Source organism: Dermacentor silvarum, chromosome 1 (genome assembly GCF_013339745.2).
Source record: "Dermacentor silvarum isolate Dsil-2018 chromosome 1, BIME_Dsil_1.4, whole genome shotgun sequence".
In the NCBI taxonomy this organism is placed as follows: domain Eukaryota; kingdom Metazoa; phylum Arthropoda; class Arachnida; order Ixodida; family Ixodidae; genus Dermacentor; species Dermacentor silvarum.
The window spans coordinates 5,235,841-5,369,807 of NC_051154.1; the positions used below are offsets into that span (position 1 = coordinate 5,235,841).

The following is a 133,967-nucleotide window of genomic DNA, read 5'->3' on the forward strand; positions in this document are numbered from 1 at the left end:
GGAGAGACGCGAAAGCAAGCTGCGGCCACACGAATTGACAGGTGAGGGAGGGGGCTGTGTATGTCTGGCACCCTTTATTGCCCATGCGAGGCCAGTGACTTTCAGATTACGACCTAGTCGAGTGCGCATTAGGATGTAGTAATTGTGGAATTGGGCGCCTCCATAAGGTTCCCGTTTGTAAATTTGTAAATAGAGCACGTTGCATTTTCTTTCATTTGTTAGTTTATTAAGACCTATTTCTTTAATTTCAAAGGTTCCGCGTTAATCTCGGTGATTCGTTGTGATGATTGTTATGCGCGCCAATTACGCGAATAAAACTGCGAAGCAGGTTTTGCGACGGTGGTGGCTCGTGAACGCACTGTTTTTGTAGATAGGCATTGACATTGGAGGTTTGTAGAAACAAACATTTGGGTAATTCAATGCTTACAGGGCAGGTGCGTTTATCGGCTACCATTGCAGATAAAGTATGGCTTTTGGTTTTCTGGCTTTAAATGCCACTTATGAATCAGCTTAGTTAGGAGTTCAAGTGGTCATTAGAGCGCAGTACATTTTGCCTTAGAAGCGCTGGTACTGGCAGATACTATTGACCCAACGAGTAACTAACTCACTGCGCAGCATTTATCCGTCTGATCATTTCAATGCACTCTCAGTCTCTCAATAAATGTGGCTTTCCTGGGCAGGAGAAACAAAACGTTAGGTATTAGGTAATTGAAATATGCACTTAAGTCTAGCTTTTTCCTTTTGTTAATTTTCGGGAAGCTCGAACGAGGGCTGCAGGTTTAATTCTGATAAGGTTTTGTGTGAAGAATGTGTGAACCTGGCAGTTCTCATGGTTAGTTGGGTGCTCTCTGTTTGTTGTGCCTGGGCTTGGCGTGGTCTATTTCCAGAGGGTGTCACCTGCCTGCCTTGGAACGAACGGCGAAACAAGCAGAGGCACGGGGTCTATGGTCTCTTCGAGGTGCTTGGATGCTGCAACCCCTTCGAGACCTCCTGTGGCGGTGGACGGGCTGTTATGATCGGCTTGGAACTGCACCTGTCAAATGTGGGAATCAAGCTCGAGCGCCTTTCCCGTGACGAGATAATCCTCTTTCATCCCCGAGAGAGCGTCTGACCTCTACGGAGCAGACGAAAACGGCGAGCTACCAAGAAGAGGACCCGAGGGCGAGGAGGTCGTCAACTTGACCACCGAGAGAGGACGTCCCCGAAGGAAATGCCGGCCACCACGAGGGGATTTAAGGCCGTCCTGGCCCCCGGTTTAATCAGAACCGCTCGATACTCGGAGTAGAGTCAAACCATGTACCAATGAAGTGAATACAATCTTTTCTATTTTATTGCGATAGCAATTATATGGACACTTGAACCGGATTCTGCCGTCGGCGTCGCCGTCGTCGTCGCCGTCGCCGTCGCCGTGAGGTTCCCTATAGACGGTTTTCAGCAGCGGCGCACGGGCGCGGCCATGTTTGATCACGTGATTGCGCCGGCATGACTGGCCTTGGGTTGAAGGCCAGCGAAGGAGCCGTACTGCTGTAGTCGTGGGCGACGGTGCGGCAAGCGGCGTTGTTTCGGGTCCACCGATGGACAGCGGCTGGATCGACGACACAAAGCTTTGTCCCATGGTTCAACGATCATGTAAGTGAACCATTGTTTGCAATTTTAACGTTGTATGTGCTCGCGCCGGAGCGCTCTGGCGCTCGATCATCGTGCATGCGCGTCGCTCGTTCGCGCCGAGCGATTCGAGCTCATGGAGGCTTCTTGTGCGGCGTTCACGTCAGTTCGCTAGTTCTTTTTCTTTTTGTGGTTAGTGTGGTGTACTTGAGCTACGATCTGAGCTGTTTGAAGTGGTTGCCCAGCCTCTCGCGCTTTGCTTGACGGCCTCGAATGTGTATGCTTGAGCGCCGAGTGAGAAATCCGTGTCCGCTTGTGTGTTGACATCTCGCTCGCTGGTATTTTAGCTTCCCACATACGTTGAGGCAAGCGTTTGCCTCGATACTGGTGCACTGATCTCTGCAGAATTCACCTGTGCGGCGGGCACGCAATAGTTTCGCGTAGTTGACTTCAGAGCGGCAGATTGTGATTGTTGGATCCACTAACTGAATGCCCCCGAACGGGTGTTGTTTCATAGTAAAACCCGTGTCACACGGGCACGTTCGATCGCAATTGAGCCTCGATCCGAATCCAGTCGGTCGTGATCCGCAAATCGTAATCGAAGTGTCCGATTTCGATCGGAGACCGACGTAAGCAGCTTCTAGCTCAGTGTGACAGAAAACGAGGTACAACGAGAAAGAAAGAGATCCGAAGAAATAACCCTCTAAAAAGGCCGTTTTATTTTTTATGCACGTATAATTTTGAAAATCTGTGTGCTGCGTCGACGCCATGCACGTAGTTCTGAGAGTTTGAACTTTCCAAACTCTTCATAGGAGAGCAACACCAGCTTAGTAATCAAATATGTATGAATTATTGAAACTCCAGAACTATAATTTATAAATCCAAACGATCAGTTTAATATCAGACTGTATCTATCGTGTTATTTTAGTTATTTCAAACATCTGCGGATGTCTTGAGGAGTAAATAAAAAATCAGCTTTCTTTCATTGCCATTTTTTTTTTTCATTCCCGCAGTACATACAAATGTTTCTCCCCTATTTCAGTTGTCTACGACTACATGGTCAAGGCAATCGACCAAGATGGGAAGCCTGCACTGGACTACAGGGGGTTTGCAGAGGGCATCAACCTTTTTGACAGTGGCAATGTTGGGAAAGCTTTGTGTCAATCCAAGGATGGCATCTGCAGCATAAAGCTGTGTTCCAAGCTGCAGTGTTGGGTAGGGATAGTCCTTGGTTGGACGCCCATCAACAAAGTGAATAGAACATGCCTGAAAGAAAAGGGTGATTCATGTAATATTTACAATGGTTTGCTTTTATTTGAACGTAAGAATAAAGGAGTCCACATAAATAAAAAGCACGCACATGGGTAACGCATGCGGTTCTTATTGCAAACTGCCACAAATGTGACAAAAAAGGCAATAGCAATGTGCTGCCAATGTCTTTTCTATAATCACAAATAATGTAATAATTTCATAGTGTCAAATAATGCCACAATTTCGCGATGTCAAAAGAGGCTATGAAAATTAAAGTAAATAATATATATATTCAGCATGCGCTTTGGGGGAAACCTGAAAGACACAAGGCAGAAGGAAACAGCTGATTTGTAGTTACCACTACTTTAATACGCAGCTAATCAAATAATGTCAAACTGGTAAGTTTGAAATTATTTACTTTTATTTTCATGGTTTCTCTTGACATTTACGATAAACGATACGATAAACACGCAACCAACGCTTCTAGCGTTGTTTAAAACAATAATTTTGTGCTACAGCGTCAACACAGCTAGCTTTCGCGCACCTGTGGCCACAAACAACGCCAGGTCTACGTTCTGATTACACCGTGCATCCGAAACAGCAGCGAAACCAACATATGTAATATCAGACGCGCAGGCAGGAATTCGTCAAGCTTAACGATTTAAAAATGCGATTCAGATAGCACTTTTTTAATCTTTTTTGCAGAGTTCTCACCGCGACATCTAGTACGCCTTAATTGGCACCGATCCCGGCGCATATACGCACGTGGCGTGTAATTTCGCTTAAGGATAAACATTACTGATAGCAGGTGACTGTTCCAATACGATATCGCTAATGCTTGTGTTCTGCCACGGAAACACCGCACGGTGACCTTAATGTACAGCAAGCGCAAGATGGGAAGTTGATACACTATTCCGCACGCCGAGCGCGTTCGCTTATTCGGTACTATGATCTGCCACTTACTCCTTGCCGATGTGCCTTAATTGAAGTTCTTTCTCTGTAGGTTCGCTATCCAGCATTGTCGGGCGAGCTAGTTTTTCTTTCCTTGAGGAAATCGGCGCATGGAAAACGGCCTGGGGCACGAGCAGTCTTGATGCAGCTGTGGCGCGTGTATTTCACACACCGACGTGTTCCACAGCTTAATGTCGCCATCACAGTTTTTGCATCCGACCACAGCACACGTTTTCCCTCTTAATCTCCACATGGAGCAGAATATTGTTCGACTTTTGACAAACTGCGCTTGTTAAACGCCGCTGGCTACGCTTTCGCGACTGAGCAATGGTAGTTTCGTTTGCGCGCCCAAGGCCAGAGATGTCCAACACGCGCGGCGCTCCGGTGGCGCCATCTGATTTCAGTTGCACAAACCGGCTGCTGCAAATCGTCTATAGATAAAATCTTCGCCGCGCGCCGTATGCCCGAGAGGAAGCGTGCGGGGACGGCGCCTATCACGGAGGAGCGAACGCAACTCAATCTCCCACGCGCAGCAAGGAAGCAGGAAGCCAGCGCCGGAGGGAGCATAGGGGGGGGGTGGGGGGGTGGGGGGGGGGGGGGGGGGGGGGGGGGGTTGTGGGCGCACTTCTCTGCCAACAACCGCGCTCGTCGCTCGCATCGCACCGTCTCTTATCTCCACACGGCATTAGCCGCTCAGTTTCCGTTGAGCGATAGACCGCACGTACATTCGCCCGCTGCGGCGTATGCTTGCTGCCAGCGTTTTGACAGTCGTTGTCTGCTGTCATTCAGTGTGATCTCTTCGTGTTTGTGCGCGCATCACACCACGCTTGTTCATTGAGTTCGTAATAGTCGGGCCACATTTTCCAACGCACGCTACACACGCAATGCTGCCCGGATCGGCAGTGCAGCGCTACAGGTGTGTCCCTTCGCACGCGCTGCCCACGGGAAGCGCTTCTCATCAACACCACCGTTTCACACGCGCCTTCTCGTGGTTGTCGAGTCTCTCTTCATGTCGGTCTACTTACGCCGCAGCACACCTGCTTACTTAATCAGCTCATGTTTACTACAATTCATATTGCTACCAAAGCCGCTCACCTTACTTCGTATGACATTGCTGTGTTGCTATCGCATTCATTGCTTCGCCCTTAGGGCGAAACTGTGACATTTTTTTCATCCTCACGATGCCCGCCTTCATCGCCGTCTCCTGATTCCTGCGGTGATGACCCACCTCAACCGGTCGATATTATATCACCGTTAAAAGTAAAATGCGTCAGAAAGTTTGTGAAGTACGACTTACGCGCAACCTGCAGACATGATAACATCGAATTGTAATTCGAATATATGAGAAAGCATAATTCTGTCAGACGGAAACTCAAACACAAATCTTTTTCCAGCTGCCGTTTTTTGGGTGAGCACGCCATGAAAGATCAACTAGAGGCTAACAGCTTCGCTGTAAAACTTCATTGTATGAAATGGTTGGTTTGCAGGGGCATTTTGTGCAGAAGTTTTCATCTGACACATTTTAACAGCGTAGATGTTTAAACTCGAGGTGCGGCTACAAATTGTTCGCCGAAACTCCGCCGAGCTATGACGTCACTGTGCTGCCTAGCAACCACTTGGCACAGCTCCGCCTAGCTCAAGCTGCGCATAGCTCTGACGTCACTATGCGTCGCCTAGCAACCACCTGGTATGTCTGCGTCCGGCCGCACCACGCTGCACCGCCGCTTCTCGTACATCGCCAAGCTTCCACAGCCGTGTCGGCGGAGAAAAAAAAAGCCATGACGTCACTGCGCGCCGCTTCTTTCGTGGCCTTCGTATGAAGCTCCGTCACGCCGCGACGGCGGCACATTGCCTAGTGTCTATGCGCCAAGCACGTCGTTCGCGCCGCCTAAAAACATGGGTCAGCCGAAGAAGTACGTAACCCCCGAGAAAGAAGATGCTCGACGGGAAGCCCGTCGCACCGCTGCTCGTGAACGAATGCAACGGCTGCGATCAATACCGTGCTGGTGAATCTTCGTCAAAGCGAAGAGCGGAAGATCCCGAGTACCTCGCCCTTTGCAGGGAACGCTCTTGTCTTAGTGATCGCAAGCGCCGAGCAAGTGATCCCCTACCGTATCATGTGTAACATCCAGCGTCAAACCTACAAGTCCATGGGTGGCGCGAACGGCCGATTTCAGCGAGAGTTCTTGAATGTCGACTTTGGTCACGGCTGCCGCGTCTGCGATCGGCTGTGGTTTGACGTCAACTTGTTTACTCTGAACTCGGTTCGAGACTTAGAGAAGCGCAATGTAGCCGTGCAAGTGTTGCGCGAAGCATTTCCCGCCGAAGACGACCCCGGAGAGATGGTTTGCAAAAATACTGGCATAACATAGGAATAAATAGCAAAACTCGGTAAATCTTGGCTTACGATAGTAATACATAGGAAAAACTTAGAAAACTTGGTAAACCCGGGTCGACCCCCACCTACGCTGTTTCTTCAGCCTTGCACCACTAGTGCAAGCTGCCCTCATTTTTTTTTTTTTTTTTTTTTGAAGAGTAAAACCACAAACATAATTTCTGCTCTAGGTACGATATACGTCGAACACAATCTGCGTGCGGATGATGCTGTGCGGACCCCATGATTCGGAAATTCCCAGGGGGGGGGTGTTGCTCCTCCCTTGCGGACGCCCATGGCTATGCGATGCGACCTGCTCCTCCGAAGCTTTCTATTGTATACGGGGTGTCCCAACTATCATGCACCAAGACTTAAAGATGTGCAAATGCCACGTATCGGGACAGAACCATGTTTGCCGTCGCTTGGAGATGCAAAGATTATTTTTTTTTTGCATTCCGCCTAATTGCATAATTAGTCTTAATAAATTAACCAACTTCTCAAATATTATAGTTAGGTGAAAAGTGTCAATCAGAAAATTGTAGAGCAACAAGAGACACTCCCGATACAGCTTTCTGTTGCTCAATACGTGCTACGTAAGAATGCTTCTCCGAGCGTGAAAGAAGCCCGCGAATGCACGCCGCGCGACTCTTTTTCTGCTGGTCGGGCCCACCAGCTTTCCCAACCCCGTCCATGTGTAATTGTGAGGGAAATTGAACTGTCTCCTACCATGAGGTTTTGTAATTACTCATACAGATCCGTCACTTCAGTGAATAATTTTTCGAGTTCACACGAAGTTTCTTTAAGTGCTACTGTTATTAAAGGTTATAAAACCTTTAAAGAAACTTCGTGTGACCTCGAAGAATTGCTCACTTAAGTGACGGATCTGTATGAGTATTTACAAAACCTCATGGTAGGAGACAGTTCAGTTTCACAGCCTGAGTCCCTCGCAATTATATCGACATTCCAGGCAAATTTTCGCTGTCGTCATCGCTGTGATGTTCCGTATAAAGTTGAAAAGCCGTATAAAGTTGAAAAGCCATATGAGTGAGTGACCACCAATGTGGGTGCGAGAAAAAAAGCACGTAACAGCGAGCCGAGAAGGATGGCGGCTTGATGGGCATTATCCAAGGTAAATATACCTGGTAGCGAAGCTTCCATAGAAGCCCATGCGTTCAAAACATGGCGGTTCATCTGCGATGATGATGATGATTTATTGGCATCCCCTTTGAAACGGGGCGGCGACAATAGTCACCTAGCCTGCTTGATTTTGAAGCTGAAGTTGAATTTATTTTCATCAGTAGTACAAAAAATAACAGGTGATCAGGTATAATCAGGTAACCAGGTATACTATACATGTTCTTTATCTGGCATTTTTGTATGCCTCTCCTTTATCTTTTTTCTTTTTAAAAAAGTTACCTTGTACCGCTACCTATGATTTTAAGAGATCATGTCGTATCAATCTTTTCCCTGCTTTTTTTTCACCATTACTCTAATCGTATCTTGCTTATCTCTACGGCTGATCTGTTGTTTCCTTCCACTTTAAACCCAAGCGCTTCTGGGAGTTGCACGTTACCTACGGTTCTCGCTGGGTGGATCCCGTCGCATTCCATTAGGATGTTCTATAGCAGGTACTGCCCCTTGTGTTATCGCCATTTCTCTAATTTCTTTCTACTCATTATTGTAAATCTCCATGGTCCTTTTTGTTTCCGTTCTTTGCATCCAATTCACGGTCTCTATTTTTCTCACTTTCTTTCTGATTACTCCTGGTTGTCTATTTACAGTATCGATTATCCTGTACTTGGTTGCCAACATCCTTGACCTCTTCCTCCATTCTGTGTCCACGCTTTTCATGTACAGATACTTGTGCACTTTAGCCGCCCATTATTTTCATCCAAGTTCCTGAGCCTTCCTTCTAAACTGATTTTGTTCAGAATATTTGCTCCGGTATGTTTGGCCCCTAGGCAACCGGCTCGAGCCTAAAATAGCAAGGTACTGCCCCTTGTGTTATCGCGCAGATTTTCCCTTCTAATTTCTTTCTACTCATTATTGTAAATCTCCATGGTCCTTTTTGTTTCCGTTCTTTGCATCCAATTCACGGTCTCTATTTTTCTCACTTTCTTTCTGATTACTCCTGGTTGTCTATTTACAGTATCGATTATCCGTACTTGGTTGCCAACATCCTTGACCTCTTCCTCCATTCTGTGTCCACGCTTTTCATGTACAGATACTTGTGCACTTTAGCCGCCCATTTATTTTCATCCAAGTTCCTGAGCCTTCCTTCTAAACTGATTTTACTCTGTGCTTCTCTGACTTCAAAAGAGCCCAACCCATGTCACCCTGCACAGCCTCATTTGTGGTTTTACCGTGGGCTCCGAAAGCCAACCGGCCTACTGATATTAAACTTCCAACCCCGACAAGATACCGATTTTAAGCATACAATGGCATTTGCGAACGTTAGCGCTGGCATCATTACTCCTTTCCAGATTCTCCTATCCGACCATCACCCTCCTATCCGACCATCACATAACTGAAATTAAACTGACCTGGGTGATTTAGTGTGGAGGGAAGAGTTGATAGAATCGCATATGCGATTCTATCAACTCTTCCCTCCACACTAAATCAGCCTGGTTGATCCTCCGGTCCCTCCTTAGCCCTCAACCTGCTCCTCTTCCCACAATACAAAAGCATCTCTCCGAGCATGGTGCTACTTCCCTCCTCCAACAGGTCACGGATATGTACCACCCTCCCCCACTTCCTTCCCTGTACCCTGAGTACACAGGGCCTCCCAATAGCGATTTGGACAGCCCCTTCACTCTGCCGGACCTGGAACGAGCCTTGGCTCAAAACAAGGCTGGTGCCACTCCGGGTTGCGGACCACATCACTTACTCTCTGTTCAAGAACATGCCTGATTAGGATAAATAATTTCTTTTACGCAAAATAAATGAACACTCGACCAGCGGCATTCTTCCCGATGAATGGACCTCTTCCATCATTACTCTCATACCAAAGCCCGGCAAGCTGCGACCCATTTCACTTACTTGATGTGTCGGGAAAACCATGGAACGCATGGTACTCGCACGTCTTACGGAACTTCCCGACGATACTCACTCCTTCCACGCAATCAGATTGGTTTCCGCCCCCACATGTCTACTCAAGACCTCTTTCTCCTTCTCCAGGAAACTTTCAACCTTCGAGGTTCACTCACTTGTCACTGTGGACGTGCGCAAGGCCTTCGATACGCTACTTCATGACGCAATCCTGACTCTACGTTTGCGTTTCTTTTCTCCGCTCTCGACAAGCCCAGTTCCGACTCGGGACCACGTTAACCCTGCCCATCTGACTCACCCGCGGAGCACCTCAAGGGGCCGTGCTCTCTCCAACCCTCTTTAATCTCGCTAGAGGGTACTAGATTGGGGGAGTGGGTCGAACGCAGGCTCCCCGCTGAGGCTTTTTTTATTGAAAAGTTGGTGGCGCCACCATCGCTTTCTCCCGAATGAGCGGCCCCACTCGCCGGCCGGACGCTTGTCGCGTCGGAGACCCTACCGCAGCTGCATGGAGCTTTGACCGGCGGATACTCGGTGGCGATAACACTGAGATTATTCCCCACCGATCTATTGTAAATAAAACGAAAAAAGAGCGGCGGAAAGAACGAAAACGACGCAACAACGACGGTGCGTCGAGCAGACGACAGCTCAGCCCGCGAGCTCGCCTCAACCAATGAGCTCTGCCGAAATAACCGGAGCCAACGTTTATTGGCCGGAGATTCAGAATAAGGCGACGGTAGCACCGCCACAATTTCAGCGTTTTTTGCTTCACCCTCGGCGCTTGCCAAGGCGTCCGCTGGACCCACTCCCCCATTTAATACACTCTAATCTCGGGCTAGCCCCTCTCGCTAAGGCCTTGTCTGAGATTCCGCACCTACAGTCCATTCCCTATGGTGACGATGACGACGGTGTGGCTTTCTGGTGTGCACGCGCTCGCCTGAACCATGCGTTGTGCGCCTTGGCTTGTAAATATATCCATTGTATATAGAATCTCCCCCTAACATCTATTGTGGGCGTGCGCGGTAAGCTCGCTACAACACCGGGTACTGGATCTTCGCAGCGGACGGCGCGTTGCTGCCACCACAATGACCGACCAAGCGACCCAGTATCACGTCACCAGTCATTCTCTTGCACCCTCGTGATCCCGGGACATTCAACGGCACAAGTGGCGTGGACGTCGATTAATGGCTGGCAATGTATGAGCGCGTCAGCCACACTAACAAGTGGTACCCGAAGATAATGCTTGCGAATCTCATCTTTTATTTGCGGGACACTGCGCGACTCTGGTTCGAGACGCATAAGGCAAATCTGACAAGTTGGGACGTCTGTAAGCAGAAATTACGCGATCTATTTGGTAGACCTATCGGACGACAACTTGCGGCAAAGCAGGAGCTCGCAATTCGTGCTCAGACGTCCACAGAGCCGTACATCTCGTATATTCAGGACGTGCTGTCTCTGTGCCACAAGGTCGACAAGGACATGCCTGAAGCGGACAAAGTGGGCCACGTACTGAAAGGCATAGCCGATGACGCATTCAATCTGCTACTGTGTAAGAACTGCTCTACAGTGGAGTCGGTCATCGCTTAATGTCATCGTTTTGAGCTGGCCAAAAGTCAACGTATCACTCACCGCGTCGACCGACTTCCCAATACGGCTGCCACGTCCTCATGCGAAGGTTTAGCCACGCTTCGGCAAGCGCAAGCTCCAGAAAACGTCACCAGGATCGTCCGTCGAGAACTCGAGGCCATGGCACCCGTTACCCCTCATGACGGTATGCAAAGCAACAACCTGGCTCCAATTTCGCTAATTCAGGCCATGGTTCGCCAAGAGGTCGCGAATATGGGCATTTTACCCACCTATAACGGTCATGCTGCTACCAACACGGTCGCCCCTGTCGTCGCTGCTGCAAGACCGAACACGACCTTCAGGCCACGTTATCGAAATCCAGCCGATTGGCGCACACCTGATGACCGGCCCATCTGCTTCACGTGCTCTAGGATTGGGCACATCGCCCGCCATTGCCGCAGCCGCTGGCCCACGTCCTATCGACCAAACACTTACAATCGCCTGGCCCGTGCACCATATGCCCCGTCGTTCCGTCCTGAGGCCTCAAGTGCTGAACGTCCTCCTAAGAAAAACCGGATCAGCCGCTCACCATCGCCCCAGCGCCGTCAGTCCCGCTCGCCCCAACCTCGCCGCTCTCGGTCTCCCTTTGACCACCTCTCCGAAAACTAGCCAGTGCAGCCGCCGGAGGTGACGCTGCATTTATGACCCGGCCTAAAAATTTTCTGATTGTCCCTCATACCCGATGCAACCTTCTTGAAGTTCTGGTTGATGGTGTGGCAGTTACAGCTCTTGTTGATACCGGTGCACAAATTTCTGTAATAAGGTCGAGCCTCCGGCGCCGCCTTCAGAAAGTCCTGACGCCCGCGACTTCACCTACCGTCCGAGTAGGCGACGGGAGTACACCTGCCGTGCTTGGAATGTGCACGGCACGCATCACCAATTCTGGTCGCCACACACTGTTCTTTTTGCTGTTCAAGAGCGGTGCCCCCATGACCTCATCCTTGGAATCGACTTTCTGCCCTCCCACGCTGCCCTTATCAACTGCTCCGCGGGAATTCTCCGGCTAGAACTTCCTTCGTGCTCCGACAACGTCGATGCCGGCCCACCCGGCCTACGCTCCATCGAGTTTCTTCAACTGCCTCCGCAAGCCGCAATATACGTCCATGTCACAAAAGAGCGCGTAATGCAACCCGCGCCGAGTGTCACGCAAGCCAGCGAAAGAACACGCCGGCCCCACGGCAACTTCAACAGAGGGGGAGAGCGCATACGCCTCAAGCAACAACGCTAACAACGGCGCCGAAACGTCTGGAAGAGACCCGACGAAGCGACGTTAACCGGAGAGAGAGAGAGCACGCGCGCGCGCCGAGACACCTTCTCACCCGGCGAGTCGACAAACATTACCGCGTGAGCGTACACCAACAGGATGAGTCATTACCCCTCCTCGAGAATGCCCCGACGGCGGCGGCCGAAGGAACGAGAAAAGCCTCGAAGGTTCCCAAGCTTTGGCCATGCTACGAGATCACGACACCGATAAGAATGTTCGAGAACGCCCGAGGAAGCTATATAACCGTGTGGGAATCCTCGGATCCCATAACCTCCGCACGGGCAGCGAACGTCGCGTCAAGCGCATGCGTGCCAGGGAAAGTTGGGAGAGGGGAAACTTTCCTTCCGCGGGCGGCGCGCGGGAATGATGATGATGATGATGATGATGATTTATTGGCATCCCCTTTGAAACGGGGTGGCGACGAATAGTCACCTAGCCTGCTTGATTTAATCAGGTATACTACACATGTTCTTTATCTCGCATTTTTGTATACCTTTTTCAAAAATTTAGCTTGTACCGCTGCCTATGATTTTAAGAGATCAGGTCGTATCCATCTTTTCCCTGCTTTTTTTCCACCAGTACTCTAATCGTCTCTTGCTGATCTCTACGGCTGATCTGTTTATGTTTCCTTCCACTTTAAACCCAAGCGCTTCTGGGAGTTGCACGTTACCTACGGTTCTCGCTGGGTGGATCCCGTCGCATTCCATTAGGATGTGCTGAGTGGTCTCTGGATCTTTACTGCAGCATACACATGTCTCATCTAGTTCCGAATATTTGTTCCGATATGTTTTCGTCCTTAGGCAACCGGCTCGAGCCTCAAATAGCAAGGCACTGCCCTTTGTGTTATCGTACAGATTTTCCCTTCTAATTTCTTTCTTCTCATTCTTGTAAATCTCCATTGTCCTTTTCGTTTCCATTCTTTGCATCCAATTCACGGTCTCTATTTCTCTCACTTTCTTTCTGATGACCCCTGGTTGTCTATTTACAGTTTCGATTATCCTGTACTTGGTTGCCAACTTCCTTGACCTCTTCCTCCATTCTGTGTCCACGCTTTTCATGTAGAGATACTTGTGCACTTTAGCCGCCCATTTATTTTCATCCATGTTCCTGAGCCTTTCTTCAAAACTAATTTTGCTTTGTGCTTCTCTGACTTCAAAAGAGGCCCAACCCATGTCTCCATGCACTGCCTCATTTGTCGTATTACCGTGTGCTCCAGATGTATTACCGTGGAATCGCAAGCGCTATCAGCGCCACCGGGTGGGTCACGTGAGATACCGCTGCTATCGCCCGGTTCTCTTTGGTCTCCAGCAAGCGGCGGCGGCGGAAGTCTCCGCCGCTGCTCCCGTATTCCCGCACGTGGTTAGTCAACCGCGTTCTTGCCGCGGCAATCGCCGCGGACGCCCGTATTTCCCCAGTTGGTAAGTCGGAAGCCCTTCTTTACCTAGTGTATTAATCTCTTCGAGGGAACCCTCAGCGACGTCAACTATAGCTAGCTGGCCTGCTCGAAGTGTTAGTTGCAGTCGTAATAAATGAGTGTACACGTGGTTGTCGTCTTTTGTTTCCTCGAGCTTCTACCGGACCGCGGTTGATGCGCAGGCATGCGCCAACCGCGGGGCTCGGTGTGCCGAGGCAGAAGGCAGTGGGCATCCCCCCATATCCCGACAACCGCCGTGCGAGAATCAGAGGGTGGAATTCAGGGAGTTCAGTCCGCAACGGTGAAGTGATGTAACGTGAAGACCGAGCGTCTGCGGAAAAAGGAGATTCCCCGGCAAGCTAGTCGACGAGTTCATCGAGCGTCTGCATTTCCGGAAGAAGTTCTTTCTTCGAGATTTGCTCGAGCTGCGCCGAGATCGTCTGACTCCAAGAACAACCAGCACGGTGAATACGATTGGACACTTAGTGTTCCTTTTCATTTTGTACTTTACGTATTGGACTCTGAGTGCTTGTCGTGAATTATTTTCTTCTGTTTGTTAATACCCATCTGATTTGTATTGTGTTGTGTCTAGCCTAAGTGTGCAAGTGTGTGTGTAACTGCCTTGTGTGAAGAATATGTTTTGTTGTGTTTTTGACAATTCTGGGCTCTGACTCGGTCTTTGGACAGCAAACGGCGTTCGCTGGCGCACCAGAGGGCTCACTCCTAATATTGTCCTTGCTTTCGTGGGATTATTTTCGGAAGCTGATAAGTCGGCTTTGGAATTTGGTCCGGCGTCTGCACCTCGTTCACCGGGGTCTGTGACAGTCCAGCTTTCAGCCTTTCCGCCCCTACCCGACGGCGACTACGTTGCCTGCCCAATTCCTGAGGTCGCAATGACACGCAACGTCGCGCTCCCCTGTACGGTGGTGACAGTTACAAACAACGGCACCTCCTTTCTCATCCTAAATTTTGGCTTCTCGACGCAAGTTCTTCCTCGCGGCATATCACTCGCTCATCTGACCCCATTGGCCGGCCACACGGTTTCTGCCCTGACCACAGAACCTCCACCGGATTTTTCACTGCCGTCATCGCAGTCAGGTTCGTCCTGCGACCACTTCGCCCGCATGATATCAGGAGACCTCGCTCCGGCACAGTCCGCTGCCCTTCGCCGCGTGCTGGTTTCCTACCAGGATATCTTTGACTTTGGCGACCGTCCTCTGGGCCAGACTTCCGTCGTCACCCATCGCATTCATACCTGCGATGCGAGTCCTATTCACCGACGGCCTTACCGTGTGTCAGCTCCGGAGCGTGCTGTCATTCAACAGGAAGTGGATAAAATGCTGGGTAAAGGAATTATCGAGCCCTCATGCAGTCCTTGGGCCTCGCTCGTCGTACTTGTGAAAAAAAGGACAATAGCTAGAGATTCTCTGCAGACTACCGCCACCTCAACCAGATTACCAAGAAGGATGTGTATCTTCTCCCGTGTATTGATGACGCGCTGGACTGCTTGCACCGTTGCCAGATATTTCTCTTCCATCGACCTGCGCTCAGGATACTGGCAAATCGCTGTGGACGACCAAGACCGCGAGAAGACCGCCTTCATGACTCCTGATGGCCTCTGTCAAGTTAAAGTGATGCCTTTTGGCCTATGTAACGCTCCTGCTACTTTCGAGCGCATGATGGACTATCTTCTTCGAGGCATCAAGTGGTCCATATGCCTTTGCTACCTGGACGATGTATGATGTAATAGTTCAGCGGAAATCCGCTAGGTGGAGATAAGTAATTAAAGGGAAACAGACATCCACCCAAATGTAGCAATTTGCTACAATGGAAACCCAACCGGGTTCCTCGAAAGAAAGCCTCGCAGTTGAAGAAAAATTCGTCCTGGTCCGGGACTCGAACCCGGGACCACCGCCTTTCCGGGGCAGCCGCTCTACCATCTGAGCTAACCAGGCGGCTAGCAGATGGCAGGGCGAAGTCGAATTTGTCGAAAACTCGAAGCAAAGGCAAGTGTATGATGTAATAGTTCAGCGGAAATCCGCTGAACTATTTGGGTGGATGTCTCAGTTTCCCTTTAATTACTTATCTCCACCTAGCGGATTTCCGCTGAACTATTACATCATACACTTGTCTTTGCTTCGAGTTGTCGACAAATTCGACTTCGTCCTGCCATCTGCTAGCCGCCTGGTTAGCTCAGATGGTAGAGCGGCTGCCCCGGAAAGGCGGTGGTCCCGGGTTCGAGCCCCGGACCAGGACGAATTTTTCTTCAACTGCGAGGCTTTCTTTCGAGGAACCCGGTTGGGTTTCCATTGTAGCAAATTGCTACATTTGGGTGGATGTCTCAGTTTCCCTTTAATTACCTGGACGATGTTATCGTTTTTTCGACTGCCTGTGCACCATGCTTGATGTCTTTCGCCGTGCTCGTCTTCAGCTTAACTCGCCGAAATGTCGCTTTGGGCACCGTCAAATTTGCGTCCACGGCCACCTTGTTGACGCTGCAGGCGTGCAGCCAGACCCTGACAAAGTCCGCGCAGTTAGTCAGTTCCTTACTCCACGGTCCGCCAAGGACGTCCGCAGTTTCCTTGGCCTGTGCTCGTACTTCCGTCGTTTTGTCCAGAACTTCGCGGAAGTAGCCCGCCCTCTCACTGGCCTACTCAAGAAGGACGCCATGTTCACTTGGGGTCGTGAACAAGCGGACGCCTTTTCATCGCTCGTTGCCATCATAACGAACCCACCTGTTCTAGCACATTTCGACCCGTCAGCCAGCACGGACGTTGGCACTGACCCCAGTGGCCACGCTATAGGCGCAGTCCTTGCACAACAGCAGCACGGCCTACACCGCGTGGTCGCCTACGCAAGCCGCCTTCTGTCGCCGTCGGAGCAAAATTACTCCATCACAGAACGCGAGTGCTTAGCTCTCGTCTGGGCTATCGCAAAATTCCGACCGTACCTGTATGGCAGGCACTTCTCAGTCATTACAGGCCACCAGGCTCTTTGCTGGATTTCCTCGCTCAAGGACCCCACTGGTCGCCTTGGCCGTTGGGCACTTCGCTTGCAAGAATACTCATTTTCTGTGTTCTACCAATCTGGACGGCTTCACCAAGACGCCGACTGCTTGTCGCGATACCCGGTCGATCTACCTGATACAGGGGAAGATGAGCCTGACAACTTCGTACTGGCCATTACAGACTTCGTCCACATAGCTGACGAACAGCGCCGCGACTCATCTTTGCGGCCTATTATAGACGGTCTCAACTCACCACACCCTGACCCTTCCCTACTGATGTTTGTGCTGCACAACGACACCTTACACCACTACAACGCCCAGCCTGACGGTGCTGAGCTTATGCCTGTTGTTCCGCACATCTTCGCTCTGCTGTTTTGCGCCAGCTTCATGATGCGCCGACCGCCGGACACCTAGGCGTGTCACGCACGTATGATCGCATCCGTAGGCGCTTCTTTTGGCCTGGTCTCTACCGTTCTGTGCGACAGTACGTTGCGGCTTGTGACCTCTGCCAGAGACGCAAGACTCCTGCCCTACTGCCTGCTGGCAGCCTTCAGGCCCTTGATATCCCTGATGAACCATTTTTTCCGGGTGGTTCTCGAAGTTCTAGGGCCTTTCCCCATTGACCACTGGCAATAGATCGGTTGCAGTCGCCACTGACTACGTAACGTGGTACGCTGTTACACGAGCAATTCCCACCAGCAGTGCTACTGATGTAGCCGATTTCATTCTTCACGATGTCATCCTGCGCCACGGTGCTCCTCGTCAGTTAATCACGGACAGCGGCCGCTGCTTTCTCTCTAAAGTAGTCAACGACATTCTTCGTTCCTGCTCAGCCAATCACAAGTTCACCAATGCGTATCATCCACAGACAAACGGCCTTACCGAACTCCTCAACCATACTCTCACAGATATGCTTGCTATGTACGTGTCAGAGGACCACCGAGACTGGGACATCAACTTGCCTTTTGTGACCTTCGCCTACAACTCTTCCCGTCACGACACAACTGGCTACTCACCTTTTTATCTACTGTTTGACTACGACCCACCATTGTCCATGGACACCATACTCCATCCTCACGCAGAGACATCCTCTGCCTATGCTCGTGATGCTCTTGCCCATGCTGACATCGCCCGCCAGGTTGCCCGCGATCGCAGTCCAATCAAAAATGTCTGTATGATCGCCAACACCGGGAGGTGAACTTCCCTCCAGGATCGCTCGTCTTGCTGTGGTTCCCGTCACGTCGCGTTAGACTATGCGAAAAACTCCTCTCACGTTATGCTGGCCCTTACCGCGTCATACCCAGAGTCACTAGTGTGACCTATGAGAACGCCCCGCTAAATCCTAAGTCAGCCTCTGCAACAATCGCGAGTGACATAGTCCATGTCTCGCGCCTTAAACTGTACCACTCTCGGCCCGAGCCCTAATTGCACCGGGACGGTGCTTCTGCCGCCGGCGGGTAATGTAGGATGGATGGATGGATGGATGGATGGATGAGGCTGAACCCTTTAAATCGGGCGGTGGCATACGCCACCTAGCCATGACCATTAACATAATTTGTACTGTGGTGGGTGAAATTTCACCCCTGCCTTAATTTTATCCACCAATCAGATAACCTCTGCTTGGTCATTTCTACCCGCTTAAAGTCTATTTTGCCTTCACTGTCCCTAAACCCCAATGCTTTGAAAAAATCAGCCCCGTTGCCTTGCACTGTAGGGTTAAGCCCCTTACAGAAAAGTATGAGGTGTTCAGCCGTTTCCTCTTCTTCTCCACACGCACAGCACAACGTGTCTATACCTTGGTACTTGACTCGGTACATCTTAGTCCGCAATACTCCCGTCCTGACTTCAAACAACAAAGAGCTTCCCCTAGAATTATCGTAGATATTTTCTTTGGCAATTTCTTGCTTGAAAGTTCGGTATGTGCCCAGTGCTGATTTCGTCTGCATCCCTGTTTTCCACAGACCCCTCTCTGTTTCCTTAACCTTTTTCTTAACCGCTGTTTCCTGGTCTGCACCCCTCCTGCAGTCCAAATATTTGATTGACAGTTTTCTGGTCAGCTTCCTCCATTTTGTATCAACATTCCTCATGTACAAATAACTGAAAACTCTCCTTGCCCACCGCTTTTCTGCCATCTCTCTCAATCGCTCCTCAAATTCTATCTTGCTGCTGGCTTCCCTGCCCTCGAATGACGTCCATCCCATGTCACCCTGTACCCCCTGATTTGGTGTATTTCCGTGTGCTCCCAGAGCCAGTCTACCTACCCCTCGCTGCTTAACTTCCAACCTTGCTCGAACCTCTGATCTCATGCACAGGACCGCATTGCCGAAAGTCAAACTAGGGACCATCACCCCTTTCCAAATCCCTCTCACCACTTCGTACCTATTGTAATTCCACAGTGCCCTATTTTTCATCACAGCTGCATTTCTGCTACATTTAGCCGTCACATATTTTTCATGTTCCGTTAGGTACTCAGCCCCATTGTTTATCCACACTCCAACATATTTGTACTTATCCACCACCTCCAGCGTAACCTCCTGTATTCTATGCTCGCTGCCCTGATTATCATTAAAAGTCATGACTGCCGATTTTTCTTTACTAAACTTCAAACCTAAGCTATCTCCCTCTTTACCACAGATGTCCATTAATCTCTGCAAGTCTTCCTTGCTGTCAGCCATAAGTACAATGTCATCTGCATACATCAGTCTTGGTAATGACTGTTTAATCCATTCTCCCTGCTTGAAATAGGAAAGGTTGAAGCCAAGTCCGCTCCTCTCTAATTTTTTCTCTAATCCTTTTAAATACAGCATGAACAACAGAGGTGACAGAGGGCACCCCTGCCTAAGCCCCTGCTGTATCTCTATAGGCCCAGATACCTTGTTTTCCCATTTTATAAGCACCCTGTTACTTTTATAGATATCTTTTAAAAGATTTCTTACTCCATCTTCCACCTCTAGAGTGCCCAGTATGTCCCACAAATCCTTTTGGATTACACTGTCATAGGCTCCCTTGATATCCAGAAAGGCAATTGGCCATAGGGGCCTGTGTTCCTTTTCTGCTATTTCAATACACTGTGTCAATGAGAACAGATTATCTTTTAACCTTCTTTGTTTTCGGAACCCATTTTGTAGTTCCCCCAGCACCTCCTCGCTCTCCACCCATGCCTGCAGTCTGTCCTTTATAATCTGCATCACCACCCTGTAAACCACTGACGTCACTGTTATGGGACGGTAGTTGTTTATGTCGGCTTTGTCCCCCTTTCCCTTATATATCATGCTCATCCTGCTCAGTCCCCACCCGTCAGGGGCTTTACCGTCCATTATCATTTTGCTCACTGCCTCTCTTAATGCTTTCTTCGATTTTGGGCCCAATGTCTTTATCAACATAATTGGGATGCCATCAGGACCTGTTGACGTGCTACTAGGAACCCTCTTCTCTGCCCTTTCCCACTCGCTTTGTGCCAGTGGAGCCACTGCACTGACTAGTCCATCCTCACCTGATTGAGCACATGCTATGTTTCGTTCTTTAAATTTTTCTGTCATCATTGTTCTTATATGTTCCATTGCCTCATCTCCCTCTAGTCGAACACCTTGAGCTGTAACTATAAACCTCTGCTCTAGGCTAGACTTATTACTCAAGGAGTTGAGATGTTTCCAAAATTTCTTCGCTGCTTTTCTATCCTTTTTGTGTACTTCTGACAACCATTGGCTCCCCTTTCTTCTGATCTTCTCATTGATCAAATTGGATGCTACCCTTCTACAGTTTAAGAAGTTGTTCCATTTTCTGCCTACATCAGCTTCTGGTTCACCCCTCTGCTTTGAATATCTGTGTTCCCTGGATGCTTCCTGGCGTTTCTCTATGGCCTTCTTAACCTCCTCATCCCACCAGCTCTTGGGTTTACGTCTTCTGTTCCCTTTTGTCCTGACTCGTACCTTAGTAAGCTCTAGCTCAAATAGTCCTGTTAAATTTGCATATGTCCATGCCTCGGTGCCTCGATGCCAGCGCCGCCGTTCAGGGTGGTGCCAACCTTTGACCGCCCCCGCGCCGCCGCTTTCTCGCTGCGACGCCATATTGTGTCACAGCGAGCCGTTGCGATTGCTTGGTGCCGGTGCTGAGTTCGAGGCACAGTGCGCGCGGATGCTTCGCGGACGCTTCTACTTGCTAGACAGTGTTCAGCCGCATGACTGACAAGCTATCATGCAAGTGCATCGTGTCGACATGACGGGCTGTTGTGTTCCCAAGTGCGCCGGATCGACGCGTAAAGGACTGCGTTGTTTTCGCTTCCCCCGGGACCCAGAGCGACGGAAGAGATGGGAAGCCCAAGTAAAGCGCGATCACTGGAAGGCAACGGATAACTCCTCCATTTACGAGGTAAGTGTCAAGAATGCTTAGACTACCGCACCGTGTTTTTCATTTAAATAAGAAAGTATTCTCTGATCCTCGCTCACGTACCTACGTTCGCTCACGAACTAAGTAAGCACTGCACCGATGCTGTCTGAGTAGCATATGGTTTGCGAGCGCGCGTCGCATAGGCTTTTTTCATTTTGATGGGCGCAGTCTGTACCCTTATTTTAAGGACTGACGAAAATGCTTAGCCGCGAAATAGTCTTACATTAGCTACGAATCGTCACGTAAGCCACCTATTTTCCTTTTTCACGGGAAGCACACATCGTGTGTGTCTCTTGTTTCTTTTTTTTTTTTTTGGTACTGGTTATTTGGGACTAAAGAACGCAGTGCTTCGTCTGGGGAGAGCGCCTGTTTTGTACGTGGTAAGCGAAACATTGTGATTTTCGCTGATTTCTCAGGAGATATCTTGCGGACCTCAGGGTGTTACGTTACATAGCTGATTTTTTAGACTTGTACATATTTGTAGCGTGGTGATCGTAAGCCGATGTTCATTCGTGCTCATTCCCGAGCGTAGTAGGTACTGTGACGGTCTTTAAATGCCTGTGCACGGTATGCCCAGGTGTAGTAGAGTTAAGGGGCATCATGGGACCAAAATGTTTAGGGCGCTTTCTGGCATGGTGTCTGTTGTAGCCTGTGCATTTCTTCGAAACGTGTGAAGCGAGGTAATACAGCGTTGCTTCTGCTAACATTTATTTTTAAGCACTGTAATGGGTTCTATGTATTATACAAGGCAACTTTTCATATCAATAATCACTTTTGTTGTTTTAGCTGTACTTAGAAACACTTTGAAGAGGACCAGTACGAGGGAAATAGACAGGATGGGCGCCGTCTGTTAAAGTCAACAGCCCTACATCATCATGGACTATATTTTCGAAGTGAAAAACATTGCTAATCTGTATTTGACTGTCTTAGTTTCATGTACGGTTTTTGTACGTGATATGTATGCAGTGTTGTTTATTTTTTCAATGTAGTTATCAGTGTTCTAATGGTTATTTATGAAATGTTCTGTACTCGCCATCGATGTGTTTGGCTGATGCGACGTATTCGATGGTAGCTGATGTATGTATTCTGGCTGGATATCTTGATTAATATTACCCGCGGTTGCGTTTTCTTGTTTGCATTCTTGTTTTCGATTTATATTGTGTGTAATAAGGTTGATGTACTCACTTGAACCCCCCCCCCCCCCATGTAATGAATAAATAAAAAAAAACTCTCTCTATATCCCGAATTGTGTGTCGAGCCTACCTTGCGAATTAATTTTTTTACCTCGTCTTTCAACATAACCTTCAGGCGCCACACAGTACATATAATTTTTCATGTACATATGTCTTTCATGATTGATTGTACTAGACATTATAAGTAAATGTATTTTGTGCATCGTTTGATTTCTTGTGTGTACTACGCAAGATTGACACAGATAAGTTACGTTACATTTTTCTCTACAGCACTAACTAAACCTTATTTTCACATCGCAGTTATTTTTACACCAGCTTAATCCTGTCAGCGCACAGTTTTGTGGGCAAAAAATGCAAAAATTGCGCGTAGATATCGTCAAATAATTGCAACGAACGCGAAGAGCACGCGCAACGCAAGGGAAACTAACCGCCGTGCGCGAGTGGCTGGCTACGGTAAAGGAGGCGTGACGTGTAAACCAAAATACAACAGCGAAAAAGAAAAACTTCCACACACAGGGGGTCGCAAACCTTATATACCAAGCATCGCAGCGCAAAAAAAAAAAATAGTGCGTATTTTAAACATACACACGGCATATTAAATGTGATTGAATTAGGCAACTTGGGGCATGTTCCCGGCGCCATACATTTACGTCTTCGATCTTCGACGAGTTAACGGCTATTGGTTATAAAGATATGCAGATGGGACACCGATAAAAAATCCTCATCAAGGCAAAGCACTTGGAATCGCGCCGCGAGTAACACTTTATGAACGCAAGCGTAGCTGAGTCTCAGCTCGTGTGACACAATATGGCGGCGCCAGCGGGGTTGTCTCCACCCTGGACGGCGGCGCTGGGCATCGAGGCACCCTAGGGTAATGTCACGAGCAGCGATCCTGTGGTGGGTGCTTGGACGATGACGACGATGACGGTGTGGCTTTCTGGTGTGCACGCGCTCGCCTTAACCATTGCTGTAGCGTTGTGCGCTTTGCCTTGTAAATATATACATTGTATAACCCTTTGGTGTACTCACGGGTCACCGGGGGAGGTGGAATTCACACTACAATTCGGCCTCAATCTCATTTCCGAATTCCTTTCCCGCTCTGGTATGCAAGCGGCTCCAGAGAAATCTGAACTGCTGCTCCTTTCCGCTACTAAGTGCCAGCGGTCTGTGAACCCCTTCCTTAATCTCACTTTCGCCGGCACTCCCATCACTCGCACATCATCCTGCCGGGTTTTAGGCTTTCCCCTCCAAGACCCCTCATTCACCCGCGCAATACAGTCCACGATCCACCAAGTAACTCGCTTAGTCTGACGAGTGGTCAAGCGGCGCGGCGGCCTCGACGAATGCAGAGCCAATCAACTTTTAACAGTCTTTGCCTTGAACAATATCCTTTATTCCCTGCCATACAGCACACTTACGCAGACACAAAGGCATCGCATTCAATCGGCTTTAAACAGTCTCTATAAAGCAGCCCTACATCTTCCGACACACGCATCCACAGCCAAACTAAACGCAACAGGCCTATTTGTTCCCCTTGCAGATCTCTTGCGCCTCCACAGGATTCGACAACTTGGCCGCCTATCCAGCTCTGCGCAGGGCCATTGGCACTGCAGCGGGCTGGCATCCGGCCCATTGACTTTCTTCTGTACCACCCCTGAACAACTCCTTCCCAGCAACCTCCGCTGTGCCCCTATTCTTTCTAATATGACCCCACATCTTCATGAGGGACGACGACAAGCCCGCGCTCACTTCCACGACCCTTTCCCACCGGACACTTTCACATGCTACTGTGACGCAGCGTATTACCAGACTCACGACTCCACTGCTCCTGTCACAATGCCGACCCCCCTTGGCATTCCAATCACTTCCACCGTTGGCCCCTTCTCACTTCCTACTTCTCTATCCGTTGAATTGGCCGCGATCGCTCACGCGACGCACGAACCCTTCTCCCTCCCTCTCCTCGGTATCGCATTTGCTCGGACTCCATGACGGCAATCCGGGCTCTTCGCGATAACAGACTTCCCGATAATCTTCATGACGACCTTTCTGACGCTCTCTCCCTTATCTCCCCTGCTTTGGTCACTGTGGTGTGGGTGCCAGGTCATGCGGGGATTATCGGCAATCAGCTCGCTCATGAGCTTACCCGCAAGATTAATAGCCCGGCGCCGATGATCCCCTGGCCTTGCCCGCCCATAGCGGACGAGGCGCACTTTTATAAAAAAAACTCTAAAGCAGCACTACAAACACCTCCGGCATTCATTGCAGACACTTCCGCCACCACGTCCTTTTCTCGCCGCTGCCCAAGTACGCACCCTCAGGGTTATCCAGCTCAACACTTTGATCACTCCAGCACGCCTATACCTTTATCGTTACCGCTCACACCCCTCATGTCCCCCCTCTACGTACGCCAATGTAGCAGCGTACGTCTAGCATATCTCTTGCCCCGCAGCCCAACAATCCCCTCACCTCCCCACTGGCGGGTGTGGTTAGCGTCGGCGGCCTTCGCCGACCAGCTGGCCATGGGCCTCCTGGCGGAGGAATATCTATAGGTCTTAGTCTGCCCTGGAATAAAGTATTTTCTCTCTCTCTCACTTATAGCCTACGACATACGCCTCCCGGAGCAGCCAAAGCTTCGATCGTCACCTGCAGCCTCATGGGATGGGCGTCACTTTTGTGGCAGAGCGTCCCACCCAAGAGTGGAATGCCTGGCCCAACGCGCTCTTTGCAACAAGTGCCGAAAAAATGGCCACTTCGCGGCAGTGTGCCGTTCTTCAGTGTCGGCTGTAGGGTTGAACGAAGTTGGCTCAGTCAACCTGCCCCGTGCCAAGTACGTTGACGTAGATGTCAATGGGACACTGCTCAAGATCAAGGTCGATAGTGGCGCGGAAGTTTCTGTCGTACCAAGCACGCTCTCTGGAACTCCTGCGCGTCTCAATCCTCAAGAAAGCTGAGCTAACGGGCCCCGGAGGGCAGCCACTGGTGCTTTTGGGTACCTTCTAGGCAACCTTGAGAAGAGGGAGCAAACGGCAGAGCAGAAAATGTACGTCGTGCGCTCGCAAACGGTGCCTCAGCTGAATTTCCCAGCCATTCAAGCACTGCAAGTGATCAAATTTATAGAAGGCATGACTCAGGTCGAGAAGTCCACCACTGAAGGCATTGCCCAAGTGCTGTTTGAAGGTCTCCGTGTGCTGGAGGAACCGTACGAGATCCGCACAGAGCCAGTGGCTAGCCCATTTAACTTACACACCAAGGTTACCCATCCCGTTGTGCCCCGTTGTAAAATCCGAGCTCGACAAGTTGGAAACACAGGGCATAATTAGGCGGATCACCACGCCGATCCGATGGCGTGCTGGCCTGGTGGTGGTGTGGAAAGACTGGTAGCTACAGCATATGCACGGACTTGTACGTCCAAGTACGTCCTCATGGAGCGAACAAGTTCTGCGGCACCTCGGAGCGGTGAAGGTCTTTGCAAAGCTAGATGCGATGTCCAGTTTTCCCCAGGTCAGGCTGGCGGAATGCAGCCAGGAACTTACCATGTTCACAACACCTTTTGTCAGGTACTGCCTTTGCCGCCTACCTTTCGGCATTACGTCTGCGCCAGAGTACTTTCATCGCCGGATGTCCCGCATTTCAGAGGGGCAGCAAGGCGTGGTTAACATGATCGATGATATTCTGGTGTTTGGCCGCAATCGAGAAGAGCACGGAAGAAGACTCGGCGAGGTGTTCGACCGGTTACGCTGGGCAGGGCTTACCCTAAATAAGGAAAAGTGCAAGTTCGGCATGTGTCATGAGCCAATAATGGAAGAGAGAAAGAAGAAGAAAAAGCAGAAGATAAAAACAGAACAAGAAGACACGAGGAGTCAGTGGCAGAAATAAAGAAGAAAGAAGTTATAAAATGAGAGCGTCGGAATAAAAAGAATACATTATATGAAAGCAGAAGCAGCTCAAAAGTGCACGTGCAGCTACGTGGCCAATGGGAGAAGGGACACGTAGCCGAAGAGAGCAGCCCAGCTACGCTCTGGGACGACGAGGGGCAGAAGGAGCTGGAGGCCGAACAGGACGGGTGAATTGCGGAGACGGCGGCAACCCAATGGAAGCTGTGCTTCAGCTGCCGCGGCCACGACCCGCGAGCTGAGCGAACGCCCCATCGGAAGCCGCAGCTACAGGCTGACGGCACCGCTTCCCGGATTCCCTGCGGCTACGATCCGCAGGCTAGCGGAGTTGACCGGGCGATCCAGGCGCCTCGGTCACCCCACCGTCCTGACCCCCGAACCAGGCCAACCGTGGACCGAGCGTCGGACACAGCGACGTCGGGTCTACGACGCATCGGCGGGCCAAACTACGTGTAGTCGGAAGCCGCGACGACGAGGTGACGTGGCCACGTCGAGGGACTTCATGTAAATATTTTGAACTCATCAAATCAAGATAGCTCAGGACTTTGGGGAACTTCTAGACTTAACTCGTGCTGTAAATTGTTTTCTTTGTGCTGTTTTCTTTATCATTTCTTTTTGCAATTATAAATGTATGTTTTAAACGTTCGACTTGTCCCTGTCTGTCTTTAGTCCACCGAAATCCGTGACAGCATGTCAAGCGTCAAATTCCTGGGCGTTGTGTCTCTGTAGATGGCATTTAGCCAGACCCAGCTAAAATTGAAGCTGTTCAACGATTCATGGCAATGGTAAATCATGGCGCAAGATTCTTGCCACATCTGTCGGACACGTTAGCCCCAATTTGATAACTTCTGTGCAAGCGGACAGTTTGGTTGTGGGGGCTATTGCGACTCGGGGTAGCGTTTAAGCCGGGGATCCTCCAGCCACAGAGATGAGTATGTCCGGGAGTAGGAGCGAGAGCATGGCTTCAGAACGGCGCAACAAGGAAGACGAAAAGCCGAAAGAACACACGAGCACAAGCGCCGACTCACAACTAAAGTTTATTCCATATCACAGAGCAGATTTATACACACACGTGGCCACACACAACGCAAAAAGAACAACCAAAAACCAGAACACGTTAACCATTCAGGTACAGGATTTCTTTATCCTGTAGCGCAATAGAGGGACAGCTGATACAAGACTGTTTTTTTTTTTTAAATGTTCCATGCTTCGATTACTTCCTGAGTCGTCTTATCATGATGCCTTGAAATAATGCTTGTGAGGTTAAACTGAGGCGCGCAGCCACACTTCTGACAGTGCTGAGAAATGTGCGAAAAACTATCACAACGTAGGTTGGCCGCATATTCCCTTAATCGCACGTTAACACATCGGCCCGTCTGGCCTATATAAGCAGAGCCGCAAGACAACGGCAGACTGTAAACCACATTCGTGGCACAACTGATTGCCGGATTCTTGTGCTTGACACCACAACCTTCTTTCTTTTCTTTTTTGGCCTCTGCCTGTCTCCCTACACGTTCGCAAATAGCCCCTAATTTGTTTGGTACAGAAAAAAACACTTCTACCACATATCTACCTGCGACGTTTTTCAAGCCATGGGCCAAGGCATGAACATACGGTACAACTGCAACGCGTTTCCTCTTTTTCTTTTCGATTAGTTCTTTTTTGTGTCCCTGCCCTGACCATGTTTTACTGCTTGAATTAACATCTTACTAGTTCGTGTCAAGACGTGATCCGGGAACCCCGCACTTTTTAACCTACCCACCTGTCTTGACATACTCTCCTTTATTCTATGAAGGCACGTCTTATTGATAGCTGACCGAAGAACAGAGCCAGCAATGCCATCTTTTACAATTTTTGAATGGCCAGACGAATAGTTCAAAATCTCTTTTTTTGAACGTGGCCAAAACTCCCAACAAATGTGATCGGGAGAGGCAGACAACATCAAATCAAGAAACCGCAGCTCGTTCTGCTGAGGAACCTCATACGTGAATTTTAGACCCTTGCCTACCCTCCTGAAAACGTCAAGTATATCACCCAAAGTTCCAGAGTTTCTCCTTCCATCTATGATTACAAGATAGTCATCTACATACCTGAAAATTCTTACACTACACACACCAAGTTCCTTTTCGATATCTTCATCAATGTAACCCAAAAATATACCCAAATAGGAGCGAGAGAAATGGGTTTATTTTACAGTATTTACGGTGGCTCCAGATATGGAAGCCCACTCCATGTAGGAGCACTTTGACTGTCTGACCCACTACATGTCTCAGCACACATCAGATCACGTCATGACACACCTCACTGCACCCAAGGTGTCCCTAGTTGTTTTCCCTAGTTCCCTACACAAGGAAATTCAATGACCTTGGTGCGGCCAATCAGAGGGGTCGTACTGTTCACAGAACTTTATGACTCTGATACCAACCTTCAAAGCAAGGATGAGGCACTCTGGAAACCAGGAGTTCACGCTGTTTCCACGAAAGTCGAGCTGGTTTCTTGCCTTCCGTGACGGTCATCTTGTCAGGGTCAGGAGAGTGGGCTTCGCGCTGGTCACCGCTTCCACGGAAGGTGGCAGTCGGGTACTGTCGCCGTCTGGGCGAGACTGATGAAAGGGGCCGCCTCAAGGGAAACAACCAAAGAATGCACTGCCGATTCGGGACGCAGCAGGGCCACCTCAGCAAGCAGCCTTTGAAAAAGTAAAAGGTATGCTTTCTTCGGAAACCTGTACGATATGCTATCACGTGGGCCGTGCATCGCTTTGACGAATTTCTTCGAGGCCTCCAATTTGTTGTTGAAACGCACCATCAGCCGCTAACAACAATTCTGGGAAACATGGAGGTGGATTTGCTACCACCCAGAATACAACGCCTGCGATTCAAGTTGATGCACTATCAGTTACGGTACTGCCCGTTCCGGGCAAGCTGCTAGCTACTGCCGACACATTGTCAAGGGCTCCGCTTCCCTCTTCAGACGCTGCAATTGGCGCAATTGCTTCCCTCGAAAGCTACATGCAAGTGGTCGTGGAAAGTTGAAACCATTGACGAGAGCTCGCCCATTGACTTGGAAGCAGTGAGAAGGCATCAAGCGCCTCATGGCGTCTGCTCTACCTTGGTCAAGTTCTGCAACTATGGTTGGCTGTCTAAAAGAAAACTACCTGTAAGCATGGCAGCGTACTGGAAGCACCGCAGTGAACTTTCGGTTGCCGATTCACTTCTGCCGAAAGGGACTCACTTCGCCGACTCACTTCTGCACTTTTGCCGACTGGTTGTTCCTGCAGCCCTTCAAGCAGAGGTCTTACGAGTGGTTTACGAAGGTTATCTCACAGTGGCTCTAAGGCGAAAGCCCGCAAGTCGTTATGGTGGCCTGGAATAAGCCGCAGAATCAAGGAAGTGGTCGAAAACTGCGAACAATGCGCAACTGTGAGACAGCAGAGGGCAGAACCCATGATACCGACGCTACCTCAGAGCTCCCGTGGCAACAAGTGGGGGCACACATCTGCCGTTTTGAAGATCAAGACTTCCTATTAGTAGTTGACTACTGTTCAAGGATTGCGGAAGTACTGACTCTACACGGAACTTCAAGCAAATCAGTCATTACTGCGTTAAAAATTATTATGGCTCCATTTGACGTGCCCGAAATTCTTCGTATCGACAACAGACCAGTTTTCGTCGAAAGAATTTACGGACTTCACGTTGACGTATGGCTTTACTCATGGCATGAGTAGCCCCGCTTTTGCCCAGACAAATGGGCAAGTGGAATGTGCAGTGCGAATGGTGAAGGAACTGTGTAAGAACAACATTAACCGTCACATGGCTCTGCTGGTGTATAGGGACACGCTCGGCTCAACATGCTTCAGTCCACCTCAGCTTTTGATGGGTCGGCAGCTGCGCACCCGTTTGCCAAAATCCGTGACCACCTAACTCCAAAACTACCTGACCACGGGGCCTTCAAAGAGCGTGACAAGGCTGCTAGGTGCAGGCAAACCACCGACTACGACCGTCACCACGGTTCTAGACCACTACCGGGTCTACAGCCTGGTCAGAACGTCTGGATGACAGATACCTGCCAGGCGTGCTGCTCGAGTGCTTAGTCGTGGCCAGCGTCCGCGATGCTACATGGTGGAAACGCCGAATGGTGCGATTCAGCGGAAACGTCGTCTGCTTGTTCGCTTTGCTGGCCATAGCGGGTCACCTGATTCGAGGGCGCCGTCACCAGTGCCAGATACAGCGGAGACAACTGACAGTGCAGGAGAACTCTCGGGCGCTGAGCCCGGTGGTGTGGTTTCTCTGGAGGCTCCCCGGGAAAGTGTGCCTTCCTTATCAGACGCAGACTGCCCGCGGACAGTGAACAGTGGGACTACAAGTCACTCTTCTCGGTACACTCCATCGGGTTGACACATTTTTATGCCAAGGAGACTGGACCTGTAATTAGTCCACCTTTGTGACAAGGGGGGATGTAGTGTAGAGGGCGCTCCTAACTCTACTAACGCTAAAGCCCCTGAAAAATAAAGTAGCGCCATTCATGTCAATGTGCAGGCACTTCCTCTCACATGCGTTCTGTAGATTGTAAACCAAGATAGTTGACGTGCGAAGCCCGTCGAGAGTGGCGCTTTACCAGAATGATCGGCTCGTGCAATTATCCCGCTAGGGCACAGCAGGGCTATGGTTCGCAGCGGTGTATAGGGAGAGGTTCGAGAGAAAGAAAATGTGAAAAGGTGACATTGCGTACGGCAATGGAATGTATGTAGAAACAAGGGGCGTGATTTTCGTCGTGCCTGAAAGTGTAAAAATATGCGGTATTCGATCAGTCAATAAACAGAAGTGCTCGCAGTGTGTTTAGATGCATGACATAACGCCCATGAAAAAGAAAGATATTTTTAGGCTATTTAAACTTAGAAGTTTCTGCCGATAATGCGGTTACGACTTGTCCACCCACTATTTTAGGGCTACACCGTGTCATGGGAGTTTTTGATAGAAGATTGAAGCCAATTAAACGCTTGTACTGCGAAAAACCACCACCGCAAGCAAGCAGGGCCGGACGCGAGTGCATTTGCATGCAGACACGTTTAGCGTTGGCAGCGTCACTGCACTGGAAATGGATACTGCAATGGAATCGCACGGTTTCAAACGTGACGCACTATGTTTATATTGTCACGAGCAATGGCAAAGACAAAGACATTGTAGTGGGGCTGGGTCAGAGGCTCTCTTGTCGGACTGAAAACCTGCTGGAACCTGTGCGCTCTGTGCAGTCTTGACTAGGCAAGCGCTAGCCGTTCACGGTTAATTAAATACTCCCCGTAACATCTTTTGGTGGAGGTGCTGGGTATATCATTTTGTCCAGAAGTGCCTGGGTTGGCGCCGGTATGGCAGGTTGCGTCGCGGTCTCAGCGTCAGCAGCGAATGCAGAAACAATACATTCTTCCAAAGGTGACAGTTCGGCTAGTGAAATTCCTTGAGGAAGCCGGAGAAGGAGAGCGACGGCGTTGAGGGGAGCGCGACTGGCGACTCTGAGGTGACGGCGATCGGCTGGACCAGTGTCCTTGTGCGGCAATATCGGCGTAGGTCGATTCTGAGCGCGGAGACGGTGAGGATCACGGGCCGGGAGTTGGTCGTCAAGAAAAGAAGTGCTGTAGTACGGGCCACGATCTTGGCGGCGGTCACCGGGGAAACTTGGTCGGTAATTCCGACGATTGCGGCAGTGGCGTGAAATGTGGCCGACGCGAGAGCAAGAAAAACAGATTGGTCGATCGTCAGGCGTCCTCCACTCAGAAGGGTTCCGGTAGCGGGGTGTGAACCGGGGAGTGGAAGTGGCAGCAGCAACAATTGGGGCGGTGTGGTGTTCAGTGGGAGGACCGGAAGCGCACATGGGCGGAGGGGCGTAACTGGGGGCTTGTGGAAATACGACGCCCATATTGGCAACCTCCTGACGTACGACGGCCTGAATGAGAGATATTGTCGCCAAATGGTCGTGAGCAGGTGCCTGATAAGCGGCTGGAGCCATGGCTTCGAGCTCCTGGCGAACAATCCTGGCCAAGTTGTTAGGCGGCGAGAACGGAGAGGGCGTCACGGGATCATCGCACGACGAGGTCGCAGCTGTATTCGGGAGTCTGTTAAAGCGCTGAGTAATCCGCCTGCTTTTTGCTTGTTCAAACCGCCGGCATTCAGTGATAATGGAGTCAACCGTGGTGCAGTTCTTACACATGAGCATGTTGTAGGCATCGTCAGCTGTGCCTTTCAACACGTGGCCAACCTTGTCCGTCTCTGGCATGTCTTTGTCAATGGTACGGCACAAGCCTAGTACGTCTTGAATGTATGCGACGTACGACTCCGTGGACGTCTGAGCTCTGGCCGCCAGCTCGTGCGATAGCGTATGCTAGTCGTCTTCTGTCACAGTCGGAGAAGAATTACACCATTACTGAGCGGGAGTGCTTAGCTCTCGTCTGGGCTGTCGCGAAATTCCGTCCGTACCTATATGGACGGCCGTTCGTGGTCATAACAGATCATCATGCGCTCTGCTGGCTTTCAACACTCAAAGACCCCACAGGGAGGCTCGGCCGTTGGGCATTACGATTACAGGAGTACACGTTCTCGGTAGTGTACAAATCTGGCAAGTTACTCAATGACGCCGATTGCCTCTCCCGCCATCCCGTACGTTGAATCATCCGACTCCACTCAAACGGACCCCGACACCTATGTCTTGGCGATAACAGACCTCACCCATGTGGCCGCCGAACAACGTCGAGATCCATCTTTGCTCTCTCTTATTGACCGTCTGCAATCCGGCACCCTCGACCCTTCCCTCAACATGTTCTTGCTTCAGGATAACGTTCTTTGCCGCCGCAACATGCACCCCGACGGCGCAGAACTCCTGCTCGTTGTCCCGCATCATCTGCGCAGGGATGTCCTCATCCAGTTTCATGACGCCCCCACTTCCGGGCACTTAGGCGTCTCCAGAACTTATGATCGCATACGACGACGCTTTTTCTGGAAGGGCCTTTATCGGTCCGTTCGCCGCTACGTAACATCTTGTGACCTGTGTCAGCGTCGGAAGAAACCTGCGACTCTACCCGCTGGTCTCCTTCAGCCAATTGACGTTCCAGCCGAGCCATTTTATCGAGTGGGCCTGGACTTGCTGGGTCCCTTTCCAATTTGCACGAAAGGCAACAAATGGATTGCAGTCGCTACGGATTATACCACTCGATTTGCAATTACTCGAGCGTTGCCAGCCAGCTGCGCCACAGACATAGCCGACTTCCTACTGTACGACGTCATCCTCCAACATGGTGCTCCACGTCACCTACTCACAGATCGTGGTCGCTGCTTCCTGTCTCGTGTGGTTGACGATCGACTTCGATCATGTGCTACTCATCACAACTTCACGACCTCATATCACCCTCAAACTAATGGACTCACCGAACGCTTAAACCGTACACTGACCGACATGCTTTCCATGTACGTTTCCGATGACCACCATGATTGGGACGTTGCGCTCCCGTTCGTCACATTTGCATACAACTCATCGCGTCATGAAACTGCCGGCTACTCACCCTTTTATCTTCTCTTTGGACGCCATCCCTTACTACCCTTTGACACCTTGCTCCCTTCTGATCCGGCCTCCACGTCCATGACTTCCTATGCGCAAGATGTCATCACGCGTGCGCTCGTCGCGCGCACAGTAGCCCGCGCTCGGCTCACGTCATCGCAGACCGCACAAAAGGCCATCTACGATCGTCGACACCGGGATACTGATTTTCCACCGGGCTCTCTCGTCCTTCTCTGGCTCCCATCTCGTCGTGTCGGCCTGTGTGAAAAGTTAATGTCGCGGTACGTCGGACCCTACCGCGTGCTGCGCCAGGTGACTCCTGTCACCTATGAGATATCTCCCATGGCATCCACCTCATCGACTGCCGCAGCGCGAAGTGACATCGTACATGTTTCCCGCCTCAAACTTTACAACTGTGGTAATCCATTTTGATCACAACAAGCACCGGGACGGTGCTTCATCGGCCGGGGATAATGTCACGAGCAATGGCAAAGACAAAGACATTGTAGTGGGGCTGGGTCAGAGGCTCTCTTGTCGGACTGAAAACCTGCTGGAACCTGTGCGCTCTGTGCATTCTTGACTAGGCAAGCACTAGCCGTTCACGGTTAATTAAATACTCCCCGTAACAATATAGAAGGCCGAGAAAGCGCCACTTAGAGTGTCCACTCGTTTTTTTTTTGTTTTTTTTTTGTTTTTTTTTTTTGTTTACTTGGTTTCTTGTTTACCGCCAACGCAGCACGCGCCGAGGCAACGGCGGCGAAGCCTTGGTACCATGGGCGCCGGAGACGCAGCTCCAGCGCGCCAGTCCAGCCCAGACGCGCCTGGTCATGCTCGCGGCTCTCGCATCCGTAGTTTCCTTGTGGACACCCTAGAGGCACTGCTGCAGCTGCCAGGAGAGGAGGCTGAGGCGAAGGGGCGCAGTTGGCGCTACTTTATATTTTTCCAGGGGCTTTATACTAACGCCACTAACGACTGACCCTGCTTAGCTGTTGCCCATTGTTATTCTGTTGGTCGGTATAAAATACGTGGCAACAAAGTGGGCACACACGTCTGCCACAATGTGACATGCGGTGCTGCTTCGCTCACTACATAGAGGTAGACGTAGCGAGGCAGTACGTCCCCTTCAAATGTCAGCAGCACCGTTTTGCTTCTCCTCAGGTGCCGGGCCTGGAACACCTCCACTCCTTGCGCTCTGACACAGATGTCCATGATTTCGTCATCCGTGACGTCTGTCTTGATTCCGTGAGCTACCCTCTTCAAGAGGTAATCGGAGGTCGATACGTAGGCAGACATCGGGTGGTTCTTGCCGTTTAACTTGGGCTGCGCAAGTTTCTCCATCCATTTCCCTAGTCCTTCGAACGCGGTGCTGACGATCAAGATGTTCGAATCCGGTCCGAGGCGGATGATCATGTCATCGCATTTAAATCTCGCGGCAGAGGCCCCTGCAGCTTCCGTGATGGCACGCGCCACCTCGTACGTCTTGAAATAACGGACGGCAGCCCCCGTTTCAGTTTCAGGATTATCTTTATATCGTTCCGAGGGAGAGGTGCGCGTGACGCGGGCGGCTTTCTCTCGCCCTCCGCTGACTTCCAACCGTTAGCAGTGCTTCCTGCTCCTCCGGAAGCTCCGCTTCTCCCATGGTTTGTGCGCATGCGCGAGCCCGTGCTCCCACTCAGACCACGTTGCTACAGTGTACTAGAAGGGGATTGCGGTCAGCACCATATTGTTCTTCGCTCTCTGTACTAAGCCTAACGCTGCCACGCCAGCGGGGTGGTTGACCCCTGTGGCGTTTTCGGGTTGTGTGCTCCTGCCTCCCGATCTTTTTTTTTTTTTTTTCGTGCACGAAGAGAAATGGCGACGTCCCACATACCTCCGTTCGAGACTTCTTCCTCGGTGTTCGTGTCCACGACCAAGACGTATCCTATCCGTCCGTGGCGGCGGGGTGGAGGTCTTCCTCGGTCTGCAAGACAACCTCCATGGAATTGTGGAGGTCTCGTTTTCCCGGTGGTCCATGACGTTCCGTGGTAGAGATACATGTTTTCTTCGCCGCGCAGGGGATTAACCAGCATGTGGGCTCGATGTAGTTGCTCCTCTGGCGGCCCGGTAAGATGGATGGCGCGGCGGGTCGGCGTAGTGATAGCTTCCAAAGCTCTCAGTAAAAAATCCCAGGTCCACTTTGCCAAAGAATCGGTGTCATTTGATCCAGAATGACTTCATGCTCCACTGTAGCAAAAGAGGTGAAAATCCACGGAGCTGACCAATCTCAGGAACGAAAGAGTCGGGAGGCAATGTTCATGCGTCCACACAGAAAAAATACGCTTGTTTGTTCTGAATACGGAAATTTAGGCCAAAGCGCATATAGAATAGCATAATATTGTTCAATATTCCATCGAATATTTGCACAAGCCTAGATAAACCTTTTACCATATTTACTCGCGTAATGAATGTACTCGCATAATGAACGCACCCGCAACTTTAGTCGTCAAAATTTGATTTTTATTGCGATAGCAATTATATGGACACTCCAAGTGGATTTCTGCCATCGGCGTCATCGTCGCCGTGAGGTTCCGTATAGAGTCTAACAGCCATAGAATCGTCGGCGCGCGCCGTATGCTGCATGTGCGAGTGAAAGCGCGCAAGGGACGTGCGGTTTCACGGGGAGCGAACTCACGGCGGAGAGCTAACGCGACTTCTCCCGTCACGCGAAAGGCCGTGAGGAGACGGGAGGGAGGGAGGGGAGGCGACGTTTAGCTGCGGCACCAAATGCGTTGGCCGCGTCCAGTGTGTCGACCCTGCTACCATCATTGACATGCCAACTGGTTCCATCGCCACTCATGAGGTCGCCGGAATGACCTGTAACCCCGCGCAGGAGCCGACTTCGCCCGATGTTCTACATAGCTCCATCGCCGACACGTTGACTGTTTCCCAACGCGCCCAGCTTCTACGCCTTCTCGACAAGTTCCGTTCGTCTTTCGACTGCCAGCATGTTCCCTTGGGCCGCACGTCACTGCGACAAAGACCCTATCGTGTATCCGCGACAGAGCGCCGTGTGACAAAGTAGCTGACATGCTGAAGCGCGGCGTCATTCAGCCTTCGGATAGCCCCTGGGCATCCCCCGTTGTTCTTGTTAAGAAGGACGGATCGATTCGATTCTGTGTCGATTACCGTCGTCTTAACAAAATAACTCGTAAAGATGTTTACCCTCTTCCGAGAATTGACGACGCCCTTGACTGTCTCCAAGGCGCGGAGTTGTTCTCTTCTATCGACTTACGTAGCGGCTATTGGCAAGTCCCCATGGCACACGAAGACCAACCTAAAACGGCCTTTGTAACACCAGATGGCCTATATGAATTTCGTGTCATGCCTTTCGCGCTTTGCAACGCCCCAGCAACATTTGAGCGTATGATGGACAACCTTTTGCGTGGTCTCAAGTGGAAAACGTGCCTGTGCTACTTAGATGATGTGGTTATTTTTTCGCCCGATTTTGCCACCCATCTCTGTAGGCTGGAGGAAGTGTTACAGTGCCTAACTGCCGCCGGCCTTCAGCTCAACCTGAAGAAATGCCACTTTGGCGCAAGTCAGCTCACCATCCTTGGCCACGTCGTATCTAAACACGGTATTCTTCCTGACGCCGCCAAGCTCCGTGCAGTTGCTGATTTTCCCAAACCTTCCTCCGTACGAGAACTTCGCAGCTTCCTTGGCCTCTGTTCTTACTTTCGCCGCTTCATTCGGAATTTTGCGTCCATCACCGCTCCCTTGAATCAGCTTCTACGGAGCGACTTGAACAATTACGCCTGGTCCCCTGCCTGTGACGATGCCTTCCAAGAGTTGCGTCGTCTATTAACATCGCCGCCTATACTGCGTCACTTCGACCCGAGTGCTCCGATCGAAGCACACACCGACGCCAGCGGTGTTGGGCTCGGCGCTGTGCTCGCGCAGCGCAAATCTGGGTTCGACGAGTACGTCGTTGCATACGCAAGCCGCACCCTCACCAATGCAGAGACGAATTATTCCGTTACGGAGAAGGAATGTTTGGCCATATGGCATAATCTGGGCACTTGGTAAATTTCGACCCTACCTCTATGGCTGCCCCTTCGACGTAATTACCGACCATCATGCCCTTTGTTGGCTGTCCACGTTGAAGGACCCCTCAGGTCGATTAGCTCGCTGGGCTCCTCTTTCGCGCTTCCCTAAGAAGACTCGGCGACACCTAACGCCGCCGCGGTTGCAAGATTTCGACGTGCGCGTTGTCTACAGGTCTGGCCGCCGCCACACCGACGCCGACGCGCTTTCCCGTTCGCCCGTGTCAACCGAAAGCGATGCCTGCCTCTCTGCCGTTGACCAAGTACTTTCCTTCCCAGCAGGCTGCGACATGGCTTCGGAGCAACGCAAGGATGCCTGTATTAGTGCTCTTATCCGCTTCCTTTCAAACTCGTAGACTGTTCCTCCACCTTCTCGAGCTTTGCGCCGTCAAGCTTCGCACTTCGAAATGCAGGATGGACTTCTCTATCGCCGGAATTACGTCTCTGACGTCCGCAAGTGGTTGCTCGTCATACCGCGACATCTTCGTGGTGAAATATGTTCTCCTTCCACACTGACCCGCAGTGTGCACACGCGGGTGTCTTCAAGACGTACACCCGGCTTCGCTCCAGGTTTTATTGGCGTGGCATGTACATCTATGTGTGCAAGTACATTCGGTCGTGCCCTCAGTGCCAACGCCGCAAGGTTCCTGCTCAGCATGTCTCTGGCCCACTCCAGCCAATCCCGTGCCCTGCCAGGCCCTTCGATCGCATTGGGATTGACCTGTATGGACCCCTTCCGAGCACGGCTTCCGGAAACCGCTGGATAGTCGTCGCCATCGATCACTTGACGCGATACGCAGAAACAGCCGCTCTGCCTGCTGCCACAGCTCGTGATATCGCATCCTTCCTACTGAAAAACTTTATTCTCCATCATGGTGCACCTCGCGAACTTTTGAGCGATAGAGGACGTGTGTTCCTCGCCGAAGTTGTAAACGCGCTCCTTACTGAATGTCGCATCGTTCATCGCACCACCACCGCCTACCATCCTCAAACCAATGGTCTGACGGAAAGATTTAACCGCACCCTTGGCGACATGCTCTCCAAATACGTCGCCTCTGATCACACTGATTGGGACCTCGTTCTGCCATTCATCACGTTCGCCTACAACACTGCACCACAGGCGACCACAAACTTTTCCCCATTCTTCCTCTTGTATGGCCGCGAACCTTCGACTACCCTCGACACCATTCGTCCGTACAGACCCGATTCATCCGAATGTACATCCATCTCTGAAGTTGCCCGCCGCGCCGAGGAATGCCGTCAACTAGCCCGTTCCTTTACAGCCGTCGACCAATGGCAACAAAAATCTCGACGTGACGATGATCACCCGCATTGTCACTTTCTTCCGGACTCCCTTGTGTGGCTTTGGATTCCTGCCGTTCCTGCTGGCCTCTCATCCAAGCTTGTATCCAAATATCAAGGACCCTACCGTGTTGTAGCGCAGCCATCGCCTGTGAACTATATTGTCGAGCCTGTCACGCAACCTACGGACCAACGCTGTCGTGGTCGTGAAACCGTCCACGTACAACGCCTGAAGCCGTATTACGACCCCATGATTCTATGTTCACCATGAGTCGCCAGGATGGCTCCTTTACCGATGGGGGGTGATTCTAGTAAAGACGAATGGCCGGCGCTGCAACCACATCGCCAGTCATCCGGGAAGCGCGAGCTAGAGATTGCCTGAGCTGCTCTGGTTGAGACACGCTGCGAACGTTGCCCGCTGCTCTCTTGTCCTGTGTTTGCATTAGAATTTATATAAAAACGTTGCAAGGCGAGAAGGTGGTAAAGACTTCCGACGCTGCTCGACGAGTGTTATATTCTGATATCGTCAAAAACCTCCGAGCCGCCCCCAGAGTCACCGGCAACGGTCACCAACGCTGCGCGCATTCGGTGCGAACGCGGGCAATTTTTTTCTCCCGCATAATAAACGCACCCTGAACTTGCTGCCGTGAAGTAGGAGAGACACGGTAATATTCGGCGTCGGATATGGCGTCCAGCAGGTACGATTGTATAGGACGCCGTATCGGGCGCCGAATCTTACTGTGTCTCCTACTTCTATTGCGATAGCAATCATATGGACACTCCAGGCGCATTTTTGCCATCGGCGCCGATGATCGTGGCTCTATCTCCCGCATTCGAGAGAGGAAAGCGGGGAGGAAATGCGCTGCATTTCGTCGCGCGCATGGCGCCGGGTGGAACGGAGCGAGGGGGGGCGGTGCAGCACCTGCGCATTGCGCGGCGGCGCGCGCTATATTTTGAAAGCAATCTGCGTTGGAGGCTGAGTCTAGCTGCGACGGCGGCTTATACCTTTGTGCGTGCTCCGTTATCGCCGATCAGTTTGCATTGAAGCGATACACGGCACGAAGGTCACTTTCTGTTGCTACCGCGCTTCCCCATGCCAGCGTTTTGACAGCAAGCGTCCGCGGTCATCATGGCGTTCATTGTCATTTGCTCATGTTTGCCTGTACGCTTGCACCATGCTGGTTAAATTAATTTGCAAGTTTGTACGGCCGACAAAACTACTACCCTTATTTTGTGAAAAGGGGACACCTTCACCGTTCACTACTACCCTTACTTCGTATAGCTGTCTACGCATTTGCTATCGCAACCGATGGTTCGCCTTTCGGCCGAAACTGCGACTTTTTTAGAGGTAGCCGCGAAAAAAGACCATTATTTTACCCCACATAATAAACGCACCCCCCCCCCCAACTTTGCGCTTATTTTGCGGAAAAAGTGCGTTCATTATGCGAGTAAAAACGGCAAATCCTTTTGGTCAGTGTCTTCGCCCCTTTTTACTATGTATCATACCGATCAGACGCACTTCCATCATATTCTTGACTTTGTCACACTTGGTATGTGTCCCACTTCAATGAACCTCCTTCATGCCAACTTGGGTCGCGGGTATGTGGGGCTCTTGAATGGCAATAAAAAATTCTTAAAGGGGTCCTGAACCACCCCTTGGGCTTGGTGAAAAAACATTCCGTGGATAGCATACGCTGCTAACATCTCAGCCAAGTTCTGCAGTCCTGCAGAGCACGTGAAGCTCACAAGTGGAGCGCAAAGTCACCTTTCTCTCAAACGCCCCCTTTTCAACAGATCTCCTCACTCTTTTCTGGACGCTTTATTTCGTTATAAAGCATCCAGAAAATGTGGCTGCTATTGGCCAATACCTGACGCCAATCAAGAAGGGTGTCTAATCAGTGCACTTCTTCCTACTGTATTATTGACGAAGTTTAATGAACAGGCTGAAGCGAAAATCTGCTTCTGAATTTCGATAACAATTATGTACTTCCAGAAGAAGCCGGCTATCGTCTGCTCACGCTTGGCGGCGGCCGTACGCGTAGGTATTAAACTTTGGCCACCCTGCTTATTGGTGTCGTAGCCGTTAGGTCTTGCTAATTTCGACTACCGTACTTTCTGGTGTATAAAACGCGGGGTTTTTTTTTTCAGATTTTTTTCGTCGGTGCGTCTTATAGAACCGTGCGACTTATGTACGTTTTTTTTTTTTTTTTTTTTTTTCAGAAAAGCTGTCGCCCAAATCGGATTCAATGTTATGGCCACGCGAAGCGCGCTGGTTAATTGCTACGGGTTCTGTGCACGCAATCGAGGTGGCGGGTACGTTCTTCTCGTGATCGAGTTCCCGAGCGCCGTGCGAAAAGGACGGAGCAGCAAGGCAAGCGGCGGCAGGTCGACCGCGAGTCGGCCGGCCCCGAATTCCGTCACAACTGCAGATCGCTGTCAAGATACGGCGCACGCCGCTGCGCACTCTACGCAGTTGCTACCAGAGTACAAGTCGTCCCCCCCTCCCACGCTGCCTTCCCGCTTTCTTCCCTTGCGCGCGATTCGGCTCACCATCGGACGCTTTCACACGCACATACAACATACGGCGCGCAGGGATGATGATATCGCCCTTGGGCTTTATACGGAACATCGCGGCAACCACGATGCCAGAAATGCGCCTGAGTGGAAATATATGGCACCCATACACTTGTGCGTGACCCGCGTTCATGGAGTGAAAAGTCACTAATTTTTTTTTATCGCTTACCGAACGAACAGGTGCGTCTTATACACCGGTGCGAGTTATATACGGTTTTTTCCGGAATAACTGCCGTTATGAGGGGGTTGCGTCTTATACAAAGGTGCGACTTACAAACCAGAAAATATGGTAGTTTTCAACGCTCAAATAGCCTCGAACCATGCGAATCTAAAGGTGAAACCACACGTACGCTTGCCAGCGCACGCTGACTCCTCACCATTCCCTTGGCAGACTTACTGATAGCGCTTCAGAATGCGCGAGTTGGATGTGGCTACTATTCGTCGGTCAAGCTGGTGAAGGACAAAACCGGTCAACACCACGGTCAGACTGCAGCATATTGCCACGTGCCTTATGGTCTTTACATCTGTTCCAATGACTTTCGCATGACGATTGCTATCGCGTTTAAGCACTCGCGCAAACCTACCGTGATACCAGCTTCGTACATACGATGGGCCCATCGTATTAGGCAGGGCAACTCCATCTTGCGAGGCGTCCAGACGGGTCCTTCAGGTTGGCAAGCCAACACAAGGCATGGTGATCGGTAAAGACAATAAACGATCTGCCGTACATATATGGGCGGAATTTTGATGTTGCCCACACTATTGCCAAACATTCTTTTTCGGTGGTGGAATAGTTTGACTCTGCCTTCGATAAAGAGCGACTGGCATAGGCGATGACCTGTTCTCGTCCATTCTGTCTCTGCACAAGAACGGTGCCAAGGCCGATACTGCTGGCGTCGGTGCGGATTTCAGTTTCCGCGTTTTCATCGAAGTGCGCCAAAATGGGCGGTGATCGGAGACGGCGCTGCAGCTCTCGAAACGCTTGCTCTTGTGGCGCATGCCATACAAAAGGGACGTCCTCTTTTGTCAGGCGTGTCAGCGGCTCTGCGATCCGCGAGAAGTCGTTGACGAAGCGTCTATAGTAGGCGCAAAGTCCGAGAAACCTTCTGACGCTTTTCTTTTCACGGGGCTGCGGGAAGTGTCGCACGGCAGCTGTCTTCTCGGGGTCTGGTAAAACGCCGGCAGAGCTGACAACGTGGCCCAGGAATTTGAGCTGTTCGTAGGCGAAGCGACATTTTTCAGATTTCAGCGCAAGTCCGGAAGACTTGATAGCACGCAGTACCACTTCTATCCTACTAAGGTGCTCCTCGAACGTAGAAGCGAACACTATGACATCATCAAGATACACCAGACAAGTCTGCCATTTCAGCCCAGCCAACACGGTGTCCATTACTCGTGCAGAGTCCAAATGGCATGACTTTGAAATGGTATAATCCATCTGGTGTAATGAACGCAGTCTTCTCGCGATCCCTTTCGTCAACCTCCACCTGCCAATAGCCGCTCTTTAGGTCCATAGACGAGAAGTATCTTGCATTGCAAAGGCGATCCAAGGCGTCGTCAATTCGAGGGAGCGGGTAGACGTAAAGTCCCTATATAAGAAAAGTACCGCCATCCTTTGATAAACGCCGCTTCTCTCTCTCCTGTATCTCCGATTGGACGATGATAGCACGCGCTTTTCACTTTATATTTTCTTTTTTTCCACCTCAGAGCCATGTTGAAAGTCCTCTGCGCAGCCGCAGTCGCCAGCGGCCGCGGCGGCGCGCGCCCGGCCTGAAAGCTTCGACGTGGACTTTCTAGGTGCGCCACCGTCGACTTGGCTTTCGCAAGCAAAAAGTAAAGAAAAAAGCAAGCGCTTTAGGAGAGGAGGCGGCGGAGGAAAGAGTAGATGGCGGTACTTTTCTTATATAGGGACTTTAGGTAGACGTCCTTTCTCGTGACCTTGTTGAGTCGGCGGTAATCGACCCAGAATCTTAGGGTGTTGTCTCTCTTTTTCACGAGCACGACGGGGGAAGCCCAAGGGCTTTCAGAGGGTTCGATGACGTCGTCATGCAGCATTTCTTTTATCTGTTTTCGGATTCCTTCGCGTTCTTTCATGGACACGCGGTACGGCGACTGGTGAATAGGCCGTGCACTTTCATCTGTTATGATTCGGTGCTTCGTAAGCGTCGTCTGGCGAATCTTCGACGATGTAGCAAAGCAAGCCTGGTAGGTATGAAGCAGTTTCTGCAGCCGTTCTTGTCTATCTTGCGACAGCGCAGGGTTCACATCGAATGAAACGTCAGAAGGTCGAGGTGCGAGTTCGTTTTCGATCGTGAGGATGTTGGCTATGTCCGGAATAGTTTCGAAGAGCGCCACCGTGGTGTGGTGCCTTTGGTGAGATGACGATATTTCGAGCAGAAATTTGTTATCAGTATGTTGGCTGTTCCTTCGATCAGGTGGACGATCCCTCTTGCTAGACAACCCCCGCTCAAACAGCAAACTTGAGTTCGCTTCGACCAATCCCTCGACGCAGCTGCCATTGTTGGTACCCACTGCGATCATAGTACTCGAGCGGGGTGGCAACGTGATATGCTCATCGAGGATCGCGAGTGAAGCAGATAATGCAGGACTTGGATCTTGTACGATGGCGTTGTCTGGTGAAAGACTTATGGTCTGTGCTTGTAGATTAATGACCGCGCTGTTCTCCGAAAGGAAGTCTACGCCGAGAATGACGTCACGGGAGCACTGTTCTAGAACGATGAAAACGGTAGGGTACGTGTGTCCTCTCACCGCTACACGAGCCGTACGTACATCTTCCTTTTGGTGTTACTACGTGACCGCCTGCTGTTCGTATCTGTTGGCCGTCCCAAGCGGTAAGAACTTTCCTTAGTTGAGTGGCGAACACGGCGCTCACGACGGAGAAATCAGCGCCGGTGTCAACCAGCGCAAACACAACACGGTTGTCTACCTTGACTGCTAGGTCCGTGGATTTGGTTCTGGTATTGCAGGTGCGTCGTTGTGTGACGTCGCGGCTTTGTCGGGACTTGCTACTGACGTATCGCTCGGTCTCGTTGGAGGCATGAAGATTATGCTGTCGCGCCGTTGATGCATTTTGTTCGTACGCGGCAGGCGTAGTTACACCACTGGAACGCTGCGGCGGGGGAGGGGCTTCAGCAGTGCGACGAGCAGCAACCGTGCCTCCATCGGTTGCCGTCTTCAGTTTCCCAAGCGAGGGCTGGGGGACCTTCTCCGCTCTGCTCCCAAGTAGCTAGGGCGGGGCGAACCAGAACGGCGCGATGAGGGCGACGGCGACCTGTAGCGGCTCATTTGCGAATTCTGCCTTTGTAGGTAGTGCTCGATATCAAGCGGCCTTTGCCCAGGTTGCGGACGTGGAGCACCGATAGGGCACCCACGGATGCCGAGGTTCCTATAGTAGCACCGACGGTATACATGGCCGGGCTCGCCGCAGTGGAAACATGAGGACGCTGGTCTGGAGTCCTGCAGACGTCGGACTTTCTCGGCGCTGCCTGTTCGACCATAGGCGGGCCGTCGTTTGGTCGCGAGGCCGCCAATGTCCGGCTCGCAACCCTCGGCGGCTGGGAAAAGAGCCGGCAGTCACCGACGGCTACAGCGGCTCTCGCCGGCAGGGCGCGTCGGCGCAAGCGACGCTTGCTCGTGCCGACTTCTGCGTCGCCGTTTCCGGAGTTGTGGGCAGGAGTCGTGCCATCGAATCTGCAGAGGTGGTGCTGTGACCAACGGACGCCAGCGGTGAACCCCAGAGACAATGTCGGCTCGCATGTTGTGGATAACATGGGGACATTTCCTCGGCGCGGCCACTGTCGCATCTACTAACTTTTGTTCGCGACGCGCGCGTTGACAGACCGTGTGAGATGTTTCGCTGGAGTATGTGTAGTGATTTAAGGTTGGGGGGATGTGAGGATGCGCGACTCTCACGAGTCCCCTGATGTTGTTTTCCCCGCATAGCTCGCATCTCCTGTAATCCGGCTTCTCCGCGTGGCTAAGCGCCGGCGGCGATCGGGGTGGTTGCGGCGCATTGCGAGAGATGGCCCGAGTGTCGCGATGCTAACGCCACCTAACGGCGGGGTTACTTGGGAGCAAAAGGTCGAAGGCGCTTCCTCTTTGGCTTGGAATCGGCGTCCAACACGCACGAACGCTTCGCGCGTGCGCCGGCCCACTTCGCGGGACCATCTCACGAGCCTAGGAGCAGGACACCGGTATGGACGAACACGGATTGTTCGCACATGCCACCGTTCGCGTGACCGTACACGTGAACGACTAGGCGATAGTGTCATTGCATGGGGCGAACATATTCGCTCGCTATCCGGTCGCGGTGAGTCAGACTTCCTTGATTTGTCGCGCGTCCATGTGAATGCTCTATGCGTAGTAATTCGGCTAGTGTGCATCAGTGTATGAAAGGTGCAATAAATGCCCTTTTGATTGTTTACACTACTGTGTTGTCGCTCCTTTGTCCCAAGAGCACGTGGAGACTCCACAACGCACTGAAGTACTTTTTGCGGCAAAGTATTTCTGAAATAGCTTATTTTAACTTCAAATGTATTTCTCCACTTCAAAAAGTGGTTCAGAGCCCCTTCAAACATTATTCTTGTGCAGGGTGGAATAGAATCGGTGTCATATGTATTCAGTCTTGCTTACACCCACACACACTCAGACTTGATAGTGCCACCGCCAGATGGTGCAGCATGTCCAGAGGGAAGTGCGAGAGAGAAGCCCCACTGCTGTACCCGTCTCATACACCGCCCTGGGATTGTGGTGTGTCGCTACACTGCTTCAACGCTAATCGCATTAACGTTGACAGTCATGCTGGGATGGTTTCTGTGAGAATTTTTATGCAAAGGCGATTTCAGGGAAACTGAATTGAAGATTGCAAGGTTAGGTAATTGACGCTTTTTTTCTGGTGAAGAAGCGACACATGTGCAAGCTGAAATAGTCGTCTTTAATCTATGATACAGGTGAGATTATGGAACACCGTTATTATACAAACTCTCCACCGGGGAAGAGACAAGGCACAAAGGGGCAGCCCCCCCCCTCCGACGTTAAGTAGGCCGCTGCCCGGGGCGGCAAGAGTCTTTCAAAGACTAGCACGGGACCCGTAAGCGCTTTTGTACTGCCGGCGGAGAAGGGAGGGGGCTATTGCACAAGACAGGGAGCATTTTACTGTGCGGAATGCTAGGAACCGCTGCTGTGCAGAGCCGCTGCGCTGCCATTCATCATCAGCGGTGCAGGGAAGGCCGGGGAGCCGCCGCCACCACCAGCCGCATTGTTGGAGTTGCGCAGCACCGTGTACACGTCCTCGACGCGGCTCAGCTTGTCGAAGAACGGCATCAGGTCTCGCAGCTCCGTGTCCGACATGTCGTCGAACCACGAGCCAACAGGCACCTGCGAAAAGGCATAGAGCGTCCTTTCAGGCCTTGCCCTTGCTAATCACTCTTTTGCGCCAGCATGTTACATCAAAGATGTCTCTCATTTGGGGCACAGGAGTTGCTCCATGCAAACAATACGCAAGCAGACTAAGCGCATGAACAACAGTCACTACAATACGGCTTCCATCAGTGTGAACACATGAAATGAGCTCGTGGCGCTTTCTCATTTTCCAAGGTCTCGCTATAAAGCAGCAATGAATCACGGCAGTATTTATGACTGGTTAAGAACAAAGCTAGAATGAGGCCAGCTGACAATATTATAGACAACGCGTGGAGCGTGCTTATTCGCAGCAACTGCTGCACAGGCCAAGCAGGTGCTGGTTGGTAAAACCGGCTGGATTTCTCTGCACAGAAAGCACTGTGCATCTATATTGCTGCGATTTATATTTTTCATTATCCATGTACCCTAAAGGCCATAATGGCTATTACATGGGGCAACTAAACTGTGACAGAAAAAGCGAGTTTAACATAAACAATTGGTATATGCAACTGAGAACACTCAATCAAAATACAGTTGCACAGGAAACAGACTATTTTTAGGTGTACAGAATGCTAAAGTGGCAGGACTCACAAACGCCTAGTAAACTATAAGAAACTTGTCAAGTTGTGTCAATCGTTTTTTTTTACGAGTGTAGTCCATACTGTAGTTGAGAAAATGCAATGCATATGCTGTCAAAATCCATAATGTTGCAATTACTTTTTTCAGCAACCAGTTACTTTACTGACGAGACGAGCTGTAACGCGCGATGCAGCAATGAGCACTTGAATTTGTCGGGAACTCTCGGTGACAGTAAAACACCCGTGGTCACGCTCCACGCAAGCCTCACGGATCCGCATGTTCGTAAAGGCAGACTCGGGCGCTCAGTATTTGTTCACTCAATTTGGGGCTACACCAGGTGTTGGCCAACGAATTAAACTGGCACAATATGACTCAAAAGCGATGGGGCCTTCGAACATTGGTGCCAGGAAATCACAGATTATTTTTTTTTCAGCTTTTCATTTGCCCAACCAGGAATGCTGACTCCAAGCCCCAGCAACAATGAAGTGTTGTGCTTTACAGAGGAACAAGACGTGAGGCATTGAGTGCACAACCTTGTGTTTGAAGTTTGAAGTTTATTTGTAGCGCAAGAGCAAAGAAAGCATACATCTTAGGTAATACATTAGGAGGTCCCAAAGTAGAACTGTCTGGGGGACCTCCTGTTTTACAATGCATACGATATAATCACATAAACAGCAGCAGGATGCATGAAACAAGCGATAAAATTTCACAAATCAAAGTGTTACATAAAAACAAAAGAACAAGAAAATAGTATAAAAATAAATATCATAAAAACGGTTAGGCTAGTTTAACTTGTGAATTTAAAGTAATGGAACACGAACGTATTTATTTAAAATCAATATGAACAATAAGAGTGAAGAAAGTCATACGTAGTAGAAATTCCCACATAAATACTAGAAAACACACGTCCGCAGAAAAGACGAAAAGGAAAATCGGCAAGAAAAGAGGCAAGAAAAAAAAAGACAAAAGATCACAGAGAAAGCAGCTCTTTTAACAATTTTATTTTTAATTTTCGTTTAAAGCAGTAGAAAGAAGAGGTAATCTTAATGTCAGCAGTAATTGCATTCCAAACATTTATACCAGCGAATCTAAGGGTAAACTTTCCATAATTTGATGTTATTTTCGGTAAAAGGAGGTTATTCTGTTCAGAAAACCTTGTGTTGTATGAATTAACGATGTGACACAAAGAAAGGACGTCCGTAGGTATGTCAAGATGAATGAAGCGAAACATGAGAAGCGATAACTTATATTGAAATAAATACCGAAGGGGTAGAATGCGAAGAAGTTGGTAAAGAGGCAGGGAATGGCATCACAGTGGTGTAAATGTCATGAGCTTCAATGCTTGGTTTTGGAGGCGTTCTAAAGGCTTGAGGTGAGTGGGATATGTGTTTCCCCATGTAGACAAACAGTATGTTAAATGGCTACCTATATATGCATGATATAATGAAGAATATGTGGTGCAACGTATGCACGTGCTTTGATGAGAACATGAATACCAAATGACACTTTGTGCAGTAATGAACTGACATGGCAGTGATATTTTAGGTGTTTGTCAAGGGTAACACCAAGAAATTCACTTTTTCAGATATCGGTAGTACATAGTTATTCAAAGAAATTGTTACGGGATTTACTAATACTTTAGGTGGACTATGGAAGAGGACAAACGTTGTCTTAACTGGATTTATACACAGTTGGTTTAAGATACACCATGTGTGGACATTGGAGAGGTCAGTATTAAGTGTGGCTTGCAGAGCGCCTAGTGTGTGCCGAGATGAGTATAATGTAGTGTCGTCGGCATATAATAGGCAGTCTGAATCGGTCAGTACATTAGTTAAGTCATTTATGAATAATAAGAAAAGCAAGGAGTTCACTACATACAATATCGCTCTTCCCTCGAGCGAGTTGCCAGTCCCGCTGCTGGTGTCTTCACAAGATTAAAGGTTAAAAATTTTAAACGCAACTGCTAGTGAAGATAAACAACGTGTGATGGGCTCCAGAAGAGGACGCACTGAGTCAGGCCAGCTCTTTCTATTCAGTGCATTTGTGCAACATTAATAAGTTTGGCAGAAAATTAACATAAAAGTAATCAATTACACTTTATTGATACCTCAATTAATTTCCTGGGGCAGTGACTGGATAACTAATTTGTACAAGTCTGGCCTGATCTCAGGCCCAATATCTGTTGGTGACTACTAGACCGATTCTTCTGATATCAACATCCCCACAATGACTTGCTGACCACCACAGCGCCAGTCAGTGAAGTTCACTAGGTGGCTAGGCCTAATGCATGCTGTTTTCATCTGAAAGCGGCGACCAAAATTTATGGTTTAATAGCGAGTCAACAAACCATCTCAGCATCTCAGCACAGCGCGAGAGGAATATATACTGCCACACCACAGACGAGGGCAGGGGCAATAACCTGAGTGATGAATTTGCTCACTCCACCATTTAGTACCATAATCCAGTAGGTCAGTAAAATCAGTCGGCTGCTGTAGTAATAAAGCACGAATTTCCTGGCAGCCATAACAAATATTACTAACCCTCATCACTGAAAAGACTTGAAAATTCAGGGCAATCAATGGGATTCATGCGACACTAATGCGTTAGCATTAGTTTTCCCCATTCCACCCCATTTGCGTGGAATGATGAGAAACATTGATTAGAGGCATCAACGGCCCAAACAATGCTGTCGTTCTTCTCCCCAGTGCACTTCCAAGACCTTGCTTCAGCTGCTCTTGCCGCTCCTCATCGTTTTCCACTGCACATTGACAATGCCTTTTCGCCTCTGGCAAACGGCTTTGCCTTTGCTCATCCATCTTCATCGCATGGCCTTGGCAATCTTCCGTCGACACTCACCGATTAGCTTGTACCACGCGTAGTGGCAGTCATTATTTTTAACTATACAAGCACGCAGAACACAAACGTGATTATTGGAACTGGCGACACTTGTCTGGACTTGCCCAGGAGCAAAGTGCATCTGCTGATGGCCGAGCACCAACTGTGCGGGGCCGCATTCCAGCCCTCCTCTCCTCTTTCATTGCCTCCGCGCAAGGTTGTGTGGTGATCCCCTGGGCCCGCACATCGAAGTGGATCATGCACGATGTGCGCTTCCTCCTCTTCCCTCCCGTCGAGCTGCACCTGTGCGAAAGCTGCCTAGAACACTGCCTGTGCTCCTTTCTCTCGTGACGTCAGGTGTCTCTTCCCTTCCACCTGTGTCGGCCTCCCCTCTTTTGCCTTACACGAGCCAACAGACAGGTTTTCATTGGGATGAGTGCTGTAATGATAACGTGCTAGTATGAATTAGTAGGCACAGAATTTCATTGACAAACGCGTCAGTTGCGAAGATCATGAACGGTTTGAAAAGAGAGGCAGTGACATATTTTGCATACCTTCTCCTGGCGCAGCTTTAGCAGTTTTCCTCATTTGTAGCATGGATGTAGCAGTTTAAACAGAATGGCGCAGCATTCCTACCATTTAAGATACTGATCATTTTGTTTATTGGTCGAACTTGTGGGCACACACGGGGGTGTGCTTTGATCCAGGTGCGGCAGCTTTAAGCACAACTGTTTTGGACATATCGAAAGTGGAAAAAACACTACAAATAAATAAACTAACTTTTCAGCAAACTCACTTTCGGTCTTCATTGTGCCGATTATCATTGCGAGGATGGAAGAACTACAGCTTCAACGTCCGACTGCATCAACTGCTTTTTGCTACAAAAGGTTGGTTTTCATGCAGTCAAGGTTTAGCGATAGAGCATAATGCCTTGTTGTGTTAGCGGATTTAAGCAGGGGTCGAGATGTTCCAACCTATTTGTCAGCAGAAAAGAAACTTGGACCATAAAGACTTTGGCCAAGCTTCAAGAGTTGGTACGGCCACCCATTAAAAGACCTCGACCAGGTTTAGGCATTGCTAGCAGACAAGCGTGATGCACAGAGCACGGGGTGATGATTGCATCTGTAAAGTACATACATCCTTGCTCTTGGAGGAGCCCCACCCTTCCAGCCGTCACAGGCAGCATGCACTTGTGGGGATTTCCGTGAAATCAAAATCGAAATGTGATGTCATGTGGGTTCCAATAGAAGAGGAATGTTACTAATGGGCCTCCTTATATAGAGCTTTACAACTTTCGCTCTTGTGAAGGACTTTTATGTTATTAACTGGTGTTAAAGAGCCCTACACCAGGTCTAGCCATTTTGAGCTGACAATCGCAGTGCATACAATGAGCGCTAACAATCATGTTTGCTAAGTATTACATAGCTACGCGCTTTGGAAAGAGCTGAAATTTCTAACCAAACGCCGCACTCCCAGCCAGACAGTGAGGTATATATCGCAAGTGTGCCACATGCGTCACTGTGCTGTGACATCACTCTCAGTGAACTGTGACTTAGAGAATCATTCAAAGCAACATCAGTTATTTGTTTAATCTGTTGCTTCAATAGACGAATTGAAGATTAGAAAAATAATACATACAAACCGAATGTCTGCATTTTTGTTTTACTTCGTACCGTAGCAAGAGAGATGCACTTCCGTTTCGTCTGCTTGTTCCCACGTCGCGCAGTCGCACGCGCAGACAACGAAACTATGTCATTTTCTACCGTATTCCAGCATGCGATCATGCTCTGTGATCCGCTTGTGTCTGCCTCAGTGTTCTTGTGCACAGCGTGCAAAATCGCATGCTGCGCTAAACGAGACAATCGCAACAGCTCGTGCGCAACACCGTCAGCGCGCGGCGCACTTCTGCTGACGGTGTTAATGAAAATCGCGATGTAACAAACTGTTTTCATTTCCCGATCTTAGTTTCATTGACAACCATTTATCTTTTCTCGAGATTTAACAGTCATTCCGTATTAACGAAGTTTTCAGGCATGTACTTGGGGCCTGTACTGCTAGCAAGTCTAGCAAAAAACTATAAAAATGTCAGCCAAGGCAGAAGGCATTTCAAGCGTCCTTCCGTATAAAAAGTTGGAGCGCCAAAAACACCCGCAAAGTGCACGCCCCTGGTCGCAGTAGACAGGAATCACCACTGTACCATTTGTCACATTGGTAAACAATGGGCGCGATCTTGTACGCATTCCAAAATGGAACGGAGGCGGTGCGTTCCATCGAGCCGCACACGATTGGTCAATTTGATCGTCACGGTTTAAATTGACCAATCGTGTGCGGCTCGATGGAACGGACCGCCTCCGTTCCATTTTGGAACGCGTACAAGATTGCGCCCAATATGTTAGCCTGAGCGCGTGTGGCACTGATAAACCTATGAGCCTTACTTCAAGTATTTATCTCTTTGCTATTGCCGTCAATGCTCCACCTTTCTGGCGAAACAGTGACATTTTTTTCTTTTCCCAGGATGAATATTTGAATCCTTTTGCAATGTCGTCGATCCAAGTCGCTCCAATCAAGTCACTCGAATTTCTGTATCCTTCTGCAATGTCGTCGATCGAGTCACTCCAATCAAGTCGCTCACAGATTTCTTGCACGCTAAATTATAGCCGCCAGTGTTCGCCCGGCAGCTGGACGCGATGCATACCACGGTTGTGAACCTGAAACTTGCGCGAAAGCAAGTGGAGATTTCTATTTCAGTGCACCAAACGATTGAAATGCTATTTAGAGGTATAAACAAACATTTTGTTTTTCACAGCCTGCTTTCTACGTCGATTTTTTATCCTAAGTGGCAAATTAGGCTTTGGGACTACAAAGGTAGAAAGGCTACAAAGGTGCCTACAAATGCAGTCCATATATAGCGATGATCGGTTATAAAGATCAGATTTTTCGTTCTTAATATCGCTATAAGTGGACTGCACTGTAAATAGGTGTGCGTGTTTTCTAGTGGGTTTGTTTCCCCCTTTTTTTTGTATTTTAGATCATAGTTTTCACGCTGGCATTTGCGTGCATGTGCGTGAATATGTGAGCGCTTCGGTGCATGTGTGTGTTTATTTTTATTTCTGTCCTTTTATTTTTGTGTTTGTTTTTGTAAGTATGCTTTAAGCCACGTCTTTCTTCACAATTTCATTAACTCGCCTCATTCAAAGCGCCAAGTCCTGTGAATAGCAGGGCTGGCCTCTTCGATGTCATTAAAGCCCTTCTCTCTCTCGTCATCTCAATCACTTCTCAATCTGCCATCTTGCTGTGTTTTCTCCTACTATTCAGTCCTTGCTTCTTGTGCTGTTGCCGCAATGTGTTTAACCAACTTGCACTAAAGAAAGTTCTTGTGACAACAGAAAAGTTGACAGATACATTATGTTTAAAGCATCACGTGGCTTGCACAGCAACTTCGCCTCTTACCCATGCTAATGTGTTTATGCATCAGTGCATGCGGCAGCTTGCCAGAAGTGCACATGATAGGGGGCGCCATATTGTGAAACCACACCTTGCTATGTTGCTTTTTCTTCCCGCCTCCAGTCTTAGTTCTTGGCAAACACATGGATTCACTGCCCATTACATATGGTGCTACACATAACATTGTGCAGTGGGGTCTAATTTCCTGTCTTGATGCTTTAATCATTACAAAGGCATTTTTTCAGTGAATGGAAACCAGCAAGGCAGTGCACTGAGAACTTTTGCAACTTTCTCAACATTTATTACTTCACCAAAACCACTGTATGAATCTGGCCGGCATGTGCAATGAACAAAGTACCTCACTAAAACACTTTCAAATTTATTCAGGTTAATAATTGTGCTTGCATTCGCGTTACTTGCCCAAGTCAGATTATTTAAACATTGCCTATGGCATAACTGCGATTCACAGTGCAGACTTCTAACGGTGCCTTTCAGGCATTCCCCGACTTCTGCTATTTCACCATGGGGCCCGTCAAACTCAATGGTGGCTGCCCGAATGAGCATTTTGGGCCTCACTAAGCTAATGATAATTTATATTTGTTCTCTCACTCGCATTACTTGTCTGAGCCAGATAACCTAACTAAACAATGCAACCACATGAATGTGCTTTGGCATGCAAGCTCCTAACAGTGGCTGTCAATTTTGCGTTGTATACTGCTATTTCACCAACACTGGCTATGACATGATTGCGATTTGCATTGAAGACTGCTAACGGTGCCTTTCAAGTGTGCCCCGACTACTGCTATTTCACCCTGGGGCCCGTCAAACTCGACGGTGGCTGCCCAAATGAGGATTTTGGGCCCAGCAAAGTTAATCAGGGTTAACAATTGTGTTTACATTCAGATTTGCCAGCATTTAAGCATGTTTCCATGCCAGTTTCTAAAGTGTGCATGATGTAGGCAGGACGTTGCTTATCAGAATTGAGCTTCGATTAAAAGGAATATGCCATAAAATGATCTGCTTATTTATTTGAGAGGTCATGGGATGGATGGTTTGCTGTTGCGAGCCCACTGGCAAAATTTTGGCAGCCCTAATAAGGGCTACCAGTTCCTTCATTAATAAGAAGCCGTTATGCTTCGTCGAATGGCTCAATGCCTGACAGCTCACAGTCGGAGTCACTTTATTCAGTATCAGCTTCCCCCAGTTGGATGACGATGGGTTGAATGTGCTCACGCCCAGACTTGTCTTCTGAACTTTGCCTCCAGGTCCATTACGTGCCGACTGTTCTTCCTCCAGTCTACCGCCGTCACATGCTTGATTTTCTCCCTCAAGATGTCATCGACTGTGGATGATGTCATCGACTTGAAGTCTCTGTTGTCCACAGCGATGCCATTTTTTACCTTAGCCCACTACTGCTATTTCACCCTGGGGCCCGTCAAACTCGACGGTGGCTGCCCGAAGTGCCTCGAGCGGCCAGTCGCGTGGCAATTCTGCGTGTATTTGCGGGCTTCTTTCACGCTCGGAAAAACACATTTAGGTAGCACGTATTGAGCAACAAAAAGCTGTATTGGTAGTTTTTCATGTTGCTCTACAATTTTCTCATTGACACTTTGATAATTAGGACAGTATTTCTAGAGTTAGATAATTAATTACAATTACCTAATTAAATCTCAGTAACGAAAAAATTACTGGCGGCTACTCCACTGTACTGGAAACAATACGAACTAGGTTTGCTTCGCGTAACGCCGTTCCTCTTTTTTCAAATCGTGCTGCGTGATAGCTGGGACACCCTGTATAGACCACTTATAATGTAACCGTTTATAGTGCAGAACTGTCTACTACGCAGCCTTTTCTGATTCCGAATTACCCTCCCATAGAACTCCATGTATACACATACCGCTTAGAATGCGGCTTCCGCACAAAAATACCGCCGACAAGCACGGTAGCAAGAACACTTCTCAACATGGTGTGTCCGCCGATGGGAGAGGAGACCAACAAGCGCGATGCGGAGGAGCATAAAACACGAAGCGAACGAATGAAAGAAACAAAAGCAGCGGCAGCGCAATGCGGGTGCGCAGTGGTTGTCTAATGGCGTTTTTCACTGGTCGATCTGGAGCAGGATTTCTTGCTCCACGGCTGCGCGCTTTCCACTGGTCGTTTCGGATCAACTCGCTCCGCGCCGGATCGCTCTCACTTGCTCCGCTGCCGAGGCGCGGATTCGGGCGGAAATAGGACGAGAGGATACGTCACTTCCGCTCGCTGGGGGACGATGATCTTGGTGGCCATAGAAACATGCAGAGCGGAAGTCGATTTTTGTGACGTGTGTGCGCAGACTTCCGGTACGATCCAGCGCGGAGCATTTTCGCTCTCCGCTGGCAGATTAGGGTTGGTGAATTGCGAGCGCTCGCTCCAGGATTTCGGCGGCCGCTCCAGATCGACCAGTGAAAAACGCCATAAGCAACGGAGAAGCCTTTTGCTTGGCTGCTTATCAACGGTGCGCTTTGCACTGAACACAGCTTCAGTTTCTGTGCACCCATCACGATGCGCGTCGTGAAGTGCAAATATTGTGCGTGCAATGCTGTCAGTCTAAGCAGTGTTCCACAAATTTAGTTTGAAGCTATTAGGCTTTATGTGCACTTTTGAGCTTCCGCCATTCGTACCAGTGCGCGCACATACAAACTTGGTAGGCATTCGTAGCATGTTCGTAGTAGTTTCCGCCAGCTGATTGCCCGAGAAACCAAAGTCCGCTTCGTATACGTTGTCGTCAGTTCAGCCCGCGCACGTAATTGCATGCGTAGTCTCTATGTAATCGTCTACCGGTATGAACATATCAAGAGCAAGCTTCCCGCAACTGCATGCAGCTAGGCGCCTAACCAGCGCCACCTCATTGGCGACTAAAGTTGCGGTTTAGTGCGGAGCCAAAAAAATTTGTTGCGCTGGCTGTACGGAGCATGGAAAGTGTAGAAACCACCTTAGTAACGAAAGTGAGGGCACGGGCAACACTCGAATGGCGGCAGCTTGCTCTGAAGTCTCCATGTTTTCTACACAACGCATACGCCGATCAGTCCGAGAAATCTGATGAGACACTGTACTGCACCTGAAATTTCGGTCGCCGTTGTTTTTTAAATTATTATTTTGTTTGCTTCATGCGAAGACGGCACTTGGACATTAACCTTTCAACGTTCGTAAATTTAAACGAATGCAAAACACCCGATTGCACGCTTCGATTCTCTGATACGCGTGGCGGCTTGGTCTACATGTTTTGCTTATGTGCAGGCCTTGAAAATAGTTTTCGTTATAGTACGGTACCACTTATAGTGCGGATATTCGAGACTCCGGCGACTCACGTCATAAGCGGTCTACACTGCACCATCACGCCATCACAAACACGAGCGTAAAGACATCAACCCAAGTTAGCAGACAACTTGGTCCACTCGGCATAAGTTCTTGTCATGGTAATGTCATGTCGTGCATGCATGCATGACATGAATTTACCTCATTCTTGTCATGCATGTCATGACAGTCACGGGTATCCCATGTCATGGCTAGACATACAAACCATTGCATTCATGCAAATCATTTTATTTACATGGTGTGACATGGTATTACTGTCACACATGTATGTCATGACACACATACCCAGAATATATCCAGTTAAAGAAATGCGTGTCATGTCATTCAATCCATTACAGTCCTCATTTGCGACATGCAGGTGATTCATGTAATGAGATGATTGTCATTCATGTCAGTTCCATTTTTTTAACAAGTTATATATCGCATATCCATGACATGAATCAAATGACGACATGCATCACATGAATGACATGACATTATAGAGTTCAATGACCACGACAGCATCATGTCACTCATGCCATTTATAATGCTACAACATATATCAGTTACAATGATGAGTCATCTTTACAGTATCAACTGTAAAGATGGATTAGGGCTATGAGAAAAAAAAACATACGGTCAAACCCGTTTATAACGCACTCAATAGTTCCGTGAAAAGTAGTCATTATATCAGTAGTTCGTTATTGGACACGCCCCCAAAAAATCTCAAAAATTAACCGCACTGAAGCAGTTACAATTTGGCAACACTTTGGTCTGAAAAGCAGATTTTCAGATTTTGTGCTTCGATTTTTGTGCTCGGTGCACTGCCGCACCTAGCTGCAAACTTAAATTAGAAGCGTCCACCTAAAGAATGAAATGTGGCGTCATCTAGCTCTTTCAAAACAGTGCCTGGTTCCCATAACCTGTCATTTTTGAAACTGCAAGCGCAGTCACCATTTTTTATTGGAGATCTTGCTATATATTTTACTACCAACGAGACATGACTGCATTCTGCCCAATAGAGCTTAGCATTTTAGTTGGCCCGAAGCGTAAACTTCGATAACTACTGCGGCATACCGCCATCCTGCGAAGGTCTCGGGCATCATGGTCTCAGAATTACGACTAGCGCGTCAGCCACAAAAGAGCTGTACAATGATGTTATCTATCTCGCTTCGGAAGAAAAAAAAAAATCGATTTTTGAAAGGTAAAATTGTATGTCACCACGAACCGTTGGCAGCAATTGACTACGCATAAACGAAGCACTGCCGAAATGTGATCTGATAATGGCGTAGTAGCCACTCATCCTTTGCAATATTGCGTGGTGGCAGCGCATAGTGCAGCGTTTGGCCACGTCAGCAGGAACGCTCGAGCAGCCGTTGTTCCCATGGTGTAAGGACATGTATGGTCGTTCCAAATAGTTGAAACAGCCACATGCATGTGGTGCCGCACATACAAATGCGCAAAAACGAGTGACACGGTTGTGGCATCTGATATCGCACCAGTCAAGCCCTGCGCCATGCTGTTTATGCTGTTCGCCTCCTCCCTGCAGGCGTGCCTTGAAAGCTTGCGTGCCTTGAAGTCACATTTCCCTGCTTTGGTACTTCGCGTTTGCCGTTTTTTTTACCGTGACCGGGTTCAAAGCATTCGTTGCAACAGTACAATTTAAAGAATGTCCACCATATCTGGCCGCAGTTTTAATAGGCAGGGTCAGAAAATCGTAAATGCACTGAAATGTGGTCGTTATAACCGATAGATCATTATATCTGGGATCGTTATAAGTGGGTTAGACTGCATAACAACATGTTATGACCGCATGTCGGATACAACAATGATCATTTTGCCTTCTGGAAAGCATTTTCCATGCAGTATGAACAGAACAGTTGCGTTGCTAGGTTCCCCTTAAACGAACAATGCCGAGACGGGGCGAAAAAAGTTTGCCTACGAGAGTTCGTATCTGCAGCCATTACTGCGCAGTGTGTCCCGCCAGCGCGCTGCTTGTTAAAGTCACGGAGAGCATCGCGAGTTGGCGCAGCGCTCCACAAGATGGCGCATGTCTATGTCTGAGAAGAGGGCGAGGAAGAAAAAAAAATGAAGTGGTGCAAGAGTGCCCACCCTTTCTACAATCTCCCTCTCTCTCTCTTTCAGCGAGCGTTGAAATGCACCACGGAAGCTGCCCCAAAGCAGTGCACGCTGGACAGCCCAGTTTATGGCTCCGACGGCGCTGACAAAGCTCAATAACGTGTCGCTTGAGACGAAGCTCATACTCAAAGAAGTATGAGCTTGCGCAGTTGACGATATCAACAATTCTGCACCGGGAGCACCGCATTCGTGTATGTTGGAACCAGTGGCCATGCCGATCAACGCAAAAGGGTTGAGTACCCTTTCCGACCATAACAACTGTTTCAGAAAGACTGGCTTTGTGCGCCACGGCAAAACCCTCATGATAGTGAAACCGACTCGGTGGAAGCCACTGACATTACTGAGCTCCGAGTCACTCATTTTCACTACTGACAATTAAACAGGTGGAGTGTCGAAGTAGTTTCTGAGTGCAGGTGGTGAAGGCTCATTCTGCAAAGAGATCTCCGACGAAGCGATTGTCATACAAACGGCGCCAATGTGCTATGGAGGCGACGACAGCAACAGCAGTGACGGCAAAATTGACAATGGCATGTCTTTGATCCAATCCAAATTTTGGTGGAATAATTGAATATGGCAGCACACTTCGAAACCACGATGAAATAGAGGAAAAAAAACTAACACAAAGCGCATAGTAGAAGCACGCATTGTAGCTATAGCGTACTAGAATATGGAAGAGTGGGTCGAGCGGTGGCACGGCATTTGTTTTCCTGTAAAGCTGAAAACACCAGTGGAACTACAATCGAACTATTCCCGCGCCAACACTCATGATGATAGTGGAAAATGTTCTCAAATTATGCGGCCCAATCGACGCGCTAACATAATTTCTTGGTCACCACATGTCACCGCAGACCCAGAGAGCCGCAGTCAACCCAGGGTTGGTATAACGTAAAACTATTCCAACCTGTCTTTATTGCAATATCAATTATATGAAGACTCCAGACGCATTTCTGCCGTCGTCGTCGCCGTGATGTTCCGTATAAAGTCCAGGGGCGATAAAATCGCTGTCGCGTGCCGTATGCTGTATGTGCGAGTGAAAGCAATCGAGGGTGAGCCGACGATGGCGGCTCAGTCTCACGCGCACAAGGGAGGAAGCGCGCCGTGTTCGGTCACGCACAAGGTACCATGAGAGGAGGGGAGGGAGCGTTCTCCGGCGGCTGCTGCGTATGGCACGGCAGCGCGGGCCCCGTCTTATAAGCTATCTGCGGTGGGGACAGAGTGCGAGTGCCCATAGCTTTGTGCGCGCTCTGTTTTCGCCGCTTAGCTCAAGTTGAAGCGAGAAGCAGCACGAACGTCAATTCCCTAGCTGCTGCTACTGCGCTTCCTCACTCCAGCATTTAGACAGCCAGTTTCCTCGATCATCGAGTGAGACGTGTTCATGTTTGCTTGCGTTCCTGTGACACCATGCCTGTTAATTTAGTTAGTAAGCAAATGTTTACAAGTTAATACGGCCGATAAAACTACTATCCTTAATTTGTATAGCTGTCTACTAATTTGCTATCGCAATCGATGCTTCGCCTATCGGACAAAACTGCGACTTTTTTTCAAATCCACTATTACCCCTTCGCAATATGTCAAAATGTCTCATCCCTCGACGATGTAGGCATAAAAACAGATTATAATATTCTTACGGTATACAAGCGGGTACTCGCTGGCGGCAAGACGCGCCCCGCGCAAGCAGCCGCGAAGCAGGTTTTTCGTGACGTGGGAGGGATTGCCCCTGGACGGATTTTTTGCGGTTTGCCGCGTGCCGAGGATGAAGGACACCAATGAGAGCGACCACGTCCGTGACGTGCGCGTGGGAAACTGGTTCATGCGGACCCGCCCGACCGCTCGTTTCGTACTCTCATCCGGTTTTAGCAGGAAACTCGTTTCGCACTATCGTCTGCACGCATCAGCTCCCGGACGGAGCTGACAGATAGTTCGAGAAGGGGGGAGGAGTCTATGCTGTCACGTGACTGCCGCAGCGGCGCACCGCCGGGTTGGTGTTAAAGCCCCTTCATACACGTTTTCGCCGTGTTGGCGCATGGATGGAGGGGCTTTAGTTGGTGTCAACGTTTTTAGATAGGTTCAAAAAAAAGTAATCTAAAAACGTTGGTTGGTGTGGCCGCCCTGCCGCAGCTGCGTTTTCCGCCGGCAGCGCACCGCGCACGTTTTTCGGCTAGTGTGTACGCGCCTAGGGACAGAGATGGCTGCCCGCTAAACCCGCGGCAGCGTGCGCCTCCCTAATATCTAGTTCGCTCACAGTGCCCTAAGCCTGCTTTTCATTATTTTGTGCCTCATCTAGGGAGTGCCGCGCCGCTCGGCCTACTCAACCGTATTCAAGCACACTCTAAAAACAGCCTCTCTGGCCGTTCTGACAGCAGTGACAACAGCCGAGAGTGGCCGCACGCGCGCCGCCCATTTGCCAGAAGCGCCGAAAAGTCCAGCGTGCTGTTTGCGAATTGTGAACGGCCGCACTCTTTTTTGGAGAACAATTCGCTCGCTGTTCGCGGCCACTGCTGAAGCACACATGCCGAAGCCGTGCTGGCGCAGCATGACGCAATTTCAGTCAATTTTCTGTGCTTGGCGCAGTTCGGCGCAGGAATTTGCGCTTGTATCAAAATGGCGCAATTGGCGCAGGAGTCCCACCCCTGTTCATTACTACTCTTTACTTTGTAATGTTACTGTAAATAATGTAAATAAACCCACCCCTGTTCATTACTACTCTTAACTTTGTAATGTTACTGTAAATAATGTAAATAAACCTCCATTTCCCTAAGTCCACCTCAACGTCCCCCAACTCCCGCAACCAACGGCTACCAGATCTAATAACGCACTTGCCGGTCATGAGGACGGCCGCGCAAGTACGCCGCTGCGCCTTAGTGCCACACGTGTACTTCCCATTGCGGCTCTTTATGTCTTGCAAGAAGTCTAGCCCTGATTGTATAATTTAATGCATAACCAATATGTCTTACAAAGAAATCTAGCGTCGACTGTATAACTTCATGTACTATTACCAAGTGTGCAGTAGGCTTTCGCTTTTTTGTGTTACAAGAGTCTAGCACTTGCCTAACTTTTTATCTTTCCGCCAGAGCCCTCCAGCGAGAGCAGGCAATGAGGTCTGCACATCCCTATTGGTGGAGCACAGTCATGTGGTGGCGCTCGCGCAGTCTCGACAAAAACAAGCGCGCGAACGTCTGCGCGCAGCTGACCTGTTTTCTTGATCATTTTTATGAGCAAGGTATAACTCCACAGCGGTATCTGCGCCGTCGTGCAGAGGCTTCTTATTGACGTTCTTGTAATTAGATGACGACCCACTAGCAGCTAGCTGGTCAGCAAGCAGACCAGCGACTCCCATCAAGTACAAAAGCGACAAGCAAAAACCGCTGACAGCGCAGCGTATAAAGAGCTTTTATTTTAAACAGCTAAAGCAACCCCAATAAATGGCTTCGCAATGAAAATATTACACTTTGAGCAAGAAAGACAAAAACTTTTGAGATACTAACAGACATTTCATTCAAATGAAACAAGGTTGGTCGGAGTTGAGAAATTTCCAAGCAAGCATTTTTGTGCATGCGCGTTTGCTACATTATATAGATCTATAATAAATTTGCGAATGTATCGAAGTACCTTAAGATACAAATCGAAAGTATCGAATCAGATACAATAATTGCGGGAGTATCGTGAATCTATCTCAAATACTTGTTGCCAGAGTACCTGGTATCGCATCATGATACAATCGCAAAGTATCTTTGCCCAGCCCTGGTTCGTGCAGCAGTTCAACGTGCTGCACACCACAGTTGTAAGCCTGAAACTGCCGGGAAAGCATGTGCATATTTCTGTTTCAGCGCATCTAACACTTGACATGCTGTTTAGAGGTAAAGTTGAACCCACTTACAATAACAATATTCAAGTGCCACGAAAATTCCATTGTTATAACCGGGTTGCATGAAAAAAAAAATAAAAATAAAAATAAAGGGATGGCATAGCTGTTGTGAGAAAACTATGATGGCGAGGAGGCCAGTCCCCCTCCCCACCACCCCACACTCCGATCGCATGTAACAAGCCGCGGCTGTTGGCGTTCAAGAATGGCACTGCTATAACAACTGCAAAACAGGGTCACAGGCGGCAAGTGACATGCGAGCTCCGCCGAGGCATCACTTTGGTGGCCTCAAAAGGGGCCTTTTAAAAATGTGAGAAGGTTGCCGCAGCAGCCCCTCAGCTTGAGAAGTCCAGAAGAAAAACACTGGGGAGAGATCGCCACAAGCATGTCGCCATGTACTTCTCACTGGCTTGTACGAGAAAACCCTGTGTCTGTGAGAGCTTTGCTTGCTTTACGCAAAGCTTGCTGACAGCCTTCTCCATGGCATCCCAGTGCTCTACATAGTACAGCAGAAGATCCCTCGTGAAAACAAAGCCCCGGAGAAACTGAATAATCTGCAGGGTCTCCAGCAATGGCAACACTGAGGCAGCCTGCTCTACCGCGCCATCGCTGCCGTCGTCGCTATCCGATGCAAGCACGTTCGCGACATTCGCCTCATCGGTTAGATGCACTCTGTTTCCAAATCTATAGCACTGGCAACGTCCTGCATTGCCGATGATCAGCCGGCGGATCAGCCCGTCTTCCGTTTCGGCGGTGAGTCAAACGAGGCCGAGAAACCACGTGGCCAGGAACGACTTCGACGCAACCATCAAAGACGATCCCGAGCGCCTTAAACCGTTTGCAGAACTGCACGGCATGAGGAGCCAGCCGGCCAGCGCGCAATCTCGGAGCAGCACCCGCCGCGCTATCAGGCTATCAGCGCAGTTGGCGCAGTCCATTTGTGTTTTGGAGGGTGGTGTGGCATAGAGCTATGAGTGCAGCCTATTCGTTTTCGGAGGGGTGGAAGGGCAACAGGAGAGAGGCCCTCGAGACTGGCAATGCAGAGAGGGTTGGAAAACAGCGCGGCGGCGTGCGGCGCCTCGAATTCTTGTTCTTTTTTTTTTTTTCAAGGATTTCATATTCTATTACGATTCAGCACGGACACCAAGTGGCCAGACTTCATTGTTATAACCGATAATGCGGCCTCAGGGCATTGTAGTTAGCGGGTTATTTCACCATAGAAAACATACAAAAGTTGACGGTGCAGCAGCTTCTCATTGTTATAACCGATATATTGTTAAAACCGGTATCACTATAAGTGGGTTCGACTGTATAATTAAACGCTTTATTTTTGATTTCGGAGCCTACCTTCTACAATGTCTATTCTCTGGTGCAAGTGTCAAATTTGGGCTCGAAGCTGCATAGGCAAGTTCAGCAGCTTTTTTTTTTTTTTTCACGGCAGTTTACATAATAGCGACGATTGGTTCTAACAATCAGATTTTTCATAGTTTTCAATATTGTTATAAGTGGACTGTACTGTATCGTCCCCCTCAGTGTTGTGCATATAGGGTGTTCTACACTTGTGGGTGAAACAACTTCAGCAAAACATTTATTGGACACATAGAAAGATGGCAAAGTGAAATGACTTGAAGAAGCCCACCTTCACCCGCTCCAGAATCTAGCACATGCAACCTTCCCATTGTCCTGAGTCGCAAAAGATGCCCGAATCTTGTCAATCAGCTGGGTCTTAGTGTTAGCGACATTCTGACTGGTTATCTGCTCAACCACACCTCACACATAATTCATAGCATTGCAATCAGGGTAGTTAGGGGGCAAACGTTGGGACCAGAGAAATTATTGGACAACCACTTCCCAGTGTTCCCAGCGGTATGGCACGGAGCCAAGTCTTGCTTCCACACGTAGGGTCGCCCTCTCCACCCACTACTGTACAGCAGCTCCACATACCCATTCTAAATTAGTTTCTGTAGCAGTAGCGCACCCAGGATCTCTGCCAGGGGGGGGTTGACAGTTTGCCAATACCATCTAAACAGCACTAATTTCGATTTCTTCACGGAAAATTGTCAAGAAAATGCGCTTTTTGCGAGTGTGCAGACGATTGCGCGTCTTACATCTTAGTTGCAGTACTCAAATGCGTAAGGAAAGAAAAGGGGTTAAACAAAAGGGGGGGGGGGGGTTAAGTCGGCCTCAGGGGGGGGTTACAACCCCCGAATCCCCCCCCGTCGGTGCGCCACTGTTCTGTAGTAAGATGCGTGGAAGCATCTCATCACCCTCACTAGAGAAACATCTTCACACTTTCCAGAATTTTGGTCTTCATGACTCGCAGAACATGGAACATCTTCAGGCACGGCTTCATTGTCACCACTGCACCTCTGCCTTTCATGTGCTATTGATGTTACGGTGTTTAAGACTACAGTGACATCTCGATATAATGAACTTCAGGGGACCACGGTAAATTGTTTGTTATTCTGAAAGCTACGAAATTACCATACCGCCCATCAACCCGTCAGTTCATAAGTTGTCACCATATGAGCTATCAACAAAAACATCGCTGTTGGCTTCGCTGTGGCTATTTTCCATAGATTTCGCCACCACGCACCACCGAAGCATAATATAAGAGTGACGCACGCAAAACAGACGCTGACGATGAAAAAAACTACAAACAAAAAGGAAGCTCCATGTCGCCTCCAAAGCGCAATGTTTCTTCTTGTTCGTTTTTTACATTACTTGCCGTGGGCACCACAACTGTCTCGCTCAAGGCGGACACCTGAACTACTCCAAAGCACTAGCGGACGTAAACAACACCGACCACAAAGTGCGATCCTGTGGCATCCGCGCGAGTACGGAGGTTACTTCTCCGCACGCATACCTAGTACGGCCACAGAGAGGCGTGCATGCGCAGGCGCATAAACAACAATGTCTGCAAAGTGCAAAGTCCGTGTGGCCAAGCATGTTTTTTTGATTGATTTATTATACCCTCATTATATAAAATTTGCATCCCCACGAGTTCTCTGCTGCGCGCGTAGCTAGTATGGCTGCAGAAAGAAGTGTGAAATAAAAGAGGCGTGCGCAGAAAGAAGGAATAGACATGCCTCCATTGCTAAGCGACACTTGTCTGGGCCAGAGCATGCGCTCCCAAAACCTGATGCATCGTTGCCTAAAAAAACCGTTCTCGCCTGCGTTCTTTTTTCTTGTCGGGCGCCATCTCAGGTTTTCCGAACACACGCACCGCGCATTCCGCTTTCTGCACCGTGTCGTCTGCCAGCCTACTGTTTTGCCTGCTGTGAAGGATACAAGGAAATCCAAGAGTCCCCCAATTTTGGAATAAATAGTTTGTAGTACTTAGGTGATGTTAACATGACACGGAAACAGAATAACTATCATTATTCTGAAAAGTTCGGTATTCCGAAAAGTTCGTTAATGTGGTGTTCGTAGTAACGAGATTTTACTGTACCTTGATTGGGAAATTTGGCTTCCCGGCATGAATTACAGTGGAATCTCGATGATACGAATCTCACGGGGTCACGAAAAATATTCGTATTAGCCGAAATTCGTATCATCAAAACACAATTAAAACTAGCTAAATTAAAGAGTCGGAGGTGAACTCACTCAGGCACATGCACGTAAAAAGCATTTACAGTATAGATTACTTATAATGTAACTGTTTATAGTGCAGAACAGGCTACAACGCGGCATTTTCCGACTTCCGTTTACCCTCCCATAGAACTCCATGTATACGCATACCGCTTACAGTGCAGCCGCGCGAGACGAAATACCGGTTATGATGCGGCTTCCGCTGGAAAATCTCGCCGACAAGGGCGGTAGCGAGCACGCTTCTCAACGAGGTACGCCCACCGACGGGAGAGGAGATCAACGAGGGCGATGCGGAGGAGGAGCATGAGTCCAAGGGTGACAAAATCGTCACCGCGCGCCTATGTGCGAGTGAAAGCGCCCCTTTCGCGCGGGGGACGCGCGCCTTCACGCACGGAGAGCGAACGCACAGCGGAGAGCAAACGCGACTTCCGTCACGGCCGGGCGCACCAGTCGAGCCCGGCCCTGCTTCCGTCGCGCGAAAGGCCGGGGGTAGAGGGGACGACGCTGCGCTCTGGGGCACCAAATGGGTATCTTGCAACCGGGCACAAGGGTAACAGGCGACGCAATCTCCCACGGGAAAGGAACAAAGCGGGAAGGCAGCGCAGGAGGGAGGGAAGGAGGGAGGGGGGGAGCGGCTTCAACTCTGCCAACAAATGCGTTCTTGTACTTTGCGCCTGTGCCGGCTGTCGGGGTTGTCGCGCGGTGCGCACTGTATCTTGAAAGCGATCTCCACACGGCTCTGACCTTTGTATGCGCTGTGCTTACGCCGCGACTGGCCAGCGCAGAGGCCAGTCGCGGCCTCTGCGCTGTCCGGCGCCGCGTCCGCGCCTCCGCACCAAAAGAGAAAAGGAGAAAGCGCGTGACTGCGCGCTGTTCTCTTTCGCGGCCGTCGGTGGGGCGGCGTTTATTCGTATTAACCGACGCGGGTCGAAAATCGATTTGTAACAACCGTTCTCTAGCACGTTGCAAAGTAATGGGGCTCGGCCGGGACCACAGAAAAATTCATATCATTCGGAAATTCGTATTAGCAGTGATCGTATCATCGAGATTCCACTGTATCATGATACAGGAAACTATTTTATAATATTTTGGTGGCTTCTTGACGGTCATTGCAGTTATGTTTGATTTTATGGGTTTATCAGAAACAAAAAACAAGTATATGTAAATTAAAGCAATATATACCGTTAAACCTCGATATAAAGAACTTCAATATAACGGAATATTTACCTTGTTATAACTTCTTGTGTATAGAACACTATGTACAGTAGAACCTCGTTCATACACTTTCAAAAATACGCGAAAAATAAACGTACGATCCGAATCCAGTAAAAACTGAAGCTGACAAGCCCATATTGAGGTGCAAGGGCAGAAAACATTTATTTCTTGCAAAACATAGCTACAGTCGAATCTCGTTAATTCGATCTGACGCTGTGGTCCCGTCAATGTTATGTGTATTGCAACGGGCCAGAACGCTCGGTAATTCGAGCGCGAAAGCATTTGCGACGGTTAATTCGAGGCCGAGCAATTGCCGGCCTTGATCGCCAGGCTAAACCGCCTTTTGCTACAATCCACCACCACCACGGTTAATTCGAACATAACCGCCCACCAACAACGCTCTCAGCAGCACGCCAAATCACGGGGCGGCGCCTCCGACTGGCAATGCTCCGACACCGCCATAAAACGTTCAGCATTGCGGCAAACTGTGGTCGTATGATGCATTCTGCAGTGAAAAATTGTCATTCAGGTGTGAAAAAAGGCCGCTCTTAAGTGCTTGTGAAGCCCTAAGTGGCAGACGGCTGCCGCACGGCTTCTCTGCAGTGCTCAATACCCCCCCCAGCTTCCGCCACTTCTCTGCATTGCTCGTTCGCCCGAAGTGACGACGCTTAGGAGAGACCCCTCAACGCCACGCGGAGAAATAAAAAAGAAAGAAAAAAATACCGCGGCGAAAATTTCCTCTCTCAAATGGTAAGGTCGCCGTTTTAGCGTCGCGCCGGAACACGCGTGTACGTGCCGACATCTCAGCCATAGCAGGGGCTGCAGCACAGAGGGAAGCAATGCGGAAGCCCATTCCGGCTAACAAAACTGCCCACGCCGGCCAACGCTCGCTTCAATGGTAGAAAACGAAACTTAGGGGAGTGGGCTAAGCTGGTGCCGGGCCGGCGGGCGCGCACAGAGACAGTCGAAGGTGAGGGAGCTACGACGGGGTTGAGAGGGCGGGCGAGGGGAGCCACCAAAGCGACAGGGTTGCCGAGGCCAAATGCACTTCCCTGCCGCCCTCGTCCCTCACCTTCGACGGTCTTCACACGTGCGCGGCGCGGCCTGCTCCCTGAAGTTTCGTTCACTATCGGGATGAGAGAGAGATTCGACTGTATTTTCTGCTGGTGCGTCACACCCTTGGACAGGAACAACTCCTTTTGCGCACATTGCAGACCTTTGTCCGCATTTTCGTTGTCTTTCGTGCGAAAGAAGCTTTGTAAGGCTTCCGGGCCAGCAAGGGCTTCGGCGAAGGTAGCCGCTGGGCGCAAGCCTTCGTTCTCGCTGCCGTCTTCAGGCGCCTCGTACGCCACCACCTCCGCTACGATCTCGGCGAGTCGTAGCGCCGCATGCCACGCGCGCGCGGCGTCCGCCTGTTTTCGCCGCTTAGTAGTTCGCGTTGAAGCGAGGGGCGAGTTAGCGTAAAGGTCAATTTGCTCACCGCTGCTACCGCACTTCGTCACTTCGGGTGAACGAGCAATGCAGAGAAGTCGCGGAAGGGGGGGGGGGGGGGGAATTGAGCACTGCAGAGCAGCCGCGCAGCGGCCTTCTGCCTCTTAGCGCTTCACAAGCACATGAGAGCGGCCCTTTTGCACACCTGAATGATAATTTTTCACTACAGAACGTATAATACGACCGCAGTTTGCCGCAATGCTGAACGTTGCTGCCGAATAATCGTATGTTCCGGGAATGTATTAACCGGAACATATTACACACATTCCTTTATGGTGTTATGTTTGTTTTTCGCGATTGCGAACGTAGGAGCCGGGAAATCGTATTAAGCGGGAACATATCAGCGAGGTTCTACTGTATTTTGAAACACGATATAAAGAAGTGTGTTTATACACAATTTCAATGTACCGTATTTTCTGGTGCATAAGTCAGTTTTTCTTTTTTTTCAGAATCGCCGGTGCGTTTTACAGCACGCGACTTGTATACGTTCTCTTTTTTTTCCGGAAAAACTGCTATCAAAATCAGACTGAATGCTATGGCCACGCGAAGCGCGCTGGGTTGACCTACTGCCACTTAACTGCTACAGGTTCTGTGCACGCTATCGAGGTACCGGGTTCTCGTGATCAAGTTGGCAAGCGCCGTGCGAGAAGGACGGAGCAGCAATGCAAGCGGCGGTAGGCCAACCGCAATTCGACCGACCCCGAAGTTATCGCATCTGCAGATCGCTTTTAAAATACGCCGCGCGGCGCTGCGCAAATTACGCAGTTGCTACAGTACAAGCCACCCCCCTCCCTCCCACGCTGCCTTCCCGCTTTCCTCCCTTGTGCGCGATTCGGCTCACCATCACATGCTTTCACTTGCACATACAGTATACGGTGCGTGGGGACGATGTTATCGCCCTTGGACTTTATACGGAACATTGCGGCGAGCACAATGGAAAAAATGCGCCTGGACTGTCCAATCACTGCTATCGCAATTACATTGACCTTTTCGCGGCGATCCCGCGAAAAGGTCAATATAATTCGCAGCGATCCCGCGAATTATATTGACCTTTACATTGAATTATATAATTCATTGTATTATATAATATATATTTTATATATACTTATATTGAATTATATAATTCAATATAATTCGCGGCGATCCCGCGTCACCACGTGATCCCGTGGTGACGCGACCATTGCTTGCCTCAACTGCCTCTAATGCCTCCTTGTTTACAATGGAAGTGTATGACGCCTGGCGCGGCTTAGAAAACCTCTGTTTTCGGAGATATCGTAGACGGTGACTAGGTGGACGACACGAAGCTTTGATCACAGCTTCAGAACATGCAAAAGCACTTTCGGAGCCGATTAAGCTATGTCCAAACAGTGCAAGCAGCGTTTATGGTGCTTGTTCTAAAAGCGGGGCTAAATATGTATTCCAAGCTATCTAATCATTTGTATTCCAGCTATCCAAATCAGTCAGGATTAGTGTGTTTTGCTCTTTGTTCTTCATTCGGCAAACATTTTGAAGCAGTGGCGTGTCAGTTTCTGACTCAGTGAAGTTCCTCGGTGCGGCCACTATCTGATTATTTTCTGCCTAACCGCTCGCGGGTGTGCTCAGTTCCGATAGATTTGTTCTTGCTGCGCACAATGCTTGAAATGTAGCTGTTTTGTACATTGTAATACCTTGTAGCCAATATATATTATAGCTAGCAACTCGCTTACTCTTGTGGACCGTCACGAAACATTCAGCTTTGACCATTCGTGCACCATAGGTGTAGTCCGTCATTTATTGTGCGTATACAGTGCGCATATATTCAAGTGTGCGCCCATTCACTTATTCTTGATACGTCGGCGATAGAGTGGGCATAAGTTTTCCTGCCATTTGGGACAGATGTGTATAGATAATGTGTGTGAAACTTACTATGACAGGAAGCGGCGCTACTCCCTTTGTCATTATTTAACGAGTGGTACTCACTCTTGCCAACGTTCTGGGGATGAAGCCCTTTCTTTGAAGGTTGGCAATACAAGGCTGGCGGATGAGCAAATTTCTGTAGCCTCGAGGAAAGCCGTACATCACGAAGTGCCGGTAACAGGTTCGGACAGTTGCAGCAGCGGTCCGCGAACTTGGCCACACAGATTCTTTCTATTCCTTAACATGCCAGTCACTATTTTTGCAGCCAACTACTGCACACGTCTTCAATCCGCATGATTCAATCTAGCATGATTGGAGCACAGTGTGTTAGCGAAAACTCAGTTGCATTTCCGACAGCTGATCGCGCAGAAGCAAGGTAGAAGCGGTAATGGTTTCGTATTCGTGCACGGTCGCTGAGGAGAGGTATGGCGTGGCGCCGTGAGCGCCATCTCATTTCTCTAAAACAAACTGGTCCGTGAAAAGGGTCAATAGGAATGGCACCCATACGCTTGCGCGTTACCCGCGTTCACGAAGTGAAATGTCACTAATTTTTTAGATTCCTTACCGAATGAACAGGTGCTTCTTATATACATTTTTTTTTTCTTTTTGGAAGAACTGCCATTCTGAGGGGGGTGCAACTTATAGACCAGGAAATACGGTATAACAAAATTTCACTGCTGTTGCAATGGAGTACCGAGGCAATAAATGAAAACTTCTGCACACGGCTGCTTGCATACACACCTTTCAAAGTGCACGCCACAGGAAGAAGCAGTGTCACATTCCGCCTAAGTCTAAGCGCCCCATGAGTGGAGGACGACGGCTTGATGAGCGCACTCGAGCAAAGGAAAAGAGGGGGAACGAAGCGAGCGCGCGGTAGCCACAGGTGGACACGAAAGCATGGCTGGCTTCGCTACGTACCGCCGATGTAAAGATAACTGGCATTAAACTATCTTTCGTAGCCAACTCTCAAATTTCAACAAATTATTTTTTTCTCATCTGAATTTATTTTTTTGCAATTGCCCAATAATTCGAAAAATTCTGCGGTCACTTCTGTGTAAGGAAGATCCATCAGCGACTATTTATTTGAATAAGTGAAATTTCGATATCAATATAATGAAATTTTAAATAAGAATCAAAGTGGCAATTTTACTGACTTAGCTATATCAAGGTGTAACTGTATTGAAAATGAATATTTGTACCAAATCAGATTTACCCTGAACACCCAGTATATGTATTGTCACTGTGGTCGAATCAGTTGTCCGAGTTGCCTCCTTGTTTGTTCAATATGCAGATGGACCTGCCACACTGGCTCGTCACGGCTGCCATGCCAAACACCCTAAGAGGGCATTGAGACGTGCTTTACCTGCTGTCAGAATTTCAACTTACAAAATTTGTGTTTAGATCAACTCTCCATAGAATGCACAATGGCTGCGCAATGCTTTTCTCGATTAGTTACTTCTGGAAAGGCAGGCTGAAAACACAAAACGAGTCTACTTAACAAGTTATCTTGGGAGCGGCAGTGTAAGGGTAAAGTTAATTAAAAGTTAGCAATAAATTTGTGAACATTAAAAAAAACAACTTGCATAGTTAACATTAATAAACAGCCATTGACGTAAAGCTCTTTTTTTTGTGTGTGCGTGAATTCTCTGCGGCAATCATTTGAGACAGCCCGTACTGAATAATTTATTGTTTCCACACAACTGTGAATGGTTGTGAAGGAAAGCTTTTCCCTTCTGAGACTCGCACCCGTTCTTCTAGAGCCCTGTACATTTCAAAGAAATGTTGCAGACAGCACATATATTTCTGCCACTATGAGCAGTAATACATGCAACTACTCACTGCATTGTCGGGATGGAAGATGTATGAGGCCGGCGAGTTGTCAATTATCACCACCCGGTGCAGGTCCCGGCCCAGCCGACCAAGGTCCTGCACAGGTGGAAAACGCTGTAAGGATCACAGATGTTGGGATATGTCCTAACACTTGAGTGATTGTCAGCTATGATTTCGTGAATAAGCTTCAGAACTCTCATAACCCTGGATTTCCTAAGGAAAACTAAGTGGGCTAAAGCTGTAATACAAGACAAAACAATTTCTCAGCAAATTAAATGCCAGATTATACAAAATTCAACGGATTACGTTATGAGCTGTGACTGAAACTTTGAAGTGTTATACAGTAAAAGGTTTACTTAAACATGCTTCAAGTGAGCTCATGAGACTGCTCACTCGGTTTCAAATGAGCTTGCTACTGGTGTGAAGACGTTGTACGCTCAATGCACTGCAGTCGTCCTTGAACGATGCAAGCTTGCAAGGCGAGCCATGCAGAGAAAATTCTGCAGCATTGGTTGCCATCTTCTCTGCAAAAATTTTGTCATTGTGAGTGGGATATGGGACAGGTATACCCAAGTACACAATGCTTCTTTTTGGTTGTCCTCTGCCCTATTGTTTCTACATGTAATGGCAGTGTCCTCCTCTAGAGCTTTTTTCTTCAAAGGAGGATCCCCTGCAGGTGCATTTCCAGAAGGACACATGGGAGCTGTAGCATGTTATGCCCCTGTCCACTGCAGCGGGTAGTGCGACTGCCACTAGGCAAGGCAACCTTGACAGCTGCACATGTGAACAGCTTGTCACAATGACCATACCGATTAGCTGCACCGTGCCACAAGATGCAAAATGCACTGGGCTAGTGCAAAGCATGTTTATGATAATGCATGATCATGGCACAAAGTCCCAGCTGGCCATGTATGTGAAGTCTTGCACACTAAGTAATATGATCTGGTAGTTCCGTACACTAACTCTGCTGCACTGTAGCCAATGCACACGTTTTATGCATTGTTGAGCAGGACTAACGCGTGAAGCCTGCACCGTCGGTTGAGGAACACCTCTCCCACCAATGCCACGCAGGCAGTACAAAGTGCAAATGTGAGACACACGTACAACGCAGAATGGGCAGTGCGCACACTACTAGGCCCGACAAAACTTGATGCCAAACTGTGCAAAACCCACGAATATGCCACAGAGTTTCTTAATGGCAGACCGCGAAGACGCACTGGATTGGATAAAGCTCATTTAGCTTTACAAATGGCAGGAGACAAGAGGGAACTCTGTGTAGGGCGGTGGCCACCTGGCATTGACCACAACTGCAGTGGCATGACATGGCTCGTCTTGGAGCATGGACGTAGCAGCATTAAAGAAACGTAGCAGCTTTCCCACCACTGCATTGCTGTTCAATTTACCCGGCATCAAAAGAGAGAGGAATTCTTTTAAAAAGCAAGGAAACTAAGGTTTAACAAAAATTTGGGAACACTTCTACATTGCCAGTTTTTGTCATCTACCACTTGTGCCACGTTCTTAGGCGCCTTCTGGGCATGGCTGTTTCTAATAAAAGGGAAAGCAGCTGGAAGTATGTCTAGAGCAGAAACAGAAAAATCTACGCTAGAAAATCTGACGACTTTGAGGTAATCACTATTAGGATTGAGTGTGATCGACAAGTTTCGGTAGATGTATTCACGTCGGTGGCAACCTAACATATCTGAGCTCTATCATGCATGTGGACGGCGGAATAGCAAATAAACGGTACAAGTGTGAGCTCAACAAAGGGGGAAACTATGCCTGCTATCACGACAATTGATAATCCGTGTAGCTGCCTTTTCGCCATGCCTCAGAATCAGCCACTGAATTTGACACGGGTCATGTCAGACGAAGTGAAATTATGCTTGTATCTTCGCAATCGAATGCAGTGAATATAATTTTGTAAATTATGCGCTGCATGATTTCACTAAATTTCTTCTAATCGCTGTACTTATATCTGCTCCTTTTTCGTATTCTGCTATTTGCCATGGCTTCCATAGCTAGCAGTTCAGACATATCAGAACTCAATAGGTTTATAGCTTCCAGTAAACAGCCATGCTTCAATCGTGTTCATTAAATTTAGTCTTGCAGGAACAAATACAGTAATCTAAAGCTTTTTCGTGAACTTGACTGTGTATTTGATGTCATTGTTTTCTGAAACTTGGTTTACCATGGAGCATGTTGTTTATCATATGCCTGAATATAAATGTTATTACTTGAACCGTACTGGGAAACAAGGCAGCCGAGTGTCCATGCCAATTTCATGTGATATGAACTGTGAAAATTTCAGAATTTTCTTGTTACTGATGTTTATGAAGCACTTATGCTCAAGCGTGGTTCTTATTGATTTTGTGTTTGTTATCGTCTTCTCAGCGGCAATATTTTGGACTTTTTTTTTTTTGCTTGGTTTCTATCTTAGATTCTGTTAATAAAAAATGCACCATAATCTTAGGTGGTGATTTCAACATTAACCTCCTTGCTGACAGTAGCACGAAAATAGATTTTGAAATATTACTAAAGAGTCACTAGTGTTAGAATACTATTATTACTTCACCTACAATAATAACGACTACTCAAACGCTCATAGATCATTTCATAACAAATTCAAATGCTGAGATTATTAGGTGTGGTGCTATTAATTACACCAAAGGCCATCACTTGGTTATTTTTGTGTCTTTTCACAAAGACTAGTTAAGACTAACAAGCAAGCAAGCCAACAAACCAATTACGGGGTTATAAACCCAGAAAAATATTCAAATTTTCATGAGCATTAAGAGAGCAAATATTGACTGGGATAATGTGCTCAATGAGAGTAATCCTGAAATGGCATATGCCAAATTTATTAAAATATACACAGACACAACACCTCATTTCCACAGAAAACATCTGACCAACGCAAGACGTGGGTAACGCAAATATGCTAAAGCTGATAAAAAAAGTGACATGAAATTTATGTAAAGTTCATACAAATCAAGTGTCTAGACACACTACAAGAGTTTAAACATTATTAACTACATCACCAAACGGTGTTATCAGACAAATCATTTCAACTCATCAACAGGACGATCCCAGGATCTATGAAAAATGCTAAACTCTCTCATAGAACGATTACAAGACACCCTTACAAAAATTGTGAGAAAGATTATGTAGAACTAAATGGAGTTAATCTAGCTAATGCAGTTAATGACTATTTTCTTTCAGTTGCCCTAACACTGGGTTACTACAATAGGTTATGCTACATGGGTCCACAAAATCAATATCCAAGTCCACAAAGTCACAGATATCTAAGTAACTACAGCATTCTTATCATTAAAGGGGCCCTGAACCACTTTTTATCTAAGTGGAGAAAGACATTTGAAGTGAAAATAGGCTATTTCAGAAATATTTTGCCACAAAAAGTACTTCAATGCGTTCAGCAGAAACGGAGTTATTGGCAACCAAACACGGCCTCCGCTGTGCTCCACTTCCTCCCTCGATGATTTGCACTGTGAAGGCTGCGGCGAGGTGGGGTGTGGCCACAACGCTCAGCTTTCGAAATGTCACCATGGCGCGCAGTTCAAATTTCATTTTGGATGTTAACAGACGCTAGACTTCCGATTTTCATTGCGCATTTTTTAAAATAAAAAGTTTACTACTGCTACTACTACTACTACAATTTTGATGCCTACGACGCGCTAAACGTAAGCCAAACGCAGTTGTTCTCAGCGAGCCGCAGTGCGCTTAGCCAGTGGACTCTTAAGAGTACCCCGCAGCGGCCACGGTGTAACCCACCGCAGCGACCAATAGCAGCCACATATTGGAATGTGCTTTATAACGAAATAACGTACACAGAAATGAGTGAGGATCATGGCTTCTGTTGAAACAAATGGAAATGAGAGTGTTTTGAGAGAAAAGTGACTCCACGCATCACGTACGACAGCAAAACTTGGCTGAGATGTTCACAGCAGCTTATGCTACCTGCGGACTATAATATTTCACCAAGCCCGAGAGGTGGTTCAGGGCCTCTTTAAACAATAGTAAATCACAAGATCCATTTGGCCTGCAGATAGGATCAGTCAAGTACACTACTGATGTCATTGCACACTGTCGAACAGACATATTTAATATTTGTATAAATCTAGGTGTTTCCGCTTAACATGCAATCCGCTAGGATTGTTCTAATTAATAAAAAGGGGAGCAAGGCTGATATGTCTAATTATAGGCCCATTTCTATTCTGCCAGCCTTCTCGAAAGGTTCTGAAAAAATAATCCTTAAGCGCATGACATGTTTCTCTGATCATCACCAAATACTAACTTCCTAACAGTATGGTTTCCGCCCAAACATGTCTACTGAACTAGCACTCCTCGCTCAGAAGAAATCCATCCTACTAGAAAATTTGAAAATAAAAATATAGTTCTGCAACTTTTTCTCCATTTCACTAAAGCTGTTGACCCTATTAGTCATCGCACCCATCGTCAGAAACTCGAGCACTACAATTACCGTGAAGTATCATCTTTAATTTCTTCATACTTACAACTCTGCACACAATTGATATTAACCGACATCATTCTTCAATACAAGCACTAACTTCGGGTGTTCTTAACTCTTTGCATACTGCGCTCATTGGGCATGGTTAGCCTTCTATCTATTGTTTGAAACGCCACTTTCGAGACCTTCCGCGCCGCTCATGGACATACAGTCGCCGACCGTTTATTCGGACGCTGAAAATTCGGACATGCTCGTTTATTCGGACACCTTCGCGGCACCGCCACTCGTCCCATTGAAGTAATGTATAACCACGACCGATAGTTCGGACGCTCTACAGCGCGCCGTTCGATTTTTCAGACTCCGGCGGCCTGGTCAGATGCGACGTCGAACGCCACGATACGGTCACGACAAGCTGGCCGCGATTAGCCGCGATGTTTACATTTTGCTAGGTTGCCAGCACTGAAAGGGCGCGCTTGCTATGGTTGGATTGCTGGTGTCTAAATCCACGCAGCACCTACAAGTGTCAGTTGCCGATCTCGAAGGCTATACTTTTGTTAGCTGCACCTATTGGTTGTCGTCTTTCGGATTTAGCCAGTCCAGTATCCATTGACTGTATACCGCGGCCAAACAGCAGGCCAGGCCAAGCCAAGCCAGTGTGCTTGAAAGTCGGTGCTCGGCCTTTGCGATGTCAGTTGTTACGTGACCGACGCACGTGAACGGAGCAGAAGTTCGAGTGCCAAGGATGAAACCAATTCTTCGACCTGACGCGATGCCGACTATTTTGCTGAAGGTGCCTTGATATCTAACCAATAAAACACCGACACCGCAGTCACTGACGCAACGGCGTCAGTTCGCGCCTGATAATAACGTCGAAATTTGTTGCATTGAAGAGAGAATGCTTATTTAAAGCAACCATGTGCAGCAGAATTATGATTTCAGACACTCTTTACGGAGACCCACGAAGGAGAGCGCGTGAAAGAAAAAAAAAAACGGAACAAAGCTTAGAAGTCTGTAAATCTGCTTTAAAAACAGATATCGCAGTTGTGTGAACTGCATCTGTTAGAGCATCTCGAGCGGAAAAATGTTATATATCAATGTACAGCTTAGAAGAAATATTTACAATGTTTACGAACATTTTGGAAAATTCCTGCTATGAAATTATGGGTGTCTTTCAGAGCAGTGTATAATACATCAATTTTACGCAGTGCGGATATCCAAGTATACAGATGATTGCAGTATAAAAATTTGTGACATTTTTGTTTAGTACTTAGTTAAATTTGATGCTTGCCTTTTGTTTTAGTTTAACAATATTTGTATAAAAAAGATTGACAGCTTTAATAAACATTCTGCTTCCTACACTTTGATCATTTGAAAGTTTTATTTCAAAAGGCAACAAACCCAATAAAGAACGGTGCAGTGGATGCCGAGCAAATTGATTTTTTTTTCCGCATGCATTTAGGCTTCTTGCAGTTCGAATAAGGATTCTGATTACAGACAATATCTATACCTTCGGCAGAATTGCGACTAAATGAAAAAAAAATTATACTAAAAACGTGTGCTCGTTTATTTTTCTCGGGTGAATATACGTTACACTGTCTAAGAAATGTTATCGCTCCGTGTAGGACGCATATATCGGAAGTTTCCCGAATGTTATCGATGGTTGTATCGGCTGTCTGTTAATTGTCACCGAACCTTGCGTAATCTGATTGCATGTATGCGCGACGCGAATTGTGTAGTATTTTCTGGAAGACACGCTGGCACCAGCGATTACTCTGGAACCTTCGATGACTGATACGTAGACAAAGAGTCAAGTATAAAAGCCGACGCGCTCGACCCGCTGATCAAATTTTCAACTGTGTTCGCCGCTATCATTGTACTTTGAGTGTAGCCGGTTTTCCTGGGCACAGCTAGGTTCTCCCACTGAAGAGTTAGTTTTGCCATTCACGGTTTTGCTGCTGTATTCCCGACCGTCACTACCACTTGACAATACAGTTATTGCAATACTGCTCACACACTCCGCTGTGCTCATTAGAATGCGTCTTGTACAGGAAACTTTATAATTAAGCAGGCAATAAAATGAATGACGGACATTGATCGCTCCAATAGCGACGTTTGATCCAATTTCCAAGCAGCTGGTTAATAATACGTTTTCTATAATAAGGTTATTGTCGCGCTTCACCAATCATCTCACAATCATTTTGCGCGTCATAAAAAAAGAAAAAAAAAAAAACATCTCCGATCATGCCAGGTGCTTGCCAGGTGCTCGCCCGGCGCAGATTAATTGTAGCCGGGACAGTAATGTAGTTCAGTTGCGATAAAACATTAATTTCTACGTTCCTTTCGTGGAAACTCTCCGTTTCTGCAAACGCACCGGCAAGCTGCCGCCTGCGAGGCCGGACGACGCTTTCAAGAGTGGTCGACTACAGCGCCGCCGCTACTTTTCCGCACGAAAAGGCCCTCTCCATGGCCGCCGGTCGCGCCACTCAAAATATTCTAGTACACTCTACCTAGGCCTTGTCAACAGCTACCTTTCAAGTCTCGCTCTTTTGCTTAGTGCAGGGGTTCTCAAGTACGTTCATCCCAGGGAACTCTGCTAAGCTCCTTAAAGTGCCAATGAACCCCCCCCTGAATTAACCGAATGTCGAATTATCGAGGGTATCAAGAAAACAAACAAATGCTTCACTACGTCAACACGATTTTATTTACTCAATGAATCGTCAAATCTTGTTTCTATTTAGCGCACAAGACCAGTGCGGAAGCTGAAATTCTCTTCATCTCATGACTGATTAGCGCTAGCAGCGGCAAAGGCGTCGCGACATCCTTCGCGGCGCGCGTTTTCATCTGAGACGCGCTTTGCAACAACGGGCGCACATCCCGATTATTTTTCGCCACTCAGCTGCTGGCCAACAAATTGTCCGTCCATCGCGATGTAGCCGGTGCTTTTTATCTTCGACAGCTTTGCACTGAGTCAAAGCGAAACTACTGCTTGCCGCAACCGCTGCGGACGAAACCGCGGCCGCTATCGACGCGATCATGGACGGCGACCTTGCGGTTCAGAAGGCAGGCGGCTGACGCACGCACCAGTCAAAACGAAACTACCTTTCGCTGCAAGAAGTGCGGACGAAACTGCGGTCGCTATCGACGCTGCCATGGGAGGCGACTACGCAGTTGTGAAGGCACGCAGCCGACGCGCGCATCGAGTGAAAACGAAACTACTATTTGCCGCAACCGCTGCGGACGAAACAGCGGTGGTTATCGACGCGATCAGAGATAGCGACTACGCACTTACAGAGGCACGCGGCTAGCCGCCAACGCGGTGTTACGCGCGGCGATAAACGCAAGAATAAAGGCTTTAAAGGCACAATTAGGCACGAAGCGCTTCGGCGTTGCTGTCAGTCACGTGCCGCGTACGATTGCCGCTGAGGACCACGGCGATGCGGTCTGGCGATTCGGTTGGACGCTACGCCGTTCTTGCTCGTCTGCGGCGCGCATTAACGGTGCTCCGCGGTTTTTTTTTTTTTTTTTTTTTTTTTTCCCTCCAACGTATAGGTCAGTGCGCACGCTATCGGCACCTACCCTATCTACAAATAGGAGAAAGGCGCACGGTGGTAAGCTACGGCCTCCGAGATTCAAGTGCGAAAGCTTAGGCGCGCTGCCCGTTCTGCGAGGTTGGGTGGCTACAAGCTGCTTGCGCAGGGGCGTAGCCAGAAATTTTTTTCGGGGGGGGGTTCACCGGCCCGACCGGGGGGGGGGCAAGCTTCTGCTTTCCTCTAGGTCACGTGATCGATAATAAATAGCGGTAGTGTAAGCAAACTCTAGACATGTATATCAAAGACATGGGACCGCCCCTACCTCCCCCCCCCCCCCTCGCGTGTGCGTGTGCTTGTGAAGATATTAAGTAAAAACTAAAGTAAGCTCATTAAATACAGTAAGTACGACAAGTACAGTGGGCGTTTGGAGCAACGGTCTCTCATCGCGCCACTGAATGGACCAGTCTTCGAAAACGCATCATTGACACCGTGCGATCGGAGAAGACATCATTAATTGTTAATTTCCGTTAAGCGTAGATGGCGTCGTCCTCGTCGGGGCGAAGTGCGTTTCACAAGTCAAGGACGGCTATACGCGTGAAAATGTACGTGTGACCAGGCTATACCTACTCCCATAGCAATAACTTGTTCGCTGCTGTCTTTGCGCTAGAAAACTTAAATACGCGCAAAAACGCGTAAGGCTTTATTATTTTTTTTTTTTTCGAAGCTTTCGTCGCCTCGCTCCCTTATACGAGAGGGTTGCATTTCCTGCGGCAAGTGCATGGGCCGCTGTGTCTTGCGCTGTGTGCGAGCGTGCAGCCGTCATTTGCCTTTACGTCAACAGATTCAGAATTGTACAGAATATTTCACCGCACAGCATAGATATGGCATGTGTACGCATTTAAAGTAGTGCGTGCAAGTCTTTTCTGCTTCACTTACGCCGGTGCAAACAGGAAGCGGCCTTGTACCTCACAGAATCTCGACTGATTGGTGTACTATAGTGATGCAGGAATGAACTCCGGTATTATTCAGTGCATAGTGCGCATAAACAATTTCTCAGGACGCGTGAACTCCGACGAGAACTGTCAGCGTCTGCAACAAGAGTTTACTTACGCTGTACTGCGCACAACACTTCATGCTTGTCGGCTGTCTGTTTCGTGCATTCTATTGCGAGTCGGTGGAATTTCACTGCTGTCATCAACCCCTTCGTGTGTACATTCCTGGTTTGGGATTCCACAACAAAACAGCAACTACTAGCCTTCCGTAATTGCTGGTTTGGGATTCAACAACACAACAGTAATTACCAGCCTTCCGTAGGGGCGCAATCGCAAACAAGAGACGTTTCTCGCGCAGACTAAGCCTACGTTCACACTTGGAAAGCGGCAAGCGGGCGGAAAGGCCAAATCGGCCGGAAAATTTTTTCCGCGCCTGTCCAAGTTGTTCACATTTGTTTTGCTACCGCCGCGGCCGCCGCTGCCGGCCGCCGCTGCCGTTTTCGTCCAGATCCATCTAGTCTGCGTACGTTTGTCGGCGTGGTGGCGCTCATTATCGCATTATTTCGAGCGGTATCTTCATTCTTTGACCCACGTACCGTCATGAAAAGTGATCATTTTACGCAACTTCGCGTGTCATCTGCGACCTTCGGTAAATTCCTCGTTGGCGTTCCGTAATTCTCCGCACACGGGCGCGGTAGCGCTGAGTCACAGGTTGGTGCCTAGGCGTGATATTTCTTTAATAGCTTTTATTTACAAGTTGTAATAACATTTCATCATTTCGTATTGTCGGCGCCTCCAGGACACCAAAGGGGCAACGGGAACACCACAGCTAAAACCTGGGCTGGCCCTTGTGTTGGGGCTCGCCAAAGCCTGCGCGTCCTACGTGAGACCTACGCTCCCAATCTATCGTCGCGACGAGAAAAGCACCCCGCGACTTCTGCAACATCCCGTACACGTGCGAGGAGAATTATGGAGCGCCAACGAGGAATCTGCCTAACTATTGTCTGCCATGGAAGTGGAAGAAGAAATGGCTTTTATACTTCTACCTACTTGTTTTCTAGAAATGGACACTAAATAAACGGAAGACGCGGACACCTCGGAAACGGCGGTGGTGGGTTCGCCTGGCTTTGCAAAAGCGCGAGAAGTTGGGTCACGCCAAGGCTTCGTTGCCGCACCTCCGGTCGCGCGACGTTTAATACTATCGCGAGTATTGCTGACAGTACGTTTTAGTGCCACTCTTGTCGTAGAGCAAGGGCTGGTTCTTGATCGCGTCGATCAGCATTACAGCCTACACTTTTGGTGCCATGGTTTTTGTGCCCGGTGCCATTTTACGACCGGGTCCGGTTGTTTACATGCTAGTGTAGCTTCCAGTGAAGCAGAACGACTTTCCACCGCGTTTCCGTTTCGCCATGGCGAAAAAATCGGCCCGAGGCCGATTTGGCTCGCAGCCTGTTTTTCTGCCTGTTTTGCCGCCTAGGCGAGATTTTGCCGCTTCCTACAGCTTCGAGACCAAGTGTGAACGTAGCCTAAAATCCTGCGCGAGCGCGGCCTAACCGGCACCTGAAGGGAAGCGGCGGAAATGTATACCGGAGATTTCGACCACCTGGGGTCTTTGACGTGCAGCCTAAATCTAAGTAAACGGGCGTCGAGCGTTTTCGCCATCATCTAAAATGCGGCTGCCGCATTTGTTGCTTCATTTGTTGCGCATTTGTTGCTTCAGAATGCGGCCGCCACATTCTCGCCCAAAACTTCACAGAGTGTGCAAGCCTTGACAAACACCGTGACAGTTTTTTTCCATATGCAGACATGATTCGCTGTAAATTACCAACCCAAACGGAAGCGCCCAGGAATTAAATTGTGATAGTAGCACCGGTTTCATGAATTATGTCAGCGCGAAGCGACGAAAACAAAGGGTGGGTTAGTAGGGGGGGGGGGGGGGGGGGGGGGGTTTGCTGAAAAAATTTCGGGGGGGGTTTGAACCCCCCCAACCCCCCCCCCCCCCCCTGGCTACGCCACTGTGCTTGCGTATTTATTGCGCAGTTCGCGCGTTGCTGTTACGCACTGTGATGTGCTTTTTGACACTCGGGCATGGGTAATGGAGGTTCTTTGGATCAAGCGCACCTCGTGTTTGCCGTTTTAGACACTTGTCGAGAGCGGGACCAGGGAAAATTTATCAGTGGCTCGCGAAACCCCGAGCATGGGCCTGCGGAACCCGTACCCGCAGAACCCACTTTGAGAACCCATGGCTTAGTGGCCTGATGTTCGATCTCGTCCAGTCGTCGCGTAGTGCGAAATGGCTCCGACGCCTCCCGTGCCATCTGCGCCGACGAGACGCGGCAATTACAAATAGCCATACACTGTCAGAAATAAGGCTGACCTGATCGCGTGTAAGCGTGCATCTGTACAGTCGCGCATTGACAATTTTTTCCGTCCACTGGGACCATAAAGGTACTTTTTTCTGGCGAATCCTTTTTTTTCGGACTCTCGATTATTCGGATTTTTTCGCGGTTCCCGTCGAGTCCGAATAAACGGTCGGCGACTGTACTACTGTATCAGACGTGAAGGAGGAGAACTATACTTTAGTTTTCTAAGCATTTCCCTTCTTTCCCGCCAAGCAGTGATTTTTAAACGCGCTCCGAAGTTTCGCAATCGTGAAAGCAGAACGCAAAAATGTCCGGCTCCGGAAACTGCGTGTGCGCTTCGGCAGATCACAAATATCGCGATTCCGCTGCCTTTGCGGCTGATCTCGTCGATACATCGAATAATAGCAAGTCACTGGACGCTGACTTTTCGTCGGACGAGTCTGAAAGCAACGACAATGCAAATCAGCCCGGCACGCCCAACTGTAGTTCTTGCAGTTAAAACTTTTGTAGCGGAATACCTGTTCAATTAAAAATTGTCATTTTTTTTGGAGATAGTGCCTAATAACTGGCAATACATTTTGTATATCTCATAATTTTCGTAACATTTTTTTCTTAGTATATACAAGCATGTCTTTACAAACTATGTTCAATTTTATCGCACAATCTTGATTTTAACAATTTTTATCTGTTTTATGACACACATCTCCTTAGTAAAACTTCTATGCATGAAAAATGCATTCATATTGCATTCCGTTTATGTATTACATGAAATATTGAGTGCAGTAGTTAATTCAGAAAAAGACATTTTCCGTAACATAGAAAAAACACCTATTTTCCCCATGGTAGGGAAAGAGTTGAAGGGTGCATTTTGGGCCACTTCCTTTTTATACTATACATTATGAACTTGTGAATATTGATAATTCGTCAAAGTAAATCATATATGCCGACAACACGAGTTTATTCTTTTCAGTGATTTCAGGTGTCCAGAGCTGGCTGAAAGAGCCAATAATACATTAACACTAATTAATATCTGGGCTTTTGAAAATGATTTAAAGATTAATGTTCAAATGACTAAAGCTGTAATGTTCCACCCACATCAAAAATGTTTCCATCTTCCACCCCTCATGATCACTAACAATGAAGTTCGGTCTTTTAAAACGTTAGAAATCTACTTTTGAGAAAACATGTTATGGGACGATCACATTAATTATCCTGTCGCACGACTAGCTTTATGCGCCGTCACTTCTTATCCAATTCTTTATATTCCTCAATAATGAGCTATGGCACCTTAGTCTGCCCACGATAACCCTCGGAAAATATTAATAGAATTGTTCAGTTACAAAAAAAAAGGGTCATTCGCATAGCCTTAAAAGTTTCGCCTAACTCGCACACAGCAAAACTATTCAAGTTCAACATTATCCATGTGAAATCACTGCATCCCTACAGGCTTGCTCAACATTAGAAATCTGACCGTATCTAGGCGTACCAAAACATTAATTAGACAGCTTAGTGGGACTTCAAGAAAACCATCAATATCCATAAACCTGAGAAGTGGAAAGTTGAAGTATGCCGTACAACCTATGGAAAACAAAGGTTAAAATTTCACTTGCCATCTTTATTAAATGAATTGTCAAGAGATAATAATGATACTTCATTAATATTATTCAAAAATTTGCGCACAAGATACTGGTGATTCTCACAAGAGTCTGTAAGCTTTTACGGTACTTGCAATATTGAATCTAGATATTTGACTCTTACTTTGCCGTTCCTCATTACCCATATTTTTGTATACAGTGTAGGCTGCTTATAACATAAGTCCCGGTAGTTGTAAAAATCCGCGCTATAAGCGGTACCACATTATAATCAAAGCATGCTTTTTTCGGCTTTTGCTTATGCCAAACGAGCAACCCACCTTTCAAATTACATATTTCACCCACACATAGATGCAACATAATCGCAACACAGCATAGAAACCAAGTTCACCTAACAAGTGCAGCATCAGCGGAAGAACCCTGTTATTTTCGTCTGGAGACTGGTCTTCACGCGCACGCCCACGCTCCCACTACTAAAAAAAAATGAGAAAGAAAAAAAGTGCGCCACCGTTCTCCCCCGCACTCCACCCACACTGCTTGGATGCTGCTATCTAGTTCACTCTAGAGTATAGACCACAGTGTTTCTCAAACCATGCTCTAGACGCTGCTATAGTGATGAAAACACGCGCCCTCCTTCCTCCAAAGTCTCCCGCCCTTCTTCTCCTTTTTGTTTCGCTTTTCGCCGCTGGTCTCCACGCATGCGCCCACGCTCCCACTCCAGAAAAAAAAAACGAAAAAAAAAAATGCTGTATGCCGTATGCTGTATGTGCGAGTGAAAGCGCGCTAGGGTCGTGTGCTTTCACGGAGAGCGAATGTACAGCGGATAGCAAACGCGACGACGTGCGGAAGGCCGTGGGGCTTTGGGAGGGAGGGAAGGGAAGCGACGTTTAGCTGCGGCATTCGATGCGTATCTTGCGACCGGGCGCAAGAGGAACTGGCGACTCAATCTCCCACACGACAGGAGGAAAGCGCGAAGGCAGTGCGGGAGGGAGGGGGCACGGCTTTCTCTGCAAGCCACTGCGTACTTTGCGGGGCTGAGGGCTGTCCCACGCACCGTATCTTGAAAGCGATCTCCACACGGCTCTGACCTTCGTATGCGCTGTGCTTTCGCCGCTCAGTTTCCGTTGAAGCGACAGACTGCACGAACCTTCGGTCGCTGCTCCTGCCACATTTGCTCACGCTTGCATTCTAACAGTGCTTGTCTGCAGTCGTCGAGTGCCACCTATTCATGTTTGCTTGTGTGCGCTGAACACCATGCTTGTTAATTCAGTTAGTAAGCGAATGTGGCCAAGTTTATGCAGGTGATAAAACTACTATTCTTACTCCGTATACTCTACTAGTAAATTTGTTTCGCCTTTCGGGTGAAACTGCAACTTTTTGTTTCGTTTTTCGCCGCTGGTCTCCACGCACGCACCCGCGCTCCCACTCTTCAGCGTTTGCGCACCCGGCAACCGTGCAGCCGTGCTCTGTGCGCCGATTTCATGGTCGCGCGCTTAATAGAACCGTGCTATAACTGGTATTCTGCTTCGCGTGCCTACGCAATAAACGGTCCGCCTATACATTGAGTTCTATGGGAGATATATCGGTGGCCAAAAAAACCCATGCTATAACCGGTCCCGCACTAAAAGCGGTTATGTTATAAGAGGTCTGCACTGTATACAGGATCTCGTGCTATGAACACTGTAATGATATTTGTATATGGCTGTCTGACTTGTGCCAGACATTATTTTTTATGTCTTTTGTTAATGCATACATACTGCAACCAGTTCAGTTAGACCACGTTTTTCTCGCTGTGTGCCATTTGTAGGGGGCACAGGCCCAGTTAAGCCTGTCGAAGGCTTTTTGTCCGCGCTTCTAAACATTCTGTGATCCTTGAATAAACTTTGCTTCCTTGTTTACAGTGACTGTGTTTCAAGTGTTCATTGTAACACTATGATGCTTTTAAATATTTTCGTTATTTCTAGACACAATTTCAATAGGTGCACTCAAGTATGGTCCCCATATTTCATTATAAGTGGATTCAAACGTAATCATGTGGATTGCTGGCAGCCTGCACTTCCCAATAATGTGACTGCATATGCCAGGTAACAGCATCCTTCACCCTGTCAGATATGATGATGATGCATACTGTTCAATGGCGCAAGGGCCAGGTATGGCCAAAGAACGCCAAGAAATGGTACAGAATGATCGATGGATGATTAGCGTTGAGTAGATGTATCATGGAAGTATAAAGGCCTAAAACTGGTCGCTGTATAGATGCGTAAAACATGTACTTGCAATAAAACAATGACAATGACTACAGTGACATGTGCTATGTATATAAATGACAAATGTAAAACACTCAGCTATTGATAACTTCCAAGCAGCACTACTGCCTCACCAGGACCCTTGTGCGCAAGGGCCTGGAGGCACGTGCTATAGAGACTAATGCCGCAGCATAGGCCTCTATTGCGAGGCCATGCTACGGATCGCTCGGGTGAATAACATTTAAAAGGCCTAACAATGATTTCATGTCAAAGAGCGGGTTTTTACCAAGAAACAATGCCGGGTGTAATGGAATACGTTGTCATACTGTATGCTAAAGGGAAATACTTTTTTCTTTGCTCTTCTACTTCCCGACATTCAAGCAAGACATGGAGCACAGTTAGCGTCTTCCCACATTTCCCACTGACGGGAGGATCACTGTTTGTTAAAGGGATACGGACACAAAATGTGAAAATTTTACGAAAATGCTGAAAATGAATCCTCAGTGTGTGATTACACCGGAAAAACGTAGTCACTTAGCTCATTTTTGAGCCAATGGTTTTATTTTTCGCGTTTTTGTGAGCGCGTGCCTCGCCGCCCGCGGGAGTTGGAAGGCGTGACGTCACGACACCCTCGTCAGATAGCCAGCCAGCCGGCTGCGATCATTTGAAGCGTGCCAACGCCGCCATCGCGAGCATGGATTCGAGTTCTGGTGCCTCTACCAGCAATGAGTACACGTCTGAAGACGAGGACCATTCCACCTTGGCAAGAAATATTACCGCTTACGGTTACAAGCCTTCCGCATCAAGCAACGAAGAAGAGCAGGCGGCTGTGGAAGTGCCTGTCAGGTTTTCGCGAACCGTAGCGCAAAAAAAAAAAAAAAAAATTGCGCTTTGCACCAGACACTTGTGCAAGAATTATTTGTCATTTCCTCTGTAAATTTGCTTTTTCAAGAGCGCACGCAGGCAAGGCAGCTGCGAGATACTTCAGCACTGCGTGGATGCCTGAATAGTAGTTTATGCCGTCGGCGTGAGCAACTGCTATGAGGTATCAGTACCTCCGAGACACTCACGTCCACTTCGCCAGCCGCCTGACAGATGGCAGCACCTGTCTGGGGTTCTGTCCACGCTGCCATGTAGGACTGATCTCATGAGTCGCGCACGCTAGCCTTGTATTGTTTTAATATACTTTGCCAACATATTAAAAGACATTACGCGCCCAGCCTCAGGCATCTCGCCCCAGCCTCGCCCTAGATGGCTCTAGATGGCTGCTCTAGATGGCTGCAAGTGAACGAAAACAGTACCGACATCTTTTCGCCTCCTCTTTTCAAACGCTCCGCTGATCATTTCTGCCTTGCATTTTCGTGAGAAGACCAATTGCACAGCGTCAAGTTTTAAGCATTGCCTTTTGAGCGGCATGCCGAGGCTTTTCAGCACAGCCGGGCTGGTCACATAGTCATCGTCGACGAAGTGGTCCGCGCAAATGAAGTCATTTTTTAGAGGTCTCCAGGCTGGGCGTGATGGCTGACAGGCAGGTAACCAAAGTTTACGCACCTTCTCGTCTCTGGGAAACGTGTGCGACGGCGTGTCACGACCGACGATGCTATTATAACAGCAATGTCTGGGCATTTCCTTCCGCCGCGACGAACGCGTCAATACCAAGCGATGACCGCGGGAAGGCTCATGTAAGACGCACCACCTGCGTGGAGCGTCGACGGGGATGATGTTTTAGACGGACCACGTGCAAAGATTGCCAAAAAGGGTTAAACAAACGCTGCAAACGACCAACACCCCAGTAAACGTTGCGACGGCTGTGGCTGACCTTGGCCACGCGCGCGCGCACTGGTAGGTGTTATGACGTCAAATTTCAGCTTCTTCCGGGGCGGCTTGGAGACAAGGTGCAACAGAAAATCACAAAAAAAAGATGTTTCTCGTTCTTTTTTTTTAGAGCAGCTTGTTGTATTCGTTATTTTCAACAATTCAACTTTTGTTCCAACGCAAAAAACCACCCGCCAACTTTTGTGTCTGTATCCCTTAGCCGCTCAAAAGGCAATGCCATACCTGTGGCCTATTCGTAGTTGACAGAGATTGACCTCGATTCATCGTGTTTTTATTGTAGGTGGCGAACTTCCTAAACGTGGCTTTATTAAATGAAGCTTGTTTGAGTGTTTTGTGTCCCACAAGCGTTGCCAACAGCACCTCAGTTTTTTCACCAGAAATGGTTTCATATCTATGGCAGGGATAGCGATGGAAGGGTTAAGGTTGTTTCACATGCTGCGACTGGAGCGACGAAAATCGGTGCAGTTGCACGCGTCGCAATGCGATTTTTAGAGGGCTTATTTCGCACAATTGCGATTTCAACAATGCGTGCGGCTGGTGCGACGCCCAGGGTTGCTTCCTGCCAAATTTTATGGCATACGCCACAAAATTTTACAAATGTAATGAAAAAACCTGTGCGTTACACAATTATTGACCCGTCTTTAATAGGAGCAAATAATACGTCTGTTTTGTGATTTCAGAACATTTCAAAGTTTAATTTCTTTTGGAGTGCTCAACGGCGGTTTCTAAGGTTCAGTACGAGCAGACATGGCGGATGTAAACAGCTGTTTGCAGCTAGTCGTTCAGAGCTGTGTGCTGTCTCATGTGTCTTTCATGTCCGTATCGTTCTGCCTGCGCTACAACAAATTACAAGAGGACCTATCCACAAGCCCATATAGCTGTCCTCGTCGCATATGCAGTATTCGGAATTCAGCTGCAGCAAAGCCGTCATGTCAACGCAGAGATACTCTTGCGCAACCCGTGCTTAATGTCAGCTTCTGAAGAAAGGATGCGTGTCTATTGCTCGGAATTGCGCATAAATGGTTCCTGCTCCTAGCAATATTCTTGCACAAACCCGAAAGCTCACGTCTGCCCCTGAAAGAAGCCGCAAATGATCTGTGTGTAATTACTGAACGTGCAATGGAATTTATATTGTTAACTTTATTCTTGGCGCCAGCCTGGTTCGTCCATCGCGGCGTATGTGCTGTAATTATGTATACAAGTCCTCTCTGAATAATTCAAAAGGCGTAAAAGCCGACAACAAATTTTTACGAGCTGCAGTCACTTGTGTACGTAGCATCATAACATTCTAACAGACAAGGGCGTTGTCTACTTTCTCGTCTTGTGGCTCGCGCGGTTTGTATTCTGTGAATCTGTATCAAGAAACTTAAGTCAATATGCTGCAGTACGTAGCGCAGCGGTGTGGAAAACATTAAATACCTTGTCAGGAGTACATTTGTTTGTTTAATAACGAAACAGAACGCCACAATTTTGTATTCGTAGTGGCAAGCGTAAAGTAAGAAGCTATCGAAACTACCCGCCAATGGCATGCGTGTGCTTCTACCTGCTCCAGCACATTATCTTAAAAGTGGGGCTGAAAACCCAGATAACGAAAAACATATGCAACTGGAAGCAGTCACTATGGTTCCTTTCCTGGAAATGAAAGCCAGCATCCCAGTCTGTTAAGCTAGTCATGTACTTAACCTATACAAGACCGATGTTAGAGCATGCTAACTGGAGCCATTTCAAACTAGATTATTTGACCAAAATAAGAAAGTGCAAGGAAAGCGTCAAGGTACAATCTAATCTGGTATTCCCGAACGAATTAACAAAACTTATGCCTCCCTGAATTGCCTGCATCAAACCAATGCTGAAAACAGGGGAAGACGATTCCCTTTCTTGCTGTTGAAAAGCTGCTTGAATGTCAATAACAGACTACTTATGTTCTGAGGGAAAGTGAGGGACACTGACGATATCTCTAAGCTTTTGTATGAGCTTTCTTCATGAACAAGAATGAAATATAACTATTATAACTATTTACCTTTGCAAGCCTCAGAATTTTTGAGGAGATCTAATTAAATTTTTAGGATATAGAAAATAAAAAGTGTGCCTAAGTACAAGTACAGACTGAACACACTTGAGTAGTTGAGTGGCCAGCTGCGGAATGCAAGTCTCCATTACTGCCACCTGAAGGCAACTTCTAGGTTCCCTTGTACCTGGCAAGGGGAATGATTATGCGTGGCGCCATTGCGTTAGCCTGTGCTTTTTTTTCTTCCATTTCCTTTTTGTTTGCAAAAGGTGGTGGCCAACTGATTCCGTCTGTTTATGTATTTATCATTTGTGTGCATCTTATGTGCATGTGTTTCTATCATGTTCTGATTGTTGTACTTGCGGTGATGCAAGCATCTTTGTTTAATATATTGCACCACAGTCATTTATTCAACTTTGTGTTGAAATGTACAAAATGTGGCCACCCAGTAATGGCCAAGACAGCCAGCAGGATTGGCAAAAAATATGATGCAGATCCAATGCACTTGCTTGAATCGACATGAGGTGAAGCTTTCACGCAACAGTCAGTTAAACTCTAGAAAACTAACTGCAATGTGTAGAGTTGTCCTCATTTCATCCGATGAAACAGGTACTCATATGCAATGTTTGCTTGTGCATCACACAGGTCACACAATGTAATGTATACATAGCCCGGTGAGCTCACTCAAACGTCGGCTCACTAAGACTTGGACCTAAACATGAGGCTGAGTTCGTGTGAGCCTGGCTGAGTAGAATTTTGGTTAATATGAGTAAGAGCTAGCTAAGCTGAGTAAACTTTTGGTGAAAATTGTCACGTGGTAGTCAGAGCAAGCTCAGCTGAGTATAATTTTGGTGAATATGAGTCAGAGCAAGCTCGGCTAAGGAGAATTTTGATTAATCTGAGTTGGAGCAAACTCAGCTGAGTATAACTTTAATGAATATGAGTCGGAGCAAGCTCGGCTGAGTAATGATGGGATATGGTCATACAAGTTTATACAGGAATACATGTAATTGCAAACTCATTAGCAACATTGGCTCCATCTTGTTGGGCATGACCTATGCCTCGTGATGCGTCTGCACACTTTATGAGCTGTGGACACGCAAGAACCACCCACACTTGAAAAGATGCTATCATTCACAGGAAGGAATGCAACCGGCTGACTTGACTGCACAATTTTGATCTGCTTTTGTTTAATGTGCTATCCACTGCTTATAAAAACAAGGTGTTTGCCTGCTTTTCACATTGTTGGATGTGTTTTACAGGAAGTAGAGGCAGGGAAGCAAGGAAAGGCAAGGATGTTTATGGCGAAATAGTTTCGTAGAATACTGCGATATGTTACGACCAGCATAAAGAAAAGAAATTCGATGCACTGAAGTAAGCAAAGCACTTCCCAAAGCATGTCGTCTTACACTTTTCCATAAAATATACCATCATCCAGTTCTCAAAACCCAGTTCGTTACGACCCCATCTTATCGTTCAGTACGCTTAGATCACCACCATAAGGTACACGTTACTACTTGCCGCACTAACACTTTTTTTATTCTTTCATCCCACGCACGTCCAGTGACTGGAACCACCTTCCCTCAGATATTGTTTCCATTTCGGACCATGATCAATTTTGTGTAACCATTTACAGTCACTTATTTGATGACGCATTGTTTTTTTCTCTTAACGCGGTTCTTCGCATTGTATCTTCATTCCTGCTTTTGTTGTATTAGCCTAACGTTGTCTCGTCCTGTGTATTGTAGATGTCATTAGAACTGTACATATTCTTACATTTTCTATTTTGTTTACAATTTATGTACCCTACTCCACTCTGTAAAGCTCTGTGCGCTTGAGGGTAAAATAAATAAATAATAAATAAATAAATAAATAAATAAATAAGCGCAATATGCAATTACCTTTTAATGCAAAGGTTAACACAGGTGCAGTAAGATACAAAGTCTGCAGTACATTGAAGCTTTATTGGTTTTTGTGCAGGATAAAAATGATACACCAGAAAAATTAGGTAAAACTTTAAATAATGCTTCGAAAACAAATTGACGATGCTATTTATTCCCAGTCAAACCATTAAATATGCTATTGTACAACATTCATTACGATATATAGTTTGCACGTTCGCTTTGCGAGCTTGATAAGCAGTCGAGACTCGCAGCGGAAGTAACAGAACCTTGAAATAAGATAATTCATTGGGGAAAATGCACGTGAAAGCCCAAACCAAACGACCACAACTAAATGGTTGCGCGTAAAGCAGGACCATTTCACCGCAGCACTTGTCCGTAGTTACATATTCTTTAAATTGTTCCATCCGTAAAAGAACATCGCGCTACAACTGTGGCGTTTTCGTATATTGCGAGCAGCTTGTACAACCAGAAAATTGGGACAACATCTGAAGGCCATGTCTTCCCCGAGAGGGACACCTCGTAGTATTTACCAACTCGCAGCGCGTTTGAATAACAGAAAAGCATGCAAAAGTACGTACTATCAGCACCTGAAGCCAACGTAAAAAAATGCGTCGCGCAATTAGCAACGTAGCGTGTCAACAAACGCATAGAAATCACAGAACCGAATCTGACCGAGTTTTTATTTGCCTAGTTCACGTGTCGGTGCTGATGGTACATACCACTTGCGCCATCCACGGCTCCACTCAATTAGTTGCACTGTCCGAGGCTCGTTGAGCCAACATTTATAGACAAAAAAGTATCTGTAAACGTATTGAGCGACCGATGCCATTTCCCAAAACAAACCGCGAAACAGCTCTCGGCGCAATTTCAACGGAAAATCGCAGCTATCGCTGCGACGTTGCGACCAACTGGTTGGTCGCAGCCAAATCGCGGGGTCAGCACTGCGACTGCGATTTTCGTCGCATGCGACGGAAATCGCACGTCCATTGCTATGAAAATCGCATCATGTGAAACAGCCTTTATTAGAATTTTTCGATCCTGTGGATGTAGTCAGTTTGTCAGCAGGCATGTTGCCTTCAATGTCACTATGTCCAGGAACACAGCTTATTGTGATATGTTGAAAAGAGTAAGCTTTGCATAGAGCCAAGTAAAGCTCTGTATTTACAGGATTTTTAGGTTTCTGTAGCGACGATAGAGCTTTCATGACGCTTAAAGAGTCAGTATAAATAACTGCAAATAAGCCTCAGCCGTAAAAAATATGTGGTTCCGGGTGCAGAGCAACAGATTCCATGAATGATGGGCCCACCACTGCACAAAAAACACCGGCATGCGACTTTGAGGTGTACGTGTAGAATTCTGGGCAACAGTATTTTGCCTGAATTTCTAAGAAGTGCATTTGGATGTGTGTGTCGGGGGCATGCTTTGTAACTTCTACAAAAGACAAGTCACAATCTATGTGCTGCCACTGCCATGGCACAAGGCTTTGTTGGAGCCATTAAGTTATGTTCAAGGAGTGGGACCCTTATTTCATCACTGAGGTTCCTCACACACAAAGAGAAGGGTTGTTTCACTGCAGGTAGGTTGTGGAACAGGGTGGCACTGGTTATATGGTTTATATGTTCATTGTTCGCTTGTATTTTCAGAAAATACAGTAAAACCTCCTTAATTCGAACTCTGTTAATTCGAAATTTCGGTTAATTCAAAGAATTTGAGCGGTCCCGTCATTCTCAATGCAAATTCTACCGGATAATTTGAATGGCCCGCGCGGCTCTATTCGGATAATTCGAAGTTAGAAGAGTAGAAGTCACCCCCCCCCCTCACTCACTCACTCACTCACTCACTCACTCACTCACTCACTCACTCACTCCCTCCCTCCCTCCCTCCCTCCCTCCCATACCCCCACGGCTTTCGCACGAGGGAGGAAGTCGCGTTTACGCTCCGCCGCGTGTTCGCTCTCCATAAAAGCGCGCGTCCCCCGCGCGCTGTCACTCGCACATACGGCGGGCGCGCGCCGATGATTTTAACGCCCTTGGACTTTGTATGGATCCTCAGGGCGGCGACGCGGACGGCGAAAATCCGCTTGAAGTGTCCATATAATTGCTGTCGCAATAAAAAAACATCCCACAATAAATGGTTACAACGATAGTGCTGAGCGCATATACTAAGAAAAAAGAAAAAGTGCAGTACTCTGGAGCGTTTTGTCAGCCAAGGAAGAGTGGGCATGGCCTCCGAGACTGGAAGATTGCGCGAGCTCTCTATTGATAGCGCGCGTTCCAATCTTGGAGGCTATACAGCGAGCCACTGGAATCCAAGCCAGTGCAAAATCCAACATGGCGGCCTCCAAGATTGGGTAGCGCGGCTCAGAAAGAGCGATTTAGCCCGCAAAATCGAACTTTGGGGCCTCAATTCGTCCCAAAAATTGGGTGCGAAAATGCATGAACTAAATGGGAACCCTGATGGTGCATTTTTGAAGTCCGGAATATCCAGCAAGTCCAAATTTTTGGAGTCAAGCACCACCACGCCCGCTTTCGCGGCAGTTATCGATTCCGTGAACATCGTCCACAACTTTGTTGAGTGCAGTGCGGGTGATATTTGTATGCTACGTTTTTTGAGCCAGCTGGAGAGCATGGCACTAGGGGCGGCGAACCAGCGCGCCAAGTAATCCCACATCGGTGATTACTTTAATTTTTCTCGGACATGGAAAATAAAGGTGATTTCTTTTAGCGGCAAGTTCTTGCTTGTTTTCTTTTTTTTATTATTCATTTCGGTTAATTCGAAAATCTGCTTAATTCGAATAATTTTCGCGGTCCGGCGACCTTCGAATTATCGAGGTTTTACTGTATATGAATCTAGCGTACAATCTTTGAAGATGAAGTGACCATTCATTTGATTCAACGTAGAGACTCTACAGGACTTGTTATGAACGCACCGGTCGCCAAGCAGAAACCTAGAAGACGAACAGAGTGAAGCATCTTCAAGGCACTTGAACTGGCAGATTGATACGCTATGGCCCATAGTCTAAGCGTGTACGTACGAGACTTTTGTACACGTTCATCAGGCACTTCCTGTCTCTGCCCCATGTTGTGACAAAACTTTAAGAAAGTTCATTGTTTTTAGGTATTTCTCTTTCAGGTGCTTTATGTGTGGAATGAAGGTTAGTTTCGAGTCTAATATGACGCCTAAAAATTTGTGTTGTGTGGCAACTAGTATGTGCTGTCGCTGTAGTACGTACATTGGGCTCAGCAAATAAGCCTCTTTTTCATGTGAAAAGGACACAGGAGCTTTTAAGAGGATTCAGTTTAAGCCGTTTTCTTCTGCCCATTTACACACTTTGTTCAAGCCAAACTGAACGTGTCACTCACAAATTGCAAGGTTACATGACTTGATACCTAACTCTACGTCATCTACGTATACCGAATAAAACATACTCTGTGGCATAGATAAGCGCAAGGAATTCATTTTGACAATAAAAAGGATACAGCTTAGTACCCCACCTTGTGGCACCCCAGCTTCTTGTGTAAATGGCCTGGATAGAGCATTGCCAACCCTAACACGAAAAGTATGGTGTGATACCCTGTCAGATGTGCAATTATATTGTAACCCCCCTATTCAGAAATACACCTTGAACTTGAATTCGCTACTTGAATCGGTCAAGCCGAGCTCAAGACATCGTCTGGCGTGAACGGGTCAACGGCACACAGTAGGGCGAGTTGGACAACACCTGCAGAGCAATCAATAACGGCCGAATGTGCCAACAGAAAATCAAGGCCTAAGATGATTTCGTGTGCACACTGCTCCGAAACGTAAAACAGAACAGAAGTATGGTGTCCAGCTACAGTGACACGGGCGGCACACATCCCAGTGACAGCTGGAGTTCCACCGTCGGCTACACGAACGACAGCGAGCGGGGCAGGAGTGAGGACTTTCTTTCGGCACATACGGAGGTTCGAGTTCATAACCGATATGTGTGCTCCTGTGTCAATCGGTGCTGTCACAGCTATACCGTCCACGTTGATAAGGTTGTGATGGCCAGGCAGTGTAAAGAGAGGAATTTCAGGTCGGGTCGTCATGGCAGGCTCACCTCTTAGAGCTGCGCCCGTTAGTTTTCCAAGGCGCAGCGGGAGTAAGGGGACAGAGAGCGACGAGGCAGAGGCAAGTGGGAAAGACGTAGGGCGTGGCGAAGGGGAACGGTTTTGTCGTGCGAACAGAGATGTTGGAGCAGTGCCTTCTTCAATGCGTGGCGGCGAGCTGGGGCAGCCAGGCGGGCGTCGGGCATTGCGATAGCTCTGCCAAGGCTGCGTGTTCCAAGAGCTGCGACAATGGCGAAAAATATGTCTAACGAGTCCACAGCAGAAGCATATAGGCCTATCCTCAGAAGTGCGCCATTCCTCCGGGTTCCGATAAAGAGGACAAGCGTACGAACTTCGTGGTAGATCAGGTACGCCGGATGAGCGGTAGTCGAGTCTGTGGGCTGGGCTCAGTCAATGGAGTCCGACATTGGCCAACTCTTGACGTACAATGGTCTGGATTAGAGATATTGTTGCGTGGGAGTTGTCTGGGCCACGAACCGGGGTAGGAACAGGAGATGCAGCTTCAATCTCCCGATGGACGATGCGCACAATACTGCTGGATGCAGGCAGCACAAGTGGGAAATGGAGGTCCTCGCAGGTACAGTGCAGTCCATGTATAATGATACCACATATAACGATATATCGGTTATAACGATGAGTCGACCTAAGAGTATGAACTTATGCATTAGGGCTATGAGAAAGAAAACCATATATAACGATATATTATTCACCGCATATCGGATATAACGATCGAAATCTTGCTTCTGGGCAGCGTTTTTCATGCAGAATAATGGAGAAATTTGCGTTCCTAAGACGGGGCGAAAGTTTGCCTACGCGAGTTCGTATTTGCCACCATTACCGCGCAGCACATCCCGCCCGCACGCCGATTGCGAACGAAAGCCACGAAGAGCATCGCAAGTTGGCGCAGCGTGTACAAGATGGCGCCAGCTGCTTCGCGTTCGCGGCGGCGGCGTTCGCGCGAGCGTTCAGAGGAGAGGAGAGGGGGGAGGAAATTCATACACGAGTGGCGCCTGCGCGGCCTACGCTGCCTTGACTATCTCCCGCTCTCAGCGAGCGCGGAAATTCGCCGCGGAAGGAGCGGGAGGTGCGTCAACAAAGCGCTAAGCCGTGTCTCTCGAGACGAAGCTGCAAATTTAGCAAGACTCAAAGTACGAGCTCTCGCAGTCGATATCGACGACTATGAAAACCGGGAGCACCACAATCATGAAGGCTAGAAGCAGTGGCCATGCCGAACAACGGAAAAAGTGGGCTTTGTGCGCCAGGAGGAAACCCTCATGGGTGAAACTAACACGGTGGAAGCTGCTGACACGCTGACATTACCGAACTCTGGGAGCATGTCACTACTGACAATGAAATAGGTGCTGTTTCTATGGAGGAGTTTCTAAGTGCAGGTAGTGCTGCCTCGTTCTGCGAAGAGATCTCCGCCGGGGCAATCGTTGTCCTGACAGACGGCTGTGTTGTGCAACAGAGGCGACGAGATTGACAATGGCCCATCATTGACAGCGACCTCGATGTACAACCAAAGTGCCAATGTTCAACCAAAGTGCAATGTTGTCGATCGAGTCGATCATTGAATTCACGCACGCTAAATTATAGCCGCCACTGTTCACGCAGCAGCTGGACGCTTTGCACACAGCTGTTATGAACCCAAAACTACTGCGAAAGCAAGCGCAGATTTCTATTTCAGCGCGCCTAATGATTGAGACGCTATTTAGAGGTATAAATAAAACGTCAATTTTTTTACCGCAAGTGGCAAATTTGGTTTCGGGACTTAAAAAATATATTCGTTTTTTTTTTTTTTTAAGGGCAGTCCAGATATAGCGATGATCGGTTATAACGATCGGATTTTTCGTTCTTCTTGATATCGTTATAAGTGGACTGCACTGTAGACGTTGCAGCCGTATTAGGAAGGCGAGAAAAGTTGTGAGCAATGCGACAACTTCTGGCTTCTTCGAATCGGCGGCATTCAGCAATGATGTCCTGCACTGTCGATGAGTTCTTGAAAACGAGGAGCGTAAACGCGTCATCTGCGATTCCTTTGAGGATGTGCGCGACCTTTTCCGCTTCCAGCATCTTCTCGTCAACCTTGCGACAAAAAGCAAGCACGTCCTGAATATACGTCACATAGGACTCAGTGCACGTCTGAGCTCGGCACGCAAGGTCTTTCTGCGCGGCATGCCGGCGACCAACAGGCTTGCCAAACAAATCAGTGAGCTTTTGCTTGCACAGGTCCCAACTGCTGAGTTCCTCTTCGTGGGTCTCGAACCAGACGCGTGCCGTTCCCGCAAGGTAAAATAGCAGGTTAGCGAGCATGACAATCTGGTCCCAGTGATTGCTCGCGCTTACCCGTTTGTAGAGTTGAAGCCAGTCTTCTTCAACTTCGGTGTTGTCTGTGCCGGAAAAGGTGCCAGGGTCGCACGGTTGTGCCAGGATGACGGTGGGCGCGGTTTGCGACGTGCCCGAAGCATTCTCGCCTTGAGCTGGCATTGTCAATGCAGCCAAGGAGCGCCCGCTGCATAAATCCGTTGTGCTTCTTGGAGTACCCCGCACCTCCACCAAAATGTAACGGAGAAAGAGGTTTAAAATATATTTACTGGGATATTTACAATGCGGCCACAGGCATACAAAACATACAAGATGGCAACACCAATCCGCGCGGCATCAGAGAGTGTCGTCGTCTTCCATACTGTCCTCAGCTTCACCTCGAGCAGCGCTTGGTAACAATATGTTTCCTTGGGCACGTTTAAATCAGGCGTTGTCTTGAGCCAGATTTGACCAAGTCAAGTCGTGGCTTCAAGTTAAGGTGCATTTCTGAATACAGGGGAAAAGCTGCAAAAGTTGGATTAGTCTGACTTACCATTCAGTCCTGGCAAGCATTAACATCATTCAATTACATCGAACACTTGATAATTAAAAATTCCATGCACTAGTTAATGATAACCGGGGCATGATGAACACGAAATGCCAAAAGTGTGAGACGATAGCACCACTAGCATACAACTGAAACATACAGTTCACTCCCAGAATTCATCTGTTGTATTATAGGAGAGACCTACACCGGGCAGGCTTTGCCATCCTCAATTACCCACATCCCACATAATAAACATGTTTGCATACAGTGTACATATTGGTTCAGTCCCACCTGTTTTCCTGTGCGAGGAGACCGCACTTATCTAAATGAAGTGACGCAGTTTTTGAGACGTTAGCCATCTTGTGCCCTGTTTAGCATTGTACACATCACACAAAGAGCTTACTGCTGCAGGATGCTTTCAGGTAAAAAGCATCTGGTTAAGTCACAAACATCTAATCTACACCACGTGGGGGGGCAGCGGAGAAGTGAAGAATTCTCACTTTGACGTAGTTTCCTCGGTAGAAGACGCACGACTCCCGGAATAACCGTGCCCGGAAGACACCCCATTTGTCCAGCAGGTCAGCCACAGGATCAGCATACTGGAAGCACATCAGCCAACAAATAAATGTCTCCACCAACTGCTGCTAGCAGCAATGCACATTGCAGTGCTTAACCCACCAGAATAATGCGTCACAATGAAAACATCAACTATTACTGGAAAACCATTTGCTCCGCTACCATAGTTTTCGACTGCTGCATTGGTTAAGTTTTCCTTGCTGTATTTTTCAAGCAAGGAAACATAATGAACTGGAATAAATCTTACTGCAGATTTTTTCTGAAAGGTGGCATTTTAATTCTTTCTTTACCGCTACTATAATATTTATCAATTTGACTGACAGTTTTTCTACACTTTGTTAAACATTTCCATTGGAATTCTTATACTAGCAACATCATGCCCCCCCACTATCAGAAATGACTGAACTTCAGCTATTTGGCAGATTTGAAGATTTCTGGCAGTCTGGGGAGTCGGGAAGAATAAACGCGACTGGAGGTATCGTAGAAGCTAGCCTCCAGTGCCCCCTAGCACTTTTTCAATAAAAAGACACAAAATTTGCACTTGGCAAAATAACTTGACTTGGCAAAATATTTTTAAATGACACCAGCAGTGAAGACATAGAAGCTTCTCTCGGGTTGTCAATTTTCCAATCAGATGTATAGGCTGTTTTAATGATGTCTCAAACAATGTAGATGCCCATTAGTGTGTGTTATTTTGATAATTGTGTTCGACTAATATCAGGTGAAACTTCCAGGTGCAAATCAGTATATGTAGTAAAAATAGCAAATTATTACTTTCATTCATGTTCCTTGAGGTGCTTCTTTCATATATTTCATATAGTTTCATATATTAATTCTCAAAAATCATCTGAGCAATTATTACTGCTATACAGTGGAATCTCGTTGATACAATCTTCATGGGAACTGGAAAATAAAGTGTATTATCCGAAAATCGCATCATTTAACGTATTATCCAACCAAATCGTATTATCGGGAAAAGAAAAAAAACGTATCATCCTGAAACACGTATTACGCAGAATCGTATCAACGAGGTTCCACTGTATATCCATTCAAAACACCAGTGATCAATTAATAATTCTATGTTTCGCAGTATACGTTGTGACATACGTCTTGAATTAAAATGTTCAAACAAAAGCACCAAAAATAAGCACATTTCTAGCGGTAACAAGAAAGTTAATGCAATTAGCATTTTTTTGTAACTTTGCTCAGTTTGCAGTACGATTGTATGTAACTTCTTTCATGCAACTTTGGCCACTCGGTATGTGGCGCTCTTCAATGAACCTCTCCGATGCCAACTTGGATCACTGGATATGTCCCACTCTTCAATGACAAAAAAAAACAATCCTTTAAAATTTCTCCTCCGCTGAGCGGAATTGGACACGCGTCATGTATATTCAGACAATCTTGTCCGAAGATATATGTGGACTGCGGCAACACCACTAGATGGCATTCAGTGTTCAGCTGCAGAATAAGTGTCATGGACAGGTAACGAGGCAATGCGGAAACAGGCAGTCGCTTATCGACTACACCTTAAGGCTCAATCACACCGGTGACTTGAGGTGGTCACGCGACCATTTGTGACTGGCAACCAAAAAGCGACTGAAGGCGACCGATGCTCACACCGGCAAGCCCGGCTGAGCACAACCTGCAAGTCGCAATCCTGGAGATAATCGTTCTCAGCGAGAACTCTAGGGATCCAAGAAGTTCGCGCAAGCTTTCTGGCACTTTATTCCATGGCAACAGGAAAAATCCATGGCAACAGCCATGGATTTTGATTCGAGCGAAGAGGAAGACGCCGTCACTGTGCTGATGTGTTCTACCATGGTGTCAGCTATAGCAGCACGGAAGTCTCCGAAGAAAACGCGACACTGGTGGGTACGCCCTTGCCGTTCGGCTTCACTCTCGCGAATGAAGCCGAACGGAATGGTCGTGCCGAGTGGATCTCAGCGCAGCAGGAGCAGCATACCAAAGGATAAGTTCAATTTTTGTTTATTTTTATTTGGTTGATAGAAGTGTTAGGTTAACCAAGCTATCTATATATATTGTTTTTCATGCTTTTTTTAGTTTCTTGGTTAGTTTGTTTGGATGTTAGTAGGTAACGAATGGTTGTATTTTTTGGAAGCGGGTTGTGGCGCACGTGTTGCAAGGTGAAAGTAGTGTAGGGCGGCAGTTTTAAACCGTGTTAAGGGAAGTTAGCGGAGTTCGCCGGTTAGTGAGATTGCCGTAGGGCTTACCGAGGTGCTTTGTTCAGGTATTTTGGCGGGCTTTCTCGTTAGGTGGTCGGGCGAGCGATGGCGCGGCAGGCTAGGAAAGTCGGGAGGAATGGCGAGCTTGTGCAGTGCAAGGAGTGCAAACGGTCTTATTTGGACGAGACGCACTTCGCAAGTTTAGCTGACGCTGAGGAGGCTAGCTTCGCGTGCAGGCTGCGTGAAGAATTTAAGGGGGCTGTGCGGCGGTTGGAAGGGGAATGGGCAGCTAGTGTGGCGGAGCTCAAAGGAGAGCTGAAGGTGAAGCAAGAGCGGAGGATAGTGCTCGAAACTCGGATCGGCGAGTTGCTTGACAGGCAGGGGGCCGAGGCCAGCCTGGTAGAGCGAATAGCTGGCGAGCTACAAGAAGAACGGGAAAAGCGGGCCGTGCTGGAAGAGCGGGTGGAGGCGCTAATGGCACAGGCAGACGGCCCGGACAGCGCGGAGTCTCAGGCAGAGGCATGCTATGAGAGCAGCGAGGCACACCTAGGGGCCGTAGAACAGCGGGCGAGAGCCGGCGCCAAACACGGGGCTTTCACAACGCCACAGCGATGTAGCGCGGCAGGCTTAGGGTGGGACGGGACGAGCAGCAGGGAGCCCGTCGCCGCGTGTCAGTGGTGCACGGCGGGTAGAGAAGCAGCTACCGCGAACTGGAGGACAGCAATCGCAGGCGGGAGGCGAACGTGTAGAGCGAAGGTGGTGGGGGACTCCAACGTAGCCAGGGTTGAGCACGAAGGTGGTGGGGGACTCCAACGTAGCCAGGGTTGAGCACGGCGTACTTACAAAAGTGAAGGCAGACGGGCGGGTGCATGGTTGATGCAATGGCAAGAGCTCAGAAGGTGGTATGGGACAACATGGAGCACGAAAATCTGGTCGTTATCCATGCTGGTCTCAACGATCTACTGAAGGGAAGGAGCCAGAATCTAAAGACACAGAGGTTGGGTTGCATAAACTCACAGAAGCCTCTGCGAAGGTGCATGTTACCATATTCACAATCCCAGAGGTTCAGGGCCAGAATAGCGGGATGGAACGAAGTGTGGTTGAGGCTACCCGGGTCATTAGGGGTCTGAGCCGACCACTTGGGTACGGCGTAATGGACGTAAACCGGGACGTGTACGAGTCTGGCTCCCACCTTTTTGCACGGGATGGCATTCACTACAGTGGTGTCACAGGTAGGAGGGTAGGTAGTAGGATAGGGCACCAAGCTACAGCTTTTTTGGGGGGACCAGGAGCCCCGAGGCCACCAGTGTAGACAAAGACGGACCCGGAGAGGCCCCAAGATTCAAGAAACGTAGAGTCTGTAGGAGAAGAAATAGATGTGAGCACCAGTGGCAAGGTCATTCTGACATAAGGTACATTAACATGCAAGGTGGCAGGAATAGGCTGAAGTGGGAGGGGATAGACGAGCAACTAAGGCAGGAAAAGCTGATGGTATACGGGTGTGTGGAGGCACATCTTAGGGACATGGAGCAACCACCCTGTAATCCTGACTATGCATGGGAATATTGCAAAGAACAGAGGGCAGCAGAAAAGAGGTGGAATTTGGGCATTCATTCATAAAAGTATGAATTGGCAAAGGGTCAAAGAGGAATGCAAGGAGCATTTAAGGCTAAAAGGGAAAGTGGCAGGAGAGCAGACACTCCTTGGCTTTGTATACCTGCGAACAGGAGCAAATGCCAAAGAGGTAAACAAAAAAATGCTGGAATGCATATCAAATCACATTAATGAGCTAGGAGGAGGGTGCGAGATTATTATACTAGCAGACATGAACGCACACATAGAAGACATGGATGGGTACACAGACTAAACAGGCAACATGATGCTGGATATGTGCGAAATGCATGACTTAGTTGTATGCAACAGTACTGAGAAGTGTAAAGGGCACATAACATGGGAGGTAGGGAGCCTGCAGTTGACAATAGATTATGCACTAATGTCACATAGGATGCACGATAGGCTAAATGTAATGAGCATAGATGAATATGGCTCCAGAAGTCGAGGTAGTGATCACAAACGTATTAAGGTGAGTTTTAGAAGGGAAATGAAAGTAGGTAGGAGGCAAGATGAACAACCAGGTGGGTGGGATATTTTACTCGGAAAATCAGCTGGAAATAGCAACCCAACAAATTGAGGAAGTAATTTCAGAGGATACTAAAACAGAATGGACATACTGCAAATTTAACAGGGCTATTTGAGCTAGAGCTTGCTAAGGTACGAGTCAGGCCCAAAGGGAACAGAAGATGTAAACCCAAGAGCTGCTGGGATGAGGAGGTTAAGAAGGCCATAGAGAAACGTCAGGAAGCATCCAGGGAACACAGATACTCACAGCAGAAGGGTGAACCAGAGGCTGATGTAGACAGAAAATGGGATAACTTCTTAAACTGTAGAAGGGAAGCATCCCATTTGATCAATGAGAAGATTAGAAGAAAGGGGACCCAATGGTTGTCAGAAGTAAACAAAAAGGATAGAAAAGCAGCAAAGAAATTTTGGAAACATCTCAACTCCTTGAGTAATAAGACTAGCCTAGAGCAGAGGTTTATAGTTACAGCTCAAGGTGTTCGGCTAGAAGGAGATCAGGCAATAGAACATATAACAACAATGATGACACAAAAATTTAAAGAACGAAACATAGCATGTGCTCAATCAGGTGAGGATAGACTAGTTAGTGCAGCGGCTCCACTTGCACAAAGCGAGTGGGAAAGGGCAGAGAAGAGGGTTCCTAGTAGCACGTCGACAGGTCCTGATGCCATCGCAATTATGTTAATAAAGACATTGGGCCCAAAATCTAAGAAAGCATTAAGAGAGGCAGTGAGCAAAATGATAATGGACGGTAAAGCCCCCGACGGGTGGAGACTGAGCAGGATGAGCATGACATATAAGGGAAAGGGGGACAAAGCCGACGTAAACAACTACCGTCCCATAACAGTGACGTCAATGGTTTACAGGGTGGTGACGCAGATTATAAAGGACAGACTGCAGGCATGGGTGGAGAGCGAGGAGGTGCTGGGGGAACTACAAAATGGGTTCCGGAAACAAAGAAGGTTAGAAGATAATCTGTTCTCATTGACACAGTGTATTGAAATAGCAGAAAAGGAACACAGGCCCCTATGGCTTGCATTTCTGGATATCAAGGGAGCCTATGACAGTGTAATCCAAAAGGATTTGTGGGACATACTGGGCACTCTAGATGTGGAGCATGTAATAAGTAATCTTTTAAAAGATTTCTATAAAAGTAACGAGGTGCTTATAAAATGGGAAAACAAGGTACCTGGGCCTATAGAGATACAGCAGGGGCTTAGGCAGGGGTGCCCTCTGTCACCTGTGTTGTTCATGCTGTATTTACAAGGATTAGAGAAAAAATTGGAGAGGAGCGGACTTGGCCTTTCCTTTTTCAAGCAAGGAGAATGGATTAAACAGTCATTACCAGGACTGATGTACGCAGATGACATTGTACTTATGGCTGACAGCAAGGAAGACTTGCAGGGATTATTGGACATCTGTGGTAAAGAGGGAGATAGCGCTTAGGTTTGAAGTTTAGTAAAGAAAAATCGGCAGTCATGATTTTTAATGATAATCAGGACAGTGAGCATAGGATACAGGAGGTTACGCTGGAGGTGCTGTCAATTAAATATTTGGACTGCAGTAGGGGTGCAAACCAAGAAACAGCGGTTAAGAAAAAGGTTAAAGAAACAGAGAGGGGTCTATGGAAAACAGCGATGCAGACGAAATCAGCACTGGGAACATACAGAACTTTCAAGCAAGAAATTGCCAAAGAAAATATCTACGATATTTCTAGGGGAAGCTCTTTGTTGTTTGAAGCCAGGACGGGAGTATTGCGGACTAAGATGTACCGAGTCAAGTACCAAGGTATAGACACGTTGTGCTGTACGTGTGGAGAAGAAAAGGAAACGGCTGAACACCTCATACTTTTCTGTAAAGGGCTTAACTCTAGAGTGCAAAGCAACGGGGCTGATTTTTTCAAAGCATTGGGGTTTAGGGACAGTGAAGGCAAAATAGACTTTAAGCGGGTAGAAATAACCAAACGGAGGTTATCTGATTGGTGGCTAAAATCAAGGCAGGGGTGAAATTTCACCCTCCACAAAGTACAGAATATGTTAATAGTCATGGCTAGGTGGCGTGTGCCACCGCCTGATTTAAAGGGTTCATTCAGCCTCATCCATCGACCTATCAAGCGAGAAATCGCCGGCCACGCAAGCCGCCTCCTGCCTGAATTTCGCACGCATAATGAGGAGTATTACTGAGAGCAAGTTGTAATTTCTAGTTCACATTGCATGAGAATCGGTGCGCAAGTGGTCGAACAAGACAAAGCAAGCTATAGAAAAGCGTAAGCAGGCCTTTAGAGATCATCGAGAAACCAAAAAAGTTGGGATTACACGAAGAAGAGATGCTCCTTCGATGGAACAAATACCGAGAAAAGAAATGGTCGATGAGTGAGCTCATGCAAGAAAAAATTTAATGCACAAGTGAACGTAGGGGGCATAACATTTGCAAAAGAGGCAAAGGCGCACCAAATAGATTCTGGAACCATATAAGAGCACTCGGAACTCCAACTAAACATTTGCAAACAGCTATAAGGGATGAAGACGGTAATGTCTACAAAGGAGACGATACACTGCGGTACATCACAGACGTTATTAGGGATAACTACGGCACGAAAGAAAGGGTAGTTCAGACCTAAACAGATCCAGCATCAACAGAGAAGCTTGAGGGATCACAATTAAGCACAGAAAGCTTTTATTGAAAAAAAAGCACAAGAAAATGTCCCTAATAACACAGCAGCAGAAACCGATGAAATGCCCCAGCACAGCTAGTCCAAAACCTTGGCCCAAAGAACAAGGCACTGCTGACTAATGCCATAGAGCAAGTAATAAGAACGAAGAAAAACCCAGTTGGGTGGCGTGAAAGCAAGATGAACCTCATCTACATATGGAATGGTGATAAGGATAAGACGAGCTCGTACAGGCCAGTTACAGCAACGTCGGTGATATATAGAATGGCAATGCAAGCCATAAAATTAGAACTGTCGAAGTGGGTGGAGAAAAACGATGTATTGGGGCAACTACAGAATGGGTTCAGGCCAGGCAGACGCTTAGAAGATAATATGTTTGTACTAACTCAGTGCATGTAGATTTCAGTAGCTCAGAAAAGACCTTTATCGATAGCATTTCTAGATATTAAAGGAGCCCATGACAACGTAGACAGGGAATTGTTATGGGATATTCTTAAGCACGAAGGCATAGATGACCATTTCGTGGAGCTGCTGAGGGAGATATATAGAGACAACCAAGTACAAGTGGTATGGGAAGGTCGAAAAGGTAATGAAATGGTGGGAATTCACCGAGGACTGAAGCAAGGATGCCCTCTGTCACCATTGTTGTTCACGCTTTACGTCAAGGGCATAGAAAGACGGCTGGAAAACAGCGAATTAGGTTTTGATTTATCCTACATGCGTAATGGACAAATGGTGCAACAGAAGGTCCCCGGACTAATGTACGCAGACGACATTGTGCTACTAGCGGACAATAAAAAAGATTTACAAATACTTGCGAATATCTGTGGGAATGCAGCGACAAATCTAGGCCTTAAGTTTAGCACAGAGAATACAGGAATCATGATCTTTAATGAACACACGAGTAACTTCGTGGTGTCAATTCAACAGCAAGTAATACCCATAGTGAAGCAATATAAGTACCTCGGCGTACACATAAACGAAGGAAAGAATTACTCAAACAACCACCAAGATAATCCGAAAATAAAGGGGAAGCAGAATGCAACAATAATGAAACACAGAGCACTGTGGGGCCACAATAAGTATGAGGTGGTGCATGGAATCTGGAAAGGAACAATGGTGCCAGCGCTAACGTTCGCAAATGCCATTCTATGCTTAAAATCGGATATCTTGTCAGGGTTGGAAGTTAACTAAAGATCAGTAGGCCGGTTTGGCTTTGGCAGCCCACGGTAAAACCACAAATGAGGCACTGCAGGGTGACATGGGTTGGGCCTCTTTTGAAGTCAGAGAAGCACAGAGCAAAATTAGAAAGACTCGGGAACATGGATGAAAATAAATGGGCGGCTAAAGTGCACAAGTATCTGTACCTGAAAAACGTGGACACAGAATGGAGGAAGAGGTCAAGGAAGTTGGCAACCAAGTACAGGATGATCGAAATTGTAAATAGACAACCAGGGAGTCATCAGAAAGAAAGCGAGAGAAATAGAGACAGTGAATTGGATGCAAAGAATGGAAAGAAAAAGGACAATGGATATTTACAAGAATGAGAAGAAAGAAATTAGAATTGGAAATCTGTATGATAACAAAAAGCCTTGCTATTTGAGGCTCGAGCTGGTTGCCCAACATCAAAAACATACCCGAGCAAATATTCGGAACTAGATGAGACGTGTATGCTGCAGGAAAAATCCGGAGACCGCTCAAGCATTCCTCCAATGAGACCCGCAGGTGGAGTACACCTTCCAGAAGCGCTTGGACTTAAACGGACGAAAGCATCAACCGGTCAGCAGTCGAGATAAGCAAGAGACATTTAGAGTATTAGTGGGAAAAAAGCAGGAAAGATATTGATACGACCGGATTCGTTACAGGCATAGGCAGCGGTACAAGGTATATAAAAAGTTTTGAGGAAGAGAAACAAGATTAAGGAGATGCATACAGAAATGCTAGAATGAAAAACATGTATAGCATACCTGAATAACTCAAGCAGGCTAGGTGACTAGTTGTCACCGCCCACTTTCAAAGGGGATGCGAATATATCATCAACAGTACTACACGCCTCATGACGCGTTTCGGTGTTGGGAATACGGTGTGTCGCTACATTAATTATGGGGTTTTACGTGCCAAAACCACAATCTGATTATGAGGCACACTGTAGTAGGGGACTCTGGATTAAACTGGACCACCTGGGGTTCTTTAACGTGCACCTAAATCTAAGTACCCGGGTGTTTTTGCATTTCGCCCCCATCGAAATGCAGCCGCCGTGGCCGAAATTCGATCCCGCGACCTCGTGCTCAGCAGCTCAACACCATAGCCACTGAGCAACCACGGCGGGTTGTGTTGCTAATTGCATTGACATCAAGGGTCATCCCGAGATGGTTTCTACCAGAATTTATTAAACGGTTCTGCTGGGTGCCATCAATTCTGCAATTACTGCATGACCCCTAATGACAATAATTCAAAAGCCACTTTGTTAAGTTCTGTCCAATAATCACACTGGCCATTATTGCTAAAATTCTGATGTCTGCAGCTGCTACTGGTCCCGGCCACGGCGGCTGCATTTCGATGGGGGCGAAATGCGAAAACACCCGTGTACTTGCATTTAAGTGCACGTTATAGAACCCCAGGTGGTCCAAATTCCCGGAGTCCCCCACTATGGCGTGCCTCATAATCAGATCCTAGTTTTGGCACATAAAACCCCATAATTTAATTTTTTTTTGCTACTGGTGGGCAAGGACTTACCATGGTGCCGTCGACCGTCAGCACCTGAGTGATGCAAGTTTGGATCACGTGTGCAGCATCTGCTAAAGCGATGCCGGCCGTTATGTTTTGCATCTTAGGGCGTATAAGTTCAACCTGTTGTGATTATTTTTAGATGAGAGGGTGTTTTGATTAGATTGTTTTGTACGCTGTATGAGAAAATCCTGGCATTTGTCTACTTTTTCAGGCCATTTCATAACTTCGCAGTGCATATTGCCTGCACTGTAAATAAACTCAATAGAAACTGACACTGGTGCTTGCACATCCACCGAATGTGAGCACTCATCAAAAAATGTAGTGGCTGGCTTCGCCACAGGACTTGACGCACAACATTGGGCCGTTTCAATATGCAGTCCCGGACTGTATATTGAAACGGTTCGCGGCTTCCGGTCCGACTAGTCCTGACAGAAGAGCGCGTCAGTCACGTGACCCAGCTGTCAGGGACTGTCCGAGATTTCGGTCGAAGCACCGCGACCGGAAATCACTCTCCTATAGCTGCAGTCATCTGCTGTTTGCTACTCGTAGATGGCCCGCTACCTAACGAATTCATTAGCATGGCCTCCGAAATGGTGCAGTCTCAGAGGCCACATCGCCCACACAACCATAAAGCTTGCATAAGGGAATCGCAGCCTGAACGCATAGAACGTGTTAGCAAAGCACAGTTTACGTCGCGCTAGCTAGCTCACTGCCTGAGAAATTACGTGGAATTCCCACACCGTCATAAGCAAAATCGTGGTCGTGCCATGTCGCTGTTCGTGCAGAAAGCACCCACCGACATCCTCAAAGCTCGTGAGACCATCTGCTAATTAAAGGCCCCATGCGTGTCTAGGAGAGAGCGTGTACACTGTCTACTAATCCTGCACGTCAAAAATCAAAGGCTCGAACTTAGCAACAGAAGGGATCAACATATGTCAACATCAATCCGCGAAACTCTTATTGCATACCACTTCGGTTACCGACGTGAAATAGCTACATGCAATATTGTCACGTGGTAGTGACGTTAAAGAAAACAGTCGCAAAACTGTGAATGACGAAACAAACCTTTTATTGGGCGAACCTGCGCCCACAAAAGCAAGTTGCAAAGCACGATAGCGGCGAACACAGTCGACGATCGTTGAAATCTGATCAGCAGCGAAATGCGTCAGCTTTTACACATGAGTCATCGAAGGTTCCAGATAAATCCCTGGTGCCCACGTGTCTTCCAGAAAGTTCGCGTCGCTCATACAATCAGATTACATGAGCGTCGGTAACAAGAGACAACGGATAGAAGCATCGATAACGTTCGAGAAACTTCCGATACATGCAGCCGCGTCCAGTGCCTAGTGATAACGTTTGACATTTGTTAGCCGGTGAAAATCTGTCACCGGTGAAAGATAAACATGTATACGTGTCAATACCCTCCCCTTAAAAAGCATCGTCCCGATGCTACAAACACGAAAGCGAAAACAAAACCACGCGTACAGAGAGAAAAAAAAACAACAACAAAGCAACAAAGTACCTAAGTTCGTCAGCGAACGTAGAAAGGCTTAAGACGCACCCACGTGGATGACTTCAGGTCGTGTGCGGCTCCGCCGTGATTGCGAAATGCCGTCTGGCACGACCTCGTAGTTTAGTGCACCAATATGTCGGATGATCTTATATGGTCCGAAATAGAGATGTAACAGTTTCTCGCTAAGTTCTCATCAGCATATCAAAGTCCAGACCCAAACACGGTCACCGGGCTGGTACTCGACGTAGCGTCGTTAAAGATTGTAGTGTCGGCTGTCGGTCAACTGCTGGTTCTTGATGCGCAAGCAGGCGAGCTGTCGACCTTTTTCGGCACGTTGAAATAGGTGGCAACGTCGAGATTTTCTTCCGTCTGTGACGTCCGGTAGCATGGCGTCAAGCGTCGTTGCCGGGTTCCTTCCGTAGACCAGGTTGAACGGCGCGATGTGCGTTGTTTCTTGCAAGGCCGTGTTGTATGCGAAGGTCACGTACGGAAGGATGGTATCCCACGTCTCGTGTTCGATTTCAACGTACATTGCCAGCATGTCGGCGATGGTCTTATTTAGGCGCTCGGTGAGGCCATTCATCTGCAGGTGGTAGGCGATGGTCCGGCGATGGCTTGTCTGGCTGTATCGCAGGAAGGCTTGAGTTAGTTCTGCCGTAAAGGCCGTACCTCTCTCGGTGATGAGGACTTCCGGGGCACCGTGCCACAGGAGGATGTTCTCAACGAAGAATCGGGCTACCTCGGCGGCACTGCCTTTCGGAAAGGCTTTTGTTTCGGCGTAGCGGGTGAGGTAGTCCGTAGCTACGACAATCCATTTATTCCTGGACGTCGACATCGGAAAAGGCCCCAGTAAGTCCATCCCAATCTGCTGGAACGGTTGGCGAGGTGGTTCGATCGGCTGTAGAAGTCCGTCTGACTTTGTCAGCGGTGTTTTGCGTCGCTGACAGTCTCGGCATGTCCTTACGTAATGGGCGACGTCGGCAGAGAGGTGAGGCCAGTAGTATTTTTCTTGTATCCTCGCGAGTGTGCGGGAAAAACCAGGTGTCTGGCCGTTGGGTCGTCATGTAGAGCTTGTAGAACCTCTGGACGCAATGCTGAGGGTATCACGAGGAGGTAGTTGGCTCGGAGAGGCGAGAAGTTCTTTAGGAGAATGTCGTTTTGCAAGAAAAACGACGCCAATCCTCACCTGAACACCTTCGGCACAATGACGGTCTTGCCTTCCAGGTAGTCTACAAGGCTCCTTAGTTCCGGGTCGGCTCGCTGTTGTTCGGCGAATTCGTCGGCACTGATGGGTCCCAAGAAAGTGTCATCCTGGTCGTCCTGTGGCGGCGGTTTAACGGGGGCACGAGACAAGCAGTCAGCGTCAGAGTGCTGTCGCCCGGACTTTTAAACGATGGAGATGTCGAATTCTTGAAGTCTCAGACTCCATCGTGCGAGGCGACCTGAAGGATCCTTCAAGTTAGCTAGTCAACACAAGGCGTGGTGGTCGCTCACAACTTTGAAGGGCCTGCCATAGAGGTAGGGGCGAAACTTTGATGTAGCCCAAATGATGGCGAGACACTCCTTTTCTGTTGTGCAGCAATTTGCTTCCGCCTTCGACAGCGACCGGCTAGTGTAACTTACAACCCTTTTTAGTCTGTCAGTCCTCTGCACAAGCAGAACGCCGAGTCCTACACTGCTTGCGTCGGTATGGACTTCGGTATCGGCGTTTTCGTCGAAATGCGCAAGTATTGGCGGCGAGTGCTAGCGTCGCTTCAGTTCTTCAAATGCTTCCGATACATGCAGGCGCGTCCTGCGCCTAGCGATAACGTTTAACATTTGTTAGCCGGTGAAAAGCGGTCACCAGTGAAAGATAAACATATATACGGGTCAATATGATGATTCCTTCACGCCAGTTTCACTTACCTGAGAAGCAAATTACCTGCTTACTGCGTATACAGCAATGAGCATGACAGATTTCGCGAAGCACATTAAAAAAAGCAAGCATGTGCGCCTGATCACTGTGCTTCTCTCTTAAAAAACATGAAGACTAAAGCTACAGCAAATAGGCAGCTTGTGAAAAACTTGCATGATGGCACACAAAGGAATGATGTAACACAAGCGATAACTCAGTGCAGAGTAGTTGCCATCTGGAACGCGCAAAGTACGCAGAAGCACAGGGCCTCTTTCACAACATGGCATCGGACACCCCGCGCGCATTTTTTTTAAGACAGCCGTCCTCTGCTCGCTACTTGCGCTTGTCCGAGCAAACATCTGCTGACAACTCCAACAGTCCGCGGGCAGTCCGGAACTTCCAGTCCGTGAAGAAAACTAACGCGGTTCTGACAACTCTCGGACTGCTGGGCGAAGCTTCGGAAGCTGTCTGAGCAAAATTGAATGCAGCACAGCAGCCCCAAGCAGTCTGGGACTGTCAGGCACTGATAATTGAAGAAGCCCATTGACCATTCGGATGTGGGAATAGATTCATACTTAAAGGTCAACACAAGAAACTACAGCAATATGAAAAGACACAGAATGAGAACTGTGTTCGTACCATGGCACTCGTCCTATGACCTTTTCGTGTTGCTGTTGTTTTCCATGCTGATTTCAACTATTAATTCGTACCAACTAGTCTAGCTTTATACCCTACAGCCAGGGTTTCCCAAACTGGATTCTGCTAACAGCCTTTCAGGGTTCCACGAGCATCCAAAATGAATTCTACTTCATTCCCCATTCGAGCAATATTTACATTTGAGTTTTAAAAAAACCATCGCACGCCACATCCAAACATCAGTCGTCTTTGCAAGAAAGACCCATCATGTGTCATTCAAGAATCATCGCTGTGCGATTCTCGGGTCCACGGTGTCTCCTCTGGATGCGTTTCATCCTGCTCGCGGGTTGGTCTGAACGGGAATGGACTTGTATGTCCTACAAGCTGAACGCCACTTTCGAATCTAGTGAAGTGTAGACTAATTGTCAACGTATTACAATTGGCCTTTGGCATATTACAGGACACGCAGGGCGTTCAGGCGCGCTTCGCAGTAAAGCACTTCGATGTCACGAAGCAGTTTCTATATCCTCCCGACACTCAAACACAAGTATTGGATATAATCGGAGACTTCAAGGTGGTTTACTATTAGTTTATGAACTCGAAAAACATTTTTTAAAATTTTAATACCCCCGGTTAGATGCCAAAAACTGCATCTCCAGGTACGTGAAAAAAATAAGTATCTCCATCTCCTCCTGTTTGCTATGGCAAAAACTGCACTGAACTAGGTGCACTACATTGCCATGTTGCTGCCACGTCTGGTGTTGCAACACGATCTCAGTGATTTTGAAACAAACCTCAAGGTGGCTTTCGGCCGTCTGGAACGACACAGAAGTCTAGATCAATTTAGGATCAAACTTCTCGGAAGCGGGTGACAAGAATATGAGTAAACAACTTTACAGTTACACATGTACCATACTCCATACCCAGAATGAATATTTTACGTAATCACTTCCAAGTGAATTTCGAAAAAATCTTGAATGCAATGTGCAATGTATTACAGATTGGTTTGATTCCGCACTGGGTCCGTTTCTACTTTGCCCAGAATAAAAACACGGAACCACCACCTCAACTTGCACAATATGCACTGTGGTCCACATACGCGGCCAGGAGGAGTAGGCTTAAGTGGTCAAAATGGCCAAGAGCGTTTTGGAGCAGACTTTGTAACAGAAAAAAATTATGATTTAGAGCACATTTCGTAGCAGTCAGCAATGAAGATTTTGAATGGTTATGAGCCGGACATTATTCCTGTGCATCAAAAATGGTCCCAGAGTACCAGCACACACCACTGGGAACATTCTTGAAAATAATCCGTGTACGCTACCACTTACAAACACCCTGCGGCCACACCGAGACAACCAGCACACTTAAAAGAGATAATACAGCCTGTCCCCAGCGGTAGAGCAAGCCCACACAAAGACAAAAAAACTCACGGCAATATAGTCACGTGGTATTCAGAATAGAATGGTATGCGATCAATTTTATTTTAAGCATAAAGACGTGTAGCTAGTAAATCGGCCGAGCTACAGATCTGCTGTTATGAGCACACACAGATAAACACGACACAGCAAAGCAGCTAATACATGCAAGGGAGTAATTTTCAGTTTGCGGAGTAGATCTGCCGTACCGAACGCGAAATGTGCGCGTCATCGGTTGAAGACCTTTCCCACGAAGAAGGAGAAGTATGAATGCGGAACATGCCAACAACGTATAATGAGGCGAGCGCGCACTACTAGCCCCAACAGAACTTCATCCTTGACTATGCAGAACCTACGAATATGGCGCATAGAGTTTCTATATGGCTGACCGTGAACATGTGCGAGCGCACACTGTATTGGATTAGCTCAGTGACCCTTTAGCTCATTTAGCTATATGAATGGCAGGAGATGCAACAGCACTCTTTGCATAAGGTGATGGTGACCGGTCATTCACTACAACTCCTCTTCGCCGTGGCCTCTGAGAATGCTTGGCGCGGCTCGTCCTAGAGCAGCTTTGGAGCAGTTTCTCATCTGGAGCATACATGTACCAGCTTGAGCAAAATTTAGCAGATTGTTTCTCTCATCTGGAGCATACATTTACCAGCTTGAGCAAAATTTAGCAGATTGAAGCAACTGTAGCAGCATTCCCGCCACTGGGGTGAGCATTGCAATTTGTATGTGTGTATATACAATTAAACATCGTGAATTCGGAAAATCGGATACTTCAGAGTCATCCTCTGGTCACAGCAGGGATATACATTACTTAAAGGGAGCCTGAAATGATTTGGACAACTGTATCCAAACATGCCGAGTCGGTAGGGTAGGTCCTTCCGATTATTCAAAAGAGACAGATTTAAGCGCTCCATATAAAGCGTGTAATTTGACATAAGGTTTTAAACATGTGCATTAAAACCAATCGTAGCGGTGGCGCTTCCCTGCATTTTCATCCGCCCTTTCCCATGCACATGGCGTGGATTAGTGATGTACTTCGGGCAAGCAATCCAACTAGCTACCCAGGTTAGGTCATCAGGAATGTTGGAAGCTGCATTAGGCTTATTTTTAAAAGCATACATATGCACAGTAATTTATGTACTGTACCCACATAAGTAAACAAATGCAATAAATCTAGTTTCTTCAAACCAATGGTTCACTTTTGCCTAAAAATGCGGATTGTATGCTAAAGCTCTCGCAACGGGGCAGCGAATGGGACACGAAACGATTCTCACATGAAAATAGGAGCAGCGGCAGGAGCATAAATGGCACCAGTGCTGTATATTACTCATTTTGCATGTGTGCAGGGAGTAAACTGCAGCGACTACACGCTGTAAAAGACGCGAGGCACTGCAAGTCCTTGGGTAACATAGCAATCACCCATAGTTTTGAAAAGAGAAATGCGCGGCAACCACAGGTTCTGAATTTGTCAGAGAGTGAAGTTTTGTTTGTAATTTGTTGAGAATGATAGCAGAAAAATATTCTAACAAGCTGAGATCCGGAAAAAAAAAAAGCAATGAGATTGGCAAGTGAACGTCATGCAGTACATCCGAAAGTCACCATTTAGAGTTAGATTTGGGTGGAGTGGTTCAGTCTCTGCCTACCACGCTAAAAGTGTAGGTTCGATTCCCAATGTCAATGTGCTTTTTATTTCTCTGTCATTTTTCAAAAATATTTTAGAATAGCGAAAACATCATAAATAGCCCATTTCACCACATTCACAAGTTAGCGGTAGCACTTTCTTTTTCTGGTGACAGCTACAAAAAAACCTTACGAGTGTAATGGGTAGAGTAGTGACATACATATTAGACATTTTCATGTTATCAGGTGATTATCAAGCCACAGTAGTACTGGAAACAGCTACTTTATAGTTTGTACATTGCAGATATGCTAGAAGTAATGCAGCAAACACCCATGGCAGCATCAGTCTCTTTTCGGTTCATGTAACACTGAAAAAAAAAAAGCCAGCGAACATTAGACGTAGTGCCACCGCATCTCCATCCACCATGCACAGTTCAGCTCCAAGTAGACCAAGCTTAACGATAAAAACTGTGCAGGAAAGAGAATGGTAATGTTTAATCCCGCATACCTGTATTGTTATAGAGTGCCGACACAAAACCATGTCTCAGCGTACAACAAAAACAGTTTTGGGACCCTTAAAGGGTCCCAGAAAGGGTTTGGACAAATTTTGTAGGCATGTAGGGTACATCTACAGTAAAGCATATGCACCACAATTTAATTGAAGTATCTCATTAGGAGAGCTACAGGCATTTAGCAGTTATCTCAACCCTAGCCATGCTTTCACTCCTCAACTCGTTCGCCGAGCAATAAAGGCTAACCTCCACTGGTACTGGGTCATGATGCCATGTTGTGACATCAACTTCCAACGTCTTGGAGCCAGCGCCCAAAGCCTCTTCGATTTCTCCAATAGCCGCCAGGCCATTTAACCCCAGCGAGAGCTATTTAAGCAGCGTGCATTGCGAGCATTCTGTTTCAACCACAGTTTCGACAATCGTTCGCGCCAGACCACATGTACGCTTGCAAATGCACATGATGCACCCGTCGCCCTCATGCCTTCAGAACTGCTCCCAGTCTATGATCGCGTCGATGGCAGCTACAGTTTTGTCCATCGCGATTGCCGCAAACAGTTTTGTTTCGACTCGGTGCGCACATCGCCTGCGTGCGCACCGATAACTGCGTGGTCGTCGCCCATGATCACGCGTCAATAGCAGCCACAGTTTTGTCCGCAGCGGTTGCGGCAAACTAGTTTCGTTATGACTGTGAGCGCATGGCCCACGTGTCTTCACAACTGTAGTTGCCGTGCATGATCTCGACGATAGCAGCTGCAGTTTCTTCGGCAGCAGTTGCGGCAAACGAGTGTGGGCGCATCATCCGCATGTCTCACCCGTCTGTCTTCATAACTGTTTGGTTGCCGTCCATGATCTCATTGGTAGTGCCCGTGGTTTCGTCTGCTGTGGTTTCAGCCAACTAGTTTCGTTAAGACTGTGGGCCCATCGCCCACGTGTTTTCATAACTGAGGTTGCTGTCCATGATGTCGCCGATAGCGCCCGTGGTTTAGTCCGCCGCGGTTGCAGCAAACTAGTTTCCTTATGTGTGTGAACACATCGCCAGCGTGTCTTCATAACTGTGTGGCTGCCATCCATGATCTCGTCGATAGCGCCCGTGGTTTCGTCCGCCGCGGTTGCGGCAAACTAGTTTCCTTATGTGTGTGAGCGCATCGCCCACGTGTCTTCGTAACTGTGTGGTTGCCGTCCATGATCTCGCCGATAGCGCCCGCGGTTTCGTCCACAGCGGTTGCAGCAAACTAGTTTCGTATGACTGTGGGCGCATCTCCCACGTGTCTTCATAACTGTGTAGACTGCCGTCCATGATCTCGTCCGCCGCAGTTGCGGCAAACTAGTTTCCTTATGTGTGTGGACGCATCGCCAGCGTGTCTTCATAACTGTGTGGTTGCCGTCCATGATCTCGCCGATAGCGCCCGGGGTCTCGTCCGCAGCGGTTGCAGCAAACTAGTTTCGTATGACTGTGGGCGCATCTCCCACGTGTCTTCATAACTATGTAGACTGCCATCCATGATCTCGTCCGCCGCAGTTGCGGCAAACTAGTTTATGTGTGCGAGCGTATCGCCCACGTGTCTTCGTAACTGTGAGGTTGCTGTCCATGATCTCGCCGATAGCGCCCGTGGTTTCATCTGCAGCGGTTGCAGCAAACTAGTTTCGGTATGACTGTGGGCGCATCGCCAGCGTGTCTTAATAGCTGTGTGGTTACCGTCCATGATGGCGTCGATAGCGGCCACGGTTTGGAGGATGAGACTCAATCCAGTTTTAGGCTTTCAGTACAGTGAACAAAATGAAAACGAAATATCACGAAAGTGTGACGGGTGCGCGTACTGCTTGTATTTTTGAATTATCCACTACAAATGACCTAATTTTATGCTGTTTTGGTACCAAGCTATCGTAAGCATTCTTTATTAAATTTGCCGTTAGAAAATAAGGCATGCCCAAGGCTGTTACTTTTTTACAATGGCAATCATCATCGAGAACATTATAAGCATTAAAAGCTCATACATGATACCACAGACCTCGCACAACAAGTTAATGTACGACGGCGTGACTACACACCTAGAACATAAGGTGTGTAGATTGAGGACTGAGAATTAAAACTTAAGCCAGTTATAATTAGCGCACAAAGTACACAGGAATGACTGCATACCCAGGAGCTCCAGAATGTGCCTAAGGTACCATAGAATGTAGTGTTCAGAGGGCCCCAACGCAACCTTTTCACAAATATGACAGTAGACTATTGTAAACTTGTAGACAATAAGGAACAGTTTCCCAATTATTGTAAAGCAGGCAGCCTAAACAGCGTGCTCACTGCAAGCCGCACTAGAGCTACCGAGGAAAAGTAGAGTCATATGATCCAACCTTCGACATAATAAGGACAGCAGGACCAGTGCTTCCAGTGATTGCACTCGTGGCCAATAAATATTGGCGAGTAAACTATAACTTTAGTACTATTGGCATTCTCACCTACTTCTCCCACTTTGTGGCTTCTATCATGTTTTCTCGCCTATTTACTCCAGTGGTCTTTCTAAAAACGACTACGGCAGAACCCATCTCACAATGCATCTCAACATTATAGCAATTAGCATTGAAGCAATGTAGCAACACACTGTATTGTGAATGTCAAAATGCATTATGTGTGAGGCCTGTAGACAGCCAGAATGCTTTCTCGCCCTTCTCTGAAAATGCTGGGCCTGGCCGCCGTGAAGTGTGTGCATGGTGCGTGTCTAAATTTATATTCATACAAGATTGTCTGAATATACATTCCGCCCAGCACCAGAGAACTATTAAACAAATTTTTTTTTTCCTATCATGGAAGAACAGCACATACCCAGTGAGCCAAATCCGCCTTTTTTTGTGTGTGTGTGCTGGCCTCTGCCGCACGCCGCTGGAAAGGTTTTGGATGGGTGCCAGGACTTCGCCTGTTAATTTGTGTACCTGCACCCATGTTGAGTGTGTGTCGGTTGTGTGTTTTGCGGATTGCAATTAATTAAAGGGACCCTGAAACGATTTTTACGATTTTGCACAAACGTACTGAGTCGTTAGAGTAGGTCCTTCTGATCATTCACTGACGCATCTAAGCGCTCCACATAAAGCGTGTTATTATAAGGTTTTAAAAAGGTACATCGCTATCGATCGCAGCACGCCAATCGGCTGAGTTTTGTGACCAAGTGACGCGATTTGACCATAACACATCACTGGGCCAGCTATCCGATTGGCTGCCCAGGGTGTGTCAACGATAATTTTTCTAACATTAAGGTGAACAAATGTTGTTCGCAATAGTTTAGATGTTAGTTAATTTGTTTCTATAAAAACGAAGTAACAGAAAGAGAATGCACAAGGACATGTATCACTACACTAAAAGCACTTTCGGCCCACAGCAAGTGTCGTCTGCTTGCGTTAAAACGTGCTCCGTGTTGACAAGAGCTGCGTGGTCAGTGTTGGTCTTGTTCTTTCGTTTCGCGAGCACCATGATTCGCCCTTGCGTTGTGGGCTGCAAACGTAACGATCGGCGACATGTCAAGCTGCCACATCGTGCCCCGCTACAACGCAGCAGACGAGCGGAGTGGCTGCAGCGCATCGGACTGTCAAGATCCAAACGGCGCCAGCATCTACGCGTTTGCGGCCGTCACTTCACGTCGAAGGATTGACAGAATAGAGTTAAGCGTGTCCGGTATTCAAGTTAACACAAGCGCATGTGTACTGGCCGTTTTACCACGTTTTACGTGATGAATGGAGGCGCAAACGTGAACTGCTTGCATGGTGCAGCCACCTGGCAGCACAGAGCTCAACCAAACACACAGCTAATATAGCAGTAACCAAGTTTTTTCTACTTTGCTGCTGGCTCAAATTTTCAGCAGGAGCGTAATCTAGAACACGTTGTCTTTTTATGTTTCAAATGTTTTACACTTGGTTACAGGAATATTAGCTCTGTATTTGGCTGGTTAAGCTCTGCGCCACCAGATGGCTGAACCGTGCATGCCGATCAGGCTGCTCACGTACGTCTACGAAGCTCCATCACAGCGGTATGGATGGGCTTTAGTTTATGCCTCTGCCTATCCGTCAAAACACCCAGCTTGCCTGTGGTTACCGGAATACCGGACACGCTCGGCGCTGCGACAGAACGCTCGCAACGCACACTGCTTGATGCTCTCGCTGGGGATCGACGGACGGGCGGCTAGCGGAGAGGTTGGAGAGCCTTCGCACGCTGGCTCCAAGACAACCGGAAGTAGTCGACAACACGTCACAACACGACGTAGAGCCAGCGAAGGCAGAGCTCAGCCCCGATCACTAGGCGAATGAGTTGAGGAGGAAATGCATGGCTAGGGAGGAGGGTGACTTGTAATCGTCCGTAGCTCTCTTAATATGAGACGCTTCACTTAAATTGTGACGCGAATGTTTTACTGTAGCTGTACCCTACGAGTCTACAAAATTTGTCCCATCCATTTCAGGGACCCTTTAAGGGGGGACGCGGCTGTCGGTACCAACTTTCTTGTTTCTTGGTGGATGTCAATGAAAATTGGTACATAGAATAAGAATGGCTCTATGATGCTTTCATAAAAATTTCAAAGCGGTACCATGAAAACTTTTTGCTAGACAAATTATTTCTTTCTTGAACCTCGTGGAGGGACTGGAGGATTTACAAAATCAAGTGAAAAGTTTGTTAAATACTGTATGCACAGCCAAATGTATGCAGAAGGGGATAGCGTTCTCGAAATAATTTTTTTTTTTTTCAACACTAAAATTTGTAGTTTATGTTTTCTCCAGTCCCAAACAAGGAACAAGGAACACTGCAAACAAGGAACCCTACTACGAATTCTTAAAACACTAGGATAAAAAAAGAAGAGCGCTATCCCCTAAAGTACGGTTCAGTGAGTCTGACAAAACAAACGCAATCAAAATGTGTAAAGTAGTTACCAAGATACCTGCTCCACGAGCTGAGCAACATGCCAAAAAAACTGTACTGAGAAAACAAGGTTCAAAGTTGTCAAAATTTAATAGGCACCAGGGTTATAGTCCTTTGTGTCCTTTGCGATGCGGCATCGCTTGACCATCTGACCTGATGGTCTGATGAGCTTTTGCAGCTTTCTTTTTCCGCATTGCATCTTTTTCGGCTGGGTTCCTGAACAGTTTCGCCAATACGCGCGGACGATGTTCCATCCGTGCTTGAGGTGCTCAGCTGCACGTCCGCGTCGCGCTGCATGCCACCGTCATTGTCACTGCTGAAGTCGCCGGAGCAAACTTTGTTTTAGAGATCGGTGGCTTCGACTTACGAGCACCAAATTGATGCGCAGTCTTGCGTTTCTTCTTGAACAATCGCCGGCCCATGATAACAGACGAGAGCCGTTCTCCAAGCTAAGAAGGGCTGAGCTTGACAACGTTTTTCGTTTCTCTAACAAGCGAGCGCCGGTCCGTTATCATAAGTGAGATACAATCTCTAAACCACGCCGCGACGACTTGAAAAGACGCGAAATCGGCTCCTCAGCGCCGTCATAGCCACCGTAGCGGCGAGCAGACGACCTTTCCGCCGGTTGCTAAGGGCAACCGCCCGGGAGACCAATCCGGAGCCGCGTACAGTCACGTGGCGCGCGCTGCCGATCAGAAACCGCCGCGAGACCTTGAAACTTTTGCTTGCTGTGCGCTTGCTCTTGCAGCTGGCCGAGGCGCCAGATTTGAAGACGGAGAATCGCGCTATCCATAGACACCAAGATGGCGGCGCTAGGTTATGCGGTTGCGGAGATATCGCGGCTTGAAAAATGCCGTTTTTTCGCTATTTTCGAGAAACTCCTCGCCACCTTAGCTTCGATAAACATTTTTTACATCATTTCCGCGCGATTTTCCGTGACGAAATTTTGAAATAAAATAGAAAAGAAGTCATACAAACTGAAAATGCGATTTTCAAAAAATCGGTTTTTTGGCCAAATATCGCGATGCGAAAGCCGCGTCCCCCCTTAAGGGCTTCTCCGGTGCAGCATGCCGTTCCTGGAAGCCATGTAGCTCTCACCAACTACTGGGTTTTCGAAAAGGCGTGAGCGCGCCTGTGCTAACAGTGTGGCCGATAAAGGCACGCCGAGTTCAGTCTGCCAAAGAGGCAGCCTTGGAGTTTATCTCCGATTTCTGCACTTGCAGCTACCTTTTTTATTCCTTTTACATATTCTTTAGACATATCGCATATTCAAGAAGCCTTCGAGCACAGCCTTGTTTACGAAAGTGGTGCAATTGTTTACCTTGACATCTACAGCCAGATTGTGGTTAGCTTCAAATATTGTGGATATGGTAAATCACCGATATGAAATAATGTCAAAACATAGCAAAACATACATATCTTCGCATATGAGCCACGTTGTTCCACCTTGAGAAAAGTCAATATGAGCGGCCGAGACCCTTATACAAAGGCGAATGTGAACCAGATAAACATATTACGGACTGTTATTAGCGATTCTCACTTTTCTTTAACTTCATCATACTTATTCTTACTGTTTTCACGTTCCATAAAGGATTATTAGAGACAACTATGCTCGCATAAGCGCTAATTTATAGGCCGTGTAAAGTTCTCTAGAGGAAGCGAACGCTGTTGGTAACTGAGCGAGGCAGTTGTTTATGCTGCTATACCGAATGCACCGCCTCGTTTCTCGTTTGACGTAGAGGTAAACAGTGCATCTCTGGAATCAAGAAATTTGTAAGCATAAGAACACATACAGACCCACCCATCTACACAGTGAATGAAGCTGCCAGCCTACAGGAACGGTGACGTACAGATGTTGGCAGATGTTGGCGTGTCATCGTTTCCCACTTATTGTGTGCGCGCCGCGCGAAGTGAAGAGTAGTTATTTCAAATCGTTAAGATCAGAACTGAACTATAAAAGCAGTTTCTTTCATCCTAACTGCTTACCGTACTTTTCAGCTCAAGTTGCACAAACTCGACGGCTCCGCTAAGCCCAACCTTCATTGAACAGGATCAACATTGGCTTCATGTGTGCAACAAATGAAGCCCTCCCAAGCACTTGGCTGAAGTTTGTGCATTTCAACTTGGAAAGCATGTTTGAACTCATTTTGGGTGCGATTAATTATATATACAAGCAAAGGTGCTGCGGATATCCCCGGCTGCCGATCGCGCTGGGATTGGTCGAATGAGGGTAGGCACGAAAGCACAACTCGCGCTCGTCTGTTGCATCGTTGTCAGCCTGCATGGTAGAGGTTCATTGAACCCCAGTAACCCAAGGTAACAAGACAGAGGTTCAAGTGACGCATACCCCGTGACCCAAGCAGCCCGCGAATGTACCACTTGGACCAAGCACTACCCAGTGACCCAAGTTGGCTTCAGCACAGCAGCCCGCGAATGTACCACTTGGACCAAGCACTACCCAGTGACCCAAGTTGGCTTCAGCACAGCAGCCCGCGAATGTACCACTTGGACCAAGCACTACCCAGTGACCCAAGTTGGCTTCAGCACAGCAGCCCGCAAATGTACCACTTGGACCAAGCACTACCCAGTGACCCAAGTTGGCGGGAAAACATATGAAATTTTATTTTCCAGTAAAAACACTCATCACTTTCGGCTAACAGCTATACAAGTAGCTTGACTATGGCTCAGAAGAGCTTACAAGGCAGTAGCATGGAACTATTTAAATAACGCAATTTATGTAGACAACAGTCTACATACACACACACAAAATACTTCTAATAGATCACATTGAATACCACCAAATATTATTCCTCCGATCAATTCACAGTAACATTCAAATGTCTACAGCCGTTTCCAAAAGTATTAAGTGTAAACACGGGAACCGTACATACACATGTTCTAGGAGGTCACACTGATTAATGTCTAATACCACTATGATAAGTAACAGTAAAATTCCAATACCACAGCCGAGTCAAATATTAACGAAACTGCCACTTATTTAAGTCTGTATATACGTTTAGATCTAAAGTAAAAGGTTATATGCTAAATATTGATGTCTGTAAATTATGCAAAAGAATGGTATCATCCAAGTGTATCAATTTCATGTGTTTACAACAATTTGATGACATTCTAGAGATGCCAGATTTTGTTGATGAAAATCGCATTACCTGTACCAAAGGGAAAGTGTAAATATGCGAATTCCAATAATATTTAACTCTTGGAAATGACATCTTGTTTTGGATAGTGAATCCATATTTCCATTAAGGCAAATATTCTTTCTGCAAAACAAGGAGCCTGTTTGCGTTCACATTATTCTTTTCGCGCTGCTGCTGTGCAACTCAACTTTCTGCTATTCTTGCACTGGTTATAAAAATGCCTGTATTCCTGTACAGTAAAGTCAAAGCAGCTAGTTATTGCGGCTCTACTTCACCACTTGTCCGCATACATTTGCACCTTTGACTTCTTTTTCGATTCTCTGTCAAATAAAAGATTGTTAATAAGTTCAATTAAACAAGTTATGCCACTATGAGTGGCAGCGCAGTGGCGGGATCACCGTGTGGCTTCACACAAGTTTGTTTCTTCGTGGTAACACTAAAAATGTAGCATTTCAGCACAAGGTTATTTTTGCACATTACGTCCATGAGATAGCTGTGAGTAATTTTCAATTATTTTAAGAACCAGCCTTATTACGTTTATTTGTGAAAATATTGGCCACTACCTTCCGTCAAGTTAACAACACCACGCTAAAGAGGGCATATATTAGCCATCAGCAACTCAGCTTTATGACGTACTGTGCCTAGTGACTGAAATGTTACATGTGATCCTCCTGTAATGATCAATTTCCGTTTTCCTTTTATAGCAGATAAAGTACAAAAGCGCAAATATTTACTTACGAGGCAAAATGATTTCTGCATAGTGGGATATCCACATAATGGAAGGGCACCTCACGATGGTCACATAACAGCTAAGCGACAGTCATTTATATATGAAAACACAAAGTTTTCTCTCAGCACGAGACGCACCTGCATGATTTGGAACTTACTCAAAGGTTATCGATTCTATCTGTTGCGTCTGTTGTCACTGAACTTTGTGTAATCGGATTGTATGCACGATACAACTCGGTTAGTACTTTATGGAAGGTAAGCAGGCACCAGCGATTACTCTGGAACCTTCGACGAATTATGTAGAAAAGCTGACACGCTTGACAAGCCGATGAAATTTTCAACGATCGCCGACTGTGCTCGCCGCTATCATTGTGCTTGGCTTGCTTTTTTGGGCCCAATAAAGAGTTAGTTTCGTGGTTCACGTTTTCGATACTGTGTGCTTTAGAGTCACTACATCCTGACAGTATAAACACAAAGGCAATTTGCTGTTAGGCAAAAAGCCAGGAGAGAGTAAACCTTATGGTTCAATAGCACACTGTACCCCCCATGTGAGAGATAAGCTTATCACAGATGGAAACTTGCTGCAAAAGCCCTTAAGTCCTTATTACTTCCTTGAACTAAGTAGTAACATTAAAAAAAGGAAGAAAGTGCCAAACAATTCGATGTTTTTTTGTTTGTTTTTTTGTTGTGTTTTTTGGTATGCATGAAACCAGTGCTTTCAGTGTCAGAGACAATGGGTGGGGTGACAAGTTTTGCTGTATCTTTTCAGAAAGACAGCACGAGAACATAATTTTTAATGCCAAATGTTCCACTGAATTGCACATCTCATTAGGCAGAAAACAAACACTCAAATGTTACGAAAAAAAATGCATTTTCGACTTGGCATCATACTTTAATGTGATACAGACATGGTGAGACTGGCGGCCAAATAAAAAATTGAAACAAATCCCTGCCTACTTATTTAATGAGTGAAATAATGAACTGGCGCCCTCTCACACAAGGAGTTCTTCGCCTTGGTGAACCCAAATCAAGTTAACTTTGGTGTTTACTGTAAGACATTTTGCAGCACAAATATTCAGAAAAGGAAAAACCAGTGAACGGAAAGAGCAGACAGAAAGACGGGAGCTACACTCACAGCTGTTTATTCCGATGCAAACCATGCTAATATATATATATATATATATATACATATATAAATATATACACACATACACAGTGAAAAACAAGAGAGGCGGAGAAGTGCAGCAGATGCCAACCGAAAACTTATCGCATCATTTAAAGAAATTGGTTTCGCTGACACATTCTTGACCACTGACTCGAACATGAAAAGCTTCTAACAGTTCCTGTGCTTTTGCGCAGCATCCTCACATCAGAAAACCCCAGTCCACTTAGGCAAGACCGACAATGTGGTGAAAGATACGCACACAAATCCTTCCTTAAACTGTTTGCATGCTCCCTCCTTCAGCCGCTGGCCCAGCAACCAGTTTGCCCGACGTAGGTTGTACGACAGCTTAGTGGAATTTTATATACCACTCCAGTGGGACACTGCACATACAACGCAATTCAATGCGCACCTTTGCACAGTGCATCCCGTGATTCGGAGACAGAGACGGCCACATTTGTTTGGAGTGGGAAAAAGTCATCCTTCTCTCCCCTTCAAGACTCCAATAAGTACTTTTATGACTTCCATCATTCTCTACCCCTCAAAACGCGAACAAATACTTTTATGACTTACATCATTCTCTCCCCCTCAAAACTCAAATACCTTCCTTTGAGACTTCTATCATTCTCTTCTCTTCAAGACTCTAATAAGTGCTTTTGATTGACTGACTGATTAATTGAAGTTTTCTTTCTTTTCAATAGAAAGAAAAGTGGAGCGAAAGCTAAGGGCACAAAGCCTGACAAGGGCTCTTGCTCCAGTCAGCATTACTAGCGGAGCAAGTGCACCTAAGTGCAATGCAATTTGAGAGCAATGTAACTCAAACTGCATTCAGGCACACAATGTAAATGTAATCGAAAAGTAATTGTAGCACATATTATTCAAAGACTAATTAGATACACATATTTTACAAATATATAAACAACAGTGCATTCACATGCACAATGGCATTGAAAACAAAGAAGAAAAAACATAGAAGTTCCTAAAGAAATGTAAAAGAAACCCTCAATCATGTACAATTTCACATTCTAACATCAATTTTCTAAGATGCCTTTTTTATTTAAACATTCCATAAAATAAATTTGCTGCCTTTAGTCCATTTAGCAATTGTAACTTGGTAGTTTATACGCTGTTTACCATAATTAGTTCTAGTTTGGGGTGTCCTTACGATGTCTCTGCACAGGCAATACTGTGTTGAGGATTTAGGTATCGCAACTTGATTAGTTCTAATTTAGGGTGTCCTTACGATGTCTCTGCACCGACACATCGTAAGTACTATATTTTAAGTATGTATTTACTCGCGTAATGAACGCACTCGCATAATGAATGCACCCCCAACTTTAGTCGTCAAAATTGATTTTTTGTTTCTCCTGCGTAATAAACGCACCCTGAACTTTCTGCCATGAAGAAGGAGAGACACATTACGATTCAGCGTCAGATATGGCGTCCAGCGAGTGCAACTGTATCGGATGCCATATAAGACGCCAAATCGTACCGTGTGTCTCCTACTTTTATTGCGATAGCAATCATATGGACACTCCAGGCGCATTTTTGCCGTCAGCGTCGACGATCGCGGCTCTATCTCCCGCGTTCGAGGGAGGAAAGCGCGGAGGAAACGCGCCGTATTTCGTCGCACGCATGGCACCGGTACGAGCACAGGAAGGGAGCAGCAACTGCACATTGGCGGCCGCGCGCGCCCTATCTTGAAAGCGATCTGCGTCGGGAGCCGAGTCTAGGTGCGACGGCGACTTACACCTGTGTACGTGCTTCGTTATCGCCGCTCAGTTTGCGTTGAAGCGATACAGGGCACGAAGGTCACTTCGCTCGCTGTTGCTGCCGCGCTTCCTCACGCTAGCATTTCGACAGCGAGTGTCCGCGGTCATCGAGTGTGATTGGTTCATGTTTGTCTGTGCGCGGTGACACCATGCTGGTTAAATTACTTTGCAAGTTTATACGGGCGATAAAACTACTATCCTCGCTTCGTATAGCTGTCTACGCATTTCCTATCGCAATCGATGGTTCGCCTTTCCGCCGAAACTACAACTTTTTTAGAGGTAGCCACGGAAAAAAAAATCGCTCAAAATTTTGCCCCGCATAATAAACGCACCCCCAAGCTTTGCGCATATTTTTCGCGAAAAAAAAGTATTCATTATGCGAGTAAATAATACGGTACGTACTATAATTTAGGCATCGCGAGTTTATATATTTTACTATTTTTAACATGCTGTAGTACTTTGAAAGTATATGCCTGAGCTACTTTAAGTATTTCAAGTCTTTAAGCTCAAGTCTTGTGGTCAGACACGATAGTTTTCAAAAATTGACAGAACTGGTTTCAGCAATAGAGTTATTTTAGATAAATTTTGGTTGCTTGTTGCGCCCCATACTAAGCAGCAGTATGATAACCTGGAATAAAATAGCAAATCTAGCATGGCTCAAAGACAAGTAAGCCAATTGTCTAAGCTCAAACTCGCTTGGCACAGGTTATGCCGGCAAATGTTTTAGGGTTCAGCGATCGCTGAAGGAGAGATCGCTGAAGGAGAACAACATTCTGCAACATGTTCTTCTTCATGTTCATACATTGATGAGAATCGCACGGCCCTTACACACTTAAGTTAATGCATGGCCAATGTGCAGTATTATTTGTCTAAAAACCTCGAGTAACCACACCCACAGCGTTAAGGCCCATTCTAATTAGCTTTGTAAAGATTAAAAACCAAATTTTGTAAGAGCAATGTGAAGTCTGTTTCTTTTGACACAATCAATCATAGTATATGACCAGCGCGAGTGAAGACCACCGCTGATTCAACATGATCACAAAGCCCAACAGGCCTTACAGATAATTTCGACCACATATGTAAAGCTTTTAAATAACAATGGGTTATAAAGCCGTTTTTGGAATAACTTTCCAATATTGGAATAACTTTCCAATATTTCAATATTCAAATTGGCAAGTCAACATTAAAGAAAAAGTCAGTGGTCGCTAAATTTTAAAATTTGTTAAACAGATGGAAAAGTAATTAAATCTAGCGACAAAATTCGCTAAATGGCAACAGTGGTTCTTGCACATTTCCCCCCAAATGCATGTACAGCAATATACTCTCTCGTTAGAATGAAGCTGAAGTGGCCATTGAAATTACTTTGTTATATCGATCATTGCCCTTCACTGCAATATTGACCCTTTTCGCAGCGATACCGCGGGCGCTGCCATGTTTGATCACGTGGTGACGCGTCCATTGCTTGCCTCAACTGCCTCCAATGCCTCCTTGTTTACAATGGTAGTGTATGACGCCTGGCATGGCTTAGAAAACCTCTGTTTTCAGAGATATCGTAGACGGTGACTAGGTGGACGACACGAAGCTTTGATCACAGCTTCAGAGAACATGCAAAAGCACTTTCGGAGCTGATTAAGCTATGTCCAAACGGAGCAAGCAGCGTATATGGTGCTTGTTCTAAAAGCGGGGCTAAATATGTATTCCAAGCTATCCAAACATTTGTATTCCAGCTATCCAAATCAGTCAGGATTAGTGTGTTTTGCTCTTTGTTCTTCATTCGGCAAACATTTTGAAGCAGTGGCGTGTCAGTTTCTGACTCAGTGAAGTTCCTCGGTGCGGCCACTATCTGATTATTTTCTGCCTAACCACTCGCGGGTGTGCTCAGTTCCGATAGATTTGTTCTTGCTGCGCACAATGCTTGAAATGTAGCTGTTTTGTACATTGTAATACCTTGTAGCAAATATATATTACAGCTAGCAACTCGCTTACTCTTGTGGACCGTCACGAAACATTCAGCTTCGACCATTCGTGCACCATAGGTGTAGTCCGTCATTTATTGTGCGTATACAGTGCGCATATATTCAAGTGTGAGCCCATTCACTTATTCTTGATACGTCGGCGATAGAGTGGGCATAAGTTTTCCTGCCATTTGGGACAGATGTGTATAGATAACGTGTGTGAAACTTACTATGACAGGAAGCGGCGCTACTCCCTTTGTCATTGTTTAACGAGTGGTACTCACTCTTGCCAACGTTCTGGGGATGAAGCCCTTTCTTTGAAGGTTAGCGATACAAGGCTGGCGGATGAGCAAATTTCTGTAGCCTCGAGGAAAGCCGTACATCACGAAGTGCCGGTAACACGTTCGGACAGTTGCAGCAGCGGTCCGCGAACTTGGCCACACAGATTCTTTCTATTCCTTAACATGCCAGTCACTATTTTTGCAGCCAACTACTGCACACGTCTTCAATCCGCATGATTCAATCTAGCATGATTGGAGCACAGTGTGTTAGCGAAAACTCAGTTGCATTTCCGACAGCTGATCGCGCAGAAGCAAGGTAGAAGCGGTAATGGTTTCGTATTCGTGCATGGTCGCTGAGGAGAGGTATGGCGCGCCGCCGTGAGCGCCATCTCATTTCTCTAAAACAGGGGTTCTCAAGTACGTTCATCCCAGGGAACCCTGCTAAGCTCCATAAAGTGCCAAGGACCCCCCCGAATTAACCGAATGTCGAATTATCGAGGGTATCAAGAAAAAAATAAACAAATGCTTCACTACGCCAACACGCTTTTATTTACTCAATGAATCGTGAAATCTTGTTTCTATTTAGCACAAGACCAGTGCGGAAGCTGAAATTCTCTTCATCTCATGACTGATTAGCGCTAGCTGCGGCGAAGGCGTCGCGACATCCTTCGCGGCGCGCGTTTTCACCTGAGCCGCGCTTTCCACCAACGGGCGCACATCCCGATTATTTTTTCGCCACTCAGCTGCTGGCCAACAAATTGTCCGTCCATCGCGATGTAGCCGGTGATTTTTATCTTCGACAGCTTTGCACTGAGTCAAAGCGAAACTACTGCTTGCCGCAACCGCTGCGGACGAAACCGCGGCCGCTATCGACGCGATCATGGACGGCGACCGTGCAGTTCAGAAGGCAGGCGGCTGACGCATGCACCAAGTCAAAACGAAACTACCTTTCGCTGCAAGAAGTGCGGACGAAACTGCGGTCGCTATCGACGCTGCCATGGGAGGCGACTAAGCAGTTGGGAAGGCACGCAGCCGACGCGCGCATCGAGTGAAAACGAAACTACTATT

The 133,967-nt window shown here is 47.7% G+C and overlaps 1 protein-coding gene across 1 annotated transcript; it reads right to left on the bottom strand.

Annotated features, from left to right (window-relative positions):
• Positions 1 to 46,442: 46,442 nt before the first annotated feature.
• Positions 46,443 to 101,677, bottom strand: LOC119456230 (carboxy-terminal domain RNA polymerase II polypeptide A small phosphatase 1). Its single transcript, XM_037717881.2, has 3 exons — positions 101,545 to 101,677; positions 73,155 to 73,241; positions 46,443 to 46,906 (listed from the first exon to the last, which is right to left on the bottom strand). Exons 1-3 carry the CDS (start codon positions 101,653 to 101,655, stop codon positions 46,697 to 46,699), a joined length of 408 nt encoding a protein of 135 aa, XP_037573809.1. The 5' UTR covers positions 101,656 to 101,677; the 3' UTR covers positions 46,443 to 46,696.
• Positions 101,678 to 133,967: the final 32,290 nt, after the last annotated feature.

Coding starts and splice junctions, on each gene's coding strand:
- LOC119456230 (XM_037717881.2), bottom strand. CDS start 101,655: ATGTGCTTCCAGTATGCTGATCCTGTGGCTGACCTGCTGGACAAATGG. Junction 73,242..101,544: donor ACCGAGGAAACTACGTCAAA/GTGAGAATTCTT, acceptor CCACCTGTGCAG/GACCTTGGTCGGCTGGGCCG. Junction 46,907..73,154: donor TCTTCCATCCCGACAATGCA/GTGAGTAGTTGC, acceptor GCCTTTTCGCAG/GTGCCTGTTGGCTCGTGGTT.